At 45.5% G+C, this 121,896-nt stretch overlaps 4 protein-coding genes across 12 annotated transcripts; 2 read left to right on the plus strand and 2 right to left on the minus strand.

Moving 5' to 3' along the window:
• Positions 1–55,791: 55,791 nt before the first annotated feature.
• Positions 55,792–85,822, minus strand: ODAD1 (outer dynein arm docking complex subunit 1). 4 transcript variants are annotated; one of them, XM_063090747.1, is made up of 15 exons: positions 85,775–85,822; positions 84,541–84,701; positions 83,257–83,356; positions 82,900–83,089; positions 70,619–70,741; positions 70,184–70,297; positions 67,069–67,136; positions 64,374–64,549; positions 63,995–64,129; positions 63,118–63,200; positions 62,791–62,959; positions 57,901–58,064; positions 57,717–57,814; positions 57,321–57,399; positions 55,792–57,244 (listed from the first exon to the last, which is right to left on the minus strand). In XM_063090747.1, exons 2-15 carry the CDS (start codon positions 84,659–84,661, stop codon positions 56,657–56,659), a joined length of 2,208 nt encoding a protein of 735 aa, XP_062946817.1. In that variant the 5' UTR covers positions 84,662–84,701; positions 85,775–85,822; the 3' UTR covers positions 55,792–56,656. The 4 variants fall into 4 exon arrangements, with proteins under 4 accessions (XP_062946817.1, XP_062946815.1, XP_062946816.1 ...); XM_063090745.1 differs by lacking the exons at positions 70,184–70,297; positions 70,619–70,741 and having other exon boundaries at positions 83,257–83,353; XM_063090746.1 differs by lacking the exons at positions 70,184–70,297; positions 70,619–70,741 and having other exon boundaries at positions 55,792–57,232.
• A 3,233-nt stretch (positions 85,823–89,055) lies between these two features.
• On the plus strand, positions 89,056–92,848 carry EMP3 (epithelial membrane protein 3 (MAM blood group)). The gene is made up of 5 exons (XM_063091734.1): positions 89,056–89,166; positions 90,120–90,212; positions 90,477–90,579; positions 91,577–91,717; positions 92,561–92,848. Exons 2-5 carry the CDS (start codon positions 90,135–90,137, stop codon positions 92,728–92,730), a joined length of 492 nt encoding a protein of 163 aa, XP_062947804.1. The 5' UTR covers positions 89,056–89,166; positions 90,120–90,134; the 3' UTR covers positions 92,731–92,848.
• An 879-nt stretch (positions 92,849–93,727) lies between these two features.
• Positions 93,728–112,926, minus strand: TMEM143 (transmembrane protein 143). 4 transcript variants are annotated; one of them, XM_063089405.1, is made up of 8 exons: positions 112,730–112,925; positions 112,122–112,362; positions 110,277–110,381; positions 102,623–102,817; positions 101,778–101,908; positions 101,000–101,279; positions 95,520–95,709; positions 93,728–94,835 (listed from the first exon to the last, which is right to left on the minus strand). In XM_063089405.1, the coding sequence occupies exons 1-8, from the start codon at positions 112,750–112,752 to the stop codon at positions 94,573–94,575; spliced, it is 1,428 nt and encodes a 475-aa protein (XP_062945475.1). In that variant the 5' UTR covers positions 112,753–112,925; the 3' UTR covers positions 93,728–94,572. The 4 variants fall into 4 exon arrangements, with proteins under 4 accessions (XP_062945475.1, XP_062945474.1, XP_062945477.1 ...); XM_063089404.1 differs by having other exon boundaries at positions 93,728–94,838; XM_063089407.1 differs by lacking the exon at positions 110,277–110,381 and having other exon boundaries at positions 112,730–112,926.
• SYNGR4 (synaptogyrin 4) lies at positions 112,851–121,478 on the plus strand. Of its 3 annotated transcripts, none has more exons than XM_063091703.1 (5): positions 112,851–113,082; positions 114,225–114,424; positions 119,319–119,556; positions 120,774–120,913; positions 121,234–121,478. In XM_063091703.1, the coding sequence occupies exons 2-5, from the start codon at positions 114,332–114,334 to the stop codon at positions 121,465–121,467; spliced, it is 705 nt and encodes a 234-aa protein (XP_062947773.1). In that variant the 5' UTR covers positions 112,851–113,082; positions 114,225–114,331; the 3' UTR covers positions 121,468–121,478. The 3 variants fall into 3 exon arrangements, with proteins under 3 accessions (XP_062947773.1, XP_062947775.1, XP_062947774.1); XM_063091705.1 differs by having other exon boundaries at positions 119,367–119,556; XM_063091704.1 differs by having other exon boundaries at positions 114,228–114,424.
• Positions 121,479–121,896: the final 418 nt, after the last annotated feature.

Raw genomic sequence — 121,896 nt, forward strand, 5'->3', positions numbered from 1 at the left:
GGATGTAAGATAATATACAAAAATCAATTGAATTTCTATACACTAGAATTGAGTAATTGAAAATTGAATTAAGAAAACAATTCCATTCACAATAAAATTAAAAAGAATAAAATACTTAGGAACAAATTTAACAAAAAATGCAAAACTCATACACTGATTACTACAAAATATTGTTGAAAGCCATCCATGTGCAAGTCGTAGAACATGGAATATTAAGACAGCAATCCTCTTCAAATTGATCTGCAGACTCAGCACAAGTCCTCTTAAAATCCCAGCCAGTCACAAAAGGCCACACAGTGTATAACTCCAATTACATGAAATGTCCAGCATAGGCAAATCCATAGAGAAAAAAGGTAGATTAGTGGTTGCCAGGTGCTGGGGGGAGGGGGTCAGGGGGAGTTGCTGGTGGGAATAGAGTTCCCTCTTGGGGTGATGAAAATGTTCTAAAATTGGTGTTCATGGTTGCACAACTCTGTGAACACACTGAAAAACACTGCACTGTAAACTTTAAAGGGGTGAATTCATAGTATGTAAATTATACTTCAAAAAAATCTGTTGTACAAAAGAATGACATGTGAAAACTTTTCAATTCAATATTAGCTGCTAACTACCAAAGAGAGAATGGAATAAACATTATTGAAAATCCACTGTATGTTGTTAACTTGGTCTATGCAGAGAGAGATAATAATAGATGATGGATGGAAGGACAGATGGATGGATGGATAGAAGGTAGGTAGGTAGGTAGGTAGGTAGATTCTCATTTACTGCTTACATCAGTTCAATTCTGTATGCATTATTAGCTCTATTCTATAAGGAAGAAGTTAAATCTCAAAGAAATAAGGAAGTTGACCAAGGTAACAGCTAGTAAGAGGTGAGGCAGCATTCTTAACCAGTCTCCTTGATTCTGATACACATGCTTCCCCTACCACATATTTTTATATCTAACATGTTAATAAATTTCTTCTCTTGATCCAGTATGTCTTAAGGCTCATATTGCCCTCTCCACCACATACCATCTGCTCAAAAGAAATTTCCTAACCCCAGTTTGTTAACAAAATATGAAAGAAGCACAGGAAAGTATCGACTTCATGCAGATCACACAAGGATAATTGGTTCCCAGTATTTGTCACACCCCATAATGTTTGAAATCTTGGCATATAGATCTATGACAGTGGAGATAGTTTTATTTTGCAAAAGAACAAAAACAAAGTATTTAAATGGTTATATTCTTCCTAGATTTCAAAGCACTCTTTCATTTATCTTTTTTTTATTATTATACAATCTCATGAGATTGTTAAAATATTGTTATGATTTGACAGTAAAAAAAAAAATGTTTAAGGAATTGGCATGCTTTAGTTACTTTAATTACCAAAGGGCACACAGGTTGTAAGTGAAGAATCAGAACTCATGTCCACGTTGGGCAAATTTTTATTTTCTCCAATAAACAGACATAAATATGCCTTGAGGGAAGCAGGAATCTGAAGCTACAAGTTGAGAGTCAGGCCCAGAGACGTGGTTACCAGCGAGACATGCACTCAGTGGGTGCTGTTTCTCTGAGGGATGTACTTTACAAGTGCATAACAAGATATATTGCATTTAGGTGCAATGCACAGAGTACACAAACTCTCCCAGTCCCTCCCACTTCATGATGATAATGAATGGGAATGACGTTGCTCTAGTCTATGGGTAACCTTGAAGCCTAATTCTTTTTTTTTTTTTTTTTTTGTACCTGGCCAGTATGGGGATCCCAACCCATGACCTTGGGGTTATAAGGCTGAGCTCTAATCAATTGAGCTAACCAGCTGGCCCAAAGCCTGCCTAATTTTTTAACAGATTAATCACCTGCAGGCTTCTCTGCTTCAGCCATTGTTAGTTACTAAGCACTTTCAAGTACCACCCAGACATGGCTTTTCCTTCCAGCCAAAACAGGGACCAGATTTGCTCTTCTTCCTGAAATAGCTAAAATAAGGTAAATCATATAAAACAATGATTTTCAAGACTTTGGACATCGGGCAATGAAGAACAAAGAATCTTGAGAATTGGGAAAAAAATAAGGTGAGTCCTATGATTGCCCCAGGTCACTGCCAAAAGAGAGTTCCCAAGCTGTTGCTCAGAGTCAGGGGACACAGACAGCCTCCCTGAGCTGAGGACCAGAGGAAGGAGTGTGGAGTCAGGCAGCTAATCAAGCTAGTCAGCCAGCCAGAAGTCAGGCAGAGCGAGCAGTCAGAGCAGCTAGGGTTTTCCAGGCAGAGTACCAGAGAGCAGACTGCTGCACAGACAGAGAACTCTGGTATCTGCAGAGGAATCCCCTTGATCTGCAGCTGAGATATGTTCATGTGACAGGAAATGACTCGATGCCAGGTAAAGAACCTTAAAAGCAAGACATGAAAGATCAAACTTTTCCTAAGCAACTTAACCAAGTCCAAGCACACAGCTCAAAATATTTCAGATATAAATGGGAATACAAAAATATCTAGCACCCAACAAAGTAAAATTCACAATGTCTGGCATTAAAGAATTATGAGGCATGCAATGAAGTAGGGAAAAAATCAATAGAAACTGATCCAGAAATGACACAGTTCATAGAATTAGTAGCCAAAGATATTAAAACAGTTATTATAACCATAATCCTTATGTTCAGAAGCTAGAGGCCAAAGCAAACACCTTAAGTGGAGACTTGGAAGGGGTGTGTGTGTGTGTGTGTGTTTGTGTGTGACACAGAGAGAGAGAGAGAGAGAAGAAAACTGAACTTCTGGAGATGAGAAATAAAATGACTAAAAATGAGAAATATACTGGATGAAATTAATGGCAGATTAGACATCATGGAAGAAAAGATTAGTGAACTTGAAGACATGGCTATAGAAACTATTCAAAATGGAACACAGGGAAAAGACTGAAAACAAACAAACAACATCATTGAGCTGTAGGACAACGCCAAGCCATCTAATATATGTATACCCGGAGTCCCCAAAAGAGAAGAGAAAGTGGGGAGACTGAAAAACTAATTGAAGAAATAATGGACAAAAATTTTCTAAATTTGATAAGATAATAAACTCACACATCCAAGATGGACAATGAACTTAAAGCACAAGGAACATGAAGAAAAACTATAATCAAATCACTTAGAACTAGTGACAAAGAACACACACAAACATACATGTACCTGAAAAACACCCACATAATGAAAGGCCTTCAACAACTGCCAGGGATTGTTCACGATAATCTAATTAATTGTGTTGAAACGTCAGAGAATTTAATAACTGAAAAAACTTTAGTAGCCTGCAAACTGCTAATTTAGTGGATCTGTATTTTTAACAGATTAGATAATCCCTGTCTAAAATAAATCCTGTAAAGGAAAACCTTCTCTTTTATTTGCCAGGGCATGAAAAATTAGAGCAGTGTTTTTCAAATTTTAGTTTATACGGAGACCTACTATAATACATTTTGACTCGATGTTGTCAAGAATGAGGCCTAGGAAGTATTTCAGTAATTTTTTTTTTTTTGTCTTTGTCTTTTTCGTGACCAGCACTCAGCCAGTGAGTGCACCGGCCATTCCTATATAGGATCAGAACCCGCGGCGGGAGCGTCGCCGCGCTCCCAGCGCCGCACTCTCCCGAGTGCGCCACGGGCTCGGCCCTTCAGTATTTTTTTTTTTTTGAGAGAGCATTTATTGATCAAAATTAGAGAACCTCTACATTGAGGAGTATTTACAAGCAGAGGTTGTAAGGTGCCCACATGTATAGCTATGCAGTATATCAACTATTCTAATTGACACAGTAGCCAGAATGGAAGACCCTTAAACATTGCAGCCAGGCTTATAATATTGTATTTGCAGCCTTAGCTGGTGGATGAATGAAAAAACAAATGAATGAATGAATAAAAATTTGAACTGTATGTATACATCCTGAGATACATGCCCAGTTTCCAGTACATGGGACCTTGGAGTAAATTCACCCGGCTAGGGGCAGGGTTGAGCAGGAAGGGACAAACTGCAGTCTGGAAGATACAGAGATTCTCTTCCCATCTCCCAGATTCTTGGGATCCTTCAAAAGCTCAGGTCTGGGGAGTTGACTCTTCTCCCCTCTTTCCAAGGCTGAGGTAAAGCTGAGGGTAGGGAAAAAACAGGGATCGACAAGCTTCTGAGGAATCTGGCTCCAGGCCAAAAACCTCTGTGTGATTTTTGAGGCCCAGCCTCAGGCATTTACAGAGGCCTTTTACCTGCAAGCCTCTCAGGGGCGCTGCCCTCCCAAGCCAGCCTGGGGTGCTACTGGGCATGGTAGCCTCTGAAGGAAGACGAGCAAGACAGCAGGTCCCTCAGGGCCGTGCCATCTGCACCTTTGCATTCTTAGCCATGGTGGCTTCGTCCCTAGGTCTCTGTTTGAGGCCTTGGACAGAGGCCTTCTTCAGGTGCCTCAGGACAGGAAGCCTTGAAAACACCTTTCCCCACTTCACCTCAGTACCCAGGACTTTTCCACTCCCCAAGGAATGACATGAAAGCACCTGTCTCCTCACCCCCACCGCCACCCCAAGGTCCCTAATTCTTTGGGATTCTTTTGTTTGAGGTGCCCCCTACACCTGTGCTGATCCACCTGACGTTCTTCCTGCGTGCTGTGCCATGGGAAAAATGGAACGGGGCAGCCGCACTTTCTCCAGTTTTAGGCTCTTGCTTATATTATTGCGGCGAGTGATTAAACGCTTAACTCTTTCATCTTTGGCTTGTTGCCTTAATTGGCTACTCCAACACCTGGCAGCCTAGCTCTCTATTCCAGCTCATCTGAGCTCCTGATAGTTCCCAAGAGCTAAATAATAATGCAGTTAACCCTTCAACAGCATGAGTTTGAACTCCACAGGTCCACTTACACGCAGAGTTTTCCCAATAAACATACGTACAGTTCTGTAAATGTATTTTCTCTTCCTTATGATTTTCTTAATAACATTTTCTTCTCCGTAGCTTACTTTATTGTAACAATGCAGTTTATAATATATATAACACAGAAAATATTTGTTAATCGACAATTTATTTTATTGGTAAGGCTTCCAGTCAACAGTACAGAATCAGTAGTTAAGTTTTGGGCGAGTCAAAAGTCATACACAAATTTTCGACTGTGCAGGGGGTTGGCACCCCTAACCCCATGTTGTTCAGGAGTAAACTGTACTGACATTGCAGGGAAATTGAAAAGTGTAAGCCCCATATTCTGTAATTCAGCCTTGGCTAATATCTGTAGCAGAAGCCTGAGGAAATAAGGCTTCATTAGTAATTTCACACTGTGAAGTTTGGGGCTAATAAGACTCTCAGGCCCAAAGGTTTCCTACTTGTACACCAGAAGGTAACATGTGTTTTAATAAATCTCTCTTGTATTTGTGAATTTGCTTATTTAAAAAGTCTTATAAGTGTCTAAAATTAAATCAAGTTTACATATGTATTTATTATTTTTTCCTTTAATACACTGCTGAATTTGGTTTGCTGATATTCTGTTCATAACGTTCACCTCTCTATTAAGAGACTATTGGACTGTAGTTTCCTTTTTCTTTATTTTAGGATAATTTAAACAATATGGGAATTGGCTGGTGCCCTACCGTCCCCACCCTTCTCGACGGCCTGCCTGCCTGCCAGATTTGGGGTATGACTACCCAGCCCCACATGGGCATAAACCAATTTCTTGCAATGAATCTGTTAATGTAGATCTCCCACCGGTCCTGTCTGTCTGGCAGACCCCGATCAACATACTTGTTCTCTTTTAACATTTGTTCCTCGCCCTGCATTTCTCAAGGCTGCTTTGTTTTCCTAGCCTGTCGAGATGAATGCTGAATTCAGATATTCCAAAATGGGCCGGGGAATGAGAACGTTCTGCAGCTACAGAGGAAGACAGACAGACAGACAGACAGACAGACAGACAGACCAAGGCATGCTGCGCTTGGGCTCGAGGGCAGGCGGGGTGCACTCGCTTGCTGCGCTTGGCCCTGAGGGGAGCCACTTGGCCAGCGGCGGAGGCCGTGCTCCAGTGCTCCATGCTCCGTTTTCTGTGCTCCACGCTCCGGGCTCCGGGCTCCGTGCTTCTTTGTGCTCCGTGCTCCAGTCTCCGTGCTCCCGGCTCCAGGCTCCGGGCTCTGTGCTCCGGGTTCAGTACTCCGTGTTCCGGGCTCCATGCTCCATGTTCCGGGCTCCACGCTCCACGCTCGGGGCTCTATGCTCCATGCTCCCAGCTCCGTGCTTTGGTCTCCAGGCTCCGTGCTCCATGGTCCGGGCTCTGGGCTCAGGGCTCCGTGTTCCTGGCTCCAGACTCTGGGCTCCAGGCTCCAGACTCTGCGCTCCGTGCTCTGCGCTCCAGGCTCCGGGCTCTGGGCTCCAGTCTCTGTGTTCCTGGCTCCAGACACCGGGCTCTGGGCTCTGGGCTCTGGACTCCATGCTCCATGCTCCAGGCTCGGTGATTTGGGCTCCGGGCTCTGGGCTCCGTGCTCCAGGTTCAGTGCTCTGGGCTCCAGGCTCCGGGCTCCAGGCTCCATGTTCCTGGCTCCGGACTCTGCGCTCTGTGCTCCGGGCTCCAGACTCTGGGATCCGGGATCCGTGTTCCTGGATCCAGACTCTGTGCTCCATGCTCTGTGCTTCGGGCTCCTGGCTCCGGGCTCTGTGCTCCTAGCTCCATGCTCTGTACTCCCGGCTCTGAGCTCTGTGCTTCGTGCTCTGAGCACCAGGCTCCATGCTCCAGGCTCCAGGCTCCAGGCTCTGTGCTCCTGGCTCCAGACTCCAGGCTCCGGGCTCCGGGCTCTGGGCTCCGGGCTCTGTGTTACTGGCTCCGGACTCTGGGCTCCGTGCTCCTGGCTCCAAACTCCAGGCTCCGGGCTCTGTGCTCCAGGTTCAGTGCTCAATACTCCGTGCTCTGTGCTCCAGGCTCCGGACTCCATGCTCCACGCTCTGGGCTCCATGCTCCATGCTCCCAGCTCCGCACTTCGTGCTCCGGTCTCCGGGCTCCGTGCTCTGTGCTCCATGCTCCTGGCTCTGGGCTCCAGGCTCTGTGCTCTGTGCTACGTGCTCCAGGTTCTGTGCTTTGAGCTCCACGCTCCATGCTCCATGCTCCAGGCTCCATACTCCGGGCTCCATGCTCCAGGCTCTGGGCTCCGGGCTCCGGACTCTGGGCTCCATGCTCCACATTCCTGGCTCCAGGATCTGTGCTCCGTGCTCCAGGCTCCATGCTTTGTGCTTCTTCGTGCTCTGTGCTCTGAGCTCGGAGCTCCATGCTCCATGCTCCAGGCACTGTGCTCTGTGTTCCGCACTCCGGGCTCTGGGCTCGGGCTCCATGTTCCTGGCTCTGGACTCCAGGCTCCGGGCTCTGCTCCGGGTTCAGTGCTCCATGCTCTGGGCTCCGTGCTCCGGGTCTGGGCTATTGGCTTTGTGCTCCATGCTCCAGGCATCTTTGCTGCATGCTCTGGGCTCCAGACTCTTTGCTCCCAGATCAGGGCTCCAGACTCTGTGCTCTGCACTCTGGGCTCCATGCTCCATGCTCCCAGCTCGGGGCTTCATGCTCCGTTCTCCGGGCTCTGTGCTCCAGGCTCTGGGCTCGGTGCTCCAGGTTCAGTGCTTCATGCTCCTGGCTCTGGGCTCCATGCTCCCAGCTCCATGCTCTGTGCTGCACACTCCAGGCTATGTGCTTCTGGCTCCGGTCTCCTGTCTCTGTGCTCCATTCTCCTGGCTGCTTGCACCGTGCTCCAGGCTCCAGGCTTTGTGCTCCAGGCTCCGTGCTCCACACTCCAGGCTCCAGACTCTGTGCTCCCGGCTCTGGGCTCCATGCTGCATGCTACATGCTCCAGGCTCTATGCTCCCAGCTTCATGCTCTGTGCTCTGGGCTCCGGGCTCTGTGATCCGGACTCCGGGCTCTGTGATCCATGCTCCGTGCTAAATGCTGCATGCTGCGTGCTCCATGATCCAGACTCCGGGCTCCAGGCTCCAGGCTCCGGGCTCTGTACTCCGGGCTCCACACTTGTGCTCCAGGCTCCATGCTCTGTGCTCCAGGCTCTGGGCTCTGTGCTCCCGGCTCCAGGCTCTGGGCTCTGGGCTCCATGCTCCATGCTCTGTGCTGCATGCTCTGTGCTCCAGAATCCATACTCCGGGCTCCGGGCTCTGTGCTCCGGGCTCAGTGCTCCATGCTGCATGCTCCGTGCTCCAGGCTCCAGGCTCAGAACTCCATGCTCTGTGCTCTGTGCTCCGAGTTCCGGGGTCCAAGCTGCATGCTCCATGCTCTGGGCTGCGTGCTCTGGGCTCCTTTCACCGTACTCCAGGCTACGGGCACAATGTTCCTGGCTCGGGACTCCATGCTCCATGTTCCATGCTCCGTGCTCCGGTCTCCAGGCTCCGTGTTTCTGGCTCCGTGCTCCCCACTTTGCATTCCATTCTCCTGGCTATGTGCACCATGACCCCGGCTCTGGGATCTGGGCTCCCAGCTCCGTGCTCTGTGCTCTGGCCTCCAGATTACGTGCTTCCGGCTCAGGTCTCCTGGTTTCACTGGTTTAAACTGGATTAAACGGATAAAATCGGACTGTACTGGTGTAAACTGGTTTAAACCGGATAAAACTGGACTGAACCGGTTTAGACCGGTTTAAACCAGATAAAACCGGACTGAACCAGTTTAAACCGGTTTAAACCGGATAAAACTGGACTGAACCGGTTTAAACTGGATTAAACCGGATAAAGCCGGACTGAACCGGTTTCAAGCGGATTAAACTGGATAAAACCGGACTGAACCGATTTAAACGGGACAAAAGCGGATTAAACTGGACTGAACCGGTTTCAACTGGATTAACCCGGATAAAACAGGACGGAACTGGTTAAAAGTGGATAAAACCGGACTGAACCAGATAAAACCGGATTGAACCGGTTTAAACTGGTTTAAACCGGAGAGAACCAACTGAACCAGTTTATACCGGTTTAAACCTGATAGAACCGGATTGAACCAGTTTAAACCGGTTTAAACCAGATTGAACCGGTTTAAAACAGATAACAAGGGATAGAACCGGTTTAAATCTGTTTAAACTGGATAAAACAGGATAGGACAGGTTTAAGCTGGATAAAACCGGATTGAACCGGGTTTAACTAGCTTAAAACGGATAGAAACGGATTGAACCGGTTTAAACCTGTTTAAATCGGATAGAGCCGGAATGAACCGGCTTAAACCGGATAAAACCGGATTGAACCGGTTTACACCTGTTTAAACCGGATAGAACAAAAATGAACCGGTATAAACTGGATAAAACCGGATAGAAACGGTATAAACGAGATAAAACCGGATAAAACCGGATAGAAACGGTATAAACCAGATAAAACCTGATAAAACCGGATAGAACCAGATAAAACCGGATAAAACCGGATAGAACCTGATAGAACCGGTTTAAACCGGATAAAACTGGATTGAACAGGTTTAAACTGGATAAAACCGGATTGAACCGGTTTAAACTGGTTTAAACCGGATAAAACCGGAATGAACCGGTTTAAACCGGATAAAACCGGACTGAACCGGTTTAAACCGGATAAAACCGGATTGAACCGTTTCAAACCGGTTTTAACCGGATAAAACAGGAATGAACAGGTTTAAACCGGATAAAACCGGATTGAACCGGTTTAAACCGGATAAAACCGGATTGAACTGGTTTAAATTGGTTTCAACCGGATAGAACTGGATAGAACCGGTTTAAACTGGATAAAACCGGATTGAACCGGCTTAAACCGGTTTAAACCGGATAAAACCGGATTGAACCGGTTCAAACTGGTTTAAACCGGATCAAACCGGAATGAACCGGTTTAAACCGGATAAAACCGGATTGAACCAGCTTAAACCGGTTTAAACCGGATAAAACCGGATTGAACTGGTTCACACCGGTTTAAACCGGATAAAACCGGAATGAACTGGTTTAAACCGGTTTAAAATGGATAGAACCGGATAGAAACGGTATAAACCAGATAAAACCGGATTGAACCGCTGTAAACCGGTTGAAACCAGATAAAAACGGATTGAAAGGGTTTAAACCGGTTTAAACTGGATAAAACCGGAATGAACCGGCTGAAACAGGTCTAAACCAGATAAAACCCGATTGAACAGGCTTAAACTGGTAATAAACAGCATAGAACTGGTTTAAACCGGATAAACCCAGATTGAACCGGTTTAAACCGGTTTAAACCGGATAAAAGCAGACTGAACTGGTTTAAACCGTATAAAACCAGATTGAACCGGTTTAAACCGGTTTCAACTGTATAGAACCGGAAAGAACCGGTTTAAACCGGATAAAACAGGATTGAACTTGTTTAAACCGGAAAAAACCGGATTGAACCGGTTAAACTGGTTTCAACTGGATAGAACCGGATAGAACCGGTTTAAACTGTATAAAACCGGATTGAACCGGCTTAAACCGTTTTAAACCGGATTAAACCGGATCGAACCGGATCAAACCGGTTTAAACCGGATAAAACCGGAATGAACTGGTTTAAACCGGTTCAAAACGGAGAGAACCAGATAGATACGGTTTAAACCGGGTAAAACCGGATTGAACTGGATTAAACCGGTTTAAAACGGATAAAACCGGATTGAACCAGTTTAAACCGGTTTAAACGAGATAGAAATTGATAGAACTGGTTTAAACCGGATAAAACCGGATTGAACCGGTTTGAACTGGTCTAAACCGGATAAAACCGGATTGAACTGGTTTCAACCGGTTTAAACCGGATAAAACAAGATTGAACCGGTTTAAACCGGATAAAACCGGATTGAACCAGCTTAAACTGGTTTAAACCGGATAAAACTGGGTTGAATCGGTTTAAACCGGATGAAATCGGATTGAACAGGTTTAAACCGGTTTAAACCGTATAGAACCGGTAAAACCGGTTGAAACTGGATAAAACCGGATTGATCCAGTTTAAACCGGTTTAAAAAGGATAAAACCGGATTGAACTGGTTTATACCGGTTTAAACCGGATAAAACCGGTTTAAACGGGATAAAACCAAATTGAACCAGTTTAAACCGGATAATACCAGATTGAACCGGTTTAAGCCGGATAAAACCAGATTAAACCGGTATAAACCGGTTTAAACCGGATAGAACCGGATATAACCGGTTTAAACTGGATAAAACCGGACTGAACCGGTTTAAATCGGTTTAAACCGGATAAAACCGGATTGAACTGGATTAAACCAGTTTATACTGGATAAACCGGATTGAATCGGTTAAAACCGGTTTAAACCGGATAAAACCAGATTGAACCGGTTTAAACTGGATAAAAGCAGATTGAACCGGTTTAAGCTGGTTTAAACCGGAGAAAACCGGATGGAACCGGCTTAAACCGGTTTCAACCGGAGAAAACCGGATTGAACCGGTTGAAACCGGTTTAAACCGGATATAAACGGATTGAAGCAGTTTAAACCGGTTTAAAACTGATAAAACCGGAATGAACCGGCCTAAACCTGTTTAAACCGGATAGGACCAGTTTAAACCGGATAAAACCGGATTGAACCGGATTAAACTGGTTTAAACCGGATAGAACCGGATTGAACCGGTTTTAACCGGAGACAACCGGATTGAACTGGTTTAAACCGGTTTCAACCGGATAGAACCAGATAGAACCGGTTTAAACTGTATAAAACCGGATTGAACCGGCTTAAACCGGTTTAAACCGGATAAAACCGGAATGAACTGGTTTAAACCGGATAAAAGCAGACTGAACCAGTTTAAACTGGATAAAAACGGATTGAACCGTTTCAAACCGGTTTGAACTGGATAAAACCGGATTGAACCGGTTTAATCCGGTTTAAACCAGATAAAAACTGATTGAACCGGTTTAAACCGGTTTAAACCGGATAAAACCGGAATGAACCGGCTCAAACCGGTTTAAACTGGATAGAACCAGTTTAAACCCGTTTAAACCGGATAAAACCGGATTGAACCGGTTTAAACCAGTTTAAACCGGATAAAACCGGATTGAAGTGGTTTAAACCGGATAGAACAGGTTTAAACCGGATAAAACCGGATTGAACCAGTTTAAACCAGTTTAAACCGGATAAAACCGGATTGATCCGGTTTAAACCGGTTTAAACCGGATAAAACCAGATTGAACCGGTTTAAACCGGTATAAAGCGGATAAAACCGGATTGAACTGGTTTAAACCGGATAAAACCGGATTGAACCGGTTTAAACCGGTTTCAACCGGACAGAACTGGATAGAACCCGTTTAAACTGGATAAAACCGGATTGAACCTGTTTAAACCGGTTTAAACTGGAGAAAACCGGACTGAGCAGGTTTAAACCGGATAAAACCGGATTGAACAGGTTTAAATTGGTTTCAACCGGATAGAACTGGATAGAACCGGTTTAAACTGGATAAAACCGGATTGAACCGGCTTAAACCGATTTAAACCGGATAAAACCGGATTGAACCGGTTCAAACTGGTTTAAACCGGATCAAACCAGATTGAACCGGTTTAAACCGGATAAAACCGGATTGAACCGGCTTAAACCGTTTTAAACCGGATAAAACCAGACTGAACCGATTTAAACTGGATAAAACCGGATTGAACCGTTTTAAACCGGTTTCAACTGTATAGAACCGGATAGAACCGGTTGAAACCGGATAAAACAGGATTGAATCGGTTCAAACCAGTTTAAACCGGATAAAACCAAATTGAACCAGTTAAAACCGGATAAAATCAGATTGAACAGGTTTAAAACGTATAAAACCGGATTGAACCAGTTTAAACCCATTTAAACCAGATGGAAACGAATAGAACCGGTTTAAACTGGATAAAACCGGATTGAACTGGTTTAACCGGTTAAAACAGGATAGAACAGGATAGAACCGGTTTAAACCGATTTAAACAGGATAGAACCGGATAGAACCGGTTTAAATGAGATAAAACCGGATTGAACCGGTTTAAACCGGTTTAAACCGGATAAAACCGGATTGAACCGGTTCAAACAGGTTTAAACCGGATAAAACCGGATTAAACTGTTTTAACACGGTTTAAACCGGATAAAACCAGATTGAACCGGTTTAAGCCGATTAAAACCGGATTGAACTGGTTTAAAATTTTCCAAACCGGATAAAACCGGTTTAAACCGGATAACAAAAGATTGAACCGGTTTAAACCAGATAAAACCGGATTGAACTGGTTCAACCGGGTTTAAACCGGATAAAAACGGAGTGAACTGGTTTAAACTGGGGAAAACAGAATTGAAACGTTTCAAACCGGTTTTAAGCGGATAAAACCGGAATGAACCGGTTTAAACCGGATAAAACCGGACTGAACCGGTTTAAACCGGATAAAACCGGATTGAACCGTTTCAAACCGGTTTTAACCGGATAAAACCGGAATGAACAGGTTTAAACCGGATAAAACCGGATTGAACCGGTTTAAACCGCATAAAACCGGATTGAACTGGTTTAAATTGGTTTCAATCGGATAGAACTGGATAGAACCGGTTTAAACTGGATAAAACCGGATTGAACCGGCTTAAAACGGTTTAAACCGGATAAAACCGGATTGAACCGGTTCAAACTGGTTTAAACCGGATCAAACCAGATTGAACCGGTTTAAACCGGATAAAACCGGATTGAACCGGCTTAAACCGTTTTAAACCGGATAAAACCAGACTGAACCTATTTAAAACGGATAAAACCGGATTGAACCGGTTTAAACCGGTTTCAACTGTATAGAACCGGATAGAACCGGTTTAAACCGGATAAAACAGGATTGAACTTGTTTAAACCGGATAAAACCGGATTGAACCGGTTTAAACTGGTTTCAACCGGATAGAACCGGATAGAACCGCTTTAAACTGTATAAAACCGGATTGAACCGGCTTAAACCGGTTTAAACCGGATTAAACCGGAATGAACTGGTTTAAACCGGTTTAAAACGGATAGAACCAGATAGAAACGGTTTAAACCGGGTAAAACCGGATTGAAATGGATTAAACCGGTTTAAAACGGGTAAAACCGGTTTAAACCAGATAAAACCAAATTGAACCAGTTTAAACCGGATAAAACCAGATTGAACTGGTTTAAACCGGATAAAACCGGATTGAACCAGCTTAAACCGGTTTGAACCGGATAAAACTGGGTTGAATCGGTTTAAACCGGATGAGATCGGATTGAACAGGTTTAAACTGGTTTAAACCGTATAGAACCGGTAAAAACGGTTGAAACCGGATAAAACCGGATTGATCCGGTTTAAGCCGGTTTAAACAGCATAAAACCGGATTGAACTGGTTTATACCGGTTGAAACCGGATAAAACCGGTTTAAACGGGATAAAACCAAATTGAACCAGTTTAAACCGGATAATACCAGATTGAACCGGTTTAAGCCGGATAAAACCAGATTAAACCGGTATAAACCGGTTTAAACCGGATAGAACCGGATATAACCGGTTTAAACTGGATAAAACTGGACTGAACCGGTTTAAATCGGTTTAAACCGGATAAAACCGGATTGAACTGGATTAAACCAGTTTATACTGGATAAACCGGATTGAATCGGTTAAAACCGGTTTAAACCGGATAAAACCAGATTGAACCGGTTTAAACCGGATCTAACCGGATTGAACCGGATTAAACTGGTTTCAACCGGATAGAACCGGTTTAAACCGGATAAAACCGGATTGACTCGGTTGAAACCGGTTCAAACCGGATAAAACCAGATTGAAACGGTTTAAACCGGTTTGAACCGGTTTAAACCGGATAAAACCGGAATGAACTGGTTTAAACCGGTTTAAACCGGAAAAAACGGATTAAACCGGTTTAAACTGGATAAAACCGATTGAACCGGTTTAAACCGGTTTAAAGCGGATAAAACCAGATTGAACCGGTTTAAACCGGATAAAAACGGATAGAACCGGTTTAAACCGGTTTAAACCAGATTGAACCGGATAGAACCAATTTAAACCGTTTAAAACCGGATTGAACTGGCTTAAACCGGTTTCAACCGGATAGAACCACATAGAACCGGTTTAAACTGGATAAAAGCAGATTGAACCGGTTTAAGCTGGTTTAAACCGGAGAAAACCGGATGGAACCGGCTTAAACCGGTTTAAACCGGAGAAAACCGGATTGAACCGGTTGAAACCGGTTTAAACCGGATATAAACGGATTGAAGCAGTTTAAACCGGTTTAAAACTGATAAAACCGGAATGAACTGGCCTAAAACTGTTTAAACCGGATAGGACCAGTTTAAACCGGATAAAACCGGATTGAACCGGATTAAACTGGTTTAAACCGGATAGAACCGGATTGAACCGGTTTTAACCGGAGACAACTGGATTGAACTGGTTTAAACCGGTTTCAACCGGATAGAACTGGATAGAACCGGTTTATATTGGATAAAACCGAATTGAACTAGCTTAAACCGGTTTAAACCGGATAAAACCGGATTGAACCGGTTTAAACTGGTTTCAACCGGATAGAACCAGATAGAACCGGTTTAAACTGTATAAAACCGGATTGAACCGGCTTAAACCGGTTTCAACCGGATAAAACCGGAATGAACTGGTTTAAACCGGATAAAACCAGACTGAACCAGTTTAAACTGGATAAAAACGGATTGAACCGTTTCAAACCGGTTTTAACCGGATAAAACCGGATTGAACCGGTTTAAACCGGATAAAACCGGATTGAACCGGTTTAAACTGGTTTAAACTGGATAAAACCGGATAGAACCGGTTTAATCCGGTTTGAACCAGATAAAAACTGATTGAACCGGTTTAAACCGGTTTAAACCGGATAAAACCGGCATGAACCGGCTCAAACCGGTTTAAACTGGATAGAACCAGTTTAAACCCGTTTAAACCGGATAAAACCGGATTGAACCGGTTTAAACCGGTTTAAACCGGATAAAACCGGATTGAAGCGGTTTAAACCGGATAGAACCGGTTTAAACCGGATAAAACCGGATTGAACCAGTTTAAACCAGTTTAAACCGGATAAAACCGGATTGATCCGGTTTAAACCGGTTTAAACCGGATAAAACCGGATTGAACCGGTTTAAACCGGTATAAAGCGGATAAAACCGGATTGAACTGGTTTAAACCGGATAAAACCGGATTGAACCGGTTTAAACCGGTTTCAACTGGACAGAACCGGATAGAACCCGTTTAAACTGGATAAAACCGGATTGAACCTGTTTAAACCGGTTTAAACTGGAGAAAACCGGACTGAACAGGTTTAAACCGGATAAAACCGGATTGAACTGGTTTAAATTGGTTTCAACCGGATAGAACTGGATAGAACCGGTTTAAACTGGATAAAACCGGATTGAACCGGCTTAAACCGGTTTAAACCGGATAAAACCGGATTGAACCGGTTCAAACTGGTTTAAACCGGATAAAACCGGATTAAACTGTTTTAAAGCGGTTTAAACCGGATAAAACCAGATTGAACCGGTTTAAGCCGATTAAAACCGGATTGAACTGGTTTAAACTTTTCCAAACCAGATAAAAACGGTTTAAACCAGATAACAAAAGATTGAACCGGTTGAAACCAGATAAAACCGGATTGAACTGGTTCAACCGGGTTTAAACCGGATAAAACCGGAGTGAACTGGTTTAAACCGGGTAAAACAGGATTGAACCGGTTTAAACCGGATAAAACCGGATTGAACCGGCTTAAACCGGTTTAAACTGGATAAAACCGGATTGAACCGGTTTAAACCAGTTTTAAACGGATAAAAACGGTTTGAACCGGTTTAAACTGGTTTAAAACGGATAAAATTGGACTGATACCATATAAACCAGTTCAAACCGGGTAAAACCGGATTGAACCGGTTCAAACCAGATAAAACCGGATTGAACCAGTTTAAACCGGATAAAACCGGATTGAACAGGTTTAAACCGGATAAAACCGGATTGAACTGGGTTAAACCGGATAAAACCAGACTGAACTGGTTTAAAATGGTTTAAACAGGATTGAACTGGTTTAAACAGGTTTAAACGGGATAAAACCGGATAGAACCGGTTTAACCCGGATAAAACCGGCTTGAACAGTTTTAAACCGGTTTAAACCGGATAAAAGCGGATTGAACCGGTTTAAACCGGATAAAACCGGATGGTACTGTTGTAAACAGGTTTAAACTGGATAAAACTGGATAAAACCTTTGAAACTGGAAAAAAACAGATAAAACCGGATTGAACCTGTTTAAACCGGACAAAACCGTATTGAACCAGTTTAAACTGGATAAAACTGGGTTTTTGTTTTTGTTTTTTTAATTTTTTTTGTCGATGTACATTGTGGCTGATTATTGCTCCCCATCACCAAAACCTTCCTCCCTTCTCCCTCCCTCCCTCCCCCCAACAAAGACCTTTCTGTTTGCTTGTCGTATCAACTTCAAGTAATTGTGGTTGTTATATCTTCTTCCCCTCCCCCCGGTTTTGTGTGTGTGTGTGTGTGTGTGTGAGTGTGTGTGTGTGTGAATTTATATATTAATTTTTAGCTCCCACCAATAAGTGAGAACATGTGGTATTTCTCTTTCTGTGCCTGACTTGTTTCACTTAATATAATTCTCTCAAGGTCCATCCATGTTGTTGCAAATGGCAGTATTTGATTCGTTTTTATAGCTGAGAAGTATTCCATTGTGTAGATGTACCACGCTTTCCGTATCCACTCCTCTGATGATGGACATTTGGGCTGGTTCCAACTCTTGGCTATTGTAAAGAGTTCTGTGATGAACATTGGGGAACAGGTATACCTTCAACTTGATGATTTCCATTCCTCTGGGTATATTCCCAACAGTGGGATAGCTGGGTCGTATGGTAGATCAATCTGCAATTGTTTGAGGAACCTCCATACCATTATCCATACAGGCTGCACTGTTTTGCAGTCCCACCAACAATGTATGAGGGTTCCTTTTTCTCCGCAACCTCGCCAGCATTTATCGTTCAGAGTCTTGGATTTTAGCCATCCTAACTGGGGTTAGATGGTATCTCAATGTGGTTTTGATTTGCATTTCCCGGATGCTGAGTGATGTTGAGCATTTTTTCATATGTCTGTTGGCCATTTGTATATCTTCCTTAGAGAAATGCCTACTTAGCTCTTTTGCCCATTTTTTAATTGGGTTGCTGGTTTTCTTCTTGTAAAGTTGTTTGAGTTCCTTATATATTCTGGATATTAATCCGTTGTCAGATGTATATTTTGCAAGTATATTCTCCCACTCTGTTCGTTGTCTTTTAACTCTGTTAATTGTTTCTTTTGCTGTGCAGAAGCTTTTTAGTTTGATATAATCCCATTTGTTTATTTTTCCTTTGGTTGCCCGTGCTTTTGGGGTCATATTCATGAAGTCTGTGTCCAGTCCTATTTCCTGAAGGGTTTCTCCTATGTTTTCTTTGAGAAGTTTTATTGTTTCAGGGTGTATATTTAAATCCTTAATCCATTTTGAGTTGATTTTAGTATACGGTGAGAGGTATGGATCTAGTTTCATTCTCCTGCTTATGGATATCCAGTTATCCCATCACCATTTGCTGAAGAGGCAGTCCCTTCCCCAGTGAATAGGCTTGGTGCCTTTGTCAAAGATCAGATGGCAGTAAGTGTGTGGGTTGATTTCTGGATTCTCTATTCTATTCCACTGGTCAGTGTGTCTGTTTTTATGCCAGTACCATACTGTTTTGGTTATTATACTTTCGTAGCATAGCTTAAAGTCAGGTAGTGTTATGCCTCCAGCTTTATTTTCTTTGCTCAGCATTGCTTTGGCTATGCATGGTATTTTATTGTTCCAAATAAATGTCTGGATAGTTTTTTCCATTTCTGAGAAAAATGTCTTTGGAATTTTGATGGGGATTGCATTGAATTTGTATATCACTTTGGGTAGTATGGACATTTTCACTATGTTGATTCTTCCAATCCAAGAGCATGGGATATCTTTCCATCTTTTTGTATCCTCTAATTTCTCTCAGCAGTGGTTTGTAGTTCTCATTACAGAGATTTTTCACCTCCTTGGTTAACTCAATTCCTAAGTATTTTATTTTTTTGGTGGCTATTGTAAATGGGCAGGCTTTCTTGATTTCTCGTTCTGCATGTTCACTATTGGAGAAAAGAAATGCTACTGATTTTTGTGTGTTGATTTTGTATCCTGCTACTGTGCTGAAATCATTTATCAATTCCAAGAGTTTTTTTGTAGAGATTTTAGGCTGTTCGATATATAGGATCATGTCATCTGCAAACAGGGACAGTTTGACTTCATCTTTTCTAATCTGGATGCCCTTTATTTCCTTCTCTTCTCTGATTGCTCTGGCTAGTACTTCCAACACTATGTTGAATAGGAGTGGTGAGAGTGGGCATCCTTGTCTAGTTCCTGTTCTCAAAGGAAAAGCTTTCAGCTTTTCCCCATTCAGGATGATATTGGCAGTGGGTTTATCATATATGGCTTTAATTATGTTGAGATACTTTCCCTCTATACCTAGCTTATAGAGGGTCTTTGTCATGAATGAGTGCTGTACTTTATCACATGCTTTTTCAGCATCTATAGAGATGATCATATGGTCCTTGTGTTTGACTTTATTAATATGGTGTATCACATTTATTGATTTGCGTATGTTGAACCAACCTTGCATCCCTGGTATGAATCCCAGTTGATCGTGGTGAATAATTTTACGTATATGTTGCTGTATTCTGTTTGCTAGTATTTTAGTGAGGATTTTTGCATCTATATTCATCAAGGATATCGGCCTGTAGTTTTCTTTTTTGGTTCTATCTTTTCCTGGTTTTGGTATCAGGATGATGTTTGCTTCATTGAATGAGTTTGGGAGATTTGTGTCCATGTCTATCTTTTGGAAAAGTTTGTAAAGAATCGGTGTCAATTCCTCTTTGAATGTCTGGTAAAATTCTGCTGTGAATCCATCTGGTTCTGGGCTTTTCTTTGTTGGGAGCCTTCTGATAACAGCTTCAATCTCCTTTATTGTTACTGGTCTGTTCAAATTTTCTACGTCTTCATGGTTCAGTTTTGGGAGCTTGTGTGTGTCCAGAAATTTATCCATTTCCTCCAGATTTTCAAATTTGTTGGCGTATAGTTGTTTATAGTATTCTCGAATGATTCCTTGTATTTCAGATGAATCAGTTGTAATATCGCCTTTTTTGTTTCTAATTTTTGTTATTTGAGTCTTCTCTCTTCTTTTTTTTGTTAGCCAAGCTTATGGTTTGTCACTTTTATTTATCTTTTCAAAAAACCAACTTTTTGATTCGTTGATCTTTTGAATTGTTTTTTGGTTTTCAATTTCATTCAGTTCTGCTCTTTTCTGAATGATTTCTTTCCATCTGCTAACTTTAGGTTTGGATTGTTCTTGTTTTTCTAGTTCTTTAAGGTGAAGTGTTAGGTTGTTCACTTGCCATCTTTCCATTCTTCTGAAGTGAGCGTTTAATGCAATAAATTTCTCCCTCAAAACTGCTTTTGCAGTATCCCACAGGTTTTGGTATGATGCATCATTACTTTCATTAGTTTCAATAAATTTTTTGATTTCCTGCTTGATTTCTTCTTGGACCCATATGTCATTAAGTAGAATGCTGTTTAATTTCCATGTGTTTGTATAGTTTCCAGAGTTTTGTTTGTTATTAATTTCTAGTTTTAATCCATTGTGGTCTGAGAAGATACATGGGATAATTCCAATTTTTTTGAATTTATTGAGACTTGATTTGTGACCGAATTTGTGATCTATCCTGGAGAATGATCCATGTGCTGATGAGAAGAATGAATATTCTGAGGTTGTTGGGTGGAATGTTCTGTAGATATCTGCCAATTCCAATTGGTCTAGAGTCTTGTTTAGATCTTCTGTTTCTCTACTGATTCTTTGCCTAGATGATCTGTCTAATATTGACAGTGAGGTGTTCAGGTCCCCTGCTATTATGGTATTAGTGTCTCTTTCCTTCTTTAGATCTAATAGAGTTTGTTTTATAAATCTGGCTGCTCCAACATTGGGTGCGTACATATTTATGATTGTTATGTCTTCTTGATGGATCAGTCCTTTTATCATTAAGTAGTGTCCCACATTGTCTCTTTTTATGGTTTCTACTTTAAAGTCTATTTTGTCAGATATAAGAATAGCTACTCCAGCTCGTTTTTCTTTTCTGTTTGCATGGTAAATCTTTTTCCATCCTTTCACTCTTAGTCTATGTGAATCTTTATGGGTGAGGTGGGTCTCTTGAAGGCAGCATAGAGTTGGGTCCTCCTTTTTGATCCAGTCAGCCAGTCTGTGTCTTTTGATTGGGGAATTTAAGCCTTTTACATTAAGAGTTGTTATTGAAAGGTGTTGATTTATTCCTAGCATTTTATTGGTTGTTTGGTTGTCTTAGGTGTCTTTTGTTCCTTGCTTTCTGATTTACTGTTTGTTTTCTGTGTTTGTTGGTTCCTTAGGTTGTAGATAGCGTTTTTGTTTGCTTGTTTTCTCTGCATGAATGCCTTTTTTGTTATACTAGTTGGTATTGATTATTCTTGGTTTTTTATTGCAGTGGTAGTTATTTTTCAGGAACCAAACCCAGAACTCCCTTGAGGATTTCTTGTAAGGGTGGTCGTGTGGTAGTGAACTCCCGCAGTTTTTGTTTGTCTGACAAATATACTATTTGCCCTTCATTTCCGAAGGATAGCCTTGCAGGGTAGCGTATTCTTTGCTGGCAATCTTTGTCTTTTAGTATTTTGAAAATATCATCCCATTCCTTTCTAGCTTTTAGGGTTTGTGATGAAAAGTCTGATGTTAGCCTGATTGGGCTCCCTTATAGGTGATTTGACGCTTCTCTCTTGCAGCTTTTAAGATTCTCTCTTTGTCTTTGAGTTTTGCCAATTTTACTATAACATGACTTGGACAAGACCTTTTTGGGTTGAATACATTTGGAGATCGTTGAGCTTCCTGGATCTGAAGATTTGTGATTTTTCCTATTCCTGGGAAGTTTTCTGCCACTATTTTGTTGAATATGTTTTCAATGCAATCTCCTTTTTCCTCCCCTTCTGGAATACCCATGACTCGGATATTTAAGCACTTAAGTTTGTCTGATATCTCTCTCAGATTTTCTTCAATGCCTTTGATTCTTTTTTCTTTTCTTTTCTTTTCCTTTTTTTTTTTTTTTTTTTTTTTTTTGTCTGCTTGTGTTATTTCAAACAGCCCATCTTCAAGTTCAGAGGTTCTCTCTTCAACTTCGACCAGCCTGCAGGTTAAACTCTCCGTTGTGATTTTTATTTCGCTGAATAACTTCTTCAGTTCAGCAAATTCTGCTACATTTTTTTTCAGGACATTGATTTCCTTGTACAATTCCTCTTTCAGGTCCTGTATACTTTTCCTCATTTCATCATGATGTCTAGCTGAGTTTTCTTTTATCTCATTCATTTTCCTTAGAATTATCACTCAAAATTCCTTGTCAGTTATTTCAAGGGCTTCTTGTTCTATAGGATCTAGAGTTTGTGATTTATTAACTTTTGGTGGTGTACTTTCTTGATTTTTTTGTATTTCTGGTATCTTTTTTTTTGGTGTTTATTCATTGTGGCAGGGGGTTTCACAGTCCACCGGTTTGAGACTAATGACAAACTAGGATGTTGCTGTGGTTGCCAATTTCTTATGGCTACCTCCATTACTGCTCCGTTGTCCTCTAGTGCCTTGTTTGTGTGGTTGCCTCGGGTCTTGGGCTTCTCCGGGGAGCCACCTTTCTGGTCGGCTTGGACTCTGCTGGGCTGGTGGATCACGTACCACAGGGTGTGTGATCTCTTTTGAGCTTTCACTTCCTGTGCAGGACTTCTCCCTGTTCCGTGTGCTCTGGCCCAGGCTGTTGCATCATGCAGTGGCGACCCCACAGGGTGTGTGGTTTCTGTCGTTTCCCCGTCTCCCTGGCCACACGTCTCCCCACTCTGTGCACACTGTGCTTGGCTGGGGTGTGTCTTCTGCAACCCTCCTCTATCAGCTGGGCCTTCAAGATCCTGCTCGGCCCCGCCTCGCCCCAGAAGTCTACCAGGTTTCTGGTAGGCACAGATGACCGGTCGCTCTGGGTGCCTTTGTAGCACTGTGTAGATCTTTCTCAGGTCTTGTTCACCTTTGTATCCCCCCGGCATAGACCAAATTTAGCGCCCACCTGCAGCCTGCTCTCCGGCAGGTTCAAGCAGACCTGGGAACTCTCCTACCACACTATTCCCAACCAGAAATTGGTTAGGCTTTTTTCTAAACTGGTGGCCGCAGAGATGGTATCTGCCTCCCTGTAACAGGGAGTATACCGGGGGCTGGATTCCAGGGTGTGATGGAGAGACAGTCAGCCTGTCCATACTTCCTTGCCCTCCCAACACTGGCCGGGGATGCCCCATGCCACCAGCCCTGCCAGAGAACTGTGGATGGAGTGGGAGGGGAGGCCAGCCCGCAGGCTCCGGAAAGCCCCGCGCTGGGCCAAGCAAGTGGGAAGGCTCAGTGATGGCCGACCCGGGCGGAGCTGCCAGCACCTGGGAAAATGGAGGCAGCCCCGGGGCAGTGAGTGAACCGGTGATGCAGGTGGGAGGTGGGTGGGCATCAGCCCCCTGAACAGAGCTGGGCCAGGGGTCACTCACAGTGCTGTGCCAGGTCGGGTGCTCACTCTCTGCCTCTGGTTTGTCGCCTTCCCCGTTCTCAGCCGCTGCCACCTCGGGCTGTTCAGTCACGGCGCGGCTTGGGCGCTCCCAGGAATCTTCTTTAATGCCGGCCTGAAACCTCGAATCCTGAATAGGGCAGCTGGCCGCCTTCAGCGCGGCCCCGGCCTCCGGGATCCTGTCTGCATCCACAGCAGCCCTGGTGCTGTGTTCCCTGTTTTGAGACTCGCTTTTGCAGCTAGGAAACAGTTCTTTTCCTGCTCCACACTTCAAAGCTGTTGCCTGTAAATCTGGACTGGGGTTATTTGACTGTGGAATTCTGTGCTTTGTTTTGACTAGAAAAAATTGCTGAAGAGAGACATCAATGGCTGAACAAAGATATAGCTTCTGAGGCTGGGAAGTCCAAAGTCCATCTGGTGGTGGTGATAGTGACCCAGGGGTCTCACGTTGCAAAATGGTGGAAGCAGAGAGAGCAGAGCACAATGCATGTTATTTCAAAACACACAACACCAATAGGTCATAAGTTGGGAGGAGGTAAGTGAATTTGAGTTGTGAGATCTTTACATTGTCTTGGATGTAGTAAAACTGTAAATTTACACTAGATGTTTATGTCAAGAATGCATACTGAGATCTCTAGGATAACTTTTGAGAGAATTTTTAACTCTGGCAATAATGGAACAATCCAAAAGTAGACATGGAGGTAGAAATCAAGGAACATTGAACAATAAGGAAGAAATATAAAATAAATACTAACCTGCTGGATTTGAATTCAATTATATTGAGCCGGCCTGTGGCTCACTTGGGAGAGTGCAGTGCTGATAACACCAAGGCCATGGGTTCGGATCCTATATAGGGATGGCCAGTTGGCTCACTGGCTGAGCGTGGTGCCGACAACACCAAGCCGAGGGTTGAGATCCCCTTACCGGTCATCTTTAAAATAAATAAATAAATAAATAAATAAATTCAATTATACCAAAATTTCAAAAATCAATTATATGAGTAATTATATTAAACATAAGTGAATTAAGACTCCAAAACAAAGACAAATTTTTCAGACATAATTTTAAAAATTCAATTATACTGATTACTAGACACTATACATATAATGATATCAAAAAGTTGAAAGCAAAATATTAAAGTAAATTATATCATGAAAACACTAACTTAAAAAACAAGTGTATTTTTACAATAATGTTCATAACAGCATTATTCACAATTGCCAAAATGTGGAAACAATCCAAATGTCCATTGATGATAAATGGATAAACAAAATGGTATATACACTGTTAAATCAAAATTAACACCAGGCCTGAAGAATCCGTGGCTGAGGTCACCAGGGCTGGCCTGTTAGACTGCAGTGCTGTAACACCAAGGTCAAGGGTTCAGATCCCAATACTGGCTAGCTGCCAAAAATAATAATAATAATAATATGTGACCTCAACCTTGCTTGATTTTCAAACATAAGCAAAATTTAAATTCAGCTATTTTTTGTAAATGCCTTTATTAAAGAAAAACAGAATTTAAGCTCAACCACCCACAAGTAATCAACAAACTTATGTAACTAGGGACTTTCCAACTGGATAAACCAAATAAGGCAACTGTATAACTGTAACCAATCAAACATTTTCTTTGCTTTACTTCTGTGTCAGTGAACCACTTCTGGTTTGCAGCTGCCCAATTCATGAACTGTTTGCTCAAATAAACACTTTAAATTTTTATTGTGCTTCAGTTTACTTTTCAACAATACATACAATGGAATATTATTCAAACTTAAAAAGGAATGAAGCACTGATACATACATACTACAACATAGTATGTATGGACCTTTAAACCTTTGTGTTACATTAAATAAGCCAGACACAAAAAGACTAATATTGTGTGATTCTGCTTATATGAGGTATCTAGAATAGTCAAGATCATAGCAACAGAGAGTAGAATAGAGATTACCGGGGGCTGGGAGAGGAAGGGAATGTTGAGATATTGTTTAACAGGTAGAGTTTTAATTTGGAACGATGAAAATTTTCTGGAGAAGGAGAGTGGTGATAGTTGCACTACAATGTGAATGTACTTAATTTCACTGAAGTACACACTTAAAAAATGGTTAAAATGGAAATTTTTGTCATACACATTTCATCACAGTAAAAAAATTTTAGCTGGTGTAGATATATCTTAATATGAGACAATGTAAGCTTTAGGGTAGAATTGCATTGCTAGAATAAAGATATTTCATAAAAATAAATTACTTAATTGCCCAGATAGGGGTTCCCAGCCCTTCCTTCCTGGAGATCCCAAGAAGGATCTGGCTAGGCTGAGCTCAATCTTTCCTCCTCAAGGACTGAGAAAGAGAGAAAGACAGAAAGAGAAAGAGAAGGAAAGAATGGAAAAAAGGAAGGAGGGGGAAAGAAAGATGCAAATCAGGTCTTGCTGAAGACTGTCAAAAGAAAAGAAATGATGTAATGACTCAGGTTAAAGACTTTATTCAGCTGATGCCCATCAGGGGGCATCTGAAGACCAAGTGACTCCCCAATTTAAGCATGTCCAGGTTTTTTAATAGGGTCGGGGTGAAGTAATGCCCTCTTTCTAAGAGCAGGACCGACGCCACTAAAGATAGCCCCTCTATTGTGTAAAAGTTAAGTAGGAAAGTGAGGGTGGGATGGGAGGAGCTCTGCTGACTGCAAAATTATCTTGCTTACATTGGCTAATACCTCTTGGCGCAGTGAATGGGCAACCGAGTTGCCGCGCTTGCAGCTTTAAAAACCGAGAACAAAGATGGTTTGGCACCGCACCTTTGAATTGGCTGGTGCGGTCCCACTGCTGGTAATAAAAATCTTTTTCTCTTTTTCTACATCGGTCTCCAAGGGTGTTTTTTTTCCCTGACACCTATAACATTTGGGGGCTCATCTGGAATAAACTATCACCTCCTGGGGACTGACCTACAGTGCTAGGATTTTTTCCCCACACTGTGATGAAGTCTCTAGGCAGGAGCTCCTGAGAAGACGTTCCTCAGCCCCAGAGGCACACGATTTTCTGCTGGCCAGCTTAGGATTTTCTGGCGCCTCTAGATTTGAGTGAGTTGGCTCTTTTTGGTGGGGAAATCAGGCCAGACTGGATGCAGTCGCAATGCCTCTTCCCCGGACCCAGCAAGACGTCGCTATGGTCCACTTGCTGGCCTCTCTTGGTGTATTGTCTTTGTGTTTGTCTTTATATTAACCTCATGGGTTTATGTTGTTGTGAGTCTGTCCATTTTATGTGTTTCACAAACTTTTGCCCTTCAGGTCACCATGGGACAATGATCCTCTAAGCCAACAGTCCTGAAATGCTTTCTCACACTTTTTAAAACTTTTCAGGAGAAGGCACTTGATTTTGGTGTGTCAGTCTCACCGGATGTTTTAAGAAGTTTATGTGAAGAAGACTGGCCAGAATTTGAGGTTGGATGGCCTGCGCCAGGCTCTACTCGTCTTTCCCTTGCAAGGGCTGTCCACCGGGTCATTTTTGGGAAACCCAGGCACCCAGACCAGATTCCCTACATCCAAATCTGGATCGAAATTTTAACCATTCCACCCCCTTGGTTAGAGAAATGTTTTCCAGAAGTCAAGAAACCTTCGCATCTGCGAGCGATGTGAACCATTCTCCTGGCCAGACTGCCATCCCAGCCTCAGAAGCCTGTACTCCCCTCGCCCCCTGATGAAGAAGATATGGTTCGGCCACCCCCTTATGCAGACAGCTCCCAGCAGATGGACAGCCCCCTTCTTTCGTCTTCTCACACCCGTTTGGGCGCCCCTTATTCCCCTGAACTCTCTTCACCCTCTGACTCTTCTCACTCTTCTTCTTCTCCCCGGGCCCACATTTTTCCCATGCGTGAGGCCCCAGGACCCCAGGTACCTTTCATGGTTTATGTTCCCTTTACTACTCGTGATCTGTACAACTGAAAGAATCAGAACCCCTCCTTTTCAGCGGAACCTCTAGGGCTAATCTCGCTCCTCGAGTCTGTCTTTTCTACTCATCAGCCCACCTGGGATGATTGTCAGCAGTTGCTGCAGATCTTATTTTCCTCCGAGGAGCAAGAAAGAATCCGGCGGGAGGCACGGAGGGCCATACCTGCGCCTGGTGGCCATCCCACAGATGATCCTGACATATCCCTTGTCCTCCCATCAGTCAGTCCTGAATGGGACCCCAACACAGATAGAGGTAAGGAGGCCCTCGATCCGTATCGCCAGACTCTGCTGCAGGGGGTCCAAGCAGCAGCCTGGAAGCCAACCAACCTCTCTATGGTTAGTGAAGTAACTCAAGAGCCAAACGAGTCCCCCAGTACGTTCCCTGAGCGCCTCCTGAAGGCTTATTCGGTCTATACGCCAATTGACGCAGAGGCACCTGAAAATAGGCGAGCTATCAATCTGGCCTTTGTAACTCAATCAGCACCAGACATTAAGCGTAAGTTACAAAAATTAGAGGGCTTTGAAGGCAAGGTTCTCTCTGAGCTGGTTGAGATAGCCCAAAAGGTTTACTATAAACATGACCCACCCAAAGATAGACAGCTAAAGAGGTTAACAAAAGTCCTCCTCATCGGTCCAAAAAAACCAAACAAGGACAACAGAGAAGGAAGCCCCAAGGTATTGGCCCAAATAGACACCCAACTCTGGACAGGGACCAATGTGCCTACTGTAAGGAAAAAGGCCATTGGAAGAGAAATTGTTCTTGGCTAAAAGATAAGACAGGTTCTAAGGCCATCTTACACAGGTCACAAGATTCAGACGATTGACGAGGCCAGGGCTCCAGGAAAAGTTGCCCCCAGGAGCCCAAGGTAACACTAAAAGTAGGGGGCAAACCGGTGTCACTTCTTGTTGACATGGGGACAACATATTCAGTGCTCCAGAAACCTGAACAGCCCAGTTCTAAATTGCCAATTCCCATCCAAGGGGCAACTGGAAGGACTAAACTTTACCCTTGGACTGATGCTCGACTTACAGACTTAGGAAGGAAGACTGTTACACATTCTTTTCCCCTTATGCCAGATTGCCCCTACCCCCTATTGGGTAGAAATTTACTTCATAAATTGGGAGCCACCATCACCTTTGGGCCTGTTTCTGCAAATCTCCAACTAAATGGGAAAGTCACAACCCTAAGGGTAACCATGCCTTTATAGGGAGAATATAAACTTTTAGAGACTGAAATTCTAGACGACCCAACCCAACATGAAAAAAGGTTATTGGCTATCTACGTGAAAGAAATACCAGGTGCATGGGCGGAGACTACCCCCCTAGGCTTAGCGAAGCACCAGGCCCTATTGTGGTGCAACTAACTAGTTCTGCCACACCAATTAGGGTGAAACAATACCCTATTCCCTTGAGAGCTAGAGAAGGTATAACCCCACACATAAACAGACTCATGAAAGAAGGAATTTTGATTCCAAGCCAATCTAATCGGAACAGTCCCCTGCTGCCGGTCCAAAAACCTGGTACAGTGGACTTCAGACCTGACAGGATCTCGGGGAAGTTAATAAAAGAGTGGAAACTGTCCATGTCACCATTCCAAATCCCTATATGCTCCTCAGTCTCCTACCACCTGACCATACAATATATACAGTGTTGGACTTAAAGGATACCTTTTTCAACCTACCTTTGCCTGGTTCCAGCCAGCCTATCTTCATGTTCGAATGGGGTGCCCCTGATGGGAGTTTCTCTGGACAGCTAACATGGTCTCGACTGCCACAAGTATTCACGAATTCTCCTATGCTGTTTGATGAGGCTCTCAGCCAGGATCTACAGCCTTACAAGGTAAATGGGGACCCAAGGTTACACTTTTACAATATGTGGATGACTTGCTCCTCACTGCCAGCTTCTACCAAGATTGCAAGGAGGCAACTAAGGATCTTCTGACAACCTTACAGGGTCTCAGATATCGGGTGTCTGCTAAAAAAGGCTCAATTACATCTACCATCTGTAACTTATTTGGGATATATATTGTCAGAATGGAGGTGGAAACTTTCCCCCAAATGAATAGAAGCTATTCTCCAAATATCTCAGCCACTTTCTAAGAGGCAAATATGGGAATTTCTCAGGGCTGTGGATACTGCAGACTATGGATTTTAAACTTTGCTGAAATAGCCCAACCCCTAGGCCATAAAGGGCCCTGGGGAGGGAATAAATTGGACAGAGCAGCAACAAAAAGCCTTTGAAAGCCTTAAATCTGCCCTCACCCAGGCCCCAGCATCAGCCCTTCCAGACTTAAATAAGCCATTTTCCCTCTTCATGGCAGAAAGGAGGGGAATTGCCAAGGGAGTCCTCACCCAAGATTTAGGACCCTGGAAATGACCAGTAGCCTACTTATCTCATAAGTTAGATCCAGTAGCCTCTGGATGGCCTAACTGCTTAAAGGCAACCGTGGCCACCGCCCTTGTTAAAGAGGCAAACAAATTAACCTTAGGGCAAGAGCTCTGAATAACCTCTCCCCATGGGGTTGAGACTCTATTAAAGACTCCCCTTGGGAAATGGATCTCAGATGCGCACCTGACCCCTTACCAAGCCTTGCTGTTAGACCCAATGCACATTACATTTCTTCCTGCAACCACTATAAACCCTGCCACATTGCTTCCTGACCCAGACCCAAAGATACCCATACATGACTGTCCGGAGATACTGTCTACCTTCCAAGAGACCCAGCCAGATTTAAAAGACTCCTCTCCTTGGGAAAGAGCAGAAATAACCTTGTTCACAGATGGGAGTAGCTACATAATTGATAGGATCCCGTATGCAGGAGCAGCAGTGGTCTCTACGGAGGCCATTATATGGTTACAAGCATTGGGACCAGAAACATCAGCACAACGAGTGGAGCTCATTGCCCTCATGAAGGCATGACAGCTGAGCCAAGGGAAAACAGTGAACATCTGTACGGACAGCAGGTATGCCTTTGCCATGGCACACGTACACGGGGCCTTATAGAGATAGAGAGGACTGTTAACAGCAGAAGGAAAAACCATAAAAAATGTACTAGAGATCCTGGCCTTATTAAAGGCTATCTGGCTCCCCGCCTAAGTCGCCATCATCCATAGTAAGGCACACCAACGAGGGACCTCTCCCACAATACTAGGGAATAACGTTGCGGATCAAACCACAAAAGCAGTCGCCTTACAACCAGTGGGGATCACAACCATAGCGCCTGCTTCACCGGAGCCCCAACTGCCAGCTAAGGCAGCTTACTCAGAAACTGATCTAGAGGGGGCCAAAAAACTTTGGTTAATACCCGACCAGAACACTGGATGGATTAAATCTAAAGATGGGACACTTTGGTTACCAGAAAACTTGGGGGCCCGCCTAGTTTTGGACATTCATAAGGCAACCCACTGGGGAAAAACTAAATTATTCACTTTGTTGAGAAAAAATTTTAACTTCAGTAATATGCAAAGAGCAATAGAAACTGTCTCTCAGTGCTGTCTCTCATGTGCACGAGTAAATGCCAAAAAGATTGCTAAGAATTGGCAAGGAAATCGACGAAATGGAGAATATCCTGGAGGACATTGGGAAGTCGACTTCACTGAGGTCAAGCCAGGAAGGTGTGGATACAAATATTCGCTTATCTGTGTGGATACTTACTCGGGGTGGGTAGAAGCTTTCCCAACCAGAACAGAGACAGCCCAAATAGTTGTCAAAAAATTCATATATGAAATCATACCCCAATTCGGTCTTCCCATAACAATAGGATCAGATAATGGCCCAGCCTTCATAGCCAAAGTTTCTCAGCAAATGGCCCAGAGCCTGGGAATTACTTGGAAATGACACTGTGCTTACAGGCCTCAGAGCTCTGGACAGGTAGAAAGGATGAATAGAGCTTTAAAAGAAACGTTGGCAAAACTCCACTTAGAGACTGGCGAAAACTGGGTGGACCTCCTTCCCTTCACTCTGTTAAGAATTAGAAATACCCCTTAAAAGGAAAATTTTACACATTTTGAAATATTATTTGGGTGGCCACCGCCCCTGTTGCGCAAGCCCATAGCAAATGAACCCAATACTCAGGGATTACCCTCCCCCGTACTGGGTGAACTCCAAACAGTCCAACAGGTTTTCTCAGAAACCCGGAATAAGCTTGATGTTACTAATGACCCTTCTCCCAAGCAGGAAGGGGAGGCCAAAGTGCCCATTCCCCAGCCCGGGGACCTAGTTTACGTCAAGCGACTCACTGCAGGAGCACTCCAGCCCCGGTGGTGCAGACCGTTCCAGGTCCTCAGCACCCCAATGGCAGTAAAGGTCGCTGGAAAGGATGCCTGGATTCATTGGACCCACATAAAGCCTGCACCGCCCACCGAAGACACTACAGGAGACCGATGGACCATTCAACAAACAGACTCACCTTTCAAGATAAGACCTACAAAATGTTCTGGTTGTTTTCAATATTTTGGTTCAAACCTTAAACCATGTCACTGCAAATCCCCATACTGTTTATAATTTTACCTGGGAAATAACCCAGGTAGGGGATTCATCTTGCCGTGTCTTAAGTTCTTTTAGCACAACTGGTGTAAACCTAACTGCTGTGGCTTTTCCCAAGTCACTTGCTTTTAACCTAACTGATTTATTCCCTACTATACCCCTGCTCCAACTAAAATTATACTATCACTGGTATGCATGCCCGGGACCCATAAACCAGCCCCCAAATTGGTAATGTGGATATGAGGGTAATTACTATTGTAAAACCTGGGATTGTATAGAGTCAGCAGGAGGGTGGCCTAATTGGACCCCCCCCAGGCACAAAACTGCCCTCATTTCCATTACAAGGGACCTAGTTTACAGCAGACAACTCCCCAGGCATCCAACAGAGTCAATATCACCTTTACTCCTGTGGGAAGAGCCCATTCCTTCACTGATTGGAAAATGGGCCTAACTTGGGGTATCCAACTTTATGGCTCCTTCGCCAACCCAGGAAAAATTATTAAAATTAGACTAAAAATAACGTCCTTGACCAAACCTGTGGCTATTGGCCCTAACCAATTGATAACCTCTCCGCTGATTCCACCAAGCCCATTCTCTAGAATATCTGCTCCCTTCATCCCCCAACATAGTTCTCCCAGCCAACGATTCTGGAACCAAATGGAAAGTATATATAATGTACTAAATACCACCAACCCAAATGTTATTGGCCCCGGATGTTGGATATGCTTACTTTCCTCGCCCCCTTATTATGAAGGAATAGCGGTGTCAGGAAATTATACCATTAAGACAAGCATTGATAACCGCTGTTTACAACATCCAGGAATAGGAACCACCTTAGAACTACTTACAGGAAATGGGACCTGTATAGGAAATTATTCTGCCCACTCCAGACCCTGCCAAACTGTTAATTCCCCCATTGTTTACTCAGGCTATTACACACCCCCAAAGGGGACATGGTGGGCCTGTACAACTGGAATAATCTCATGTGTCCATGGACAAATGCTAAACAAGATGGGAGGATATTGTGTCCTGGTATTCCTATTTCCCAGAGCTTCTGTTTATGCTTCTGACCAATTTCTCCCTGAGCTTAGTTTGGACCCTTTACATAGGTCCAAAAGAGAGCCTATAACACTTCTCACCATTGCTTCCATTATAGGCCTAGCTGGGTTAGGGACCAAAGTAGCAGCATTAAGCACTCAGAATTTTGCCTTAACAGGATTACAACAAACTATCGACCAGAATCTTCGAGAGCTCGAGAATTCTATAACCATCCTCCAAACATCTTTGTCTTCCCTTTCCGAGGTGGTCCTCCAAAACCATAGGGGACTTGACCTCCTGTTTGTACAACAAGGGGGACTCTGTTTAACATTAAAGGAAGAATGCTGTGTATATATGGATCATACTGGAGTTGTTAAAGACTCCATGAAAAAATTAAGGGAATGCATTAAACAAGGGGAACAAGACCGGGAACAATCCTCTAATTGGTTTGAATCCTGGTTTAACTTTTCTCCATGGCTAACAACCTTAATTTCCAGCCATATGGGACCATTAATAATCCCCCTCTTGCTAGTAACCTTAGGACCATGCCTTTTTAACAAACTCCTTAACTTGATCCGGTCCCGCATACAAGAGGTCAAGTTACTGGTTCTCTGTTCCCAATGTGACCTAATTCCACTAGAAGATTTGGAACGCTTAAGCTGGGGACAAGATTTTAGCCCTTAAGCAAAGATTCACTTTCAAGAAACTCCCTTAAAACCAGTGAGGAATGAAGTAATGCCCTCTTTCTAAGAGCAGGACTGATGCCACTAAATATAGCCCCTCTATTGTGTAAAAGTTAGGTAGGAAAGTGGGGGTGGGATGGGAGGAGCTCTGCTGTCTGCAAAATCATCTCATGTACTGTTGGCTTGCTTGCATTGGCTAATACCTCTTGGCATGGTGAACAGGTGACTGAGTTACCTGTGCTTGCAGCTTTAAAACCCGAGAACAAAAGATGGTTCGGCGCCGCACCTTTGAATTGCCTGGTGCGGTCCGACTGCTGGAAATAAAAATCTTTTTCTCTTTTTCTATATTGGTCTCCAAGGGTGTTTTTTCTCCCGACGCCTATAACGGGGGAAACTGAGTCCGTGTCATTGCAGTTTGGGTCTAGGCAGTAGTTTTAACTGTAATTTGTGGTTGGAAGTAGCCCTGTCTCCTGATGGGAGGTCATTGGTACAATCCCAATGACAGCCAGAAAAGTATTTTCTGAGAACCATTTTGCAAGTTGTCTTGTATGGTTAAAATAAGGAGATGATCAAAGTGTGACTTCAGGAAATCACTAGCAAGCGGTGCTGGTATTGGTGGGTGAGGCTTGGGAGATAGCTGGAAGGCTGGTAGAGCATAGCCTGGCTTCAGCCTGAGTTCTCAAATTGTCGGTCCAAGTCTTGTTTATGCATATACTGGAGTCCAGCAGTTGAGGTCAGTAACTCACATGTGTAGTCTGATAAAGCGAGACCTAATATTCTCGCGAGGAGAAGGATAACGCTCCGTGTTCTCCTCACAGCAAAACGTATATCACTCAGGTAGCAAATTACGGTTTTGTTGTAGTTGTTGGCCAGGAAGGGGATACGAACCTTGGTGTTACGAAAGCCGTGCTCTAACCAACTGAGCTAACCCGCCAGCCCTGGAGTCACTTTGCAGTGACAAAACACAAGACTTGAGGTATCGGTTAGGGAGACTGGATGCTGGATGGATGAGGTAGGTACCAAAAAGAAAAAAGGGGGACACAGGAGAGGAAAAGGAGACCCCCTACCCTTGTGTTTGTTTCAGCCCTGTTACAGTACAGCGGGGAAAACAAAACAAAAACTTTCCTTGGGAGAGATGCAGGCAGCAGACGGTGGCAGGCCTCTCCAGAGTCCGCAAGAAGGCATGTTGGCTGCGCAGAGCATCAGCTTCCCTGCCTGGGAGCGTGGAAAGGTGGGGCGGTGGCAGGGAACAGTGACGGCCACAGGCTGGGGGGTCAGAGGGACAATGGCATTTCCTGCCACCTCCTAGGATCAGGAACGCCTGGGGAGCTAGTTCTACAGGAAGTGCAAAGCTGCTGGGGAGTATGTTCAGACCCTGGGCTCGGGGAGGTTGGGTCTGGAGGATGGGCCAGGATGCAGGCTCTAGCGTCTCCTGCTGGCCTGCCTCCTCCCTCCTCCCATAATCCCTTAAACTGTAGGTTTTGAGAAGGGGGTTGGGAAGCGGGTACAAAATACCTGGGCAGGGCTAATCTCTACCATCATCTGTCCTTCCTGGCGGGCTCGTTAGGTTGTGTTTTTTTGTTGTTATAACGGTTTGGTCCCTCTTGTCTGAACACAGCCCTGCAACCTTCTTGGGCTGTGCCGCTCATAGAGGTGCTGGTGAAATGATGTCTGCCTGGGAGTCGAGTGTATCAGTACTGAGGGGGAACTGGGTCCGGGTCCGGGTCCGGGTCCAGGAGCTGGGAGCTGCTGTCCACAAAAGCCAGATTCTCTCCGCCCATCCGCGAGAGAAGGGGCAGCCACGAGCGGCCCACGTGTTCATCCCTAGGCGCGCCCTTCACGTTGGCCCAGGGCGCCTCTCACCACGCTGCGACCTTGCAAAAACTCCTGTTTCCGGGCATGGGCAATGGATATGTTCGCATTTGGCGGCTGCTGTGGGTTGTGTATTTGCATCCATAAAAGTGTTGGAACGCGCTGTGATTTTCAGGGTGAACTGAAAAATTACGGGCATCTTCAGACCTAAAGGATGCCTGCTTGGGGTTCTGTTCTCCTAAAAGAAGAGCTTGGGGGGTCGAAGGGAGTTCGGTCAGCTGAGCATGTTCTTCCTTTATGTGAACTGAGACTTCAGTAGAGAGAGTTTATAAAAGGGACAGGTTGCAGGGAAACGTCGTGTGGAGTTGTCAGGAACAAACCCCACAGCCTGAACACGTTGCATTTTTGTCATAAATATGCTACAGTGAGGTCTGGTTCATGGGGAATCAGGGAAAAAGTGGGGATGTGTTTATCGGCCAGATGTATATATTTTCCTCGTGGAAAATCAGGTAAAAGCCAGCCTTGCTCACCTGAGGTGACCCAGAATAATGTACTCTCTTCTTCCCTTTTTTGTTCTCCCCCTATTGTCCCGAGTGAAAGAAAGTGAGCCAAGATGTCAGTACCAATCAAGCTTTGTTAAAGGAGAAGAATCTGGGCCAGCCCCATGGTTCACTAGGGCGAGTGCGGCGCTGGTAGTGCCAAGGCTGCGGGTTCGGATCCTATATGTGGGTGGCTGGTGCGCTCACTGGACCACACCGTGCCGAGGGTTGTGATCCCCTTACCGGTAAAAAAAAAGAAAAAAAAGAAAAAGAATAAAAGGAGAATAATCTGCTGGGCTGTGCTCAGAGTGGCAGGCAGCCCAGGACTTCCCTGGAAATGGAGGGAAGCTGCTAACCTAGGGCGGTGGGAGCTGATATTGGTGTGTTGGCTCCAAGAGCTGGGTGATGTAATTCTGGGGTGGGGATTGAGTTAGATCATGGGAATGGAGAGTTCTGCACATATGTGGAAATGTAAAAGTTTCATTTTTTCTGAAACTATGAGGCTTGTAAAAGAGAAGGGGGCAGGGGAGGTGAGGAGGTGGATGGCGCCATTTTGTACATGGGCTTGTCTAAAATGGCGTTGGTTATGTTGCAGATCTATTACCGAGCTAATGTTCCTAAAGTTCCTAAGATCACCAGGAACAAAACTGGATCTCCAGTTGTATTGTTTTGTTGTATCAAATTAAAATTATAGGAGACCATTGTTTTGGACTAAGTTCCTGCACTAGGCCCCAACAGACCAGACTAGAAAGTCAAAATGGAGTCACCCCTGATGAAGTTCCACTATGCCAAACCTAAACTAAGTTGCATCTGACCTCCAGAGAAATCAGGAGAGACAGATAACTGGCAGTTTCCCAAACAGGACAGTTTAAATCTTCAATAGGCATGATAATGAAGTTCCCTCTGCTTTAATCCTCACACAAAAGAAGTAACCTGAAGTAACCTGATGTTAAATAATTAGTTATTTTACTATTGCTCTGTCTCCCTGTCCCCAGCTTACAAGGAAAGTGGCTTTGAAATGACCAACCCACTTTTTGCTGTTTCTCCTTTCCTCAACCTTTTCTATCTATAAAACCAACCTCCTCTGTTTGGCTCATTGGAACATTTATTCTGTTTTATAGAATTAAGTTGTCCAATTCTAGAATGGCAGTAAAACCAGTTGAGATCTTTAAATTTGTTGTAATTTTGTCCTTTAATCATTGCAAGGAGGGAGGTTGCACTCCAGAGAAACCTGCCAAAGGAAGAGATAGACTTATTACAGGATTGAAGAAAGGGTAGAATTCAGAGGTAACTTAAATAAAGATAGGCTGGTCTACTTAGGTAGGGTCAAAGGTGAGATGTGTATAATGGGGTCATTACCAGGTCTGGATGTTTCCTTGGAACTTGCAAGGTCAAGATAAGTATGGAATATTGTGTCTGGAAACCCTTTATGTGCAGCTCAGCCCCTGGGTTGCAAACCAAGGCTGCTTCTCTCTGTGTCAAAGTGAAATAAGCCAGGCACAGAAAGAGAAATATCGCATGTCCTCACTCATAAGTGGGAGCTAAAGAAAGAAAGAAAGAAAGACAAAACAATCACAATAATTTGTTGAACTTTCAAAAGGAGAGAACAGAACTGAGGCCACCAGAGGAGGGAAAGGGGGAGGGGAGGTTAGCAAAAAATTGGTAAATGGCCACAAAAAATGATTACATTGTGTAGACTAATTATCCTGATTTGAGCATCACATATTGCACACAGGTATTGATGTTCAACACTGTACCCCACAGATATGTACAATCAACTATGTTTCAATTTTTTTTAAGTTACTTTTTCTTTTTTTGGCAGGCTGGCCAGTATGGGGATTGATAGGCTATGAATTACAGAGAACCAAATTTCACAGTAAGTAAGAAAACAGTAAGGGGAAGGAAAAAACCTCAAAGAAGGGATTTGTTATTTCCTTTTGACTGCAGCTGACTTGATCTGAGTCCAAATCTCCACCTGATGAATGTGAAATAGAGCTCCCTACACCCTCATAACATATGCTATCTGCTTCTGTAGAATTGCTTGCTTAACCTAAGTAACTCCATTTTGCCCCCTGTCTGACCTGCAGACTACCCCCCCTTTGGCATGAGAAATCATTGACCTTTTCATAGAAACGAAAAACAATTGCATAGATACAGGAGCCATACAGAGTGAATTATTACATGGAAACAGGAACCATACACAATGAAAACTTGTATGCTTGACTGCTTGAATGGCTCATTCTCGGCCTCTGTGACCTAGCTCCCTAGCTTGCTTTGTGCACCTGGACAAACCCATGTGCCAATGGGATGTAGTTTTTGCCTTTAAAAACCCTAGAAGACCAAATCCCGATGCCACTCTTCCTTGGTTGCACCTTGGGAGACGGACGCTGGCCAGCTGGAGTAAATAAACTGCCCTTTTCTGCACGAGTGGCATGTAAGTGCATTTCTTGTGGGAGGGAGCCTCACAACATTTTAGAGGCCCCAGCGAGATACTTTCTCTCATGAATATATCCCTCCCTGCACTTATCTCCTAGGAGAAGATAGAGAATTTGTTCCTCTTCTTCTCCCTGGAGGCAGATGGAGCACTTTACTCTTTCCCCAGGTAGGTGAGATCTCAGTAAGGGATGGTGCACCACTTGGTGGACAGCATTAACTCCCCTAGTCCTTGGGCTCTCAAGACGTTGCTGGGCCCAGTGGTAATTTGAATTTGGGACTTGTTAGTCAATAGGAATTTTGTTTCTGTATTTCTTGTTCATCTTTGTCATTGTGATTGTTGTATCTGTGGATATATTAGAGTAATTTTGGACATGGCCACTTGCCTGTCTTTTGTGTGTTGCCCATTGTGTGTTTTTGTGTGTCATTAACTATGATCTTATATAACAAATGGGACAAAATTCCTCCAAACAGGTCTATGGGACAACCCCCTTACATACACGTTTGGATTGATATAATCTCTGACAAGCCATCATGACTAAAAAGGTGCCTTAAAAAATGTCCCAAGGTGAATGGAAATAGAACACCATCTGTGCTTTTAACTAAGCCTCCTCTTCCAGCTTCTCTGAAGAAGAGAGCCTCCCCCACAGCAGCTCCCATACTCTCTGACACCTCTGAAGGTGGCTTTAAAAATTGAAAATAAGCTAAGAGTACTTCCTTTAATAATTTCTTCTCCCTTCACTGGAGAAGATTTAAAAATTTGGGGTAAGTTGATGATAAGTTAAACAGCAGTAGTTTATAACAGCAATGATTTAATCTCTGACTATACTGTAACCAAAGAAAAGAATTTGAAAAACTGTTGTAGGACTGCTAGATTAGTCCCAGAATGTCAACTTCATTTTTGATTTATTGGCTTTTGTTCCACTCATGGAGAAAATGGGGAAAACATTACTTTTAAGTTGGTTGAAAGCATTAACTGACAAAACACTTCAGAAAAATGTGAATTAGGCAGCTAAGAAAGCATATTCTGTTCATTACTTTAAACATATATACAGCCTTATTAACTCCACAGTGTAACAGTTGTCAGAGACAACATTTATGTAGATATAAATCCTAAAAAATTGCTCTGGCAACTTTGTCAAAACCAATTGACCAGAACTATGGATGTATTTCTGGACTTTCTTTGCCTGTTTTCCATACTCAGAGTGGCACTGCCTCTCCCTGCTATTCCTCCAAACCCCCTTCTCACTCCCCCACCTGATCTTTCCTTCTGCATACTCAGAGTGGTACTGCATAACAGTCCTCTCCCTGCCATTTCTCCAAACCCCCCTCTTGCTCCAACAGGCTCCCTTGCCTCCTGGAACTACAACTGGAAAAATCAAAATCCTTCTTTTTCAGAAAAACCTCAGGGCCTCATCTCCCTCCTGGAGACTGTTTTCTTTACCCACCAGCCTACATGCTCTCAGAGCAGCTCCTGCAGACTCTCTTCACATCAGAAGAATGCAAGTGGATCTGGAGGAAGGCCCTGAAAACTGTTACTGGTCATGATGGCTGACCCTCTGATGACCCCGTTCACCTCGAACATGTGTTCTCCTCTAACAGACCTGGGTGGGACCCAAACATGGACCAAGATAAGGGGACTCTCAACCTGTATCACCAGACTCCCCTTAGGGGACTCTGCACAGCAGCCCAGAAGCCCACTAACCTATCAAAAGTAAGTGAAACTATTCCGGGACCAAACAAAACCCCGACCACTTTCCTGGAACACCTTATGGAGGCTTACAGGACCTACACTCCTGTGGACTCTGAGACCCCAGAAAACCAGCAGGCAATAAATATTGTCTTTGTTACCCAGTCAGCCCCATAGATTAGGAGAAAGCTTCAAAGACAGGAAGGATTGAAAGGAAAATTATTATCTGAGCTGGTTGAAATTGCCCAGAAGGTCTTTAACAATGGAGATAGTCCAGAACAGAAACAAACCCAAAAAGCTAGATCTTAAGAATGCCTTCTTCAGCCTCCCACTGGCCAAAGTAAGCCAACCTCTCTTTGCCTTTGAATGGACTGACCCTGGGGGAGGATACTCGGGACAATTAACTTGAACTCACCTCCCCCAAGGATTTAAAAATTCCCCAACTTTATTTGATGAAACCCTTCAGCCTGTTTGTTGCTGAGATGTGAGGCATTGCTAAGGGGGTGCTCACCCAAGCCCTGGGACCATCGAAGAGGCCTATCACCTACCTCTCCAAGAGGTTGAACAGTGTAGCTGCAGGATGGCCAACCTGTCTCTGAGCCATAACAGCAACTGCTTTACTGGTAAAAGAGGCTAACAAGACATAGGCTTAGTGGCCCCCCACTCTGTACACACTCTCTTCACCTTAACGTTGTCTCACCATCTCCTGCTTCACCCAGTATCAGGCTTTACTTCTAGATCAGCCCCTAAAAACCATGGCTGTAAGTCTGGCTACCCTCCTCCCAGATGACAACCCAACCGAGCCTGTCCATGACGGCCTCAAAACAACCGAGACTCTCCAAGGCCTCTGGCCAGAGCTGACTGATGTGCCCTGGACAAAGCCTAATGAAATGCTGTTCACTGATGGAAGCAGTTTCATCTCTAATGGAATCAGGTATGCCAGGACAGCCATGGTAACTTTAGATCGGGTCATTTGGGCTCAAGCCTTAAGCCAAAGAACATCTGCTCAAAAGGCTGAACTTATAGCCCTAACACAGACTTTAAAGCATGGAAAAGATAAAACTGTTAACATATATACTGACAACAGATATGCTTTTGCTACTGCCCATATTCATGGGGCCTTATACAAACAAAAAGACAATTGACATCAGAAAATAAATAACTAGATAGATAGATAGATAGATAGATAGATAGATAGATAGATAGATAGATAGATAGATAGATAATAAAGCAAAAATACTAGCCCTCCTTGAGGCCATATGGTATCCAAAAAGAGTGGCCATCATACATTGTCCAGGGCACCAGAAAGATAACTCATTTGAGACCCAAGGCAATGCTGCTACTGATTTGACTGCCAAAGAGAACACATTAAAACCAGTGGGGCCATTTGACTCTTTAATAGTCGCTCTTCATATCTGGTAACAATGTCTTTTGTTATTTTGTCAAGATCTTGGATGTAATAATATTTTTTTAAAGTTCAGTTAATTTTGTGGATCCATGATCTATTCCTTAATGTATCTGTTTAATCAGCAATCTGCCTAGATCCTATGGCAAATAAATCCTGTGGTCTGGAAGAATTTTCTAATTCATGGATTGAGGTACTGGAGCGACTATTAAAGAGTCAAATGGCCCCATGAATTAGAAAATTCTTCCAGACCACAGGATTTATTTGCCATAGGATCTAGGCAGATTGCTGATTAAACAGATACATTAAGGAACAGATCATGGATCCACAAAATTAACTGAACTTTAAAAAAATATTATTACATCCAAGATCTTGACAAAATAACAAAAGACATTGTTACCAGATATGAAATTTGTTCACAAGTAAGTCCAGGGCCAAAATCAAGGTGCCCATTGGAACCAGAACACAAGGAACGAACCCTGGCGAACACTGGGAAATTGACATCACCGAGGTAAAACCTGGACAACATGGGTATCGCTACCTTTCGGTGTTCACAGACACCTTTTCTAGATGGGTAGAAGCCTTTCCTACCAAAACTGAAACTGCTCAGATAACACTAAAAAAATTGTTATAAGAAACTGTCCCCAGATTCGGCCTACCTGTAACCTTGGGGTCTGACAACGGCCTGGCTTACACAGCCCAAATTTCCCAATTGTTAGCTAAAACACTAAAAATAAATTGGAATTTACATTATATTCATAGGCCACAAAGTTCAGGACAGGTAGAATGAATGAATCAGACTTTAAAAGAAACACTTACTAAATTAAAACTAGAGACTGGCGAGAACTGGGTAAGCCTCCTTCCCTTTGCCCTCCTAAGGGCTAAATGTACCCCCTACATACAAGGAATTACACCCTCTCTGTTGCCCTGCCTCAGAGATGATAAACTTGCTGAAATCACTAACCATAACCTTCTTCAGTCTATGCCAGATTTACCCTTCGGTCAGAGAGGCCTACCCACCAACAAAAGCAATTGGTCAATTCTGCAAAAGGCCTCCTGGAATTTAAGAAGGGTTACATTGAATCTATCAATTTGGGAAAAATTGACATCTTAATAATATCATCTTCTAGTCCATAAACATGAAATGTCTCTGAGTTTATTTAGATTGTCTTTAATTTCTATTAGCAGTATTTTGTAGTTTTCAACAGACAAGTCTTGCATTCTTTTGTTAAATTTGTCCCTAAAAATTTTATTGTCTTCAATGCTATTGTGAATGAAATTGTTAAGTTCATTTTCAGACTGTTCATTGCAAGTACATAGAAGTACAATTGCTTTTTTCATTTTAATCTCAGGTCCTCAAACTTGCCAAATGTGTTTAGTTCTAGTAGCTCTTTGGCTAGCATACAATGCTGGCCCCATACAATGCTGCATAAAAATGAAAGAATGGGCATGCTTGCTTTATTCCTCATTATAGGAAAAGCACCCAGTTTTTCACCATTAAGTATGATGTTAGCTGTGGGCTTTTTGTAGATACACTTTATTAGATTGAGAAAGGTCATTTCTATTCCTAGTTTACTGAGAGTTTTTCCAATTAAATAACAATTTTTAAATGTAAAGTGCTTTGATAAAAAAAATTTACACCAAGTGGTCAATCTGACAATGTTTTAAAAAGTTAATTTTTTCCTTTTTGCTGTGGCCATTGTGTTCTCCACAGAGGCTGAACCTATCTGAATGCACAACAGCAGCTGCACCCATATATAATCCACACAATCAGACTAACAAGGTGGATTATATGTGGCTCTAGGGAAACCTGTTGTTTCTATACCAACCATTCAGGTATTATTAGAGACAGCCTTACATTAGTCAGAAAATACACTAAAGAAAGAAAAGAGTCATATAGTAATAATAAAAATTGGTTTGAAAATCTTTTTTCCTGGTCACCTTGGTTAATGAACAATCAGTCAAACTCCTTGTTTTAAGTACTAAGTGCAACAAATTAAGTACTGATGAATCAATGATTTGATTCCTTCCTAAAGAGGAGTTGGGAATGAAATAGAGCTGCCTACACCCTCACAACATACACTGTCTGCTTCTGTAGAATTGCTTACTTAACCTAAGTAACTCCATTTTGCCCATCTGACCTGCAGACTACCCCCACTTCAGCATGAGACATCGTTGACCTTTTCATAGAAACAAAAAACAATTGCATAGAAACAGGAGCCATACAGAGTGAATTATTACATGGGAACAGGAACCATACACAATGAAAACTTGTATGCTTGATGGCTCCAACGGCTTGTTCTAGGCCTCTGTGACCTAGCTCCCTAGCTTGCTTTGTGCACCTGGACAAACCCATGTGCCAATGGGATTTAGTTTTTGCCTTTAAAAACCCTACAAGACCAAGCCTGATGCCGCTCTTCCTTGGTTGCACCTTGGGAGATGGACGCTGGCCAGCTGGAGGGGATCAACTGCCCTTTCTTCGTGAGTGGCGTGTGGGAGGGTGCCTCACCCTGACGTGGCAGGGTGGATTTTCACATCATTTCACAATGAGAGTGCTATGGTATAATCTTGTTTACCCAATAACTTTATCATTATTTTAGCATCACATTTCTTTTTGTTTTGTGAAAACCTAAGTTAATGTGAAATCCTGAGTAGTGAATACAAGGAGATCTTGGAACCCAACATAGACTTCAATTTCTTTATACTGAAGTAGTATGGTTGCATATTTCATAAGAAATAGAATGGGTGTATTTAAGAAGATGGAGGTAACAAATGCTGGTGAGAATGTGGGGAAAGGAGAACTCTTTTACACTGTTGATGGGACTAAATTAGTACAGATGTTATGGAAAACAGTATGTAGGTTCCTCAAAGAATTACAGATAGTACCACCATATGATCCAGCAATCCCACTACTGGGTATGTATCCAAAGGAATGGAAATCATCATGTCAAAAGGATACCTGCCCTCCCATGTTCATCACAGCTCTATTTATAATAGCCAAACTATGGAAGCAACCTAAGTGTCCACTGACACACAACTGGATAAAGAAAATGTGATATATATTTACCTAGTGGAATAGTACTCAGCCATAAGAAAGAATGAAATTATGCCATTTGCAGCAATATGGATGACTCTGGAGAAAATTATGTTAAGTGAAATAAGCCAGAAAAAGAAACAAAACTGCATGTTCTCACTCATTACTGGGTGGAAAGAAAGAGAGACAAAGAAAATACATTGAACAACAATACGTTGAATTTTCAGAAGCAGAGAACAAACCTAAGGATACTAGAGATGGGGCATAAGGGAGGGGGTTTGGGGAGTGATAGGTCAGGTAAATGGCATAAAGAAAAATCACTCTTTGTAATAATGAATATGCTAGTAATAAAAAATAAAAGATGGGGAATACACTTCCAACTGGAAGAACACCTTGACTTCCAACAAGTTGTTTGTGCCCATAGAGAATTTTGAAATGCAGAGGCCATTAAAGCTCTCAAATAGAAGCAATTCATATCTTAGCAAGAAAATGGCTTCAAAGTAAAAAGTTCAGTTCATTGATTGAGTTGCAAATTCTTTATTTAATTATAAACTTATTTTGAATATCTTATTTATTTGAATGTGTAATAGATCAGTGTGTTTAAAACATTTGAATGATTAAGGCAAATCTTAAGTTCTTCCTCCATCCCTGACTTAGTTTAGCCTGTTCCCAAATCCTGGGCACCCAGAGTGTTACCAATCTCAGGTCTGGCTGCCCGCCCCCTGGAGAAGGAAAGAAAAAAAAGACACAGACACTTAGAAAAGCAGATGTATTCAGCTGAAGGAGAGGGTAGGCTATCCCACCTCAAAGATTTAGATTTACTGAGGGGTTTTTAAAGGAAGGGTTGAGGAAATGGAATATGGAAGGTGAAAAGCAAGAGAGAAGGAGATGTGAGTTACCAGGGGTCCATTAGTATGGGTCAGGTAAAGGGTCTTGCCAAGGCCTCGTCTGGTTTCTGTTCTCATCTTTGCTGTTATCTCAGGACCCTGCAAGATTTTGATTCATGCCAGTGTACTTGGCTAGTGTCCAAGGTCATCTTCCAGTCACTTGGCCTTGATCATTTCTCAAAACTCTACAAGTCCCAAAAAAGAACTGTTAGCTTTGCAAAGTACTAATTAGCTTCTCAGCCTTGTTTTCCTACTTAGCGAGCAAGATAAGAAATTCAGGGGATGGGAAGAAAGAGTGGAGGGGAAAAAACTGTCCTTTTAAAAATCCTCCTCCCCTCAACAGCCCAGGCAGTTTTAGGTCCCAACATGTCTTCTGTCCTGCTCACTCCAACAAGAGGTAACCACTTTTATAGATCCCTGCATATCTTTCCAGGGTTTCTTATTTTCCCTATATATCATGAAAATGAGGTCATTATATACCCTTCTGCAGCTTGCTTTTTATCGCTTCACCTTAAATCATGGGTTTTTTCCATATAACTGCATAAAAATCTTCAGCCTTTCTTTTCTACTGCTACATAGTATTGTGTGGATGAAGCTTAAAATATTTAACCATCTCCTAGAGAGGGAAATTTGGATTAATACACATAGTTCACTATACCAAACAATGCTGTGATGAATATAACATTAAGCTCATAGATACACATATGTAAATTTAAAAGGCTTAAAAATCTTTAAAAATAAAATTATGAAAGAACTCTTCAAGCAAAAAAAGCACCAACACGTTACCATCTCTACTTCTCCTTTAAAGATGAAATAATTTCAGGGCCGGCCCATGGTTCACTTGGGAGAGCGTGGTGCTGACAACACCAAGTCAAGGGTTAAGATCCCCTTACCAGTTCTCTTTTAAAATAAATAAATTAATAATAAATAAATGAAGATGAAATAATTTCAACTCTACCAAACATATGCCACAGTGTAGAAAAAGATACAGGAAGGAAACCACATCAAGTGAACATAGGGGTAACCGGTTAGCTCCGTTGGTTACAGCGTGGTGTTATAACATCAAGGTCAAGGATTTGGATCTCCATACCAGCATGCTGCCAAAAAAAAAAGAAAAGAAAAGAAAAAGAAAAAGAAAGAAAAAGATAAATGTAACATCAATTCCACACATGACACAGACTATACAAAATAATACTACAGAATCAGTCCACTTATAAGGATTGAGCTAAAGTATTAAATAAAATATTACAGAGTAGAATTTGACAGCACATTAAATGCATAATTCATTATGATCAAGTGGCGCTTATTCATAGAATGCAAAGGAGGCCCAGTACTAGAAAATCTATTCATGTCATCTATCATATTAATATAAAGAAAAAATTATCCGATCAAATTCATAATTGTAGAATAGCCATTTGGCAAAATTCAGCACGGCTTTTGTTTTGTTTTGTTTCGTTTCTGGTTTTTTTGACCTGTAAGGGGATCCCAACCCTTGGCATGGTGTGGTCCGCACCATGCTCAGCCAGCAAGCGCACCGGCCCTCCCTATATAGGATCCAAACCTGTGACCTTGGCGCTCCCAGCACCGCACTCTCCTGAGTGAGCCATGGGGCCAGCCCACTGCCTTTGTTTTTTAAATACTCAAAAGGAGAATTGAAAGCAGAAAGAAAAAAATAAAACAAAATAATTTTTTTAAAGGTGAATTGATATTTAGATTGAGGGAAGAAATCAAATAATTACAACTTAAAAAATTTAAAAATACCAAAATCATCACAAAATCAAGGAAAATAATATGTCTTTAGTTAGGAACTACCTGAAAGATTTCTAGACTTCTTTCTTCAGTTTTGGCTGCATACTCTCTGAGTACTTCTAGTTTATAATATCCTTTGGAGAAAATACATGTAATTCAGCTTTTTCTAGCATTGTCACATGATTATTTTTTTAATTATTGATAAGAAAGTATTAAGTTCATGATTCATTGTTGACAATGTAATGTAAATGTTTAGCTTTGTTCTTACATTGAGGGAAATTGCCATTAAATTTCTTTTAATTAAAAAGTATTAGATTTTATGGTATTCTAACATTTTGGGATGAATGACTCATCCTACGCTATTGAAGTTGACCACAGTCATTAAACAGTTAGTCGTCTGACATCACTTTTGGAACAGGATGTTTTATCTCTTCTTCATCACCATCAGGCTTTCTTTACCATTCACAAGGAAATTTACATCAACTATGTTCAAATGATGTCATTCTCTTCATTTATTGAATTATCAAAATAACTCTCTATTCATTGCTTTTTATCTTTTCTCTTAAAATAATTACTGATTGGTGTGACATAAAGTATTTTTGTTATAATTTACTTCTCAGTGGAGACAAAAATCTACTTTACTTTACTGTTCATCTTTATTGCTTTTATTTCATATGCCTTTAAATGTTTAAATTTCTTTCCATTTTTTATTATTTTATTTTATTTTATTTTATTTTATTTTATTTTATTTTATTTTATTTTATTTTATTTTATTTTATTTTATTTATTTTATTTTATTTTATTTTATTTTATTTTATTTTATTTTATTTTATTTTATTTTATTTTATTTTATTTTATTTATTTTATTTTATTTTATTTTATTTTATTTTATTTTATTTTATTTTATTTTATTTTATTTTATTTTATTTTAAAAGATGACCGGTGAGGGGGTCTTAACCCTTGACTTGGTGTTGGCACCACCATGTTCTCTCAAGTGAGCCAGGGGCCGGCCACATCTTTCTATTTTTTTAAACAAAAAATTTAAAGATGACAACAGAAAGGATTTTTAAATATGTACAACCAAATGAGGACCTAGTATTTTCTCCTTGTTTTATCAAAATGTCCCAAAACATCATTACAAGTTTCAGATGAAATGTCATATTTAGACCTCATCAACTTTTTGAATTATCTTTTTTGTGTCTTGTTTATTTTTTAGTTTCTAGTTTCTCTTCCAAGTTTTTAAAAATATAGTCTAGAAGGGCTGACCAGTTAGCTCAGCTGGATAGAGTACAGTGTCTGCATCTGTCTGAATCAGGTCACATCTCAGGCACTAAATAGAGGAGATTGCGTAAATTACACTATGGGGGTGCAGTCTAATCCAGAATATGGAATAATGTCAAAGCAGATGACCCGGTTCCTTCAAAAAATCAAATGGCAACCAGATGAACTTTGGACTTCCCAACCTCGAAACTATGGTGGAATAGATGGTCCCTAGCATCACTCTCTCCCACAAATCAACCGATTTAAACTATAAAAACATAACATCAAGTGCATATGGAATGGGGAGAGGTCTCGTGGGTGAGGCAGAAGCTCCATGGAGACCACATGCCCTGTGGGGCTACCCTCGCATGATCCGGCAGAGAGGCTTCACCGCCGCTACCCAGCTCAATTCCCAGCCCAGCCCAGTGCACACAGAGTGGGGAGACGTCCAGCAAGGGAGGCGGAGGCTCCACAGAAACCACACAGCCTGTGGGGCCACCACTGGATGATCCAGAAGGTAGGCTTAACCACAGGCACCCGGCTCCATTCCCAACCCAGCCTACTGTGCTCAGAGAAGGGAGGCATACAGTAGGGGAGGCGGGAACTCCATGGGGACCAGACTGCTGCTGTGCAATCCAGCAGCCCAGCCCAATGCGTACAGAGCACAGAGACATCCAGCAGGGGAGATAGAAGCTCTGTAGAGTCCATGCACCCTGTGGGGGGGCCACTGCCATGCAATCCAGCAGCAGGTAGGCTTCACTGCCACCACCTGGCTCCATCCCAAGCCTGGCCTAGTGCGCACAGAGCAGGGAGATATCCTGCAGGGGAAGGGGAAGCTTTGCAGAGACCACACGCTCTGCAGTGCCTTGGCGCATCCCAGCAGCCTGGGCCAGAGTGCACAGAACAGGGAGAAGTCCAGGACAGGAGGGGGAAGCTCAGCAGTGACAACACACCCTCTGGTACTGGCCCGTGATCCAGCAGCCCAGCATAGTCCAAGCTGACCAGAGAGGTGGCTCCCCAGAGAGGCCCAAGACCCAAGGCAACCACACACGCAAGGCACTAGTAGCCAACTCAGTAGTCACTGAGGTAGCCATACCAAATTGGCAACCACAGCAACATCTTAGTCAGTCAATAGTGTCAAACCTGTGGACTGTGAAACCCCCTGCCACAATGAATAAACATCAATGAAAAGATACCAGAAATACAAAAAATCAAGAAAGTACACCACCAAAGGATAATAACTCTCAAGCTCTAGATCCTATAGAACAAGAAACCCTTGAAATGACTGACAAGGAAATTAGAGTGATGATTCTAAGGAAACCAAATGAGATACAAGAAAACTCAGTTAGACATCATGGTGAAATGAGGAAAAGTATACAGGACCTGAAAAAAAAAAGTACAAGGAAATCAATGCCCTGAAAAAAATGTAACAGAACTTGCCGAACTGAAGAAGTTATTCAGTTAAATAAAAAACACAACAGAGAGTTTAACCATCAGGCTTGCAGAAGTTGAAGAGAGAACCTCTGAACTTGAAGATGGGCTGTTTGAAATAACACAAGAAGACAAAAAAAAAAGAAAAAAGAATCAAAGGCATTGAAGAAAATCTGAGAGAGATATCAGACAAACTTAAGTGCTTAATTATCTGAGTCATGGGTGTTCCAGAAAGGGAGGAAAAAGGAGATTGCATTGAAAACATATTCAACAAAACAGTGGCAGAAAACTTCCCAGGTATAAGAAAAATCACAGATCTTCAGATCCAGGAAACTCAGCGATCTCCAAACGTATTCAATGTAAAAAGGTCTTCTCCAAGACATGTTATAGTCAAATTGGCAAAACTCAAAGAGAAAGAGAGAATCTTAAAAGCTGCAAGAGAGAAGCGTCAAATCACCTATAAGGGAGCCCCAATCAGACTAACATCAGAATTTTCATCACAAACCCTAAAAGCCAGAAAGGAATGGGATAATATATTCAAAATAATAAAAGACAGAGATTGCCAGCCAAGAATACTCTACCTGGCAAGGCTATCCTTCCGAAATGAAGGGCAAATAGTATATTTCTCAGACAAACAAAAACTGCGGGAGTTCACCACCACACGACCCCCTTACAAGAAATTCTCAAGGGAGTTCTGGGTTTGGTTCCTGAAAAGTAACTACCACTGCCATAAAAACCCAAGAAAAATCTAAACCCACTAGTATAATAAAAATGGCATTCATGAAGAGAAAACAAACAAACAAAAAGGCTATCTACAACCCAAGGAACCAACAAACACAGAAAACAAACAGCAAATCAGAAAGCAAGGAACAAAAGACACCTAAGACAACCAAACAATAATCAATAAAATGCTAGGAATAAATCAACACTTTTCAATAACAACTCTTAATGTAAAAGGCTTACATTCCCCAATCAAAAGACACAGACTGGCTGACTGGATTAAAAAGGAGGACGAAACTATATGCTGTATACAAGAGACCCACCTCACCCATAAAGACGCACATAGACTAAGAGTGAAAGGATGGAAAAAGATTTACCATGGAAACAGAAAAGAAAAACGAGCTGGAGTAGCTGTTCTTATATCTGACAAAATAGACTTTAAACTAAAAACCATAAAAAGAGACAATGAGGGACACTACATAATGATAAAAGGACTGATCCATGAAGAAGACATAACAATCATAAATATGTACGCACCCAATGTTGGAGCAGCCAGATTTATAAAACAAACTCTATCAGACCTAAAGAAGGAAATAGACACATAATAGCAGGGGACCTGAACACCCCACTGTCAGTATTGGACAGATCATCTAGGCAAAGAATCAACAGGGAAACACAACGTTTAAACAATACTCTAGACCAATTGGACTTGGCAGATATCTACAGAACATTCCATCCAACAACCTCAGAATATTCATTCTTCTCATCAGCACATGGATCATTCTCCAGGATAGAGCATATGTTAGGTCACAAAGCAAGTCTCAACAAATTCAAAAAAATTGGAATTTTCCAATGTATTTTGTCAGACAACAATGGATTAAATCTAGAAATCAATAACAAACGAAATTGTGGAAACTATACAAAAACATGGAAATTAAACAGCATTCTACTTAATGACATATGGGTCCAAGAAGAAATCAAGCGGGAAATCAAAAAATTTATTGAAACTAATAAAAATAATGATACATCATACCAAAACCTGTGGGATACTGTAAAAGCAGTACTAAGGGGGAAATTTATTGCATTAAATGCTCACCTGAGAAGAATGCAAAGATGGAAGTGAACAACCTAACACTTCACCTTAAAGAACTAGAAAAACAAGAACAATCCAAACCTAAAGTTAGCAGACGGAAAGAAATCATTAAGATCAGAGCAGAACTTAATGAAATTGAAACCCAAAAAACATTGCAAAAGATCAATGAATCAAAAAGTTGTTTTTTTGAAAAGATAAATAAAATTGACAAACCATTAGCATGGCTAACAAAAAAAAAGAAGAGAGAAGATTCGAATAACAAAAATTAGAAATGAAAAAGGTGATATTACAACTGATTCATCTGAAATACAAGGAATCATTAGAGACTACTATAAACAACTATATGCCAACAAATTTGAAAATCTGGAGCAAATGGATAAATTTCTGGACACACACAAGCTCCCAAAACTGAGCCATGAAGACGTAGAAAATCTGAACACACCAATAACAATAAAGGAGATTGAAGCTGTTATCAGAAGGCTCCCAACAAAGAAAAGCACAGGACCAGATGGATTCACAGCAGAATTTTACCAAACATTCAAAGAGGAATTGACGCAGATTCTTTACAAACTATTCCAAAAGATTGGAACAGACGCAAATCTCCCAAACTCACTCTATGAAGCAAATATCATCCTGATACCAAAATGAGGTAAAGATATAACCAAAAAAGAAAACTACAGGCCGATATACTTGATGAATATAGATGCAAAAATCCTCAATAAGATACTAGCAAACAGAATACAGCAACACATATGTAAAATTATTCACCATGATCAAGTGGGATTCATCCCAGGGATGCAAGGTTGGTTCAACATAGCAAATCAATAAATGTGAAACACCATATTAATAAAGTCAAACACAAGGACCATATGATCATCTCTATAGATGCTGAAAAAGCATTTGATAAAATTCAACATTCATTCATGACAAAGACCCTCTATAAGTTAGGTATAGAGGGAAAGTATCTCAACATAATTAAAACCATGTATGGTAAACCCACTGCCAATATTATCTTGAATGGGGAAAAGCTGAAAGCTTTTCCTTTGAGAACAGGAACTACACAAGGATGCCCACTCTCACCACTCCTATTCAACATAGTGTTGGAAGTACTAGCCAAAGCAATCAGAGAAGAGAAGGAAGTAAAGGGCATCAAGATTGGAAAAGATGAAGTCATACTGTCCCTGTTTGCAGAGGACATGATCCTATATATCGAACAGCCTAAAGCTTCTATAAAAAAACTCTTGGAGTTGATAAATGATTTCAGCACAGTAGCAGGATACAAAATCAACACACAAAAATCAGTAGCATTTCTATTCTCCTAATAGTGAACATGCAGAAAGAGAAATCAAGAAAGCCTGCCCATTTACAATAGCCACCAAAAAAATTAAATACTTAGGAATTGAGTTAGCCAAGGATGTGAAAAATCTCTATAATGAGAACTACAAACCACTAGTGAGAGAAATTAGAGAGGATACAAGAAGATGGAAAGATATTCCATGCTCTTGGATTGGAAGAATCAACATAGTGAAAATGTCCATACTACCCAAAGTGATATACAAATTCAATGCAATCCCCATCAAAATTCCAATGACATTTTTCTCAGAAATGGAAAGAACTATCCAGACATTTATATGGAATAACAAAGGCCACGCATAGCCAAAGCAAAGCTGAGCAAAAAAAATTAAGCTGGAGGCATAACACTACCTGACTTTAAACTATACTACAAAGCTATAATAACCAAAACAGTATGTTACTGGCATAAAAACAGACATACTGATCAATGGAATAGAAGTGAGAATCCAGAAATCCACCCACACACCTACAGCCATCTGATCTTTGACCAAGGCACCAAGCCTATACACTGGGGAAGTGACTGCCTCTTCAGCAAATGGTGCTGGGATAACTGGATATCCATATGCAGGAGAATGAAACTAGACCCATACCTTTCACCGTACACTAAGGTCAACTCAAAATGGATTAAAGAATTAAATATACACCCTGAAACAGTAAAACTTTTTAAAGAAAACATAAGAGAAACACTTCAGGAAGTAGGACTGGACACAGACTTCATGAATACGACCCCAAAAGCACGGGCAACCAAAAGAAAAATAAACAAATGGGATTATATCAAAATAAAGAGCTTCTGCAAAGCAAAAGAAACAGTTAACAGAGTTAAAAGACAACCAACAGAGTGGGAGAAACTATTTGCAAAATATACATCTGACAAAGGATTAATATACAGAATATACAAGGAACACAAACAACTTTACAAGAAAAAAACAAGCAACCTAATTAAAAAGCGGGCAAAAGAGCTAAGTAGGCATTTCTCTAAGGAAGATATACAAATGGCCAACAGACATATGAAAAAATGCTCAACATCACTCAGCATCCTGGAAATGCAAATCAAAACTACACTGAGATACCATCTAACCCCAGTTAGGATGGCTAAAATCCAAAAGACTCTGAATGCTAAATGCTGGCGAGGTTGTGGAGAAAAAGGAACTCTCATACATTGTTGGTGGGACTGAAAAATGGTGCATCCTCTATGGAAAATGGTATGGATGTTCCTCAAACAATTCCAGATATATCTACCGTATGACCCCGCTATCCCACTGTTGGGAATATACCCAGAGGAATGGAAATCATCAAGTCGAAGGTATACCTGTTCCCCAATGTTCATCGCAGCACTCTTTACAATAGCCAAGAGTTGGAACCAGCCCAAATGTCCGTCATTGGATGAGTGGATACGGAAAATGTGGTATATCTACACAAAGAATACTACTCAGCTATAAAAACGAATGAAATACTTCCATTTGCAACGACATGGATGGACCTAGAGAGAATTATATTAAGTGAAACAAGTCAGGCACAGAAAGAGAAATACCACATGTTCTCACTTATTGGTGGGAGCTAAAAATAAATAAATAAATTCACATACACATACACACATACACACACAAAAAAAAAACGGCAGGAAGAAGAAGGCATAACAATTACAATTCCTTGAAGTTGACACAAGTGAACAGAAAGGACATTGTTGGGTGGGAGTGGGGAGAGGGAGGATGGAGGGAGGTTTCGGTAATGGGCCACAATAATCAACCACATTGTATATCGACAAAATAAAATTTTTTTAAAAAAAGAGAGAGAATGAGGATAGACAGAGAGGCATGGGCATGGTCCAAGTGCAGCTGAAGTCATGAAACTTGTGGTCAACTACGGAGCGTTTGAGGACAGATGGGAGAAGAACCTGAGATGATAAGAAAACACAGACCTTGGCCATACCTCCTACTAATGGAGATTCTCCCGTGCTATTAGCCACTCTCCTTCTGGAAGTGCTGGCATACAAATACCTATATTGGTTTCCTAAGACTGCAACAAAGTACCACACACTGGCTGGCTTGAAACAACAGAAATTTATTCTCTCACAGTTCTGGAGGCCAGAAGTCTGAAATCAAAATGGCACAGGGCAGGTTCCTTCTGAGGCTCTGAGAGAAAGGAAGCATGGAACTTGCTTTCCCCTTGCTTCTGGTAGTTCTTGGCAATGCTTGGCTTATAGAGCCATCATTCCAATACCCACCTCCATTGTCACGTGGCATTGTTTCCTCTGTGTGTCTGTGTCTAGATTTCCTCTTATGAGGACACCAGTCATTGGATTAAAGCACACCCTACTCACTCCAGCATGACCTCATCTTAACTCCTTACATCTTTAAAGACCCAATTTCTAAATCATGTCACCTTTGCAGATACTGGAGGTTAGGATATCAACATTTCTAGGGGCGGGGACACAGCTCAACCCATAACAGGTCCCCACTGAACCAAAATTGGTTTGTTGTTTTAGGACTCAGACCTCCACAGATGTAGCTGTGAACACCACCTATGAGGAATGGACTCTGCTGGGCCCTGCTCTGCTCCATCATCAGAGATATGATGCTGGAGAACTGTAGGAACCTGGCATTCATAAGTAAGGATGCCCCCTTCCTGCATGTAGTTGGTGATGGGACTCCAGATGGAGGCTGTTCCATCAGCCTGGGGCCCAAGAATGATGTGGAGCAGAGCTCTTAGCTGACCCACAATGGACCACTGGCATTGGAGAGAAACAAACTTTTGCTGCATTAGGCCACTAAGATTATATGGTTGTTAGTGCAGCATAACCCAGCATGTCCTCACTGATATATTTCCCAGTTCCCCACTACAGCTTGAAATGTGGAGGTCTCAAAAAAATGAATGAATGGATGGATGAATGAATGGCAAGGATTAGGAAGCTCCACCCAGGGGAGGGGGCAAGAGGGGAGACAGGGTCACAAATTTTCCCCTGGGCTAGAGGTAGAGGAAGCAGCCATGTCTCAGGCTTGCTCTCACACATACACTTGTAACCAGGCTGGGGTAAAAGTCAGGCTCTGACCTTTATTTCCCATGGTCACGACTCATTCTGAACCTGACAACTTTGCTCTGATTTTTTCCCCACTGGTCAGTACTGGGGGGCTCTTGGGGAGGGTGAGGAATGAGACGCTATAGAGACAAAGACATGAGATGCAAAGACAGCCTGGGAGATGGAGATGAGGAGAGGCAGCTGGAAATGAGGAAGCAGATACAGGAGGTGGGGGGATGAACAGAGGGATTAGGGCTAAGGAGACACAGATGGGGAGGAAGACATGACAAGAGAGAGACACTCAATGGAAAACCATGAGAACAGGAGGCTGGGAGACACAAAAGGAAAGGAGGGCCAGAAACAGAGAGAAAAGGACCAGGAGACAGAGATGAGGAGACAGTGACAGACACATGGAAACAAATGAGGGGCAAAGAGACATAGAGGCCTAGAACTGGGAGAGAAAGATGAAGAGTCACAAAACAAATAGTGAGGCAGAGACACAGAAAAGACCTGCAAAGAGCCAGGGGCAGGGTGAGGGGCTGAGTATCCCTAGTAGTAGCCCTGGGAGTCTTTGCTGGTGGAGGAGCCAGGACCAGTGCTGGAGGCAGGGCCAGCGCTCACGACATGGTCTCTGCTGGACCCAAGGCCTCCACTCAATTCTGACTCTGTGCCTCTGCTCTCTATACCACCTCCAAAGCTTTCTTGGCCTCCACTGGACCCCAAGTATCCAGTGGACCCCAGGAAGCTGCTAGAACTTAGGGGTCTGAAGGTCACGTGGCTCCCACTTGAGACATGGCTGGACACAGGTACCCTGCTGGTGCTGGTGGAGCCAAAGGTCTTATGGCCTCCACTGGAGCTGGGGTCACCAAGGGTAGTGTGGTTGGTCAAATGGCCCATACTAGAACTGGGGATGCCAAAAGTGATGTGGCCGGCAGAGCTGCTGCCACGGCCTCTGCTAGTCCTGTGGCTCAAGATGGACCCAGGGACACCACCAGTGCTCCTGGTGGTCACCAGGGCAGTGCCTGAGCTGTCTGCCTGGGTGGTGGAGAAGCCCACGCTTGGAGCTTTGTCCATCTTCTTCCCGGCTTCAGCCAAATCCTTCTGATGCTGCTCCTGAGCCAGCTCCTGGAGCTCCACCTGTGAGAAGGGCGAGTTAAGGTCCAAGAGGGGGCTAAGGTCCTTGCCCCTGACCCTAGTGGGCTCCCACTCTCACCGACTTCACCACTTGGCTCAGCAGCTCCTCCTTGCTCATGGGATAGTCACCTTTGGCCTCAAAACCTGGGGGGTCTTCTCTAGGGTGAGGGGAAAGAGTGGAAGAGACTAGGCTCTTGACCCCCAAAAGACCAATAGCTCCTCCCTACTATACCCAGAGACCCTTAGCCATTCTCTGGTCAGTCCTGAGAGCCCTCTCCTCATCTGGAATCCCCAATGCCCCATCTTCCCAAACATACCCCCAGATCCCCTATTCCTCTGATTCCTGCAAAGCACCCACTTCATCTTCTACCCACTATCCGGTCCCAAAGCCCCCCAAAACGCTCCGTCCCATGCATCCACTCTGCTCCCATGGAATTGCCTTCCCCTTCTTCCTCCCTCTTGCCCTGTGCCTCACAGATTGTCAGGGGGCTGAAGTGGAGCCATCTTCTTTGGAAAATCTTCAAGGCTCTGGCCCAGCACCAGGAGGGCAGCATCAGCCAAGGAGCTGTAGCTCTGGAGAGTGTTGGAGCCCAGTGGTCAGTTCAGGACCAGCAACCAGGCCTGGCCTCCAATGCCCTGGCTCCCTGCCCCCTCCTCACTTGGGTGTCTAGGAAGGCTTGCACTGTCAGGAGCTCCACCAGTCGCTTCTCAATGATGCCCAGGAAGAGGCCCACATCCCGGTCTCGCATGTGGGTCTTGACCCCAAGAAGGTCATCAATGATGCTCCTGTCACAATGGGCCTTGGTGACGAGGAACTGGATACCTGGGGTCACAGAGGGACAGACTGTCATGGATCTGGCACTGTCCGCTGGCTTCCAGCCCTCTCCCTGCTCAGGTCCCCACTTCCCTGTTCTATGGAAACAGTGGTCAAGGCTCAAAGACCAAAAGGGACTTGCCCAAGCTCAGACAGCAGCCAGTGTGAGGGCACCACTGTGCACCTAGCCATGGGGCTCAGGAAGACAGAGAGCAGATATGGAGGGAGGGCAGAGACAAACCTGACAAAGGCACGACATGGGGAAAGGCCTCTTTTACACACCTCAGCTAGAAACAAACTCAATTTCCATCCCACCCAGCAATTCCATAGCTCCCAGAGGAACACTCACATGCATGCACCACAGGGGAGGCTGGAGGGGATCTGCAGCAGCCCCAGGACTATTTTGTTTTTCTCTAGTATCAGACTGCAGGCACACAACTGGATTAATCAATGTCCTTGGTTGACCCTGGTCATTGTCATGACCCATTCTCACATTGGCCCACACGTGGCCCACTTGTACTCAGTTAACTGGCTATTATTAATGAAGTAAGAAGGTACCCATGACCTTAACAAAAGCCTACATCCAACTTTACCCATCTGTCCAGTGCCTCTCCCACACAAGCACATCATCATCCTGAATCCTGGGTCCATCAGTCCCCTGCTTGTCTTCTTATATAGTTTCAACACATTTCTATGTATTCCTTAAACATACATATAATTTCTATATTTTAGTTGTGTTTAACTTTATAAAAGGGGTCTCAGCAGCACTGATGATAACAGCAAACAAAGAGAAATGACCTAAATATCCATCAATAGGAAAATGATGCTGGAATAGCCATATTATTATGGGTTGAATTCTGTCCCCCCAAAATTCATGTGTTGGAGTCCTAACCTCCCGTATCTCAGAATTTGATGTTATTTGGAAATAATCTCATTGCAGATGTATTTAGGTAAGATGAGGTCATATTGGAGTATGGTGGGCCCCTAACACAATATGACTAGTGTCCTTATCAAATAAAAAGGGGAAATTTGTACATAGACACACATATAGGGAAGATGATGTGAAGAGACACCGGGAGAAGACAGCCATCTACAATCCACGGAGACAGACCTGGAGCAGATCCTCCCCTCAAAGCCCTCAGAAGGAACCAGCCCTGCCAACACCGTGATTTCAATCTTCTGGCCCCTAGATTGTTAGACAATAAACTCCTGTTGCTTAAGTCTTCCAGTTTGTGGCACTTTGATATGGCAGCTCTAGCAAATGAATACACATATTGATATTAAGGAATATAATACACTAAAACCAAGAATGAGATAGTACTACATACTCTACTATATTTTTATTACAATATTATCATACTACTATATCCTAATATACTTTTATTACTGACATGGCACCAAGATATCGTCGAGTGAAAAAAAGCAAATAGCATAGTAATAAATGGAAGGCCATATCAATTACATAAAAAAGAAAAACAAAATTTATAAATTATCTAAGTATATATATGTTTGTAAATTCAGAGAACGGCTATATAAAGATTAAACCAGTAAACTAATAAAGGAATTGCCTGTGGGGAGCAAGAAGACTAGGATTGGTAGATGGTTGTAGTAAGAGAACAATGCCACCTCCCCCAAAAAAGACTTCTACATTTAAATTCCCGGAACCCATGAATATGTTAGGTTACCCAGAAAAGTGGAATTAAGGTGCTAATCGGCTAACCTTAAAATAAGGAGGTTATCCTGGATCATCCTTGTGGGCCCAATGCAATCACAGGGGTTTTTATAAGTGGAAGAGAGAGGAGACATGAAAATGGAGCAGGGGTTAGAGTGATGCAATTTGACACACCATTGCTGGCTTTGAAGACGGAAGAAGGGGCCATGAGCCAAGGGTTAGAGGTGGCCTCTAGAAGCTGGAAAAGGCAAGGAAGTGGACTTTTTCCCCAGAGCCTCCAAAAAGGTATACAGCCCTACTGACTCCTTGATTTTATCACAGTAAAACCTATTCCAGATTTTTGACCTACAGAACAGTATGATAATAAATTTGTGTTGTTTCAGGCCACTATATTTGGGCTAATTTGTTACAGTAGTTAGAAATTAATACAGTAGTCAAAAGTGCCTCCTCTATAATGTTTTCATTTATAACAATGATAATGTGCTTGTAACCTGAATCTAAACAAGTCTCTGGCAGTACCGTACAATAGAATTTTCTGTGTTGACAGAAATATTCTATATCTGTACTATCCAATAGGCAACCACCAGCCACATGTGGCTACTGGGCACTTGAGATGTGGTAAACATTTTGGGGACAAATGGAGAACATAGAGACACATACAAGGGCTTTCATGGCCTCTCTGAGCAGTGGCAGTAGTGTCCAACAGTGGGGAAAGGTTAATTGACTATGGTTGATCCATTAAATCGATCCTCACCTCCCACAGCCCATCAGTCAGATAACTCTGTGCTCTGCCCCTTCCTCTCCATCCTCATCCCCCTAACCCCACCACCCACTACCCTCCGCTGCTCACAACCCTCCCACAGCTCCCATGGCTCCAGCACCTCCAGGAAAAATCCCCAATGCTTCAGCCTGGCCCTCTTCATCTGACCCCCATCCACACCTTTGGCATTCCCCTCTCTGCATGAACAACCAAAGAACGGACATTCGCTGAATGTACTTTGTTTGGCCTCCAGGCCTTGACCCCGCCTACTGGGAGCATCCATTTCTCCTGGCTTGCCTTTCAAAGTCAACCTCAAGCATCACTGCCTCCAGGAAGTGATCCAGTCATCATCCCAGCAGAGATGGTTTCATGGTTGTGGGCCCTGTGCTACTGCACAGAAGGGCCCACATTTAATGCACTACTGTCACTGTCTTGAAAGTCCTTACAATTTTTTCTTTTTTTTTTTTTTTGCTGGCCAGTACATGTATCAAACCTCAAATCTTGGTGTTATCAACACCACCAACTAAGCTACTGGCCTAGGCAATTTTTTAATAAGGGGCCCAACATTCTGCACCGGGTGCTGCAAATTATGGTCCTGCACCTCAGAATGATTAGGGCTTCCTCTTGTCCCTGGAGTACCCTGGATGTCCTTTGTCCTAGCTCCTGATTTACAAGAGCTCAGGGCCCATGTCAGTCTCCTCTTGCGCCCCCTCCCCACCACACCTTGCACAGAGGTCACAACAGAGGGATGGAGGATCTGCCAATAATTGAGCTCCTGCTGTGTGCCATGAGTTGGCTCTCCTGCTTGCTCGTCATCACCACCACCACCTTTCTGTCTCTCCCCGTCTTTAGCTTTCCATCATCATACCATCTAATTCTCATGACAACGCTATGAACTAGGCTCTGCCATCCTCTGGGGCTTAGAGAGATGTGGTGTGTGAACCACACACCAAGGTTCACAAATGGTGGCGCTGGGTTTCAAACCCAGGGCAGCCTGACTCCTGAGTGCTCTGCACTACCTCATAACTTGCATACAAATTAATTTGAAATAGCTCTCAGATTTCAATGCGGGAGCTAAAACAATAAAACTTCTAGTAGAATACATAGGAGAATGCCTTTGTAACCTCGGAGTAAGCAAAAATTTCTTAGGCAGGCCATAAAGTCACTAACTACAAAAAGAAAATTTGATAAATTCAATCTCATTAAAACTAAGAAATGAATTTTGGCTCACCACAAAAAAGTGAAAAGGCAAGCTTTTCACAAGAAAGTTTAAAGGAAAGCTAGAGCATGGGAGAAAATATTTACTAAAAGACTAGTATCCAGAATATACAAAGAACTCTTACAACTCAGTTATAACAAAACAAACCAATTTAAAAAAAAAAAAAACTGCACAAGATTGAACAGGAACTTCACAGAGATATTTGTAGTGGATTGAATTATGTCCCCCCAAAACTCACTGAAGCTTGAATTGTGTCCCCCAAGTTTTATGTATTAGAAACTTGGCCCTCACTATGACTGTTAAGAGGGTGGGAAATCCTATTATGGTAATTGAAAGGTGGAGCCTTGAAAAGGTGCAATTGTAGTACTGTGCCATAGTGAATGGATTAACAATGGTGGTCAGGGGCAGAGTTTTGAGGGCATTAAAAAGAGAGTGAATGAGGAGGTTATTCTCTCTCTGCTCTTTCTGCTTCCACCATCTTTCAGTGTGAGACCCCTGGATGGACTTTGGACTTCCCAGCCTCAGAAACTGTAAGCAATAAATTTCATTTTCTTACAAATTACCAGTTTCAGGTATTTTGTTAAGCAACAGAAACAGACTAAAATAATATCCAAAGGGCCAATAAGATGCTCAATATTATTGGTCATCAGAGAAATGCAAATTAAATTAATAGAGGTAGTACTGCACACACATCGAAATGGCTAAAATGGTTGACAATATGAAGTGCTGGTGAGGGTGGGGAGCATCTGGATCTCTTGTATGCTCATATAGTGAGGGTGTACAATACTGCAACTAGTTTAGAAAACTGTTTGCCATTTTCTAATAAATATCAAAAAATATCTACCTTATGACCCAACAATCCCACTTCTAAGCATTTATGGACGAATGGATGGATGGATGGATGGACAAAGGAACCTGGGATGGATACATGAATGGAGATTGGACAGACCGATAAGCAAGTGCACAAAGTTGTCCATGCAGTGCCTCCAAGCAGCCAGCCTGGGACTGGCCCCTCTGCAGGCTCATTGCATCCTTCCAAATGAAGAAGCTAGAGCTGTGAGCGGGGGGCCCCACAGGTGCTCACCAGCCTTGAGCTTCTCCAGCTGCCCCTGTAAGTCCTGGAAACGGGCCTCCAGGTGCTCAGCCTCCAAGCGCACCTTATCCACACGCTGCTGCAACGCCGCATGCTGCTGCTCCTGCAGCAGGTGCTGTTTATCCTCGCTGGTTCGCACAGTCACCAAAACCTCCTGCATCTGCAGGGACAGGGGCCGAACACTGGGCCCAGCTCACAGCATGGGAAAGGGGGACAGAACTGGAGGGGTACGGGGAGGCTGAAGGAGAACACAGGGGAGAAGAGGGGAGGGACAGGATAGAAGGGAAGATGGGGAGGGGAAGGGCAGGCCTCACTCACCTCCTTGATCTCTTCCTGCAGATGCTCCAGCTGTGAGTTCTGCTCATTGATAAAGTTGAACTCAGCAAAGTTGCGCTCCTCAACTGTGAGAGAGTTGGGAAAGGTGGGGTCCAGAGAAAAAGAGAGAGAGACAAGCAAATGGAGAGAAAGAGAGACACACAGAAGGACAGAGAAAGATGTTGAGAAAGACCATATAGAGACAAATACAGAGACAGAGTCACAGAGTCAGAGAAACATAGGCAGATAAAGACACAGGGGACACAGGAATACAGAACAAATCAGGGTGATAGAAAGAGTTTGAGAGAGAGAAAGCTGCAAAAAGACACAGAAACACCAAGAGAGATAGAGATACAGAGACACAAAGAAAATGGTAGAGGTGGGTGAAGAGAGAAACAAAGACTCCAAGAAACAGACAGCAGCAGGGATATGGAGAGAGAAACACAGAGAGGGATGCAGGGTTGAGGGAAAGATGTGGAGAGTAACCCCCAGCCCCAGGAGTGAGGGAGGAGGAGATGAGAGAAAGAAACACACACACACAATGACCAAAATAAATAAAAAGACAGAGATAACACTCAGGGAAGAGAGAGGCAGATCCAGAGGGAAAGAAACACAGAAGGAAGGGGATAGACTCAAAACAGGGTGGAAGAGATATTGGGGAGGGGATATCAAGCACACAGGGATGGAAAGAACAGAGGGGGTTAGATGCAGTGCCACAGTAAGAAGCAAGTGGTTGCAGATGGCATGTCCCAGGCCTGAGTCCTCCACCTGCACTGGAGGAGTCCCAAGGGTGAGAATCCAGGTGGAGGACAGTCTGCACTTGATTTGAGGGTGCTGGGCCACCCCTACAGCCTCCTCCCTTCACCCTGGGACCACTCACTTTCCAGATACTTCTGAACCAACAAGTCCGGGTCACTCTCCCCAGTCAGCTGGGACAGCTTATTCAGAGCATCTTCGTAGTGCAGCACCAGTTTCTCCTGGGAGGTCTTCCGGAGGCCTTCAGCCACCTCCCGGGCTAGGGGAAGATGAGCAGCTAGGTCAGCATCCAGGGCAGCCACCAGGGGACACCTGGCCATGGACCTGCAAAGCACTGGGCACAGGGACCACAGAGTGCAGCTGGGCTCAGCACCACCCCCACTCTTCAGCCCCTGTAGGCTGGCCCTGCTAGTGGCCATGAGGCCTGGAATATGCTGCAGTGCCCCTGAGGTAGCCTGGCAGGTGGGACACAAAGGTGGCCCTGGCCTCACTCCATTGCTCACGCTTCTCCATGATGGCTGGATCCAGCTGCCTATCATTGTTCTTGAATTTGAGAAACTGGTGCAGCTGCTCCAGGTGTGATATCTGCCGCTGCAAGATCTGCACCTCCGTCTCATTCTGGGCCACCTCCTTCTCTGCCCGCTCTCGCAGCATGCCCATCTTGGCCTTTGCCTCTTCCCTGAGGGAGGTCAGCTCAGGGTCAGGGAGATTGGAGGTTGCATTGGGGTCAGCCTGGGGTCCCAGGGATGGGCAGGGTCAGCCTGGGTTACAGAGATGGGGCAGAATCAGACTGCAGTTATCCTGTGGTCACAAAAAGCAGAGAACTTTGTAGGTTCCCAGAGCTAGTATGGAGATATGGAGTGGAGTCAGGACTGTGGCACTAGGCCTTGTAGGGACTGACAGCCTTGCCCACAAACTAGGCATTGCTGTGGTGCCTGCAAAGGGGCATCTGGGAGGCCAGGCATTATTATGCGACCCATGAAACAGGAGGTGAGATGGTGATGATGGCACAGTGAGAGATTATACCTAAACCCCAAAAGGTAGACCCAGGTGATAAGGTTATTGTATTGGAGTTTGGGGGTCCTGTGGTCAGAAATATAAGAGGCTTGGACAGTTCAGAGCCTCACAAGGATAGGTAGGTGACATCACCACCCTACTGGATATTGGGGACACCACAGAAGCCTCACTCACTGAACATCCCCTGGCCTGCTCAGCTGAAAATGTAGCTTTTCAGCTTTTAAACACAGTACAGCCAACTATAAATTTAGCATACCCCAAGCCTACTTCACAGGTCACAAGGTCACAGGACACAGGACCACTGGGTTGGGAGATACAGCAGGCCAGTCTCCTAAGGGTCCCTGCCCACGGACCACTCTTGTCCCCACTCCACCTTTGCCAACTACCAGAGCAACTAGTTGCCTCTACCCACAGCACCAGCTTCTTGCTCAATTCAGATTCCTTCCAGGCTACCTTAGGCCAATCCTCCTTAGTAGGAAGCCTCGCCTGATAATCACTGGCCCCAGTTCCCAGTGACCCCTCCAGCCTCTGGTGGCAGCCCCTCAGGGATTAGGACTCACAGTTCTTTATGTGCCTTGGGCTCCATGCTAACCAAGGAGCAAAGAGGAGGGAACCCAGCTTCCTGGGAGCCAGGCCCTGTGGGGAATGCCTTACAACAGCGTCCCATGAATCCCCACAGCAGCTCCAGGAGGTACATTCTATCATTACTGCCATGTCACAGTGGAGGAAACTGAGGCTCAGAAAAGGGATGTGACCTGACCCAGGTCATCCAGCAAGGAAGAGACAGGGGCTGGTCTGACAGGAAGTATCAGTCATGATGTCCACCCCTCCTTTCTAGCTGAAACTACCCTGTCCTATGCCCAGCCAAGGTGCCCATTTTGCAGTTAACTGGAGAAGCGCTGGCAGAGGCTAGTTCTTGATAATGCAGACAGACTTGCTAGACACCACCGTGTGACTTGGCAGAAAAGATAAGCCAGACCATCATATTCTCTCCCTCAGGACTTGAATTGGGAAATGCTAAGAATGGGATGGTAGGAAGCTGAAGCTAGAAGGATGTATAAAAAGAAGCTACAAGAGGTCATGGCAAGGCCAAGTCATGAAGAAGCTGAAGCTGTGTGTGAACAGAAGCCACAAGGTCCAGTCAGGGCTCTGAAGGGGTCATGGTGGACCAAAGGTAAGAAATCACAGAATAAGCTGTAAAAAGGAATGAAATATTAATGCATGCTACAGAGTGGGTGAACCTTAAAAGCATTCCACTAAGTGAGAGAAGCCAGACACAAAAGGTCGCATATTGCATGAATTCATTTATATGAAATGTCCAGAATAGGTAAATCCATAGAGACATAAAGCAGACTAGTGGTTGCCTAGGTGATTGGGGAAAGGGGGGAAGAAGGGAGAGTGACTGTTAAATGGGTACAGGTTTCCTTTTGGGGTGATAAAAACATTTTAAATCTAGATAGAAGTGATGTTTACATAACACTGTGAATGTACTAAATGCTACTGAATTGTACACTTTAAAATGGTGAATTTTGTTGTGCACATTTTAACAAAGAGAGAGAGAGAGAGGGTCATGACTAATGCCATGAAGAATCAGGAACTGTGAGTAAGCAGAAGTCATGAGGTAGAAACCAGATATTGAGTAGTAGGTAAGAAAGCATTTGGAGCAAGAGAAGTACAAGGCTGAAGCTAAAGAAAGAAGCAGAGATGGAGAAAGAGAGAGAGCATGGAACCCATGAGAGCCCCAGAGATAGACAGAAAAGCCAATACCTCGAGCCACTTTGGCTGCTCAGTTCCACACCACATGTCTCTTTATCTGAAGGTGGCCTGAGAGAATCTCTGTCCTTCAGCCAATATTGATAAATTCACCAGATGCTTCTTAGGTTCCAGGCCCCCTGCTATGTAGACTATGTGCATAATCTTACTTAATTCTCTCTATATCTCTATGTGCTAGATGACATTAATAGATGGGTCAGTAGAGGTTAATTCACACACCCAAAGAACAGGACCTTGCCCAAGGAGCTGGGAACTTGGTGGGGGAGAGAAAGGGGTACGTTATGGGGAAAAAATTAAGTTCTGATGGTCTATTTCTTGAGTCCTGAACCTTCCTGCCACGGCCTTATGAAAAGGTGCATACTGAGTCACCGAGGCCTCACCACCCTTGGATGCCTGGGAGGGCCCTACCTGACAGCATAGGCGGAGGTGGAGGAGACAATGAGGGCGCCAACCATCTGCCGCAGTACCTGGATCTCCTGGGGGCAGGGAGTGGGGGGGAGGACAAAATAAACGCCTTCTTCTTACAACCTCGTTGCTTTAGGCCCTGCACCTCCCCAATCAGAAGTGAAACTCCTGATCCTTCCAAATGTGGACACTTCTCATTAGCAGCTGCCCATTAAAGGGATTTTAAAGAGGTATGAAGTGAGAGAAAAGTCAGTCGGTGAGCTGGAAAGGCGGCTTAGCAGGCTCAGCAGGGAGAAACGCTTAACCTGGAGTATTCCTACGAGTACTGACCTAAACTTTCTAGTGCGGTTCAGAAATTGGTGTGAATCTTATCATTGTTACCACACTGTTCTGGTTTCTAGATCCATAGAAATGCCTTTGCAGTATTACAGGTAAAAAGGGTTCTTTCAGGAAGAAGATAAATATACACACAAACACACACACACACACACACACACACACACACGAAGTACTTCAAAAAGTTCACGGAAAGATATTGTATTCTCTTTTAATTCTATTTTTCCACAAACTTTCCGAAGTACCCTTGTACACATACAGATATATAAACACAAATGCACACAGGCACAGGCACATGTGCACAGGTGTGCGCACACGCACACACCTTTACTTTTGCAAAAAGAAACTCAGAGGGCCGGCCCGTGGCTCACTCGGGAGAGTGTGGTGCTGATAACACCAAGGCCACGGGTTCGGATCCCATATAGGGATGGCCGGTTAGCTCACTGGGTGAGCGTGGTGCTGACAACACCAAGTCAAGGGTTAAGATCCCCTTACGGTCATCTTTTAAAAAAAAAAAAAGAAACTCAGAACAGATAACCATAAACTAAGGAGATAGGTAACCTACAAGGGCTGAGTGGGAACAAGATGGAAGAGATGAGGAGGAAATGATGTTTCCCAAGGATACCTGTTGGAATAGTTTTGATTTGGGATCTTTATTAATGTTTTACATATGCATAAAGGAAATTAAATCAACAAAGATAGGAGAGAAAACTAAAACTGAACACAAATAGCAAATGAACCTGTGTTTCAAATCATGAACATAACCACGCTGAAGACCAAAAATAGGAACTAATCCAAATAATTTCAGAATAATTTGAATAGATATATAGATACACATACCCCCAAAGGACAAAACAAACTGCAAACAAATCTTGAACCCTACTTATTAGGTTTGGGTGGTAGCGGTATGGCTATAGCAATTCTGAAACTCTTTTTCATGTATCATACAATTGAGTGAATAAGTATATTGATGCTCTGAAGAGCCAGCATTCCCACTGTGGGAGAAGAGAGATAGAAAGATAAAATGGGGAAAGTTCAGGAAAAACCTCTGATGCTGCATTGGAATTAGAGGTATCAACATGAACCCATGATTTTAAAATATACATGTGTGTTTCCTAGCTCTCTCCACAGAAAGGGCCTCAAAGCAATGAAACCCAGTAGCAATGAGAACTCAGTGTCTGTATCTTGGTTTTTCAATACATACTCCTCATTAGAAAGAACCAGGATTCCTTGGAGAAATGGTTAACTCCAGGTTTGAAGCAGAACAAGTACCAGATTCCTGGACTATCTTCCTGTGCCAGAAAATAATGAAGTGTTCCCAAAAAATAATGGGGGTATGTCCAAAGGACACAGAAGCCAGCTTGAAGGGGCTCTCACAATAGCCAAATCTGGGACAATTTGAATATCAAAATGAATAATAACAGTTATGGATTATAACCCATAGAATAAAGTAAGAATATACTAATGCTCACTGATAACACACAAGTATAGAGTGAGAAGGAGAAGCTTTTCCTTAAATAAACGCCATCTTATAAATGTAGAAGAGATGATAGAGTTTAAAAATCACCATTTTGCAGCTGTTACAGTAATAGTTATTCAGGCAAGAATCATTAATGGATGCTAAACTGATTGGGTGAAACTGTGTCTGGGACAGAATATTTACTTAGTCTTAAAGAATCTCCCCATAGATTGACTTCTTATTCATAACAAAGATGAAAACTCTACATCAGAGAAACCTGGCTAACCAAGTGATCAAAGTTAAAACCTCACTAGATATGGGACAAACTGACATCATGTACCTCCCGATATAATGAACACAAAGGACACACTACCGCTGCTGTGGCATTCCACCAAAAATGCAGACCCTGAATCTAATCATGATGAAAGATCAGATAAACCCATACTGAGGGATACTGTACACCACCACTGGCCTGGATGCTTCCAAAATGTTAATGTCATGGTGACAAAAAGGGCCAAGGGACAGTTCCAGAGGAACAGAGTGAGGACAACCAAATGCAACGCGGAATCCTGGACTAAAGCCTGGAGAGGAAAATCCAATTAGCTATAAAGGACATCACTGGGACCATCGATGAACTTAAAATATGGACTGATTAGAATTCTAACAATGTTAAAGTTCCTGACTTGGATAACTGCACTGCGTTTATGTAAGAAAATGGCAGTGTCTTTAGGAAATACACACTGAAGTAATCAGAAGCATAATGTCTGCAACATACTGTCAAATAGTTCAGCAATCTTAATAATAAAATATTTGCAGCAAAAATAATAATTACACAGAGGAGAGAAAGAGAGTAAATGTGGCAAATTATCAGTCTTGGTGAAGAATATATAAAAGTTCTTTGTACAATTCTTGCATCTTTTCTGTGAGCTTGAAATTATTTCAAAACAAAAGTTTAAAAAGAGAGAGAAAGAAAGGAAGGGAGAGGGAGGGAGGATGGGAGGACGGGCTGGTTTTTCAAAGGACTTCAAAGGTTATTAAGATAAAGGTGGAATGTAAGTGGTCTTTCTAGCTAATTGATTGCCCTGGGTGATAATATTCAAAACGCTATCTCTGCTTTCTGCAAATATAAATGAGCCTACTTTCTTTGTTAGAGGTATCCTCCAACATTTTCCAGGTCTCCATGCCCTTTGGACTAAAGCAAACCTATGACTCTGGTCAATTCTGTATTTGACGCTGGTGTGCTGGAGAAGTAAGGGCAAACAGATATGGGAACGACCTAGGTGAGGATCCCTCTCTCCTTTCCTGGGTTTCAGGACCACTGACCCTCTTCAGTTTACAGTCCACGTTCAGATAGTGGTTCCTCTCAATACGCAGCAGATCCAGCTCCTCCCGCAGGGCCGCATTCCGCCCCAGCTGGATGTCAAAGTGACAGGTGACCTGGAGGTGGGGGAGAATGCAAGAGTCTGTCTGGGGCCTGGCCTGCCTCCCTCCTCCACACTCAGCTGAGGAGGGAGCACTTGTCAGAGATGGGGACCCACCCATTTCCTTTTTGGGGACCCTGAAAGCAACACCTGCCCCCCAGACTCCATCAGTCTCCTTTCCTTGGAACCCTCCATCCCTCCAGGATCCTGTCTCCTGACCCCCACTGCCTACCTCCCCCCACCCCCCGGGGCCACCATTTCCAAAACCTAACTCCTATGCTCAGTTCCCCCGACCCCAGAATTCAGGCCTGGAGAAAGCCAAGGGGCTGACCCGCACCCTGTCTAGCTGGTCTTCTAGGACCTTAATCCTTCGCCGGATCTTGACTTTTTGATCCATGATAAATCCTGGGGACTTGCCATCCTTACTGTGGGTAAAGATCCGGGTCTCCCACTCCTGGATCTGGAAGAAAGTGGATGGTACCTGTTTATTGCCTGAATGTGAGTGATATTAAATGGCTGAGGGAGGACATGAGTGACTGGGTGTGGCTGACATCTGCTGTTCCTGTGGCCCCAACACCTCTCCTACTCTTCTGCTGACAGTACCCAATTCTCCACATGTTTCTGGTTGGGTTTCCAATCAAACATAGTGCCCTGACAGCCACATGACCCAGGTCTGGACATCCTAGTGTTTGGCCTAGAAATGGATATGTGACCCAAACTGAGCCAGCCTGATTCCTTTCCTGGTATTTTGGGGAAGCACATGAGATGAAAGGATGGAATTCCAGGACTTCTGCTGTCATAGTCCCTACCACATGAAAGTATCCTGGGAGAGAGAGGCCAATAGATGGAAGTAGAGACGAGAGTCTGAGAGATGGTGAGAATGAGCCTGATAACATTAAATTCCCTAGGTCTGCTTATGCCTGAAACCAACTTCCAGCCTGTCCTCATTTCTGTATTCATCTTTATTTATTTGGGGTATACTCTATCTCCCCAACTAAATGGGAGTCTCCATGAGGGCAGAGATTTTTGTCTGTTTTGTCTATCTGACACAGAGTAGGTACTCAATGAAATGTGCAGACAAAATGAATAAATGAATTAACACTGTTTTCCAATTTGTGCTGTTATGGGTTGAATTATGTTGAAGTCCTAATCCCCAGTACCTCAGATGTTACAAACGTAAAGTTAAAATGAGGTCATTATGGTGGGCTCTAATCCAGTATGACCGGTGTTTTTATATGAAGGGGAAATGTGGACACAGAGACACACACAGGGAGAATGCCTGTGAAGATGAAGGCAGAGATTGGGTGATACTTCTACAAGCCAAGGAATACCAAAGACTGCCAGCAAACCAACAGAAGCTAGGAGGGAGACATGGAACATTTTCCCTCCCAGCTCTCAGAAGGAACCAACCCTGCTGACACCTCCGTCTTGGACTTCTGACCCCCAGAACTGTGAGACAATAAATTTCTGTTGTATAGGCCACCCAATTTGTGGAACCTTTTTACAGCATCCCTAGCAAATTCACGCACCAAGACTCCTCAGAGCACTACAACAAATTCAAAACTCACCATGGGGATATTTTAATTCTTTTTTTTTTTTTTTTGGCTAGCCAGTACAGGGATCCGAACCCTTGACCTTAGTGTTACAAGGCTGTGCTCTAACCAAGCTAACCAGCCAGCCCAACATTTTAAATTTTTCTTTTTTTTTTTTTTTTTTAAAGATGACTGGTAAGGGGATCTTAACCCTTGACCTGATGTTGTCAGCACCACGCTCACCCAGTGAGCCAACCGGCCAATCCCTATATAGGATCCGAACCCGTGGCCCTGGTGTTATCAGCACCACACTCTCCCGAGTGAGCCACAGGCCAGCACGAAACATTTTAAATTTTTGAGGAAGACATTGATAGTGGTCTGACACCCTATGAACTATTAGCTCAAGGTAGTTCATAGGCTCAACATGAGATGGTGCTTTTGATATTCTTTTCAATGATGCCGCATCTTTGTGAAACTGATTTTTTAGCAGTTGCTGTGATAACAATCAAACACCCAAAAATGTTACCACTGGGGGAAACTGAGTAAAGTGTACATGAGCTATCTCTGCATTATTTCTTTCAATTGCATGTGAATCCGCAATTATCCCAATAAATTTTTTAATTAGCGTAGTGGATTGAATGTTCCCCCAAACTCACTGAAGCTTGGTCCCCACTGTGACAGTGTTAAGAAGGTGGGAAATCCTAGTATGGAAATTGAAAGGCAGAGCCTTGAAGAGGTGATTAGATTGTGAGGATCATGCCCAAGCTAATTGGTTAATCCATTGATGGTTTAATGGTGGTCATGTGCATGGTCCTGAGGGCTTTAAAAAGAGGAGTGAGAAGTTAGATCTCTCTCCGCTCTGCCATTCTTCCATGTGAGACCTCTGTGTCACTGTCACCACCAACAAGGCCTTCATCAGATGTGTTCCCAGGACTTCAGACTTCCCAGCCTCCGAAACTGTAAGCAATAAATTTTGTTTTCTTATGAATTACCCATTTTGGGGTATTTTCCTATAAGCAACAAAAACGGACTAATAAAATTGGTAAAAAAGTAAATACTGCACAACACAGAAGCAACAAGGAATCCCATGAAATCAACTTGGAATGAGGGTGGCGATGTCCAATCTGACTCCAAGATTTGAAAGGCTATGCAACACCAAAAGGCACACACAGGCAACTGGTAAGTAATTATGGCTTTTAAGAGTGAAATACAGGACATAAACACTTACTGGGTTGTTTGAACCAAACTAGTTAATAAATGCAACTGTTAGCAGTGCAATACTGGATCACCTGGCACTACTCTGGACAGCCAATTGTTATATTTTCAGAAATTATGTGAGCCAGCTGTTGAACTGTTGGTAGCTTAAAATTAGCTATTGTATTTACTTTCTATTGCTATATAACAAATTTCCACAAATTTAGTGGCTTAAAATAACACCTATTACAGTTTCCATGCGTCAGGGATCTAGGTCTTCTGCTCAAGGTCTCACAAACCTGTAATCAAGGTGTCGGACAAGGCTGAGGTCTCAGCTAAGGCTCATCATGTGGCTGTTGGCAGAATTCAGCTCCTTGCAGCTGAAGGACTAAGACCCTCAGCTCCTAGAAGCCCCTTAGAGCATGGGAGCTTGCTTCTTCAGTGCTGGCAAGAGAGCATCTGTCTTCAGTCTGCAGTCTACTAAGATGGAGTATTATATGGCATAACGAAATCAAGGGAGGGACATCCCATCACCTGTGCCATGTTCTGTGGGCTAGAAGCTAATCACACGCTCCACATACACCCAAGGGGATAGGATTACACAAGGGCATGACTCATCAGAGTCACCTTCCAGTATATTCACCACAGCCAAGATGGGAGTATTGATGTTATGAAAACCAGAAAATACTATACAAAACAGGGTGCTTTTCCCCACTAAGAGGTGATTTCCCAGCATACCTCTGACTGCTAGAGATTTCTCCGGGAGCTAAAAAAATCACAAAGAAATTAAAGGTTCCAGAAACAAAGTTTAGGACCCACTAGTTCAAGAAATTCTTCCCAAGATTAAAAAACACTCTCCTCCAATTTTGCTTTTGAAATTGAAAGTATTCAAATTCTGCTTCTCACTTTTAGGTCCTTAATCCAACTAGAATTTACATTTTTATATGGTGCGAGGTAGGAATTTTCTTAACAGCTTTACTGAGGTATAGATGACATACACTACAGTAAAACTGCACCTATTTAAAGTATACAATTTGGTAAGTTTTGTCATAATCAAGACAGTGAACATATCCATCATCCCCAAAAGGCTCCTTGTGCTCTTTTGTAGCTCCTCCTCCCCATCCCACTTCCTGCAGCCTCCTCCTCCTAGCAACCGTTAATCTGTTTTCTGTCGCCATAGTTTGCATTTTCTAGAGTTTTATATTAATGGAATCTTATAGAATGTACTCTTTTCATTCCTTGCTTTTACCAGTTTCTAGAGGCAGGATTCCTTGTCTTGTGTTCTCATCACCCCAACTGAGATCAAGTAGGCACCACATTCGGATGAACGCCACCCCCCCCCCCCCCCCCGCAAAAGTTTTATAAAAGTGAGCCGTGGTCTTGGTCCCTCAAGCTGATGCTGATTTAGGCTCTGGGAATAGGATTGTTCAATTAGGGCGTTAGGAGTGACAACCCAGCAATTGAGGAAAGGAGTAAAATGAGGCAGCTGGGCAGGATGGGATGTTAGTTAAGTGATAAGGACCATAAACAGTCACTAAGTTCCGGGGATAAGAGATATCTCCATTACTCAGCCTTGTAATTAAAGCTTTATTCTTCCCACAGCAACTTGGTATCAGTGTTTTGGCTTTGTCTGCATATCAGGTGGACAGATCTAACTTTGGTTCTATTATACAATCTCTGCTTCTGTTGTTATATCTCTCCTTTCCCTCTGTCATCCATCACCTTCTCTTACTCTGACACTCTTGCCTGTCTTTTATGAGGCTCTTTGTGATTATATTAGCCCAGCCAGATAATCCAGGATAACCTCACGGTCTCAAAACCCTTAATCACATCTGCAAAGTCCCTTTTGCCATGTAAAGTAATGTATTCACAGGTTCTGGAGATTAGGACAGGGACACCTTTTGGGGGGGAGGGGCATTATTCTGCTTACCACACTTCCTTAAGTGAAATCCATTCCTTTACTTTTCCTTATAGTTTTATCTCCTGGGTATATAACCCTTTAAAAGTTTAGTGTGAACTGTTTTTGAATGTTATGTAAATAAAATAATGCTGCATGTATATTTTATTTCTTCTTTCATTCAAATGTTGTTGACATCCATGTTATTGTGTGTAATCATAATTCATTCATTTCTCATTGCTGTATAATATTTCATTATATAAATATACCACATTTATTTACTCATTCAAATACTGATAGACATTTGGGTTGTTTCTAGTTTGGGGCTAGCTAATATGAATAACGCTCCTATCAACATTCTTTTCCATGAATCCTGGTTCTGGGATATATACTCAGAAGTGTAATTTCTGGATGGGATGAAAAGTTAACAACAGATCTAAATCCATCTTCTGTGGAAAGATAACTTTGGTTTACTTTTTTCTAACACTGTTTCTGTGGAAACATACTGGGTTAAGGTAAATATGGAATGCCAGCTGTTTTCCCAGGCAACAATGTTTATTATAAAAACGACTCCTGATTGGTGGCAGCACCCAACCAAGCGGTATCATGCAACTGGAAGTGCCCCTTGTTGAGGGTAAGAAGCAGCCCCTGGACACTCAAGGAAGATTTGTTTGAGGCTGTCATGCCAAGACACTGTTGTTTCCAGTCCTCTAGCTTTCTACAGAGTTAAGTGAACCTAGTACCAAGTTATAGCCTATTGGTTTGAATGAATATGAATGTCAGGCTGAACCAAAGACCCCTGATGGTGATCATGCCAAGAGGATGCAACCCTGGATCAGAGGGTATATCTATCTTTGAATTTAATAGATAATGGGGGTGGGGGGAAGGGAAGACTTTTCAGAATATGTATGACAAGGGCCGGCCCGTGGCTCACTCGGGAGAGTGCGGTGCTGATAACACCAAGGCCCCGGGTTCGGATCCCATATACGGATGGCTGGTTCGCTCACTGGCTGAGCGTGGTGCTGACAACACCAAGTCAAGGGTTAAGATCCCCTTACCAGTCATCTTTAAAAAAAAAAAAAAAAGAATATGTATGACAATTTATATCCCCACTGTATTAGCCAATTTTCTGTTACTTATAACAGAATACCTGAAACTGGGTAATTTAAAAAGAAATGGAATTTATTTCTTACAGTTTTGAAGGCTGGGAAGTCCAAGGTTGAGGTGATGCATCTGATGAGGGCCTTCTTCCTGGTGAAATCTCTCTCCCATATCCCAAGGTCACACAGAGCATCTCTTGGCAAGGGAATAAGAACATGTGCTAACATGCTTTCTTCCTCTTCTTAGAAGGCTACTTTATTGTGTTTTCTTGTTGTGTTGTTTTGGGTGGCTGGCCAGTACAGGGATCCAAACCCATGACCTTGGTGTTATAAGGCTGTGCTCTAATCAACTGAGCTGGTTTGCTCTTCCTCTCCTTATAAAGCCACCAGTCTATTACCATGATAACCCATTAATCCATGAATGGATTAATCCATTCATGAGGGCACAGCCTTTATAGTTTAATCACCCCGTAAAGGCCCCAGATTTCAAATATATTGGGGATTAAGCTTCAATATGAGCTTTAGAGGGGACAAACAAACCAAATCACCCACCAATAAAGGTTTCCACTGCTTCCTCCCCAACACTTTGTATTTTTATTCAGACACTAATTTTTGAAAATCTGTTAAGTGTTTAATGTTATCTCATCGTGATTTTAAATTGACTTTCTCTGATTACTGAGTAATTCCTATGTTTTTTAGACTTTTGAATTTCATTTTGCGATGTGCCAGCTTTCAGTATTTTTTTAACTGAACTGACGCTTTAATATGTAGGAGTTCCTTATAAATTCTTGATACTAAGTCCTTTGTCAGCTATATGTGCTGCAAATAACTGCTTCCATTCCAAGACTTACTTTGCATACTCTATGTTTCTTTTGGTAAAAAGAACTTATTAACTTCAGGGGCTGGCTGGTTAGCTCAGTTGGTTAGAGCATAGTTCTGATAACATGAAAGTCAAAGGTTTGGATCCCCATGCCAACCAGCCACACAAAAAAAAAAAGTTATTAACTTCAATGTTATGGAACATATCAATCTTTTCCTTTAGAAGTAGAGAATTCTGTGACTTCTTTAAGAAATTCTTCCACACTGTATTAGTCCATTTCTGTTGCTTATAACAAAATACCTAGGACTGGATAATTTATAAGAAAATGAAATTTATTGCTTACACTTTTGGAGGCTAGGAAGTCCAAAGTCCAGGGAACACATCTGGTGAGGGTCTTCCTTGGTGGTGGCTTCAGTAACACAGCATATTACATTGTGAGATGACAGAAGTAGAGAGACTCTCATGTGTTCTCCTTTTAAAGCCCTCAGAACCATGCCCATGACCACCATTATTAATCCATTCATTAGGGCATGTTCCTCAGAATCTAATCACCTCTTCAAGGCCTCACCTTTCAATACCATAATAGGGTTTCCCACCCTATTAACACTGTCACAGTGGGGGTTAAGTTTCTAATACATGGACACTGGGGGAAACAATTCAGAACATGTCACCCATCCTCACACATTTATATCTTTCATCCACCTGGAATTAATTTTATTCTGAGACATGTAGGTTTTTTTATTGGATCATCAATTACGTGACCTCAGGTGATACCCAAACCTTCCACAACCCCCCTTTTTACCCTCTGTCCTACAAATAACTTATATTCTGAACATAAGGGGGTGGTAATCTGGCAAAATCCCTTCATTTCCAACTCCCAACCATGAAGTGGTATGTGAAGACTTGCTGGAACTGCAGCAGGACACTGTTCAGAGGGTTAAGTAGGACTACACTACTTTCCCATGGAAGGGTCCTGCCTGGCACCCTTCTTAAAATCCAGTTTGTTGCTGTAGCCTATGGAGTCCATTCAGTGATGAAAAAGCCATTGACATCTTTGGGCCTAGATTAGACTGGATGACCTCCAAGTTTCTTCAGAATTAATTTTAGAGTACAGTGTGAGGTAAGGGTCTGATTTCATATCACAACATGGATATTCAATTTTCACAGCACCATTATTGGAGCTCTGTTTTTCCCATTTCTTTGAAGTCATACATCAAATTTCCACATATACATAGGTCTCTTTAAGGGCTCTCTATTCTGTTTCATAGATCCATTTGATTAGCCCTCCACCAATTACAAGAGCTTTATAATAAATCTTGATAACTAACAGAGCAAATCCCTCCACATCATTCTTTTAAGTAAATCTTAATTATCTTGTTCTTTGCAGTTCCTTATAAATCTTAGAATCTGCTTGTCAACTATTCTCAAACACAAAAAAAGAAAAAAAAAACCTTTAGTACTTTGATTGGGATCACATTGAATCTTTAAGTCAATTTGGGAGAACTAGTATTTTACACTAACTCTTCCAATCCATGAATGTGGTATATCTCTGCATTTATAAGAATGTATTCTTCTTTAATACCCCTCAATAAAATTTTACAATTTATTCCATAAAGGTCTTGCACACTCTTGTTAGCTTTCTTCCTAGTCACTTCTTTTGACTATTATAAGTGTGTCTTTTCTTTAAGTTATTGCTGATACTGAAAAGTATAACTAACTGACTTTGCATATTAATTTTGTATCTAGCACATTGTTAAACTACATAGTTAATTATAATAATTCTCTGGGATCTTCTACATACACAAATATATCATTGACAAATAATGACAGTTTCATTTATTCCTCTCTAATCTTTATATCTCTTTTTCCTTTTCCTTGCCATCTGGATAGGACCTCCCTCCAATACAGTGTTTTTTGGTTTTTGATTTTTTTTGGCAGCTGGCTGGTACAGGGATCTGAACCCTTGAGCTTGTGTTACAAGGTGGCACTCTAACCAACTGAGCTAACCACTCAGCCCCTCCAATACAATGCTAAATAGAAGTGGTGCTAGCTGACATCCTTATAACTAATCTCAAAAAGAATTTTTTTTTTCATGTTTTACTATCAAATATGATGTTTGCTGTAGGTGTTTTATGGTTGCCCTTTATCAGATTCAGGAAATTTCCTTTTATTCCTGGTCTGCTTCATGATGTTGAATTTTATCAAATACTTTTTTATGTCTATATAGACTGATGCCATGAATTGATACAAGTCCAAGGACTGTCTGTCACCAGTCTCTGATGTGATAAGTTCAGAAAATGAGAGTAACATTTAGAAACAGTGTCATTAATGCTATTGAGCTCACATGAAAAGTCACACAGATACACAAAAGTCTTACAAAATATCAGTCAGTAACAGGTTAGTAATTTTTATTTTCTTAGTCAGGAAATGTTTTCCTCTAATCTCTCTTTTTTAAATGATAATTTCACTGGATGTAGGATTTTGTTCTGGTTTGGGTTTTTTGCAGCTGGCAAGTTAAGGGGATCCAAACCTTTGACCCTGGTGTTGTAACACCATGCTCTAACTATCTGAGCTAACCAGCCAGCATTGGGTATAGGATTTTAAGTTGACAGTTTTTTCTTTTAGTAGTGAAGTTTTAATATCACTCACTATCTTCTAACTTCCAGTGCTTCTTTTGAAAAATCAGCTGTCAATCTAGTTGTGGCTCCTTTTAAAAATATGCCTTTTTTACTTTCAGACTACTTTTTTTTTTTTTTAAAGATGACCGGTAAGGGGATCTTAACCCTTGACTTGGTGTTGTCAGCACCATGCTCACCCAGTGAGCTAAACAGCCATCCCTATATGGAATCCGAACCCATGGCCTTGGTGTTATCAGCACTGCACTCTCCCGAGTGAGCCACAGGCTGGCCCTCTGACTACTTTTATATTCTGAAGTTTCTCTATGTTCTCCATAAGTGTGGATTTTTTATTAATTCTCTTTAGAACTCTTAAGGCATCCTTGAATCTGTAAATTTGTTCCTTCATTGGTTCTGGAAAGTTCCCAGGTATTATCTTGTCATATATTACCTCTGATCCATTCTCTTTCTGCTCTCCTTCTGAAACTTATTAGACATTGTGATATTGTAAACAGATATTTGGTCTTCATCCCGATCTTCTGGCATAAAACTGCTAAAATCCTTAGAATCTCCAAAGTGATGTGTCCTTTTGTATGTTAATAAGTTAACTGATGGCTGGCAGCCTCTAGGTAGCTTTAGGATGGGGGCTGGTCACCAGAAAGGCCAAGGTGGGATCAGAGGGTTGGGACTTCTCAGCCCACCTCCTGGGAGGGGAGAGGGGCTGAAGGTTAAGTTGATGACTAGTGGCAAATGATTTAGTCAGCTGGTAATACCAGGGTCAAGGGTTCAGATCCCCTTACCAGCCAGCTGCCAAAAAGAAAAAAAAGACTGGGTTCAGAGAGCTTCTGGATAGCTGAACACATGGAGGATCCTGAAGGGTGGCAGGCATAGAAGCTTTGCACCCCTTCCTCTGTACCTCACCTTACACATCTCTTCATTTGTATCCTTTGTAATGCCCTTTATGATAAATGGATAAATAGAAATAAGTGTTTCCCTGAGTTCTGTGAGCTGTTTTAGCAAATTAATCAAACCCAAGGAGGGAGATGTGGGAACCTCGATTTACATCAGTGAGACATTCCAGAGGCTTGGACTTGAGACTGGCAACTGTTATCAGGGACTGAGCCCTTAACTTGTGGGATATGACACTATCTCTGGGTAGATGGTGTCAGAATAGATTTGAGTTAGAGGACACCCAGCTGGTGTCTGCTGCAGAATTGATTGCTTGCTTGGTGTATGGGGGAAAAAACCCACACATCTGGTTGCAAAAGTCTTCTGTCTTTATTGTTGTTGAGTGAGAGTATAAGAAAAGCACTTTGGTTTCTTCATTTCTATATTCTTAAACTAGTATCAGGAGTGTGTTATTAGAACACGGTGGGAGAAAACTATGTAATTTCTCTACATTTTCTGAATATAGTAAGCTTTCTCATTTATCTCCCATGTCTCTTAACAGCCCTTCCATATTACCATCTTTTTGTCTCTGCAAGATTCTGGATGACTTCTGAACAAATTTTTTTTTCTTTTTTTTTTTTTTTTTGCGGTTGGCCAGTAGGGGGATCCAAACCCTTGACCTTGATGTTATAACACCATGCTTTAACCAATTGAAAGAACCAGCCAGACTGAACAAATTCTTTCTTCAGCTTTTATGTGGCTTATTGTCTGTCTCCCCTGACAGAATACAGGCTAAATGAGAGCAAAGGCCCTTGTCTGTTTTGCTCACTGCTGTGTCTGCAACACCTAGGACAGTTCCTGGAACTTAGTAGGAACTCAATAAATATTTGTTTAATGAATGAATTTCTTGACCTCATGGGAAACTTTACAGAGCTCTACTCTGGGCACTCTGTCCCCCACCTGATTTGCAATTATACATAATTTCCTAGGTCAAAAGAATCCATGGAGTCAAGAGAATAAAATCATCCTGCTTGGGTCTGACTGGTGAGTTTACACGAATTCACCTTCCAAAAGGAAGCTCAGGGTGATATTGAGGGCCATACAAACAAATAGATTAATTGAAAATCAAATGCAAGAAAACTATGGACCATGTAGACGGAATAATAGCCCCAATATGTCCATGTCCTCATCACTGGAACCTGTGAATATGTTGTTACTTTAAATGGCAAAAAAATAAAATGGCAAAAAATAGTTGGCAGGGGTGATAAAGTTAAGGATTTTGAGATGAGGAGATTATCCGGGCTTATCTGAGTGGATCGATGTCATCACGAGGATCATCATAAGTGAAAGAGGGAGGCAGGAGAGTCAGAACCAGAAAAGGAGATGAGACAACAAAGGCAGAGGTCAGAGTGATGCAGTATAAGAAAGTCTCATCCAACCATTGTTAGCTTAGAAGATGGAGGAAGGAACCGTAAACCAAGGAAAGCAGGTGGCCTCTAGAAGCTGGAAACGGCAAGGAAACAGATTCTCCACTGGAACCTCCAGAAGGAACGCAGCCCTACTGACACCCTGATTTTACCCCAGTGAAACCCATTTCAGTCTTCTGACCTCCAGAACTTTCAACATAATTAAGTTGTGTTATTTTAAGCCATCAAGTATGTGATAATTTGCTGGAGCAGGAATAAGAAACTAATAGAGATCACCAAGATACAAAATAACATAGACCACCAAGAAACTAATACAGACCACCAAGACCAAAAACACCTGTTTGTGACCCACTCATGTGCAAGAAAACATTCGGTCTAGACAAGCAGGTGTTTTTAATGAAGAGTAGAATAGAAAATAGCAAAATGAATCCCACACAGAAGAAAGTAAGTAGTATTTGTTGTTGAAACTTATGTTTCAGATATATGTGTGTGTGTTTACATCTGTATGTGTCTTAGTGTGTATGAACCGCATCACGGTTCATGGTCATAAAAACTTGAAAGAAAACTGGCCTGAAAAAAATTGTACTGTTTTCAAGGTCAAATAGCAAGGTCTTGAAGCAGATGGGATTAGAAACTTGTCTAGATTCTGCTGCATCCACTTTTTGCAAATGAAAAAACTAGGGCCCAGAGAGGTGAAACACTGCCCATGGTCACATGGCTCTAATGTGGCAGAGACAGGATTCTAACACAGGTTTTGCTGACTTCAGAAGGCAAACCTTTCCTGCTTAACTGCGCCCGCCCCTTACTGAATGCCTGGGACTGTGCTAAACAGTCATATTCCCACTGAACACAACTCCATCAGGTGGATACTTTCTTTTTTTTTAAAAGATGACCGGTAAGGGGATCTCAACCCTTGGCTTGGTGTTGTCAACACCACGCTCAGCTAGTGAGCCAACCGGCCATCCCTATATAGGATCCGAACCCGTGGCCTTGGTGTTATCAGCACCGCACTCTCCCGAGTGAGCCACGGGCCGGCCCTAAGTGGATACTTTCAATAGCCAAATTTTTCAGATGAAGTTAAGGCTCAGAGAGGTTACAATATTTGCCCCTAAGTAGAATCCACAGAACCTGGTCTCAGAACCTACCTGCCTATCCAGGGCTCTGGCCTGCTCCTGCAGCTCCTCGACCTCGTCCTGCACTCTGGCCCGGCACTTCAGCAGGCGGTCCATGTTCTCCAGTAGTTCACTGTCCCGAAGCCGCTTGACCTGGCTCTGGGCAATACTGATCTGTACCTGGAGCCTTGCCCGCACCTGCTCCAGGTGCTGGATCTCCTCGCTGCCCAAGCACAGAGGTAGAAGAGAGGCCAGCAAGAAGGCAGAGCACAACATCACTAAAGGCTGGACACATTTGCCCCTGCCATCCCCCCTCTGAACCAGGAGTCTGGGCCCCAGCCCCCGTAGCACTGTACTCCCCAGCTAGGGGAGCCCAGGTGCTCAGCTCACAGTTGCTTGTTGATGCGCTGGTGTACTTCCTTGCTGTAGGCCCTCCTTTCCCCCTCCATCACCTTGCATTGTCGCTGCAGTCTGCTCAGCTCCCAATCTACTGAGGACAATGAACTTAGTAGGGATCTGGTGGCTAACCCCTTCCTCCCCAGGATCTAGGAATTCTGGGGTACCTTTAGGATCTCACAAACTGGCCCACCCCACTGCAGACCCAGCCCCCAACAACCCTCTAGGACTGTATCTCAGTTCCTGTATCTCTCAAGCTTCTTCATCTCTTCATACTCCCTATACCCTGAACTGACCTGAGTTCTTTCCCGTAAACCCACTCCCACCACAATTTGGACACATGTTCCCCCACTAGAAGGTGCTCCTGGGAGGCCTCTCTGTCCTCTGGCACAGGACCTGGAACTTGGGAAACCTACCCCCACCATCAGCAGTCCTCAGCCCCATCCTCCTGCCTCCTCACTCCTCCAAGAGTGGCCTATCCCTTGGACTCAGACCTCATCCCCTCCTGCCTGGATCATCACCCCAGCCTTTTCCCCAACTTCTGACCTATCCTCACAGTCCCCAAGGGTCTTTCTACACCTGGATTGGACCCTGCCCCTCCCCTGCTTACATGCCTCAAATGGTGCCCCGGAACCCTAAGAACAAAATCCCAGCTCCTCAGCCTGGCCTTCAAGGCCCCACGTGACCCGACCCTACCCACCTCTCCAGTCTTGCCCACCAGCTCCCCACGTCCCAAAGCCTAGTAGTTCTTGGGTGATTCTGCTCCCCAAAACATTTGGCAATGTCTGGAGACATTTTTGATTGTCAAGACTTGTAGGGGAGGGAAAGTGCTACCAGCATGTAGTGAATAGAAGCTAGGGATACTGTTAGGCATCCTACAACACACAAGACAGCCCCCGACAACAAAGAATTATCCCAACCCAAGTGTCAACAGTACAGACATTGAGAAACCCTACTCTAGCCCCATGCTGGAACACCATTCTCTGTTCTCTCTGTTTCTAACCTTCCCTTCCTTCTCCCCTTGGCAATTCCAGGGAGAAATTCTGGGCCCCACTCAAACTTCTCCTACTGCCAGAAGTCTTCCTGGCCCACCCCACTGCCCAAGATTGGCCCACCCATCTACCTCACGCCACCTCTATTCGGACTTAAGTCTGTTCCCCGCTAGAGGGCGCTCCTGGAAGGACTCTGTTCTGAGGGCCACCGCCTACAGGACCTGGAACTCGGGAAAGCTAAGGACAGGAAAAGAATGAGTGAATGAAAGGAATAATTATGAATTACCCAATCCCTCCAGGAAGCCCTCGCTTCCATCCTCGGAGCGGGTGATCCTTGCAGAGAATCCCAAAGGCATCTTGGCAAAAGAGGGTGAGACTCCTATAAGTGCGGACACAGGACGTTTCATACAGCGGGCAGGAAACGGCCGGGGGGAGAGTGGCGACGAACTGCAAGGGACAGGGAATTAAAAGAGGATAACCCTAGAACCACTCTGGCCTCTCTTTGAGTCTCAATTTCCCCGAGGTGTTGGAGTAGGTCATCTCTCAGGCCTCTCCCCACACCTCTTCCCACCTCCTTGGTCTTGCGTCTCGGCTCTGACTCTGGAGGTGGGGAGCAGGTCCCCTGGGCTCTCGGTATCTCCGAGGCCGGGCTGTTTGGTCACAGAGGAGGGGGAATCCCCGGCCAGCTGTGGGGGCGGTGAGGCCCAGGCCCTATCAGGGGTGCTTGACCTGTCCTTGGTGCTCCAAGTTCAGTGTTGTGGTCTCGTTACTGGGGAGATAAGGGACCAATGAAGCCTGAGGACAGCGGCCGGGGCGGGACCGAGACCGCGGGGAGGGCCTGCGAGTGAAAGACCAGCGGGACTCTGGGGACTTAGAATTGATGTGCTGGGGAGTCCTGCGAGGGGCGGAGCTAGAAGGCTGCAGGGGCTGCGAGGGGCGGGGCTGGGACGGATGGGGCTGCGAACCGGAGGGTTGCTGGGGGCCCGAGAAGGGTGGGGCTGCTGGGGGCTACGAGGCGTGGGGCTGAGAAGGCCTGTGAAGAAAGGGAGTGGGAGGGCCCTCGAGGGGTGGGACTTCGGGGCTGGCGAGGGGCGGGGCACAGGTGCTGTAAAGGGTGGGCTACAAGGGGCGAGATTGGAGAACATGCGAGGAGCATAGTGGGAGGGCGGTGAGGGGAGAGTGCCCTAACAAAGACGTATGAGGGGCGGGCTAATCAGCAAGCGCTCAGGCTCGAAGGGCCTGTAGGAGATCGGGGTGGTCTGTATGGGGAGCACGGGGCTGTGATGGTTTCAGGGGTGTCAAGGGCTTGTGAGCCGCGGACTGTGTGTTTCCGGAAGGGAGAGGCAGTAGCTGAAAGACACTGGAAGAAAACATCTGGAAAGCTTGGGGGTAGGCCAAGGTCCTTCAGGGCCGGGTCTGAGAGGGGCCTGTCTTAAGCTGATTAAACCCACGTTATCTTAAGGATTCATTAGTAGGGTTCGGTGCCGAAGCCGGGAATTGCGAGAGGAGGGAGAGCTCACCACCGCCTCAGGATCGCGCAACGGCTCACTACGCATGCACGGCCAACGGCCAGCCTCCAAAGCCACAGCCAAAACCCCTCCGCCTACCGCGTCCGCACACTGAGAGGCGGAAGTGGGCGGGGCTCCGGCGCTGCGTGCAGCCACCTTTTCCGGCTCTCCTCCCTCCCTCCCTCCCTCCCTCCCTCCCTCCCTCCCTCCCTCCCCCCTCCCCCCTCCCCCCTTCCCCCCTCCCCCCCTCCCCTCTCTATCTCTCTCTCTCCCTCTCCCCTTCCCCTCCCCTCCCCTCCCTCTCTCTCCAGGTTACGCCTCCTCCGGGGCTGGCCGCTGCACACGTGGGCCTTCTCGGGGCGGGAAAGCAGTGGGCGCCTCTCCCTGCAGGCTGGGTGTGCCTGACAGCTGCGGTTTCCTGTGGGAGGAAGCGCCCCGCGGGCGCTCGCTCAGCTCAGCTCAGCTCGTAGACTCGGAGGCTCGGGACGGGGAGATTCCGTCACCGCCCTCCTGTCCCTTGATTCTCCCCCTTCCACAGGGCCCTAGATTGAGAGATACGCCCCAACCCCGGAACATCCCCAGGGTACCCAAGTCTAGCGCTGATTCCAGTCAGGGAACTTGACTCGGAGTCTTACACACCTGTTTTCCACCTCCCTGGCTCAAGTTTTCATCTGCCTAGCCCCCCCTTCCCAGGACCAGGGCGGGGGCCCCCCTTCCCTGCACCCCAAGAGAAGCACATGACATCCCTCCCAGCTCCTAATTTTTCCCTCAGTGACCCAAACTTTCTAACTTCCTTGGGGATATGAGTTCAGATCCCCAGTCTCTGTCCTCAGGGACTACTTATTCCACTCCCCCAAGGACTCTCCTTTTGGATTCCCAACTTTAGCCTTGCAACCCAGTGAACCCAAGAATTTGCCCCTTCCTCAATTCCTAGACACTCTGAACCAGGATCCTCAAGAATTGAATTCACTCAGGGCCTCAATGCCTGATATAACTAGCACATACAGTACTTACTGGGTGCCACTCTAAGAACTACCCTATGATGTATTTACTGTTATCCCTATTTTACAGACGAAGAAACTGAAGCAGAGAGAGGTTATTAGTAACTTGTCCAAAATCACACAGCCAGTCGGGCCGGCCTGTGGCTCACTTGGGAGAGTGCGGTGCTGATAACACCAAGGCCACGGGTTCGGATCCCATATAGGGATGGCTGGTTTGCTCACTGGGTGAGCGTGGTGCTGACAAAATCACACAGCCAGTGAATAAAGCTTGGATTTGAATCCAGCTAGTGTGGCTCTAGAGTCTATGCTATACTGTCACCCCAGCTTCTGGGTCTCCAAGGTACACACTCAGTCACTGACTTGTCCATCCTTCACCCTCTCAGGGAGCTCAGATCACCAACAAACCCACACTCAGCTCTGGCCCCATCACATGCCCAGACATCCCATCATCCAGTTCTCTTCCCTTGTAGGACCCCAGGGTTTGAGTTCCCCAGCTCTCATTCGGGACCTCAGATACCTAGTCCCCTTCGAAGAGACCCAGGTGCACAGTAGTCATCACCTCCTACCTTAATTCAGTATCCCTAGAATAAATAATAATAATAGTTAACATTAAGTCCCTGCTACTATACTTCTGTTAAAACCTTCTAATGGCTTCCCACCTGCACTTAGAATAAAGCCCAGGCTCGGGCCGGCCCGTGGCTCACTCGGGAGAGTGTGGTGCTGATAACCCCAAGGCCACGGGTTCGGATCCCATATAGGGATGGCCGGTTGCTCACTGGCTTTGCGTGGTGCTGACAACACCAAGTTAAGGGTTAAGATCCCCTTACCGGTCATCTTTTAAAAAAAAAAAAAAAAAAAGAATAAAGCCCAAGCTCCTCCCCTAGTCTTCAAGGACATCCTTTGATTTCTCTTCCAGTACTCCCTCTGGCTTCCTATGCTGTAGCCACATTGGCCCTTCTGTCTGCTCCCCAAACAACCCAAGTTTGTTCTAAAGAGACTTTGCACTTCCTCTTCTTCCCAGGGGTCAAATGACTCCCGTCTTCAGGTCTCAGCTCAAATATCACCTCCAAGAGGCCTTCCCTGATTACCCTGTTTGAAGTAGCCTCCTCCCACCCTGTCATTATCTCCATCACTCTATTTCCTTCAAATCACGTATCACTATCTGAAATTTATCTTCTTCATTGATGTTTTCCTCTCTATTGTCTGTCTCCCTCTATTAGAAGATAAGCTTTATAACAGCAGGGCTCGTGTGTTTTCTAAATTATTAGCTCCTATTTCTCATTATTAACTCTGGTTCATAGTAGATGTTCAATAAATGCTTGATGAAGGAAGGAATGAATGTATTAGGTAAGTTAGTGTACCTCGTTATTACCTTATTCATTCAAACTAAGAATCAGAATTATTATCAGTATTAGTATATTGTCAATATTATTATACCCACTTCAGATTAGGAAATCAAGGCTCAGAGAGCTGAAATAATTGGCCCAAGGTCACCCAGCCAGGAAATGACTGCTCTGGGGCCAGCCTGTGGCTCACTCGGGAGAGTGTGGTGCTGATAACACCAAGGCCACGGGTTCAGATCCCATATAGGGATGGCCATTTAGTTCACTGGGTGAGCATGGTGCTGACAACACCAAGTCAATGGTTAAGATCCCCTTACCCGTCATCTTTTATTAAAAAAAGAAAAAAAAAAAAGAAATGATGGCTCTGGAATTCTTAACTTCCACTTCCTGCCCCCTCCCAGAGTTTCACACTTTTCATCTCCAATCCCCTGACTCCACCATGGGGCCAACTCCACCAGCCTCAAGCGCAATCCTTGCCACAGGAATCTGACCTGCTCCCCAGCACTCCTATCCTTCCCAGGATCCAGCTCTAAGCTCCACAAAGGAAAGCAGACATCCAGTCCCAAGACAAGACCTGGAGACCTGAAGTCCTGAGAACATAGCCCTCACACCCCTGATGCTTGTCCCACCCCAGGGTTCCCACTCAGAGGACTTCTCAATCCTGGGAGGGAGCCCCAGATGATGCCTGCCTGGGAGCATTGGGTGGGGGCCCAGAGAATGAGGAACCCAAGGGCCTGGACCCTCCCACTGGCTGCAGACCTCAGCTGGGTGCGGTGAGGGAGGGTATAAAAGGGTCGGTATATATTGAGAGCAAGAGAGAGAGAAACAGAAGAGAGAAGGAAGCCTAGGCAGTGAGGGTAGGGGGGAGAGAGAGAGAGAGAAAGAGAGAGAGAGAAAGGATTGTAGGGGAGAAGGAGGGAGAGAGCCCGAGGGGAGAGCGAGGGAGGAAGGCAGCGAGGGAGGCGGGGGCCTCCAGAGAGTGAAAGGAGGGAGGAGAAGGGCGGGGCACAGAGGCCCAAGCAAGGGAACAGACCCAGACTGACTTTTTCTGCAGCTCTCGGTAAGTTTCCAGTCCGTTATTCCGGCTGGGATTTCTTTATTTACTTAAGAGTGCAGCAGTTTGAGAAGGACACCCCCAGGCTGGGAGAGACTCCCACTCTCGGCCCCCATGGAAATCCTTATATGTTAAGAAGTGGCCTCTTAGCACTTGGAGTTGAGAAATGGGAAGGGGTGGGGCCTGACAAGGTTTTAGGGGTCTCAGGAGAGCTGTCCCACTGAAAAACTTCCTGCAGTTTTTCCCCAGGGGTGTCCACTCTCCCCTGAGGGCCCTGAGATCAAGACTTTGCATGAAAATACCCCAAGTCTGGGGAACCTCCAGGTCCCTTGTTTCTAGAAACTGAAGGGTGATGGGAGGTTGGCTCCTTCTCAGGCCTCTGTCTCCCGCTACACAGATCTCATCCATTTTCCCCAGAAGGTGTCCAGCAGGCACCAGTCTGGCAGCAGGGTGGGGTGAGAACCTCATGGACATAGCCAGGGGCTGGGGTTTCCCTGGTACTTAAAGACAGGGGGGTAGGATGAGTCACCAGATGACTCACTCTGTCCCCCCCACCCCCACCCCAGGAGAGGAGTGGCATGAGTCAAGGATGCCTGTCGCTGGGGGCAGCTCCTAGCTCCTGAAAAATCTGGGGATGGGGAGGGTGTCATCTTGAATTTTCATATACTGGCCTATATGTGCCCAGAGACAGGGCTCTGAGAAGATGGGCGGTATTGCTAGTTCTACTTATTCCAAGACACCAAGAGTCTATGTCTGGCCCTCTCCAGCCCCTGTGGAATGCAAGGGCCCACACCCCAGTCTCCTCTTCCATGAGCTACCCAAGAGTCCAGGCCCCAGCCATCTCCTGCCTCGGACCCAGAAGTCCAGGCCCCAGCCCCCTCCTCCCTCAGGATTCGGGTATCTCTCCAGCCTCTGTGCCAACCTCTTGAGACTCCGTCTCTTGACCACCCCTTCCCCAGGCCTCCGCCATAGTCATGTCGCTCCTCCTGCTGGTAGTCTCTGCCCTTCACATCCTCATTCTCATCCTGCTTTTCGTGGCCACTTTGGACAAGGTAAACCTACTTGGAGCATAGCGAAGGACGGAGGGAAGGGGTAGGGGATCCCGTTCTTTCGTAGACTCTGTCCACGCCCCCTTTCTTAGCTCTACCTTTGATGCCTCGCCCCTGCCCTTTCCCCCTGATCCCACCGGCTTTTCTACTACATCCACACTTTGCTGAGTGCCGCCCCTCCCCGGGCACCTCGCTGTTTTCCTAACTCTGCCCACGGTCTCCCTGAGCCCGCCCGCTTTTCTAACTGACGGCTACTGTCAATCCCAGTCCTGGTGGACTCTCCCCGGGAAGGAGTCTCTGAATCTCTGGTACGACTGCACGTGGACCAACAACACCAAGACGTGGGCCTGCAGTAATGTCAGCGAGAATGGTGAGGGACGAAGGGTGACACCACTGGTCTGAAAAGGGGAAGGGAAAACCCAAGTCTCCCCCCCAACCACCACCACCAAGGATGGGGAATCCCCAAAATATGAGTGGGCGCTGTTCAGTCCCTCAAGGCTGAGTGGGTGGGGCTGATGCATGCCATCTGGATGGTTGTGGGCAATATACACCTGTTCTAAAGAGGATGGGCTAGAAACCCCACCCCCCCCCCATTATGATTAGAAAGGGCGAAGGCCACATGCTATAGGTTTAAGGACTGGGAGAGAGCCCCCAAGATTCTAAGATGTATGTTTCCAAAGTTCTAAGATGGGGCTGGTGTTCTGATTGATGCATGGGACCAATTTGTCTAAGCTCCAAGTGGGTGAGGCTGGAACCACATTAAAGTTCTAAACGTGTGGAGTCAGGTGCATCTGAGTTCCAAAGGGATGGAGCTGTATCCAGCTAAACTTCTAAGTGAAAGAAGGTAAAAGATTAGGGTTGGCCAGTTAGCTCAGTTGGTTAGAGGTGGGTGCTGTAATACTCACTAGGCTTAAGGGTTCAGATCCCCTTACTGGCAACTGCAAAAAAAAAAAAAAAAAAAGGTGGAAGATTATATGCTTTTTTTTCCCCCCCTAAGAGCACATAAACAAGTAGTCTGCTCTCACAATTTCTATTCAGTGTTGTACTGGAGATAGCCAATGCAACAAGGCAACAAAAAGAAATAAAAGGCATAGGAAAGGACTTAGTAAAAAGTGTCTGTTCCCAGTAGACATGTTTATTTACATAGAAAATCCTAAAAATTCTGCAAAAGCTTCTAGAACTGATAAGGGAATTTAGCAAGGTCACAGGGCTCCAGGTCAACATAAGTAATACTGCTAGGTATCTAAGCTTGTATGGCTGTAAATGGGAGAGGGGAGTAGAGGGAAGAGAAGGGGTAATGAGCAAGCCAGTGGGGTTGGAACTCTGGACACACTATGACTTCCACTTCCATCTCCTCCTTATTGCAGGCTGGCTGAAGGCAGTGCAGGTCCTCATGGTGCTCTCCCTCATCCTCTGCTGTCTGTCCTTCATCCTGTTCATGTTCCAGCTCTACACCATGCGGCGAGGAGGGCTCTTCTATGCCACTGGCCTCTGCCAGCTTTGCACCAGTGAGCACTGTCCCTCCCCAGGGGAATTGAAGGGGGGGGTCAGGATGCTGGGAGCCCTGAGAATGGACATCTGGAGAAAGAAAACAATTTTCTTTCAAAAAAATTTTTTGTTTGTTTTCAACAGCCCAGCTGCCTGCATGGACTATCTCTCTGCCCCAAGGACTGATAGGAGTTGTAGTTTTCAGTGACTCAGTAGTGGTTCTGATGAATGTCTCTGAGTCATGGGAGAACCGGCATGGGGAAACTTGAAGAGCTTTAAAGAAGCCTGGTCTGGGAAAGGGGATATAGGCAAATAATTTGAGTCCCAGGGATCAGAAGAGGGTTAACTAATTAATACCCCAAAAGAGAACTCTGAGTCATAATAGCAATAGTATTTCTGGCAGCCAACGCGATTTCTTGTGTATCTTCTGTATATCAGACATTTCGGGGAGTTCTGTTTACTTAATTTTTTATTTCAGGTGCAAAGTGCTAAATTAATCATAGTCCTTAGTTTGGGGAACATTATTTTCCCAGGTTCCCCACAAAGCTCCTCTGTTTCATTAATTCACTTTTGCATATTTGGCCTGTAAAAGAACCCTCAAAAATATTATTTGGTTAGATGGATGGATGGATAGTTATTATCGTCCCATTATATGGATAAGCAAATGGAACCCAGAGAAATTAAATAAATTGCCCAAGGCCGCTCTGGAGTAGCTATGTTGCGTGGTGCTGGGGGAGAGAACCACAACTCCCAGCAGGCAGCGGTGCTGCACACTCACCCTCCGGTGCTTCTTTGTCCCATGGTTTGTTGGGAAATGTAGTCTTGTGAGCACTGCTTGACGTGGGGTTCTTGCCTTCCCGCAGGCGTGGCGGTATTTACTGGGGCCCTGATCTACGCCATTCACGCGGAAGAGATCCTGGCGAAGCACCCGCGAGGGGGCAGCTTCGGTTACTGCTTCGCCCTCGCCTGGGTGGCTTTCCCCCTCGCCCTGATCAGCGGCATTGTCTACATCCACCTGCGGAAGCGAGAGTGAGTCCAGCCTTGCCCTGGCGCCGACGCCTCCTCCCGGCCTCTAGTCTCACTCCGAAGCCCCCGTGCGTCTTCCAGAAAATAAAACCGTTTAGCCGCGGGCTCTGCCGTTAAGTCCTTCCTTACTTCCTCCCTTTCTTCCCTTCCTCCCTCCCTTCTCTCCTCTCCTCCAGGGGCTCAGGCTGTGCACGCCTGACCACCAGCCCTCCGCCCTCAGACTGCCTATCTCCCAGCCCCCAGCCCCTCCTGAGGACACAAGAGACAAAACCCCAGCCATTTTCCCTCCCACAACCCAAGACCCTGGGCCCTTCCCTCTCACCCTCTGATAGACACCTGAGTCTAGACCTTCAGACACTTCCGGGTCCCAGTAAACTCTGTTAGGAATCAGTCTGGAGGGTCGGGTCGTCTTTACTTGCATAAGGTTCTGTTACTCTGCTGCTCTCTCTGGGACCCAGGCATGGTGTGTTTCTAGATTGTTGATCTTTTTTTTTTCTCTCTGACCCTGTGTCTGGGAAGAGAGTTCTTTTTCCCTCTTGAAGTCCAGTCTCCCTTCCTCTCTAGTACCCAACCTCTCCATTTTTCTCCTTTCCCCAAAGGCTGCCTCTAGCTCACATTACACCTTAGTAAAAATAAGAAGGCACCCACCTAATCCTGGCTGACCCAGTCCCATACCAGGACATGGGCTGGATTTTACAGCCACCCACCCCCTGGTGGTGTGTCTTTGTGCGGTGAGCAATCTGTACAACTGCACAAACCCACCTTATCTCCCCTGTTCATGAGACCAAGACTCTGAGAACCAGGGCCTCTCCTCAGGAATAAGGGCCTTCTAGGATCCTCTCTGTAACCCACAGACACTCTGTTTCACCAACCATGAACCCACCCTCTCTCTAGGACTACAGCTTTCTCTGTCTACGACGCATCCACATGCATTAGTATCCCCCAAGACCCAGAGTCCCTTCTTTCCAGGATTTGGATGACTTTCTTCCAACTGCTGCAGCCACCCCATTCATCCAGATTTATTAAACATGATTTACTCCTTTGGGAGAGGGAACACGGGAGAAATTGACAGACCAATAAATATCGCACAGGCTGCTGGTGGTGGGGAGATCCAGACGAGGTAGTTTCTGTAGAAAGGGTGAGGGACCTGGGTAGGGAAGGCACCTGAGTTTGTTGGCAGCCTGAGTGGGAGCAAGTCTAGGGCTGAGGGTGGTCTCTGGTTCCTCCAGGCCCACAGCTTTCTGCCTGGTACGAGGTTCTCAACCCCTTCAGCCTGGACACCCTGATCAGCAGTTGACCAGATGGCCCACCATATATAAGCAACAGTAATTGATAGGTCAGGTTTTCTTTAGAAATTATGATTAGTTGCTTCTCTGCAACAACTGGCTGCCCAAGGTTGATGATGCCAAGCAGCTGTCACTGGCTGTTTGCCAGGGGGCAGGTCTAAACGGCACTCGTGGACTGCTGGCTGCAGCTCCGCCTTGGTGCACGTGATGGGCGGTTTGCCGGGAGCAGGCTAAAAAGACAGTGACACATAGCCTTGGGAGGGCACAACTCTGTCTGGTGGTTTTAAAAAGCCAGAGCTGAGCAGCTGTGGTTGGCTGACACCCCCACCGCCTCAGCCAAACCACTTTGAATGTTTTTGGCGGGGGGTGGGATTAGGAAATGGAATAGAAGCAATGCTAAATAGCTTTGATTTGCTGCTCATCAGAATGGGGCGTTCCTAGCAACTGCTCGCTGCTTTGACTGGCTGCAGTGTAGCAAAATAATTGCCTGTCAGTAATTGGAAGTTGGAGAGTGACAAAGTATAGTAGCCGTGATTGATAGCTTGTCATGGAGGAGGCAGAGCTTAGTTCCTAGCCAGGTGGCTGGGCGGGGTTGGACAGGAAGGTTTCTTTCTGGGATTGTTACTGCTGGGTGCTGCATGGGAGTACTCGGAAGTGACTGTAGCCAAAGACTCTAATTTGGGGAAACCTGAGGGTGGGTATAGCCCCACGCTGGGGGTCAAGGCTTGCAGGTGGGCCAGGGCCCGAGTTCCGTTGAAGGTCACATCACAGCCTGACTTGGCCAGGAGCCAGTTCTCCACCTCCGACTGGAGCCACCTAGAGGTTTCTGCTGGGAGAGAGACAGATGTGAGGTCAGATTGGGAGGGGGAATGACTGGGAGGAGCCAGTGGGGAGAAGCATAGGGCAAAAATAGGAGGGGTCTGGGTTTGAGAGAAGTATAGGGTACACTTGAGGCTTGGAGTGGAGTGGGACAAGGCCTAAGAGTCTCCAGAGGGCCAGGAGGCTCGGCTCTGGGACTCTTGTTTAGGGAAGGACGGGGACTCCTGTCGGGAAGGGGCCTACATAGGGAGCAGACAAGTGTCTCTTTTTTTTTTTTTTTTTTTGTCGTTTTTTCGTGACCGGCACTCAGCCAGTGAGTGCACTGGTCAGTCCTATATAGGATCCGAACCGCGGCGGGAGCGTCGCCGCGCTCCCAGCGCAGCACTCTACCAAGTGCGCCACGGGCTTGGCCCGACAAGTGTCTCTTGTAGGGAGACTGTGGGCTCATGCAGAGGAAGGAGTGCAAGGAGAGGGAACATGCCATGGAGTCCATCCAAGACCCCCATCAAGGCTGAGGTGAGGAGACAGAGGTTGTGTTCGGGGATCCCGTCTGCTGAGCGCTGGGGTCTCCTTGCACATCGGTTAGGTTCACCAGTGGGAACTGGGAGTGGGGATAGTGTCTCAGTGGGACTGGACCCCAAAGGGGCGGGGCCGGACCTCACAGAGGCATGGTCCCAAGGCCGCGTCCTACCTTCACGTGGGCCGTGCACGTCCCCCGGCCGCCGGGCCAGGAAGCTGTGAGCCAGCAATGCCTCCTTGGTGTGCTCCTCCTGCGCGCGTAGGGCCAGGGCGCTGAGCAGTTCCGAGTTATTGGATGTGCTGCGATAGTAAAGCATGTGCGCCAGCTCCAGCGCCTGCACGCTGCGCCGCTGCCCGAACATCTGCAGGCAGGACGGAGCTCAGCGCGGCGACCCGGGACTCGGGGAGATGGAGAGGGAGGCGCAGGGCCGTGCACGGCCCCCACGCCGTCACCCCTACACAAGTCTCAATCGCTTACGCTGGCACTGTCCTCGCAGACTCCCCAGGGGTAAAGGGAGGTGCGCTGTTGAAAAACAACATCCCAGGGCCACACTTCTTCAGTTCGGGTCCCCAGGGCTGAGGTCCAGAGATCTGTTTGTTTTGTTTTGTTTTCTGCTAGCGGGTACGGGCATCCGAACCCTTGACCTTGGTGTGGGAATCTGTATTTTTAATACACACACTCTTGTCTCAGTGGCTTCCAGGCCGCCAGCCCAACCCAAGTCGGAAGACTACAGTTTCTAGCAACCGCGGCACTAATTTGCCAATCCCAGCCGTATTAATGGATTTGCTCAAAGATTTCCAGTTTTAGCCTTGGAAGGTTTTGTTACAATAATAAGTTATATCTTTGAGAGACATACTAAAGTATTTCCAGATAATATTAGGATTCAAAATGATCCAATGTTCTGGCCAGCAGCCAAAAAAAAAAAAGAAAAGTCCGATGTTGAGAGAGAGAGGTATTCAAACAAAATGGCATTTACTACTGCTATTTGCTGAGGCTGCATACTGGCTACATGGGAGTTTATCATACTATTCTATTTCTGTATTTGTTTGGACTTTTCCTTAATTGGCGGGGGGGGGGGGGGAGTTTAAACTATTAAATTAACCGACCAGCCGCCAAAAAATAGAATAAAATAAAATAAAAAATAAACAATTAAATTGTAAAGAGAAGTGGAGGGAAGAAGAATGTTGGGGGGGCAGGCCTGGGGCCCAGCTGTCTATTGGCTGCCCCCCTTCCCCATCTTTGGTCCCCTCCTTGTTTGGACCCCTTTCCCCATCCTTGGTGTACCCAAGTGGGGAAGTAAGAGCCCACCGGTACCCTCTGGGCTCACTCTGAAAATCTGTGCTGGTAGTCCTCCATTCATCCACAAAATGAACTCAAGGCTACTGGGTCCTACAGCAGTAGGACTGGGTGCCTGTCCCAACTATGCCCCTACCAGCTGCGAGCCCTCAACTAAGACCTAAGTCCTTGGGTAGCACTGTCTATAAAATGAGGTTGATGCCAGGGAGCGTTCAGGAAGTCAACACCCAGTTAATGAAACACTTAGGACAGAGCTTGGCCCATCACAAGCACTTAACAAACATTAGCTACTGTGGAATAGTCATCCACAACCCATGCTGGGTGCCCATAGAGTGTTGCTCCTCTTACATTGAGGCCTAAGGTAAAATACCTCTGAAGTTAACACACCCCAGAAAATTGCTGAAGTGGCCTGTGCGGCACTGATGACACAGCTGTGTGTGGACTGAGCCCTCTTCTTACAAGCCCAGCACAGTCAGTTTATATCCCTGCATTAGAACAAATCGCCATTTCTTCAGTTGAGGGTAAGATACAGGAATAGCATGCATTAGGAACTGTCTGGTATGAAAAACACATTTAGGTTTTGTGTCTGTGTCTGCCAAGCTTATGGAGATGAATTCTCCTATGTTAAATCAGGTCATGCGAACTTTATGGCACACAAATGAGGCCAGACATCGCCCTAGAGAGAAGTTGCCACCTGCCACCTGGATGGTCCCTTCAACACTCACCATGGCTCACACTGAGCTCACCATCTCCCCCAGCCCACTTCTTCCTCCTTCCCTGGGATCCATTTCTGGAGCAGCCCCACCATCTCTTCTCTGGGCATTAGTCACAGGCAAGATCACTGGCACCATCCGCCCTCCCTCCTCGCCTGCTTCTCACTCCTGAGGCCCATCATGCTGTCCCTTGGCTCTCTGTCTCATCACCTCATTCTCCGGCTCCACAGATCAGTCCCAGCTCAGGATTTATCCTCTCCTGAGCTGGTACGTTGCCCCAGCCTCCTCCTTGGCCTCAGTCTCCCCACTCCAGTTTCTCCCCACACAGCTCCAGAGCTGCCCCTGCCCCTCCCATGGCTCCCCAGTGCTCCCAGAGAGCCCATGTTCCTTAACCTGGCACCCAAGGCCCTCCCACTCACCTCCTCCTCCCCTCTGAATGCAGCCCACATTGCATAAACCAGTATACCCTGAACATACTCTGCTTTCTCGGACCTCCAGGTTTTGGAACAAGCCAAGTCACCCTGATCTGTTCTTGGAAAACACTCACTGCCTCATCCTCAAGGTTCAGGAAGGACTTTGCTTCCTACCGATGAGCAGTTGCATCCTCAGGCTCCTGCAGTGCTTGCTGCTACCTCCATCAGGCATGTGAAAGTCTGTGTCCCTGTGTCCTGCACCTCTCCCTCCAGGGCAGGATCAGGCAGATGCATCTCTGGGGCGCCAGTTCAACAACCCTCCCCAGGCTGCCCCATGGGCCTGCTCTGTGCTGTGCTAAGGGGATACATAGTGAAGCCCAGGGTATGGTGGAGCCCACAGGAACACCATCCCAGCCTGAGCTATCCAGGAAGGCTTCCCAGATCACACAGCATCTGAGCTGTGAGGGGTGAGCAGAGGCTGACCAGCCCAATGAGGGGGAAAGAACACTTCAGTCTGAGGGAACAGCTTATGCAAAGTCAGAGAGTGAGAGAAGCAGGGCCCAGGGGCCAGGGGAGGCACCACAAGCATGTTGGTGGAACTGAGGCATAGTCTCTGAGGTGAAGCATTGTGTCCGATGAGGCTGGGGAAGCATGGTCCCTGATGTCAGGCTGTCAGCCAGAGAGGGGCAGGGCCAGCTCTGGCTCATGGGTGGAATGAGCTGGAGGGGACAACTGGAGGCTAGGAGGCCTGAGGAGGCTGGGAAGAGGGCCTCAGCGAGGGCATGGCCATGAGGGGCAGGCTGGGGACTGACAGGTTGGGGGGTTAGGGGAAGTCAGCTCTGGGGGTCTAGCCATTGACTCAGGGGACAATGTGCCATCCACAGATGGGGAACCCAGGAGGAGTAGGTGTAGGGTAGACACTTTGCTCAGTCTGGCCATGGCAGCAAGTGCAAGGGGCCCAACAGGAGGGCTGTCCCTAAGCCAGCTGTCCCAGGCTGAGCTTGAAGTGTCCCTACTGATGATCAAATCACGGACGATGGAGAGCTGATTGTGGGAAACCACAGAGGAGCCCTTTGAGGGGAAGAGAGAAGGCCCTGCATCCTATAGCAGGAGTCCAATCTGAGCACCTGTCCCCCAAAAAGATGGAAACTTGGGAGGAGCAGGGAGCTTGGAGGAAGATGGATGCTGGACAGTGGGGACACAGTGCACGTGGGGAAGACTTGGATGCATCCAGGCAAGAGGAGGGTACAGTGGTTTGGGACTAAGAGAGCAGCCTGCAGTGGAAACAGATCCAGGAGTGACTAAAGCCTGGAGAGGGCCCACATTTAGGGGCTGGGGCCTCAGCCCGGGGTATGGAAAAATGTTTAATAAATACAGTAAATTAACTAGTGAACTGGGTTTTGTTTCTATTTATATGTTAGTTAGTTAGTTAGTTAGCTAGCTAGTTAGTTTTTTGGGGTTTTTTTGTTTTTGTCTTTTTTTGGAACTGGGTTTTGAACTGAGCCCTTCAGAGCCTGATGGGCTCCACAGCCTCCAGGGGCCATGGAGGGATGGGATGGACAGTCTACCCCGGGCTGGGACTCAGTATCTCCTCCCCAGAACAGCTTGACACCCCTCACCCTGCCTTTAGTCTCGCCCCTCCCCTCTGACCTCCCTTCCATGGTTCACCACTGCCCTGAGGATAAAGCCCAGGGCCCTTCTCTGGGCATTAGAAACCCCTGCTACCCTCTGGGGCCTCACCTCTCTACCCTGGCACCCCAGATTCCAGCCCTGTGATATATGCCAGGCTGTGAGGTCCCTTCTCCACAGGGCTTAATCCTCCCATTTCAAATCTTCACTCAAATTCTGCCTGAGCCTGGCCTAAGCAGGAATTGCTCCCTCCCCATCCCTTCTGTTGGCCCGGGCATCCTAGCACCCTCTCAGCCAGTGCAGCCTGTTATTATCTGTGGGATTTATTACCAGTCTTCCTGAGAGCCTGTCGGGATGGCTGAAAACAGCTTGAAAACCAATGAGCCAGCAAATGAACGATCAGGTAAAAAGAATGCCTCACACCAGTCTATACTCCAAGGGTCAGTAAAAGGCAGCTACTCCAGGCCAACTCAGCCTCAAGACAAAGCATGCAGCTTGGCAAGCTAGGTGTCAGCCCCCACCCACGCCCTCAGCCATGAATCCAGGGATGGTAAACAACCCGAGCAACTGTGCAAGCCAGTCTTGCACTCACATGTACAGAATCAGGAAGGGCAGTTGTTAAACATATAGTTTCTTGGGCCCCAGTCCCAGAGTTTCCAATTCAGTCCATTTGGGCTAGAGCCCAGGAAGCAGCTTTATAAACCAGCCCCCCCAAGTCATAATGACACCCAGCTAGGATGGGTACTCAGGGAACAAATAGCCCAATTAGTAATAACAATAATCATGGTAATAGCTAACTCTTATATAGTACTTCCTGTACTATGTGCCAGGCTCTGTTCTCAGCACTGTATGCATATTAATTCTTTTAATCCCCACAACAACCCTATGAGTTAGGTCCTATCACCATCCCTACTTTGTGGATATGGTGGCTGAGGCACAGAGAGGTTAAGCAACTTAACTCAAGATCGAGGTTAAGCAACTTACTAAAGATCACACAGCTAGAAGACAGTAGAGTCAGATTCAAATCCAGACAGTCTGGCTTCAAAACACAGACCCTTCGGGCCGAGCCCGTGGCGCACTTGGTAGAGTGCTGCGCTGGGAGCGCGGCAACGCTCCCGCCGCGGGTTCGGATCCTATATAAGAATGACTGGTGCACTCACTAGCTGAGTGCCGGTCACGAAAAAATGACAAAAAAAAAAAAAAAAAACACAGACCCTTCACCATGTCACTAAAATGCCTCTTAAAGCAGGCACTGAACGAGTGGGCTGTTCACTCTCATGTAGCACCTACCATGTGCCAGGCACTATGGCCATTGCTGTTCATGGATTCACTCATTTCATGGGCACAACAACCCTACAAGGCAGCTCTCACTATTAACCCCATCTTCCAGATGAGGAAACTGAGGCACAGAGAGATTAAATATACCCAGCCTAGATGTGTTGAATAAATGAGGTAGGAAGAGAAAAGAAGAAAGAGAGGGAGGAAAGAAGGGAGTGAGGAAGAACAAACAGCATGAAGTAAACAAAAATATAGGGTGGCTTGATCTGCCTGAATGCCAGGAAGTAGAGACACAGGAGGCATGGTGGGGTGGCCCACTTACCTTGGAGGCCCGCATGCCCATGAAGATGGCAAAGAGCAGCAGCAACAGGGAGGTGGCCACCTTGAGGTCTGAGAGCACTACCATGCCCACGTTGACGAAGAACACCATGCCTGAGACAACCAGAGTGAGGTTGAGCAGGGCACGCTGCAGGGTGGGCGTGCGCACCTTCAGCTCGGGCAGCAGCTGCTCGAGGCCCTCCAGTGGCGTGTCCTTGAAGCTCTTCAGCACCAGGTGCCCTCGTTTCGTCCGGGCTGCCAGCACCACCCGCTTAAAGTATCTCCTGACAGACAGAGACAGCGGGGCAAGCAGGATCAAGACTGGCCCGTGGAGCCCCCTCCAACCCCAGGACCCTCTCTCTGGCTCTGCAATCACACAGCTATTTTAAAAGCTACATAATAATGGGGGCGGGGGGATCAGAAATAAGTTGTGTCCAACAATAGGGGATCAGTTAAATAATGAGATCCGTATTATTGGACAGGTAGGTTGTTCATAAGAATCCTATCTGTCCCACTTCTTCAGATTGTGAACTTCCCTCTCCAAGCCTCAACTTTCCTCACTTGGAAAATCGGGACAACTGTCTCTATCCTTTCTCTTCTTCCAGGAATAGTAGCATTCACTTTCCCTTGGGAAGAAAAGCAGCATTTGGATGACTCACACCTCCCCCTTCTCAACTTCCCATCCAGGCCCCAGACACCCAAACCCAGACACTAACCTGTTGGTCCCCTCTCAACTCTAACCTTGCTCCCTCTCACTGTAGCTGGGGAACGGGCCACCTCACCTCTCTGCCGGGGGCGACTTGGCAAAGAAGCCACGCTTGGAGCCCACGCTGGACTTTTGGGGCATCTGCCCGACTCGCTGGCCCAAGGCCCAGAACTGCATGTAGATATACTGATCCAAATTTATTGTCACCTGCCAAGGAGGATGAAGAAAGCAGAGGCAGCTATGCATGGGCTGGGGTATTGAGGGCAGGACGCCAGAATTAATTGTTCCTCCCCTGTCCCCACTTATCAGCATTCAGTGTCTGGGTAGGGCAGCCATATATGGTTGTTCATGTTGTATACTGAACAAGGGCACACCATCTAAGACAGCGCCTTTCACATAGTAGTCATCTTCATTACCATATTTCCTAGAATCTAACATTCCACTGATTTTAAGACACAACATTATTTTATGAAGCAACTAAAAAAGACAACACATTGCCAATTAAACAATGTCACAGCACTACTTGTAAGTCACATCCCAATATCAGAGATGACAAAATATGACTTTAGAAAAGGTTCTTAACATCACTAAAATGTGGAACTTTAGAAGATTTTAGCATATTTATAGTTTTGTTGATTTATTTAAGGATGAGTGTTTTGTGTTATTTATCAATACAATTTTCTGACATATGGTGATAAAGTCTCTAGTCCTGAGAAGATCCATATCTTATTAAACTTTTCCAACAGATGGCAGTGAAGTGACCTGAGAACATGGAATCTTTTTCTAATTCACCAAGTGTGCCACATGAGCTAGCACTCTGTGTTCGGGACTACGACTCCCAGCAGCTCCTGCCTCCCAACGGCTCCACCCCTGCCCCAAAGGCCTCCTGGGAGTTTTGGATCTCCTCTGGAAGACAGGTACCTGGACCTCATCCTGAGGGTGGTGGACCACTAGCGCATAGGCCAGGGTGTCCTCGGAGAGCGGGGAGAAGTTGGCCTGGGCCAGTAGGGGCTTCAGAGCCTGAAGCACCTCCTGCTCATTGGACAAACGCTGGGGGTCCGTTAGTGATGGCTGGTCGAGCGTCTCCCTGTCAGGGTTGATGGGGTCATACAAGGCCTGAGGAGAGAGTCAGGGAGAAAAAAATGGGCTAGGTCACGGCAGGAGGGATTGTGGGGACACTTAAGGATGTTCTTGTCCTCATCCTTTAAGTGATAGGGTACCCCCAAGGCTTGATCCTGGGCCCTCTCTCGTCAAGCTCACCTGAAGTTGCCCTGCCATTCCAGTGCCTTTAAATACCATCTCTGTGCAGATAACTATCCAACTCACATCTCCAACTTGGACCTCTCCTCCAAGTTTCAGACCTAAAATCCAGTTCCGGTGCATGAGCACATTTCTTCCCTTCTCCTCCCACAGTAATACACGTGAAGGTGAATGTTTCTCAGGCTCCCTTGAGGCTAGGCGTGGCCAGGACACTAAAGTTTCATCCACAGACTGAGCAAAAGTGACAGATACACCTTCTCCCTTACTTCTTGCTCCCCGGGACTTCCACTCTTTCCTTGTTCTGCCACCTTAGAACACTGTTTTCCCCACCATATTATAAATATTTTTAAATCTTCTGTATATTATGATGCTTTGACATCTTAAAAAACCTTTCAGGCTGTTAAGAGAGTGCCCCTCCTGGGCCTAGACAATTTTTAGATAGTAAAGGGCCCACCCAGGAGCATGTCTTTGATAGGCAAACTAACCAATCCAGAGCCAAACCTCCTCTATCAGGCCCTTGCACCCCAGGAGACAATATTCTTCTGTGGGAATCATCCTAGGGCCAGGTGCCAACAACTATCTCTTTAGCCTATAGCCCAAAGTCCAATGACATTATTCAAACTAGTCAATCTTAAACTTTACCCTGACTGCCTTGCCTTTCCCATGGAAATCCCTGGAAACCCCAACAAAGGCTCTGACCACCGTAGTACCTTTCCCATGTGGCCGTGCATGGTGTGGCATGCCTCCTGTCTCTAGGACCTGTAAATATAATAAACTTTATTTTTTCCTGAGTCTCTCCTGTGTCTCTTCTTGTGGCCACAACTGACTAACCATCTCATAAAAGAACACAAAACACCCACAACCCAGTTTTGACCATATAGAGGTGAAGACAATGTCCTAAGGGACAGCAGAGCAACAAGATGGAAGGAACCTAAGTTCCAGAATAATCTCATGTAGAACAGAGCCACCTATCCACCCTGGCCCACTTATCACAAGACTATCTAGTGGGAGAGAAAAAATCCTCCACTTCCTTTAAGCCATTGTGTTGTGGGGTCTGTTTGTCACAGCAGCTAAGCCTTTATACTAACTAATACAAACTCCCTACTTGATATTTCTTTTTTGGATATCACAGTCATCTCAAATCCTACATGTCAATCCTACAGATCATATTCCCCTATCTCCAACCCTAATCTTCCAAGAAAACATCCATTCTCGATTTCCTCTCCAATATGGTTTGAAAGTTTGTCCCCTCCAAAGCTCATGTTGAAACTTAGCCCCCAATGTGGCAGTATTGAGAGGTGGGACCTTTAGGACACGATTGATCATAAGGGCTCTGCCCTCATAAATGGATTAATGGGTCAATGGATTAATGGGCTATAATTGAAGTGGCACTAATGGCTTTATAAAAGAAGGAAGAGAGCATATAAACACGATCTTGCCCTCTCACCATGTGATGTCCTTCACCACCTTGGGACTCTACAGAGTCCCCACCAGGAAGAAGGCCCTCATCAAATGCATACTCTTGACCTTGGATATACCAGCCTCAAAAACTAAGAAATAAATTTCTTTTCTTTATAAATTACCCAGTTTCGGGTATTCTGTTATAAGTTACAGAAAACAGACTAAGACACTCTCCCAAACCTATTCCCCCCAACTGTCCCTGGCCTTTCTCCTGAATATCAGACTCTTATATTCAATTATCTCTTTGACGTCTCCAGCTGGCTGTCTAATGGCATCTCACATCTAACATGGCCCAAAGAGAATGCTTCATTCCTCCCTTCCCCCTCCCCTCTCCAGTCTTCTCCTTTCAGGAATAGTAACACCATCCATGCAGATGATCTTATCAGGAATCTTGGAGGCATCCTTGATTCCTTTATCATTACACCCATATCTAATCCTTTAGCAAATTCACTTGGTACATCACTGAATCTGTCTTGAATCATCCTCCTCTCCATCCTCACTGCTATCTTCTCACCAAAGCCACCTTCATCTCTCACCTAAACAATTACCTTGGGCTTCTGCTCTCCCTACGTTTACTCTTGCCACTTCCAATATCCACTTGGCCATGAGAATGAGCTTACTTAGATTATAAACAGATCCCAGCTGGCCAGTTAGCTCACTCGGTTGAAGCATGGTGCTCATAACACCTATGTCAAGGATTCGGATCCCCACACAGGGCAGCCACCAAAGAAAAGAAAAGGGCTGGCCAAATTAGTTCATTTGGTTAGAGTGTGGCGTTATAAACAGATTCCACACTCCACCCCTCTACTGGCTTCCCACTGCATTTGGAATAAAATCTAGAATTTTTCCACAACCTTTAAGGTCCCTCACAAACTGGCCTCTGCCCTGCCCACCTCATCTTATACACCTACACCCATCCCCTGCCCCCCAAAAAGAAATTGTTAAGTAAATGAAGGAAAAGTGAGTTTCCATTTGCCTAGCCTATTTGCTCAAGGAAAGATTGAGTCTCAGGATGACATATAACTTGTCCTAGACTATACAATCCTCAGAGGGAAATCACCCCTCTACAAACAAACCCATAAACCCAACTCTCTGTGTGTCTCTCAGGACAGGGAGCCTTATGGAGCCACTTGTTTAGGCCAGGTACTTTTTTTAATAAGTAGAAGGAAATTGGGGAGGGTACTCCAAGTGGGAGGAATGCCTGGGCAAAGGTTTGGCAGTGGGAAATCCCAGGGCCTCAGAAACAACTAAGGAAGGAGATAGTGATACAGAAGAGAGTCAAGCTGAGTAAATCCTCATCTTAACTAACTCCTATAACTAGGGTGTGCTGGTTGAGGACAGGACTTCAGCCCACAGCTAAGGCCTGTGTCTGAATCCTGCAACCCAGGTTGATGGAACAGTCCCACAGGTCATGTTCTGGGATATACAGAGTGACCTTGACAAATTCCACTCCCACGGCTGAGTTGCAGTGTGAGAGTGAGGGAATCTCAGAACTGGTGGAGAAAGAAATCTGCATCCATCAAACGTCCGCTGTGAGACAGATTCTCTCCCGGGAACTTCACATACACTCAGGGCTTTGAGCCAGAAACCTGGACATTGCACATGATCCCTGCTGCTCCCTTCCCTTGCACCATCAATCCTGCTGTTCCACTTCCAAAAGTGATCAGCATTTCACTCAGCTCTTTCCTCCCCACCAACCCTGCCCTGGTCCATACCACCATCACCTCCTCCCACCTAGATGAGTCCAACAACGTTCTCAATGGTCTCCCTGAATGCCACTGGCACCCACTGACAATTCATTCTCTACACAGCTGCCAGGGAGAGCTAGTCAAGCAATAACAATAATAATAAAAAATAGCACACATTTATGTACTGCTTACTATGTGCCAGGCATGGCTTGAAGCATGCTACACATACATTCTCACAGGTGAAAATGGTACTATTGTTATCCTCATTTACAGATGTGGAAACAGAGTATAAAGAGGCTAAGTAACTGCCTGAGGTCACACAGCCAGGATGTGGTATATCCAGAATTACACATCTGACCATGTCAATCTGCTAAAAGCCTTCCAAGGCTCCTACTGCCCTCAGAACTAGTACCACACTCCATACTATGGCCTGAAAGTTCCCAGAGGGATTGACATCACAATCCCCCTTGATCACTCCACACCAGCCACACTGGCCTTAGTTCCTCCATCCACAGGATTTTGCACATGCTGTTGTTGGGAGAGTCTCCCTGCCCCCTCCCTCCCTCGTACTCTTTCCGCTACTGAATTCCTACTCCTCTGTCATGTTTCAGCTTCATTATCACTTTCAAAAAGATTCCTCCACTCCTCAAGCTGAGCAGGCCTGCCCTGTGTGGTTGGGCAGGATGTGCACTGCACAAAGGTGTCAGATCTATGGGGCACCATCATAGACACTGTAGACCTGTACATTTTCATGACAGCCACTCTTTAGATGGAAATAAAGGGTATAGAGCAGCACCGTCCAATAAAACTTCTTGCAATGACGAAAACATTCTAGATTTGCACTGTCCAATAAGGTCAGAACTGGCCACAGGAGGCTACTGAGCACCTGAAACATGATAAAGTGACTGAGGAACAGAATTTTTTTAATTTCACTTAATCTAAATTATTGTAAATTTAAAAGCCACATAAAACAAAACAATAAAAATGAAAACAAAAAATAACAAAAGCTACATGAAGCTAGTGGCTACCTTATTGGATAGTGCCAGGCTAGAGAAAGTGGCACCCTTTTCTAATTCGCATAGAGATCCCGGGTACCAAAACCAAGGTCAGCTTTGTTACCCATTTGCACAGAACTGTGCCCCTTGCCTTCACGGTCTGAACTTATCCATTCATTGCAGAGAGCAGCTGATTCACAACCATCCCCACCATCCAAGTTCAGCCCCCTGAGGGCAGGGTACAGGCCTGATTTTGCTTCTCAGTGAAGCCCCAGCACCTGGCACTGGGCCTCACACAAACATCTGCTGAAAGAATGAAAGATTTAATTGGGTCTTCATGGTGATTGCTGCTGCCATTTTCTATCCCCATTCTCCCTTGGGGACCTCAAATACCATCTGCCTATTGAGGACTCCCAGATTTCTGTCTCCAGTCCAGCCATCTCGCCTGAGCTCCAGATTCACACAGCCAAGAGCCTACTCAACATTTCCACAGAGACGTCCAACAGGCAGGACATCCTCTCACACCCACTATGTCCCAAACTGAGGTTCTGCTCCCTCCCCAAACCTCTCACCATCTTCCCCACCTCAGAAAATCCTTCCAGGTGCTCAGGCCCAAAGCCTGGGGGTCATCCTGGATGTTTCTCAGACATCCAACATGTCAGCAAATCCCGAAGACACTACATTCAAAACATAAGCAGAATCCGACCATTTCTCACCCCCTAATCTGAGCCACCCTCCTCCCCTGGACTATTGTTGTCATACATCTTTGCTGGGAGAATTAAGTACCGTCTCTGCAACTCCACTGGAAGACAACTGGAAGCTCCTGCCTAGTGCCTCCTGGATTCTGCCCCATATACCCTTTTCCTTTGCTGACTTTTTTTTGGGGGGGATGGGGGGTGGAGGCAGCTGGCTGGTAAGGGGATCTGAACCCTTGACCTTGGTGTTGTCAGCACCATGCTCTACCGAGTGATATAACCGGTCAGCCCTTCTTTGCTGACTTTAATTGCTATCCTTTCATTGTAATAAATGGTTAATCTGAGTGTAACAGCTTTTCTGAGCTCTGTGAGTCCCTCTAGAGAATGACTGAACCTGAAGGTGGTCTTGGGGACCCCCAACATAGGCAAGATCGTAGGAGAAGCAGGGGGAAACTGAGAATTTGCCTCCCAGACACCACTTTTTCCTGGATTTTGGCCTCCCTTCTGGCTGCATCTTTTCCATCTGGTTCCAGTTCCTCTTCCTAATCTCTCAAGGCCGTCACCCTCGCAGGACCCCATGTTGGGCCTCTTCTCTTCTCTGTCTGTACTTGCAATGGACTGAATATTTGTGTCTCCCTCAAAATTCATATGTTGAAATCCTAATTCCCAAGGTGATGGTATTAGAAGGTGGGGCCTTTGGGAGGTAATTAAGTCATGAGGGTAGAGCCCTCATGAATGACATCAGTACCCTTACAAAAAGAGACCCTAGAGAGCTTTCTCACCCATTTCTGCCATGTGACAACACAGCAAAAAGGCACCATCTGTGAACGAGGCCCTCACCAAACACCAAATCTGCTGGCACCTTGATCTTGGACTTCCCAGCCTCCAAAATCATGAGAAATAAATATTTGTTGTTTAAACCATCCAGTCTATGGTATTTTTGTTACAGCAGCTTGAATGGTCTAATACAACACTAATTCCCCTGGTAGTCTCATTTAATATCACCTAGTTGCTCCCAGAGCTGTTTCTCAGCCTAGAACTCTCTATTCATCCCCAGACCCACATATTCAAATCCATCTTTCTTTTTTTTGGGGGGGGGTGGAGGCAGCTGGCTGGTAAGGGGATCTGAACCCTTGACCTTGGTGTTGTCAGCACCTTGCTCACCCAGTGAGCTAACTGGCCATCCCTATATGGGATCCGAACCCGTGGCCTTGGTGTTATCAGCACCACACTCTCCTGAGTGAGCCACGGGATGGCCCTCAAATCCATCTTTCTACCTAGCTGCCTAACAGGCAGCTCAAATTCCTAAGTATAATACTGAGCTCTCAATCCTCCCCACAGATTGGTCTCTCCACCCCCACCATGGTCTTCTACACATCAGTACATAGCAGCTTCTTCCTTCAGCAAGCTCAGGTTCAAACCACTGGAGGTACCCCCTGACTCCTCCCCTTCTTTCACCACCCCACCCCCACAGCCAGTACATCAGCAAATGCTTATGTCTTCCAAACATAATCAGCCCCTGACCACTTTTCACCACTTCCACTGCTATTACTGTTGTTGGAACTGCCATTATCTCTCACCTAGACAAATACAATAAACTCTTTAATAGGTGTCCTTTCTGACAGTCTGTTCCCTACATGGCAGCCAGAGGGATACTGTTAACACCAAAATCAGCTCATTTCCCTCCTCTGCTCAGAGCCCTCCTGTGGCTCCTGCCTCACTCAGAGTCAAAGCTACTCCGGCCAGCCTGTGGCTCACTTGGAAGAGTGTGGTGCTGATAACACCAAGGCCACGAGTTCAGATCCCTATATAGGGATGGCCGGTTAGCTCACTTGGGAGAACATGCTGCTGACAACACCAAGTCAAGGGTTAAGATCCCCTTACCGGACATCTTTTAAAAAAATATATATATAAAGCAACGCCCTCACCATGGCCCACAAGGTCCAGCACCATCTTCCCCCATTCCCTATCTGTCCTCATGTCCCATCATCTCTCCCTTACACATTCTCTCCAGCTACACTGGCCCCTCATTGTTCCTCCAACACTCCAGGCCCACTCTCACCTCATGGCCTTTGCACTTGCTCTTCCCTCTGCCTGGAACATCCTCCCCCAAACATCCATCAGGATTATTCCTCTCTTCACTCAGGTCTTAGCTCACCTGTCACCTCTTCAGGGAGGTCTTTCCTGACCACCCTGTCTAAAACGGGCCCCCATCTTGTCCTCTTTATCCCACTTCTTTGCTTCATTGCTCTTCATAGCACTTACCACTACTGGGCATTACATTTTATATTTATTTTATTTCTTTTCTCCCCAACTGGAATGTCAGCTCCACAGGGCATGGCTTCATCTGTCCCGTTCATTGCTGAATCCCAAGGGCTTAGAACAGGGCCAGGCTCCAAGTAGGTGTCAGTGAATATTTGCCGAATGAACAGATGAGCAAACAAGCACAATAGGGCTGGAGGGGTCCCATCCTCACCTGCAGCTGGGCCAGGACATGGTGGTAGTGGAACAGGGTGCAGAAGTCCACATGGGCTGAGAACTCCTCCAAAGCCACCTTCTCCACCGGACTGGAGTGAAATTCCTGTTACCTCAGGAAGCAAAACTTCTCTTCAGTGCTCCTTCCCCTTCCCCATGGGAGGAATTCTTTCGTACACAATCAGAGATCTGGGTTTTTTTTTTTTTTTTCTTTTGTGGCTGGTTGGTACAGGGATCTGAGCTCTTGACCTTGGTTTTATCAATACTGCGTTCTAACCAACTGAGCTAACTGGCCAGCCCAAGAGGTCAGTTTTTTGTTTTGTTTAGTTTAGTTTTTCTCCTTCTTTTGCTTTTTTAAACTTTTGTTTTATTTGGGGTGGGGGTGGGTATGACTAATTTTATCAACCAAGAAATTGAGACTGCCCAATATAATAAAAAACAGATGGCTTAAAGAGCTAGAGGTTCCAGTTCCTGCTTTGACATTTACTTGCCAACATTCACATTATGCTTATTGTGTACCAGGCACTGTTTGCCAGCATGACATCATCTTCCAGAGTTTCAAGGAGGTTGATGGAATTATAACTCTCATTTTTTAGAGGAGGAAACTGAGGCTTGGGAAAGTCACTTGCTGAGAGCCACAATGTCTGTGTGAGTTGACTGCAATCTAGGTCTGTCTAAATCCGAAGCACACATACTGAACCATTTCTTTATGTTTCCTATCTCGGTGCCCTGGGTGAATGTCTTCACTTCTCTGAGCCTCAGTTTCCTCACTGGCAACAGAGGATCACACCCTCTTTCTTAGAGAGCTATGGTGAGAATTTGATGAGATTAACGGTGCCCATATGCACACATGTATGTTTATGCATGTGTGTGTATATTTGTGGGTTTGTGTGCACATCAAGTCGAGAACAGGATTTAGTACATACAGTAAGTTTTCAATATATAATTTTTTTTGGCAGCTGACCTGAATGCTTGAACTTGCTGTTACCAACACTGTGCTCTAACCAACTGAACTAACCAGCCAGCCCCAATATATAATTGTTAAATGGATAAATGACAATTCTCAATAATGATAGGTATGGGCCGAGCCCTTGGCGCACTCGGGAGAGTGCGGCGCTAAAAATATATAGGAATGGCCGGTGCACTCACTGGCTGAGTGCCGGTCACGAAAAAGACAAAAAAAATTATAATAATAATGATAGGTATGATGATGGTGGTGGGATAAGAGCTCAAGCTCTGAAGTGGGACCTGGACTAGGGTGAGGAGAATAAGGCATCCAAGGGTGCAACGTTTTAGACCACTATGGTTCAAATCTGGGCCGCTGTGTAGTAGCCTTGTGTAAGTCACTTTCTTTCTGCATGCTGAAGTTACCTTATTTTTAAAATGGAGATGACAGTGGTATCGCTCTTACTGGGTTGTTCTGATGATTGAATAATACATTATAAATGCTTGGCACAGTGCCATAGAGCAAGAACTGAAATAATGTGATAATAATTATGATTACAGATTTTTGATTTTATAGGTACAATCATTATTATTAGGTATTAGTAATAATAATGAGGATGGTTTTTATACCCATTTTACAGAGGGAAAAGCCATGCCCCAGAAGGTATTTGCACAAGACCCCAGAACAAGCCAGAGTCAGGGATCGGTGCTGCATCTGCATTTCAGATGTCTTGCCCCTGCATTCCAACTCACCTCGAGCCTGCCTGGGACTAGAAGGGGACCTCAAACTACAACTCCCAGAAGGCGTAAGGGCATCCCTCCATACCAGGTAGGGCTCTGCCGCCGCGAAGCCTACCGGGAGTCGTAGTACCCAGGCTCTTAAACCGGGGTGGGGCGGTACCTGTATCAGGAGGCGGAGCAGCTGCTCTTTGGAGAACGGAATGAAACGCTCGCGGTACTGCTGGGCCCAGTCACGGGGCTCCGTGGGGTTCCACATCTTTCGGTACTCCCCCATCTTGGCCGCCAGCGACGACAGGGCCCGGGGGGACCCGAGGAGCGCGGGCAACAGGGGCCGTACTCGGACCCTGGACCCCCAGACCCCCCGGGTCACGTGCAGCATGGCCAGACCCTTTGCCCGGAGCCTAAACAGAGGGAAATGGGCAGGGATTAAAGGTTATCTGGAGGAAAAGCGCCCTCTCCACCTCCATGTCCTATCCTCCAGAGGGCGTCCCTACCTCAGGCAGGACGCATAATTCATCCGCCCAGCTTGCAGCCCCTCTTGCCCGTCCCCTCCCACACTGCTCAGTTGGCCTGGATCCCTAGACAGGGGTCGGGGGTGGTAGGTGTGGGGCCTTTTGCAGGCCCAGAGACCCTGTAGTGGTACAACTGATTTCTTCAGGGTCTAGATGGAGAGGTGGATCTTAGGAGCATAGAAAATGCTCGGAAAATCTACATTGGGGCTGCAGGGCCGCCCTCCCCGGCCATGCAATCCTCCGTCCTCTCCCTCACCTTAGCCAACGCTCGACTGTCATTGAGCCTCCTGCGCATGTGCAGGAGGGCGTCCGTGCCCCCGAGGTTTGGCTTCAGTCCGCATGCGCAAAGCTTGGGTCATTGGGGGCTGTCGAATTTTCTCCCCTGACGCCCTATCTCAACTACACATGCGCTATCTGCCTGTCTTTCTCCACCACGGGCTCGTTTGGGCGCGGCGCATGCGCTGCCAAAGTGTCTCCTTGTCCGCTTGTTTCAAAGGGAAGGGGAGGGGCGGGCGCGAGACTCCCTGGAAGGATGGGGCGGGGCAGGGATCCCGCGCGCAGCCTGCCAACGGTTAGCCCCCAACGTCCGCCGAGGCCACGCCCCTGCTCGTGAGTAGCCCCTGAGTAGGCGGGGAAAGAGAAGGGACGGGACTTGGGTACAGCCAATCAGCTGTGGGGATGCGAAAAGGCGGGAAAAAGAGGAACCAAAAGAAGGTTGAGGTGGCTCCAGAGACCGGGAAAGGAGGGCGGGCGGAAGGAAGAGCGGGCCTCCAGGTGACGCAGACCGGTCCTCCACAATAGGGGTAGCCCTTTGTCAGGCAGCATCACCCCCAAACCCCAGCACTCCCATTCCACGTCCTTAAAGACGAGATCCCAATTCTAAGAAGACAGCCTAGTGTTGGGGGCACGGCCTCCTCATCCTGAACGAACGGCTCAGTTCTGAGGTTCTCCACAAACTGAGGTCCAGAGTCTCAACTTGAGGAAATGCACTTTTATGAAGATGGAGCCGAATTCTAAGGGGAGGCCCTCTACCTTATTCTGGGAAATAGCTCCAAATCACTGGGACAACCTAAAATATACCCTGAGATGCCTGGGTTCTCCATGATGGGTGCAGTCACCCCAAAACCTGAAAGGGATTCCTCTGGCTCAGACCTCCCAGGGGTTCTGACTTCCACTGTGGCACTCCTTACTAACTGGGCTCTCCCACTCCTGTGTTAAGGGAATGGCCCCAAAACGTCCCAGCCCTCCTCCCTGGCCTGGGATCTCTTCACCCTGCACCCCACCTCTGGGACCCTTCACCCCCTCACTCTACATTCCTGACTTCTGGAACCTGAAGCAGCCTCTTCATTGTGTCCCCCACTCCTGGAACCCCCAGAAACCTCCTCACCCTTTATCACCAGCTCTTCCCTCACCTTGTACCCCCCATTCCAAGGACCCCGAGCAGCTCCTTCACCCCACTTCCTGACTCCTAGGACCCTCAGCAGCCCATCACCCTGTGACCTCACCTGTGGAATCCTCAGTAGCCCCCTTACCCTGCAACCCAACCCAGGGGCCCCCCAGCAACTCCCTCACCCTGCACCACACTTCTGGGACTACCAACAGCCTTTTTGCCCTACTCCCTGACTCCTAGGAGCCCTGGCAGCCCCCTCACCCCATCCCTGGGGAACCCCAGCACCATTCACTCCATGCCCCCCACTCCTGAGACCCGTGAGAGCCCCTGACTGTCACATCTCCCCCATGTTGTCTTGCAGCAGCTGAGCCCCAGGGTGGGCCTGGAGCCCCTGACAGTAGTGCCCAGCAGCCAGCAGCCAGCAGCCCAGCTCCCACCTGCCCCAGCCCTGGGAAGAACGCAGCAACCATGCGCATCCCTGAAAGCCTCCAGGACCTGGCCAACAGTGAAGCCGTGCAGTTTCTGAAGAGGCCCAAGACCATAGCACGGATCTTCGCAGGGGTGAGGCCCTCCTGTGGCCTGCCTGTGCCCTGGAGTGACAGGCGCCAGGAGTCTCAATTCTCAGATGGACACAGTGCAGGCAGGAGTTGGGGCAGGAGGGGAAGATGGGGAAAAGTAAGCAAAAGGGAGTTAATAACTGAAGGCACCTTTTACTGTGCACCCAGCCATGTACCCTGCACTATTCTGAGCATTTGCTGACTCCCATAGTAAGAAAAAACCCTTCCAAGTCAGTACTATGAGCCTCATTTTTGAGATAAGAAAACTGAGGATCAGAGAAGTTAAATAATTTAATGCTGTGCTGTCCAATAGGGTAGCCACAAGCCACATGTGGCTACTTCAATCCGAAGTAATTAAAAAAAAATTCTCTTCTTCAGTCCCAGTGGCCACATTTCAGATGCTCAACAGCTACATGTGGCTGGTGGCTCTCAAAATGGCCAGTGCAGAAATAGAACATTTTCATTATGCCAGAAAGTTCTATCAGACAGTGTTGGCTAAGGCCACACAGTAAGAGGCAGGGCCAGGATTCAAGCTCAGTTCTGAGAGATGCCAGAGACCGTTCATTTTCTACCTCTCAGGTGAGGGAGTAGGAGGAGAGGAGCAAGGGCTGGGGCCTCCAGGAAGAAAAAGGTGCACACAGGTGGGAAGAGAATATGTAATGTATACATAAGGTATTAGGTGTTGGGTGGTCATAGTGCACCAGGCACTCTGCCAAGGGCTTTATATGTGTTTCTTTAATCATTACCACATTCCCAAAGAATCTGGACACCTGGAGTGAAATCCTCATTCAGCCCAGACTTTGCTGTGTGACCTTCAACCAATCAATGTTCCTCTCAATCTCAGTCCATGAGGGGTTAAAGCTGTGCTATTGGCTTTAAATTGTGCTGCTTCCAGGGCTCTCCTTTGATAGATTTGGAAACTGAGGTCCAGGGAGATGAGGAGACTTGATCAAGGTCATGGGAGTAGGTAGAGTGCCCTGGATCAAACCCAGGGTCTCCACCTAGATTCCTAATCCTGAGTGTCTCCACCCTCCCCCTTCTGCCACCTGTAGTTGGAGAAGGAACAAACAGGCCTGACGTAGAATCCTGGCTCAGCCACATGCTGTCCATGGAGGGTGACATACTCCCTGGTTTGCCCAGGCCAGCCCTGAAATAACTATCAGCAGTACCACTTTTCATTCTCAGAAGTGCCCCACTTTGTTCAATAGCTGACATGGTCATCCTATATCTGTGTGACCTTGAGCAAGATAGTTGAATTCTCAGAACTTCTATATCCTCATCTGTGAAAAGAGGATCTTAATGCCCAGCTCATATGAAGAACTCCTGTGAAAATGAAACAAGTTAATGCCTGTGAACTGATTAGCATGGGTCTGGCAAGTAGGAATATTTCCTCAAATAGCGATTATTATTGGAACACTTCACTGCTTGTGAGCGAGGAGAGAGATGGGTTTTGGAGGCCTGGGGACTTGTGTCCATTGTCCTTCTCCCTCAGGGAAAGGGGAATTGCAAATGCCGTGTCCCAGCACCAGGTTGCTTGCTGTTAGCTCCTACACTCCATACCATCACCCTATGATATGGGCATTATTAGCCCTGTTTAATCCAAGGGGAAACCGAGGCTCACAGAGGTTAAGTGACCTGCCCAACGACCATCACCCAGCTGGTGAGCAAGTCAAATTTGGATCCACCTGTCCATCTCCAAAGCCTCAGAAGGAAAGATGGTTGGCGAGGGAGAAGGAGGCCCAGCTGGTGTGGACTGGTGCAGGGATGGGGAGGGAAGGGCCTCCCAATTGTGCCAGACATTCCGGTCACGGACTTTGCCTTCATCCTCCTCTGTCATCTCTCCGCCTGTCCTTCCTCCTTTCCCCCTGGCCTGGCTCCTCAGTAGGGAGTCTCTGGGCAGCTGGTGCTCTTGTCCTTCTCACTGCCGCCTGCCAGCTGGTGCCTTAACTGATGAATCTTTGCTCTTTCCCTGGGGACAGGCCAGGAGGGCATGGAAGGCAGATGGACTCAGGCTTCAGAGGGATAGCATCCTCCAACCCAGCTGAGCCCCTTCCCCACATTTCCAGTGTCCCAGGATCATGCCACAGCCCAAGGATTTCAAAGTCAGTGGCCCGTTCCACTGCTGACTGACCCTGAGAGGACACTTCCCCTCTCTAGGTGAATAATGCGAACTACCGGTTTCCTGAGCACCTGCTAGAGGCGAGCCCCCACCCCCACAATCCCCTTCTTCGTAGCACAGAGACAGACTAGGAAACTGAGGCTCCAAGAGGCGAGTGATTTACCCGAGGCCACACAGTTTGGAGAAGTCAGATGCATCTGGCTCTTTCCAGTCCACCATAATGGCTTCGATTTATCCCCTCTGAAACAGAAATGAATTAATAACATCTACCACATGGGACTGGTGTGAGATTCCAGGGAACTAGTGCAGGTAAAATGAATATGGGCTCAAAAATGACCGACGTGCTTTCCCCTCCTTGACCTGGGTCTGCCTCAGACCAGCAGGAGCAGGCGCTCCCCATTTTATAGACTCGGTTCTTCAGCTTCAAAATGGGGAGAATCATCCTGCAGATGCCATCTGAGGGCTGCTAGGCAAGAAGAGGGACGTTGCTGTTTTTCAGAGAAGGCAGTTAAGGCAAAGGAGACAAGAATATGGACAGAAGCTGAGGAGTTTAAGGGTCAATCCTTTGCCTCCTCCATTCCCATTCTGAAGGGCATGGCAAGAGTGAAGAAGAAGCCAAAATCATTCACTCTTTCAACACACATTTGCTGAGGTCCATTCTGGTGCTGGGTGCTGAGGATAGAGAGAAGGGTCCCATGTGGAGCCTGTCAAGGAGTTCAAATTTTAATGAAGGGAGAGTTTTCAACATTCCCTTTCCCTCAGCCTACATCTCACCCCTCAAAAACTGCAACCACCAACACTGCCACATCTAATTAATCACCAAATCCAATTTTACGTCCTAAATATTACTGGATTCCCCAGGGCTCCATCCTCAGCGTTCCTTGCCTGGGTCTTTCCACCAACCTCCTCTCAGGTCTGCTGGCCTCTTGTCTTGCCCCCTCCAGTCCACCACCCACATGACCCCAGAGGACTTCTCTAACTACCAGGTCTGACTGTGGCCATCCTCTGCTCAGAACTGTCCCATGCATAAAATTAAATTCAAATAAGTTTAACTTTCCATGGCTCTCCAAGTCCAGGTCCCTGGGCCCTGTGTCCAGGCCTCTTAAGGTCTGGCCCCCGCCCACCTTCCCAGCCTCATCTCACACCAGATCCCTCAAATGAGATTTATCCCTGAAGAAACTCCGCTCTGCAGCATCCAGATTTTGCACATGCTGTTTGTCCTGCCTGGAATGCCCTTCCTCCTGTCTGCCTGAAAAGCTCCTGAATCTTTAAGGGCCAGTTCAGATCTCATCTGTTACCTCCTAAATGTAACCCCATCATTTCAGTTCCCACTCAAATGCTTACTCTCTCCCCCCGACCCAAGCCTTCTCCATGGCCTCCTGGCTTCCAGACTCATGCCCATCTCCACACAGCCAAGAGGGCTCTTTCTACACCCAAAGCTGACCCTGCCTCTCCCCTGCTCACAGCCCTGCTGTGGCTTCCTGTTGCCCTCCAGACAACATTCCCATTCCTTACACTTTCTCACCCTTCAACATTCCTTATAAACATTGCTTCTTGAACCAACTACCACCCCCTACCCCATATACACACTGGCTCCTTCTATGTCTGGCATAGACCTTGCTGCACTGCATTTTATGACTGGGACAAATAATTAGGGCTTCCAATTTTTACTGAAAAGCACTGAAAGGAACCCCTGCCCTCAAGGCATTTGGTCCAGCATGAGTCAGTATAGTGAAGGGTTAGGAGCAGACTCGGGAGCCAGACTGCTTCGGTTCAAACCCAGGCTCTGCCACTTACCAGCTGATCAAGTTCGGCCAATTCCTTATTCTCTCTGTGCCTCGATTTCATTATCTACAAAATGGGACTGTTAATAATGCCCACATCCTAGGGTGGTTGTAAGGATGATCTGGGCTACTGTTTGTAGAGTATTTCAGTGGTGTTTGATAAATATCATAGAAGACAAGCATAGACACACACTATGCACCATGCACAGATGAGAGTCACGGAGTTACCATATCAGTGTTGTATTTTTTTTTTTTTTAAAGTCCTGAAGGAAAAAAAAGCAAAATGTTAATATTTGTTAGTTCTGGGTAGTCTGTATGGGGTATTTACTACCTTTCTTTTCATACTTTTCTATATGTTTGGACTATTTCACAAATTTTAAAAATGAATAGGAATTGGCAGGGCTGGGAGAGAGGAGAAAGAAGTTGCAGGCAGAGAGAAGAGCTGGGAGGCAGAGAGGAGACACTTATTCAGCTCTTCCTGTGTCCAAGTCACTGTGCCAAGTATTTTATATTGGTAACCTGGGTTTGGTGGCAGTTACCATGTCTGGTGACAGAAGAGGAGTGTGGAGCAAGGTAGGGGTGAGTGGGGAGAGATGACATTAGAAGAGCAAGGAGAGCAGAGACCATACAGGGCCTCAAAGGCCAGGCTGAAGGGTAGAGACTCATTCCTGGGGGTGCTGGGGAGCCCAAGGGGGACTATGAGCAGGGGAGCAATAGGGTGTAGAAAGACTCCTCTGGGACTGCATGAAGGATGGGCTGTACTGGAGGTAGGGAGCCTGGCGGGGAGGCTGGGGTGAGAGTCCAGGAGGAAAGAATAAGGCCTGAGCCAGGATGGAGAAGCACAGAGGAGGGGCAGGAGACTGAGGGCTCTAAGGGTGTGACAGGGAGGAAGGGGGAAGCTCAGTGACCAGGTGTGCAGTGGACCGTTCACACCAGGAAGGAGTAGTGGCTTCAGGGAGATGCTGAGCTCTGCTCTGGCCCCTGGTAATCCTCAGGTCTTCTCCCTCATCGTCTTCTCCTCCCTGCTGACCGATGGCTACCAGAACAAGATGGAGTCTCCACAGCTCCACTGTGTCCTCAACAGCAACAACGTGGCCTGCCTCTTTGCGGTGGGAGCCGGCTTCCTGGCCTTCCTCAGCTGTCTGGCCTTTCTCATGCTGGACGCCCAGGAGAGCCGCATCACCGTCACTCGCTTCAAAACGGCCTTCCAGCTCTTAGACTTCAGCCTGGCTGGTGAGCCCCTGGGACCTCCCACCCAGAGCTGCCACTCCTCTGTTTTTCCTTTCTTTTTTTTTTTTTTTTTTTTTTTTTTTGCCCCTCGTCTGGCTCACCCTCCCTGGCTGCCTACGGCCTCCCAGACAGACCCTTCTCCACTCAGCTGGCCTCATCCCCCCGACCATCCTCGCAACATGATCCAGAGCTTCTCACTGCCCATCTGCACCTGTTCTTTCCTCCTGAAGAATTATTATTCACCTTTTAGACCCAGTGTAAGGGTCACCACTTCTGACCCCTAGGCTAAATCTAGAAGCTTCCCTTCTGCCCCACTTTTTCCTTGCATTCACGTCCCTTGTCCACAGAACATTTCTTGAAAAGCCGCTCAGTGGCAGAAAGTGGGGTTCAGAGCATAGGGACAGAAAGACTTGGGTTGGAAATCTCAACCCCGGCACCTCCTAGATCTGTGGGCTTGCTCTTGTCTCTTCAGGGGCTTCAGTCTCTTCAGGGTCTTCTCTTCTTTGAGCCCTCTTCTCATTTAGTCCTCAGAACCACCCTAGGAGATAAGTCCTGTTCATATTCCCATTTTACAGAGGAGGAAACTGAGACTTGAGGAGGTTATGTAATTGGGCACACAGCTGCTGCATCAAGCACACGAAAGCAAAGTCTTGCCTCCTAACCACTGCAGAACACTGAATAGAGCATGGCACACAGTAAGCACTAAGTAAATGCACATTTTTTTTCCCCAGCCCCTGGCCTCCTTCCTCTCCTTCTGGCTGATCTTGACTCTTCCCCTACCACCTCCTCCCCACTGGGCCAGTCCCAGCATCTCAGTGCCAAGGTAGTCCTCACAGTTCACTGAGTCCGGTGCTGTCCAAGAGAACTTCTGTGAGGGTGGAAATGTTCTGTACCTGTGCTCTTCAATACAGGAGTCACCAACCACATGTGGCTAGTGAGCACATGAGATGTAGCCAGTGTGACCGGGGAACTGAATTATTTCCTTTTTAATTCTATTTTAATGAACTGAAATTGAAACAGCCACATGTAGCCAGCAGCTTCTGTGTTGGACAATGCAGTTCTCCTCCAGTGGTTCACTCTAGCAAGGGCTCAGAGAAATCAAGAAATAAACTGCAGGCAGTCACACGGGGAGACCCCAGCCCCCTCCTTTCCCCCCCTCAGCAGCCCTTTCCGAGCAAGCTTTCCCCTCACACCCCTCTTCTCTCCTTGCAATGCCACAGTTCTCTGGGCAGGCATCTGGTTCGTGGGATTCTGCTTCCTTGCCAACCAGTGGCAGCATTCAACACCCAAGCAGTTCCTCCTGGGGAGCAGCAGCGCCAAGGCGGCCATCACCTTCAGTTTCTTCTCCATCCTTGTCTGGGTGAGGATGAGCCCCCTACCTGGCCCCGCCCCAGTTTGAGCTGGGGGTGGGAGGACTAGAACATTCCTGCTCTCACTCAGCTCCCCTGGGAGTCAGGGTTGGGAGGCTGTCCCAGGGCTTCTGCTGGTCCCTTCCAGGCACCCCTTCCTCTGAGCAGCGGCAGCCCAGCATTAGGGATTGCACCTCGGCCGGGTGCCCTTAGTCAGTGAGAAATCAGCACAACCAAACCCTTGAGACTCCCTCTCAGGTCAGTCCCCAGCTCCAGTCTCTCTCCTCCCACAACCAGCCCAAGCCAGACTTCAGCCCTTTTCTGCCCCCAGATATTCCAGGCTTACCTGGCATTCCAGGACCTCCGAAATGATACTCCAGTCCCCTACAAGCGCTCTCTTGATGAGGGTGGTGTAGTGCTGACCACCCTCTCCCCACCCTCTGCTGCCAGCCCTGTCAACACTCCCACCACTGACCCCAACAGCCTGAGTTACACCAGCTCTGCCCTCTCCCCCTATCTGACCACTCCGAAGGCTCCCCGGCTTGCTATGATGCCCGACAACTAAACATCCTTATCTACAGCAATAAAGAGATAATCCTCCCTCCAGAAGGTTTCTGAAAACAGCCCTCTGTCCTTTTCATGTCTGTTCCTCTGGTCCTTGAGTGGCAAGGGGTCGGGAGAAACCCCACAAGGCCACCTCAGGGGTCTCTGTGGTGGGTCACATTTTCACACCACCCCCTGGACCCTTCATCCAGGTACCACCTTGACAGCAGCAGATTAGAGGTGGTGACAGAAAGGAAACACTTTTTTTAGGCCTGTTATTCACTATGTCTTGTCAAGTCATCACCTCCTTGAGTCCCCACACTCACCAAGGGAGGGAGGCAAAGGCAACCCATCATACAGTTGAAGATAAAGTTCAGAGAGAAAATATTTGAGCCCATGCAGAGAGCGCCAAGAAGAATCAGGGCTAACAATGGGACCCAGCCCTGTTGCT

Source organism: Cynocephalus volans, chromosome 3, assembly GCF_027409185.1.
Source record: "Cynocephalus volans isolate mCynVol1 chromosome 3, mCynVol1.pri, whole genome shotgun sequence".
Taxonomy (NCBI): Eukaryota; Metazoa; Chordata; class Mammalia; order Dermoptera; family Cynocephalidae; genus Cynocephalus; species Cynocephalus volans.

Bases quoted from the DNA above. Each gene is read 5' to 3' on its own strand.
- ODAD1 (XM_063090747.1), bottom strand. From the start codon at position 84,661: ATGAAACGTCCTGTGTCCGCACTTATAGGAGTCTCACCCTCTTTTGCC. The intron at 83,090-83,256 runs GTGAGCTGAGCA...GTGCTTGGGCAG, and splicing joins CAGCGCATCAACAAGCAACT to CGAGGAGATCCAGCACCTGG. The intron at 64,130-64,373 runs GTGAGCAATGGA...ATCTTCCCCTAG, and splicing joins TCCAGCCATCATGGAGAAGC to CCCGGGAGGTGGCTGAAGGC.
- EMP3 (XM_063091734.1), top strand. From the start codon at position 90,135: ATGTCGCTCCTCCTGCTGGTAGTCTCTGCCCTTCACATCCTCATTCTC. The intron at 90,580-91,576 runs GTGAGGGACGAA...TCCTTATTGCAG, and splicing joins CAGTAATGTCAGCGAGAATG to GCTGGCTGAAGGCAGTGCAG. The intron at 91,718-92,560 runs GTGAGCACTGTC...GCCTTCCCGCAG, and splicing joins CCTCTGCCAGCTTTGCACCA to GCGTGGCGGTATTTACTGGG.
- TMEM143 (XM_063089404.1), bottom strand. From the start codon at position 112,752: ATGACAGTCGAGCGTTGGCTAAG. The intron at 112,363-112,729 runs GTGAGGGAGAGG...CCCTCTGTTTAG, and splicing joins ACAGTCGAGCGTTGGCTAAG to GCTCCGGGCAAAGGGTCTGG. The intron at 102,818-110,276 runs GTGAGGATGGGA...CTCTCTCCTCAG, and splicing joins ATGTCCTGGCCCAGCTGCAG to GCCTTGTATGACCCCATCAA.
- SYNGR4 (XM_063091703.1), top strand. From the start codon at position 114,332: ATGCGCATCCCTGAAAGCCTCCAGGACCTGGCCAACAGTGAAGCCGTG. The intron at 119,557-120,773 runs GTGAGCCCCTGG...GCAATGCCACAG, and splicing joins CTTAGACTTCAGCCTGGCTG to TTCTCTGGGCAGGCATCTGG. The intron at 120,914-121,233 runs GTGAGGATGAGC...TTCTGCCCCCAG, and splicing joins TCTTCTCCATCCTTGTCTGG to ATATTCCAGGCTTACCTGGC.